Source organism: Ascaphus truei, chromosome 6 (assembly GCF_040206685.1).
Source record: "Ascaphus truei isolate aAscTru1 chromosome 6, aAscTru1.hap1, whole genome shotgun sequence".
Classification (NCBI taxonomy): domain Eukaryota; kingdom Metazoa; phylum Chordata; class Amphibia; order Anura; family Ascaphidae; genus Ascaphus; species Ascaphus truei.
The window spans coordinates 96,183,968-96,328,146 of record NC_134488.1 but is presented as its reverse complement, the minus strand read 5'-3'; the positions used below and the strand labels follow the sequence as shown (position 1 = coordinate 96,328,146).

General features: G+C 43.2%; 2 protein-coding genes and 2 long non-coding RNA genes across 5 annotated transcripts; 3 read left to right on the top strand and 1 right to left on the bottom strand.

Moving 5' to 3' along the window:
- The first annotated feature begins 54,015 nt into the window (after positions 1–54,015).
- On the top strand, positions 54,016–96,861 carry LOC142497455 (uncharacterized). The gene is made up of 3 exons (XR_012802260.1): positions 54,016–54,102; positions 93,145–93,235; positions 96,411–96,861. It is a non-coding gene; the product is annotated as an uncharacterized LOC142497455 (long non-coding RNA).
- LOC142497449 (serine/threonine-protein kinase SBK2-like) lies at positions 70,009–91,701 on the bottom strand. 2 transcript variants are annotated; one of them, XM_075605244.1, is made up of 4 exons: positions 91,550–91,701; positions 75,039–75,219; positions 74,438–74,640; positions 70,009–73,540 (listed from the first exon to the last, which is right to left on the bottom strand). In XM_075605244.1, the coding sequence occupies exons 2-4, from the start codon at positions 75,202–75,204 to the stop codon at positions 72,977–72,979; spliced, it is 933 nt and encodes a 310-aa protein (XP_075461359.1). In that variant the 5' UTR covers positions 75,205–75,219; positions 91,550–91,701; the 3' UTR covers positions 70,009–72,976. The 2 variants fall into 2 exon arrangements, with proteins under 2 accessions (XP_075461359.1, XP_075461360.1); XM_075605245.1 differs by having other exon boundaries at positions 75,039–75,216; positions 91,550–91,700.
- A 294-nt stretch (positions 96,862–97,155) lies between the features above and the next one.
- Positions 97,156–110,572, top strand: LOC142497454 (uncharacterized). Its single transcript, XR_012802259.1, has 4 exons — positions 97,156–97,308; positions 99,213–99,240; positions 109,365–109,411; positions 110,247–110,572. It is a non-coding gene; the product is annotated as an uncharacterized LOC142497454 (long non-coding RNA).
- A 21,470-nt stretch (positions 110,573–132,042) lies between these two features.
- On the top strand, positions 132,043–137,079 carry LOC142497440 (toll-like receptor 12). The gene is given in 2 exon segments (XM_075605227.1): positions 132,043–133,749; positions 135,763–137,079. Coding segments are annotated over 2 exon segments (2,826 nt in total). The 5' UTR covers positions 132,043–132,083; the 3' UTR covers positions 136,923–137,079.
- The last annotated feature ends 7,100 nt before the right edge of the window (positions 137,080–144,179 follow it).

Below are 144,179 nucleotides of genomic sequence, written 5' to 3'. Positions count from 1 at the left end.
AGATTTGTAAAATTACACGGGCGACACCAAATATATCATTTGAGGGAATAAATATGTCTATTTTCCAGGATATATCTCCTATAACCCTGGCTAGAAGAAGAGCTCTGCAGCCAATCACAAAAGCGCTGCGGGACAAGGACATCAGATATAGATGGGCTTTCCCGTTCGCCCTCGTGGTCGTGAAAAATGGCCGATCCCACGCTCTGAAGCACCTCACAGAGGGCACAGCCTTCCTTAAAAAGTTGGGACTTAATGATACAGCTACTCACCCGGGGAACACGGAGACACGTCCTCCACGTGCAACAGCCTGGGAGACTGTAACCACCCTGGCGGACAAGTGGAAGGAGAAGGCGGGAGAAAGCACCAAGTGATCCTTAAAGAGACAGCTGTACTGGTTCGCTGCCTAATATCGTTACGGTTAAAAAGTTGTTTTGAAGTTCTGGACTTGTGCCTGCCCTGCGATGAGGACGACTGACAGCCCCTGGTCATTCCGGTTGTTACAAGGCTACATGGGGAGTGGAGTGGGCACTAAGCACCAAAAGAAATAGCAAAGACCCCCAAAATGGCTGCAAGACTCTTACCTGTGGAAGAAGCAGGAAAAGCGCGGCAGGATACATGGCGGCGGCAGTTTCGGCGCGAAGAAATGGTGCGTAGAACAAGCCCACCTCCGGCTACACCCACCACCGTCAGCGGACGGCCTCCAACTGAGCCCACATCGCTGACGTCAGAAGGCGAGATCTCACAACACTTCTGAGAAATCCGGATGACGCGGGAGGAGCGACGGCAGTCTACAGGAAATGCGGCGCCGGAAGTGACACGGTACTCCCCGGCGGGGGTGCGCGAACTCCGCTGCCAGGGAGGAACGCGAAGGGGTAGGGGGGCCGGAGGGTGATGAAGAGGTGGGAGGGAGGAGAGGAGCTGTCAGGAGTACAGTGCAGTACCCGCGTGAGGGACAGAGAGAGGCCTCCCTAGAAGAGACAGGGGGGAGTGAGGAGGGGAGAGAGCAATATGAGGCGAGGAGCCCGAAAACAGATGAGGGGGGCCCTCCAACAGGAATGAGGGGAGGGAATAGGGGGTCGGGATAAAATTAATCATATAGGGGGACAGGGAGATTGGAAGACTGTGCGAATACATGGGGGTTAACAAGCTAGGAAGAGGCGGCACAGGCATCAAAGGCTACAAGGTCATACAGCAATGGCTTGAGTTTAGGAGAGTTAGTTTTACATGTAGTAAAGGTATGCACAGCCACATTTGGGTTAGGGCTGAGTTAGTTACCCTAGAGTTTTAGGGAAAGTTCGGTTGAAAAGTTTGTAACTGCCGGCGGGTGTGCAGGGGACTACCACCAAACCTGCCCGTAGGCATGCGCTGTTGGGGCGGAGATGTGGGCCCAGCTCGCAGCCCTGTCAAAGACCCGGGAACTCATGGCCGGCGAGTGTGGCCATGGAACTGGACTGGGAGGGAGGAGGGTCCAGGAAGGGGGAGATACCCCCAGGCATTGAACCTGAGGTCCTCGGAGACCACTACGGTTCTATATGTGTGTGTCCAGGTTGTCTGTTTTCTTTGTTCTTCCCTTTTGTTTCCTCCCCGCCCCATCCCAGATTTCCTCGGCGAAGGAGTAAGGACCAGCAGAAGTCGCCAACGCAGAAGCAAAGTCCACTATGCTCCACATTACACGGGTAGGATCTGGTTATACTTTATACACTACAATTCACTTAACACAAAAGCATGGCTGTAACATTCATATCCCAAAATGTTAAAGGGTTTAATAGCCCGGAAAAAGTAAGATCGCCTTCTCCGAATTCAGACGAAGAGGAGCGGATGTAGTTTTCCTCCAGGAGACACATTTTAGTACACATAGTAGCCCAGGGTTTTTTGACAAGCACTATAGGCAATTTTTCCTGTCCTCCGCTAACGAAAAGAAGAAGGGGGTTGCTATCATATTTAATAACAAATCCCCCTTCCAGCACCAGGGCGAGCGTAGTTACACATTTTATTCCCATCCCCATGACAGTTACAGTAGGATCGACCACTTTTTTGTTTCAAGTAGAATGGTTCCACAAATTTCCGACACCAAAATACATGACATTACTTGGTCGGATCACGCATCGATAGAGCTAAGATGCGCACAAATTAGGCCAGTTAGCCCTGGAGCAAACTGGAAACGTAATGAATCGTTGATTAAGATACCAGATCTAGCGAAGATGGTTAAGAAGGAAATCATTCAGTTTTTCCAGACCAACCTAGGCAGTGTGGAATCCCACACAATGTTGTGGGAGGCTCACAAGGCCACGATGCAGGGGGGGGGGGGGAGGTACTGATAGGCATAGCGGCCAGAAGGAAAAAGCAAAGGGTCGCCAAATTGACTCAGTTATATAAGAGGTTACATGAGCTCTCTACACTACATAGCCGATCTGGTAGAGGAGACACACTAAAGGAGTTCAACGATGTAAGGATTGAGCTTAACCTCCTCCTCACATCCCAGGCCGAAAAAGATTTTAGTTGGACACGGAGGAAATTCTTTGACAAAGCTAACAAACCGGACACAATGTTAGCCACCAGACTCCGTAATAGACAACCAAATTACAACATACAAGCAATTAGGACAGAGGCGGGGGAGTTATCCTCTAATCCCAAAAATATAGTGGAAGAGTTTAAAAAGTATTATGCACAGTTATACAATGGGGAGGTGATTCATAACGCTAAGACAAGCAGTAAACTGTAGAAATTCTTAGCAGATGCTGCACTGCCACAGCTGAACAGCTTAGAGCGAGAGGCAATACAGAATGATTTTACACGGGAAGAATTAACAGCAGTTGTCAAAAATGTAAAGTCCTCTAAAGCCCCGGGCCCAGATGGGTTCTCCAATCTTTACTATAAAAAATTCATAGGCATACTTGCCCCGCATATGCTCCGGTTATTTAATGGAGTCCTGGCAGGAGAGCCCTTCTCAGAGCAGATGCTCCAGGCGTCGATATCCTTGATTCATAAAGGAGACAAAGATCCCACAAATTGCCAACGTTACAGGCCAATATCATTGATCAACTCAGATGTTAAGATATATTCTAAATTACTGGCCAATCGTTTAAGCGTTATCCTGCCGAGGCTGATCCATCCGGACCAGGTTGGCTTTATTAGAGATAGACAAGCGGCCGACAATACCAGACGGATTGTAGATATAATTGATTTTGTTGATGCCAACAAGGTCCGGAGCCTGGTGTTAAACTTAGACGCGGAGACAGCCTTTGACAGGATAGACTGGCCATACTTGGAGTCCACTCTTGGGGCATTTGGGTTTGGGGATAAAATCCTAAGGGCAATAAAAGCTCTATACATAGCTCCGGCAGCAAGGGTGATTCACCAGGGTTTCCCCTCAGAGCTGTTCCGAATCAAAAGTGATACGAGACAAGGATGCCCGTTATCGCCCTTGCTTTTTGCCCTATGCATCGAACCACTAGCAGCCCAAATACGTAGCAACCCGGATATCGCTGGAGTACAAATACACTCGCAAGAACACAAAGTGGCATTGTACGCGATGATATTATTCTGACACAAAACCGCTCACCTCGCTACCTAACCTGTTTGAGCTTCTAGAGAGATTTACCCGGATCTATGGTTTTAAGATAAATCAGACAAAATATGAGGCACTTAGCCTGAACATCCCACGGGAGATGGAGAAATTGATAGAACTCAACTTTGAGTTTAAATGGCAGTCCAAATCCATAAAATACCTGGGTGTGCATATCACAAAAAAGATAGCCTCCCTATATCAAGCAAATTATCCCAGTCTATTGAGGACTCTAAAGAAGGAACTGAAAGACTGGTCAGCATATGGTATTTCATGGATGGGTAGGATCTATAGTGTCAAGATGAACATCCTCCCCCGGATTTTATATCTGTTTCAGACTCTTCCGATACCCGTGGTGCGATCGGAGATTGCAGAGTTACAAAACTCAATAACAAAATTTATTTGGAAGGGTAAACAACCACGGATAAATGCAAAAATTATGCAGAAACCTAGGGAATCTGGAGGACTAGCAGTGCCGAGCTTATTGTCCTATTATAAAGCTGCGCAATTGTGCCAAATCACGCAATGGCATGGGGACCCGGAGCTGCGGAGGTGGGTAGCACTAGAAAAAGAGGTGTGTGCCCCGCTGGAGCTCAGGGATCTAATATGGTACCCGAGGAAACGGAATAAAGGACATAAAGGAACCTCTGACCTCTGTGCCCATCTCAATGTTGGTCTGGGAGGCGGCCAAAAGTAATCGCTCACTGACCTCCAAACACACACTAATGGCCCCTTTGTACGGCAACCCAGAATTTGCTCCTGGGCTAGAGGGTAAGAGTTTCCCGCTTTGGCGACAATTGGGGTTTAGACGACTGAAGGACCTGGAGGGTAGAAACACCATTAAGTCAGTTAACCAATTAAAGTCAGAAAAGGGCATTCCTAACAGAATTTATTAGGTACCTCAAGGTTCGGGCATTTTACAATACACACCCGGTGAGACCATCGTTAACGAATTTTGAAAGGCTCTGCGTGAGGGGCACAGACACGCGGGGACTGATTTCTACTCTGTACAGGAATGTGGTCGGTGCTGACAAGGACGACACAAACAGACCCAGATTTATGAATTAATGGGAATTAGATTTACAGGGACCACTAGAAGACGAGGACTGGACAGCAATATTTAAGGCCGCGGCCAGTAGTTCCATCTGCACGACATTGAAGGAGAACTCATATAAAGTTTTGTTAAGATGGTATCTCACCCCAGTTAGATTGGCTAAATTTGTATCGGGCTCTTCCTCACTCTGTCCTCGGCAGTGTGGGGAACAGGGAGATCTGGTGCACATGCTGTGGTCCTGGCCGAAAATTGTATCCGTTTGGAGCCAGATCAGAGATTGGTTACAGAGGATTTTGGGCCTCCAAATTCAGCTGGACCCGTGGCTGTTCCTATTAAGTAAACCCACAGACGAAGTATCAAGAACGGGGAACACATTAATAGCACACTTTGCAACGGCTATGAGGTGCGAGACCGCAGCATTATTGAAGATCCAGTATATATCTTACAGCTACGTAATTCACTATGGACTGATTTCTGCTTCGAACATACAGAAGTGAGAAACCACACAATGTTTAGCACAGCTAATGTTGTAGGTAAGCAGGAAATAGAGCTGCAATGAAGTATTTTTCACATGTGGTCACAACTTCATTGCAGCTCTATTTCCTGCTTACCTACAACATTAGCTGTGCTAAACATTGTGTGGTTTCTCACTTCTGTATGTTCGAAGCAGAAATCAGTCCATAGTGAATTACGTAGCTGTAAGATATATACTGGTATATATGCATCCTAAATTGGCTGCGTATAGGTTATATATATATCCATTACACCCTTCACCTATGGAATGATTATACATTCATAGAAAGATTCCTCTCCTTACCGTTATCAGTCTAGTAACAATGTGTGTGTCCTGTCTTTTCCAAGTATAATAACCGGAAGGACATTCTCAATGTTCTCTGGTGTAGTGTTTTTGGTACAGGGGGTGGGTAAAGGTGGCAGTTGCCGCAGGATGGTGTTTAGCCCATGTGCGAGGCTAGCGCGAGGGGTTATCCCCTTCATTACCTTAGGGGTTGTAACCGCTAAGGTAAGGAAGGTGTTAACTTCTACTGCCACCCTCCTGCAAGGCCTAAACACCCACCCTGTGCCAACAACAATGCAGTGTCTGCTATTTAACCCTTTCATTACCTTAGCGGTTAGCTGCTAAGGTAATGAAACTGGCTGCAATTTTATTTTTACTGCATAGAATTGATACCGGGGATCCCCGGAGACCCGCCGGGACCCCCGGTATCAAGTCTACGTAGTAAAACTACAAGAAACTCCTTTTATGCATATTGCAATTCCTTTAGCACCAGTCTTTAGCTGGTGAGAAAAATTGCAAGTTTTTATAGTACTATATGCATATCGGAGTTTAGCGAATACCAGTTTCTGGCAAAAAAAAAAAACGATTTGGGGCATTTTTTGGCTTGTTGCATAGCTTGTTATAGCCAAACTGTTTATGGTACTATAAAAAAAATGTTTTAGTGCAATATTACCTTGTTATCAGAGCGTTGTGAATAGCTACACAGACAATATCTCACTATATAGGTGTTTATAGTGCTATAATGCACTCATTAGTGAATGAGCCCCACGGTCTTCTTGCAGAATTCTCCTCCATACAACTGTAATTTTAACTCTGCAGACACTTTGTGTGACACTTAAGATGTTATACAGCCAAGATAGACCGACTTAAATACTCTAAACAGATTCACATGACTAATAATTAAGGGAGGGCTTTGTCTAGTCTTCTCAGACAGACATACCAAGGAGATGTTAATTAGATACATTCTGTTGCTATTGGGGTTACATTGATAGAAGAATTCTATTCAGACAGCTATGCCAAGGAGATGTTAATTAGCATTACTATTATTGTGCATGATTGCATAATAGTAGGTGAATAAAGTAGGACAGTTAATCAATATTTCCACAATAAAACCCATGCCCAAAGAGCGTACAATGTGCTTGCTTTTGATGCCGCACCAGTTTGTTTGAGTTGGCCTGCAGGTTGCCACACCCATCATCATGTCACTAGAGTTTTATTCAAAAGTCAATATAATAAAAGGCGTAAGTAGGATTTTCCTCAGTGACGCTTTATTGCTGCATTACAAAGCAGGATGAAAATACTGTTACACACATTTTGTTTTAATCAAATATACACTTTCCCTAACACATGCCACATAAACACCTCAAGGACAGTTCCTGCCAAACAGGTTGATGTTTCTTGTGCATGGCAAGCAGCTACCATGTGATGTCAGCATTATTTCTTGATTTGTATGTAGATGGACACGATCCTGCATACTGTTTGTTGCTCTTGGCCATGAAATTATAATACCCCATAGACTACCATTTATTCAATGAAAAGATCAATTCAGATAACTTGATACCATACCCTTTTCATGGATTTAAAGAAAGTAATACTACTTTCCAACTTGCTGACAACTTGTTTGTGCCTTTAAATATGACATATACAATTTGTATCCATTAGTGCAGGGGTGGCCAACAAAGTGGCCCAAAATGGCATTTGGAATGGTCCGTGTGATGATAATTAGAGATCAGACGTGCCAGGGGTGGGAACTCCACTGGTTGTCTCATCCGGATATCGGGGCCTCTGTGGGCTGCAGGGCCCTAGCGTTCATCAGTTGTGGGACGCTCTCATGCCATCCTCCCCCCTGCGCCGGAACTCAAGCCCAACTTCCGGATCCGCCCTTGGGAACCCAGGTCCCTCCGCTGTGGGACTAGAGGCCTCCCCCAAGGGAAAAAATCTTAGAGGGATGGGGAATGGAGTGAAAGGGGGTGGGGGAATGGAGTGAGAGGAATATGGGATGGGGAATTGAGTGAAAGTAGAGGGGGGATTGAGTGACAAAGAAGGATGGGGGATTGAGTGAGAGGAGTGGGGGTGAGAGGGGGAGAGGAGAAGGGGGGCAGTACAGTGACGCGCCCTCCAAATTGTGCCAATTTATTAGCATGCCTGAAGAAAGGGGCTGTCACCCCTGCACTAGTACATCATACTTATATTGTATCTTCTGTTTTGTTATTTCAGAGTCAGTCCAGATAATAAAAGTACAAGGACAAAGACTGCAACAAGTGCCAGGCAGCCTTTTGTTTACTGGAATAAAGTATAAACTCCTGCAACCATTAGCTATCACTGCATTTAACTATAATCCTAACTACATAGATGTAATAAGTTCTATGACTATTTAATTCTCCTTTTCACCTCACGGTCTAGCACTTCAGCGATAAGAGCAGTTATACCTCTTATTCCAGGATACAGTAGATGCATAATTAAGCTGCTCACGTTTAGGAGATGTTATATGTCCCCTCAGGCACCGAAAAATGCAAGATCAAGAGGGAAATAACGTTGTAAAAAAGCAAACATTAACTACAGAGTTCAACAGCAAAGACCAGATCTGCAAGTATAATCAGGCTCTACTAGCTTACAAGTAATATATATGTTAACATATATATATTAAAAAAAAGTTAACGTTTTAATCATCATTGGCAAAAGTGGCCCGGATTTTGGAAATGGCACAGGCAGGAAGCGTTACCCTCACGTTCTTCCCAAGGTAACCCCAGCACCATCTCACCAGCTGACGATAAGCAATATATCTGTAGCTGCGGTAACTGTCAGAGAAACACACACAAATTACACATCAGTATATTCATAGCATTTTGTTTAAAAATAAATAAATAAATGCTTTGCTGGAGTTGTTCAAAACAAAGGGCGTTCTGTATATAAATCTCCCGGCTGCAAAACCAGAGAAAAAAAATATACCAGATTTTGAAAGTAAAAAATCTCACATTACTTTGCCCCCCCCCCCCCCCTTTTTAAAAAAAAATCTGATGCATTTTTCATGCTCTGGTTTTGCAAGTACAGTACCTTTAATACACACTGCAGTTACATAGTAGCTGAGGCTGAAAAAAATACATATGTCCATCAAGTTTCTGAACATATGTTTTGTTCACATGTATGCTTGATACTTTTAGGCATGATACTTTACCCCTTTGAGTGCCGGGGGGGGGGGGGGGGGGGGGAGAATACACACAAAAAAAGATGGGGACACAAAAAAAAGATGGGGGAAGTGTTGGATGGGAGTTTTCACTGGATGATGCCCTGCAAGGTTAATCAATAAAACCAAATGCCCTCTGTTAATATTTGTCATAATGTGCCATTTTCCATGCAGGTGGTATAAAAGAGGTGCCAAGATGCGGGGCAGTGACACGTTATTATGTTTAGTATACTGCTTTCTTCTATTTTCACAGTGTAATCAAAAATCAACCTTAAGCTAGATGTACCTGCTAGACTGCTGGCTTTGAGTAAAAGATAATAAATCCATTACAAAAGCAGAGTACAATTCTTAGTTACATTCTTGCTTTTACATACCACCACAATATCAGTCTTGTTAATCTCTCTGTCTGGTCTGTTCCCTTGTCATGTCTGTTAGCATGACTTATATTTCGTCTGTATACGTCACAGTTCTGTAGTCAAGCAAAATATGCTACTTCCTAACATACCGAACTTATTTCTATCTTTTATATAAAAAAACATCTTAGCCTATACCTCACCCCAGCACTCGAACGCTTTCTCATGTGGTTTCTGTTCCATATGTAGCTTCCTGCTGCTAACCTAAAATAAAACTGACAGCTTGTGGTTTCCCCCTTCTGTATGCTGAGCAGAGAAAACAATCTTACACAATTAGGTTAGAGTGTATAATATGTACCAGCAAAATATGTGTGACCTGAATATACACTGGGTATACACTGTGCTGTACTCAGTAGTTATATGCAACCTAAAGAACCTGATATGTATATGTACATATGTGTTTTTGCTGTATATGCCCATGACACTTCCTTATTCCAGACTTCGCTTTACACGTTGTTCAATGCAACAGACCCAAACCTTACATTATTTGTGTAACAGGATTCAGCTGTAGCGCAGGGCTGTCCAACTCCAGTTCTCAAGGGCCATCAACAGATCAGGATTTAAGGATATCCCTGCTTCAGCACAAGTGGCTCAGTCACCATGTGTGTGTGTGTGTGCAGGGCCGCCAACAGAAATCATGGGGCCCAGGACAAAAGAAAGGAGCAGTTCCCCCCCCCCCCCACCACCCACAGCGCACCTACTACAGAATTTTTTAGCGCTCAACTTTTACTTAACTTTTTTCTTATTGTAATACGGAAAAAACATTACAATGCAATCTGTTTATTACACCCCCACCCTCCAATACATATAAAAATACACCCCACCCCCCAAATACATATAAAAATACACCCCAATACATATAAAAATACACACCCATCCCCTCCCAATACATATAAAAATACACACCCATCCCCTCCCAATACATATAAAAATACACCCCCACCCCCCAATACATATAAAAATACACCCCCAATACATATAAAAATACACACCATCCCCTCCCAATACATATAAAAATACACCCCCAATACATATAAAAATACACCCCCCAATACATATAAAAATACACCACCCCACCCCCCAATACATATAAAAATACACCCTCCAATACATATAAAAATACACTCCCATCCCCCCAATATATATAAAAATATACCCCCACCATTACATATAAAATACACCCCACCCCCAATACATATAAAAATACACCCCCACCCCCCTAATACATATAGAAATATACCCCCACCCCCCAATACATATAAAAATATACCCCACCCCCCCAATACATATAAAAAATACCCAAACCCCTCCAATACATATAAAAAAAATACCCAAACCCCCCAATAGATATAAAAATATACCCCAACCCCCCCAATACATATAAAAATATACCCCACCCACCAATACATATAAAAATATACCCCATCCCCCAATACATATAAAAATACACCCCCACCCCCCAACACATATAAAAATACACCCCCACCCCCCAACACATATAAAAATACACCCCACCCCCCCAATACATATAAAAATATACCCCACCCCCCCAATATATATAAAAAATACCCAAACCCCCCAATACATATAAAAAAATACACCCCCAATACAAATAAAAATCAGGCTTACTTTGTGAATGGTCTCAGGCCCGGTGGCTGTGGGGGGGACGGTTGCTTAGGGAGGGTCGGTGGGCCGGTGGCTTAGGGAGGGCCGGTGGCTGCGAATGGGGGACCGTTGCTACGGGGGCCCGTTGCTGCGGGAGGGCCGATGACTGCTACAGGGGGGCGCGTTGCTGTGGGAGGGCCTGTGGCTGCGAAGGAGGGAGGCCGTTGCTGTGGGGGCCGGTGGCTGCTGCGGGGGGGGGGGGGGAGGGGCATTGCTGCGGGTTTGCCGGTGGCTGCTACCGTGTCTCCGGGAGGGGGGGAGGGGAAGGTGGATGCCGGGCCGGGATTTGGGAAGGTGGATGCTGGTAGGGGTGGCGGAGGTAGATGCAGGTAGGGGGGGAGGGGGTGAGGAGCCGCGTGGCTGAGGCTGTGGAGGGCCGCGTGTGCTGGACCCAAAGCTGTAGAGCCGAAAAGAGTAGGACTGGAGAGACAGCGCACGCACGGCGGGCACGGAGGATGGTCTGCTGGATGCCGGTAGGGGGAGGGGAAGGTGGATGCCAAGGTGCGATTCGGGAAGGTGGATACTGGTAGGAGTGGATGGGGGAAGGTGGATGCCGGTAGGGGTGCAGAGGGGGGGGGGAGAAGGTGGATACCGGTAGGAGTGCGGGGGGGACAGGAAGGTGGATGCCGATAGGGGGTACGATGAGGTGGATGCCGGTAGAGCGGGGGTGAGGAGCTGCCTGGCTGAGGCTGGGGAGGGCCGTGTGCGCTGGGCCCAAAACTGTAGAGCCAGTAGGCGTAGGACTGGAGAGACAGCGCACGCACGGTGGGCGTGGAGGATGGTCTGCTGGATGTCGGTAGGGAGGAGGGCAAGGTGGATGCCGGGCCGGGATTCGGGAGGGTGGATGCCAGTAGGGGTGGAAGGGGAAGGTGGATGCCGGTAGGGGGGATGGTGAGGTGGATGCCGGTAGGGGTGGCGAGGGGACAGCGGTACGGTAACCGGATAAAGGGGTAGGGCCTGCTGCCGGGGTGGGGCCCGTGGGGGGTCTGAACAGGAGCCGCCTGGGCCCTGGCTGGGGAGGGCGCTGGGCGCATTAAGGCCCGCACTGAGGATGGATGCCGGTAGAGGGAAAGGGGGGAGGGGAGGAGGTAGGAAGGACGGGGGAAGATAGGACGGGACGGACACACGAGTAACACGACACACTACACAGACTGACAAAAAAACATAGAGTATACAGACACACACAACAGTGATGGTGAAACAGACCCAGACAAACAGTACAGATAATAGCATGTACTTAACGTGTAAATTTGAATAACCAGCTGCACAGCCGGGAACATTCAAACACGCTTCTCCCGCCTGTGCAATTGCTTATATTAGCTTGTAGTCTGTCCCACTCCCCGCCCATGAGGAAGGCCCTGATTGGATGGATCCCCTCTGCTCATTTTTTTTTTTTTTGACACAGGCTTTGACCCCGGCAGACCCCCCCTGTTGGCGGCCCTGTGTGTGTGTACAGTATATATGTATGTATGCAGATATATCATCTAATGCAACTATTTTTCATTTTCTATTGCAGCTCGTTGCACTCCTAGTAACTAAATAACTTACTTAAACTCATTTAAAGATTGCTGGACAGCTCTGTGATATCCACAATAAGCTGTCTCCAATACAAAACGATCCAGCACAACAGTCTCAAAGCCTGGGTGAGAGGTGATACAGGATACGTCAAAATCCTCCATTTTTGTTACCATCTCTTGGATACCGTGGCAGCAAATACACTCTTCCGCTATATCATAACACATCTTACACCCGCACCTGAAATATCAAACAATGACAAATAGGTATTGTTTTTAACCACAGCACTAAAACAGTTAAGGATGTTGTTCTTTGTAGTACCAAAGTGAATCAATGGCAGTGACACAATTAAAGGATTACATCTTGGTGACTGCATTGTTTAAGACTGAGAACTATAAACATTTTAAAATATTTTTTTAGTTGTGTACATTGGAGTAAAGTTCTGAAAGTGCAAAACCCATTTCCGGGTGACAAGGGCCATTTATATGAGTGGTCTTTTCTGGGCACACTTGTACCACACATTCATTCATGTATCATATTGTAGGACGGAAATTAGGGTTTCCCTTTATTTAACCTCCCTTGTGTGTGATATCACTGTACACAATGATGTTTTTGTCCCCATTTCACAGGCAGAGAACCCTAATCATTGAGATGTTGTGGTTCTGCACCATAAGATGGCACTGTACTGTTGGATGTACGATCATTCACCCAGTAGTCCAAGCACGCTGCCTAGGGGTCACACTCGACTCATCTCTCACATTCTTCTCTCACATTCAGAACGTTTCTAAAACCTGTTGCTTTTTCCTCCGCAATATAACAAAGATACGCTCGTTTCTCTGTTGCTCGACTGCTAAAACTCTGACTCAAGCCCTCATTCTCTCCCGTCTCGATTACTGTAACCTCCTGCTGTCCGGCCTTCCTGCCTCTCACCTGTCTCCCCTACAATCTTTCCTAAACGCTGCTGCCAGAATAACTCTACTCTTTCCTAAATCTGTCTCCGCGTCTCCCCTCCTGAAATCCCTCTCCTGGCTTCCGATCAAATCCCGTATCACACACTCAATTCTCCGCCTCACTTTTAAAGCTTTACACTCTTCTGCCCCTCCTTACATCTCAGCCCTAATTTCTCGTTATGCACCATCCCGACTCTTGCGTTCCTCTCAAGGATGTCTTCTTTCTACCCCCTTTGTATCTAATGCCCTCTCCTGCCTTAAACCTTTCTCACTTACTGCCCCGCACCTCTGGAATGCCCTTCCCCTCAATACCCGTCTAGCACCCTCTCTATCCACATTTAACACCCACCTTAAGACACACTTGCTTAAAGTAGCATATGAATAGCACTGTGGATTATAATGGACACATGATACATAATGCTTGGCCCCCTGCAGACGCACTTACCAGAACTCCCTCCTGCTGTCTCTGTACGTTCTCCCTACCTACCAATTAGACTGTAAGCTCCTCGGACCAGGGACTCCTCTTCCTTAATGTTACTTTTATGCCTGAAGCACTTATTCCCATGACCTGTTATTTATAGTATCTGTTATTTATCTGATTGTTACGTGTATTACTGCTGTGAAGCGCTATGCACATTAATGGCGCTATATAAATAAAGACATACAATACACTGTAATGGCAAACGTACTTGTGTTGATCAGTAACTCTCCATTGAGTGAGACACCAAATCAATGAGCTCTCAAAAGGGCCATCTATTACCCTTAACATTGACTGAGGCAGTATAACACAAGGGGGAGATACAGTGTGTGAGGAGGGAGAAATGTGAGGGAGGAAAAAGTGACATGAGGGAAGCAGGGGCTGACTGTCACATTCTAGCAAACTGGCTCGGTGTGTTTGGGATGGGGCGCAGCCAGGACCACCGACGGGGGAAGAGCTGGGACACCTGGTGGCTGCAGGGGGCTAGGCCGACTGGTACTGCAAGTTGGGCCCGTGATTGCTGTTGGGCCCCAGCTGCTGCAGTGGCAGGTCTCTCTCCCCCACCAGCCCTCTGATCCTGCCGGGTCTCTATTGTGTGTGCATGTGTGTGTTTGGGGCGTATTGTGTGTGTTTGTGTGTGTATTTGCGTGGAGGGGTATTTGTGTGTGTGGCCAGTGGGAGGGGGGAGGAGGGGGATTGAGTAGGGGGTTGAGTGTGAAGGGGGGGGGGAATTGAGGGAGCAAGATAGAGTGAAAGGGGGGTATTGAGTGATAGCGGGCGGGGTGAGAGGAGGTGTGAGTGAGGTGGGGGAGAGAGGAAGGGGAAGAGAGAGGGGGTAAGAGTGTAAGACTGGGAGAATGTGAGGAGTGGGGGTGTAAGAGGGAGAGAAGGGGAAGAGTGATCGCGGTGGAGGAGAGAGGGAGGAAGAGTGTAACATGGGGAGAGAGAGGGGGAAGAGTGAGATGGGGAGATGCGTACAAGTGGTGAGTGTGAGATGGGGGGGGATTAGAGGAGAGTGAGGGGGGTCACATGATGTCGTTGACACGGGGAACTTTAGTCCTGGGCCCTGAGAAAGCTGTCGGCAGCCCTGGGCCCAGCCAATCACATCCCTTAATTTCAACGATCCTGGGCCCGGCAAACCTCTTTGTGAGCCTGCCTTTAGTATATCTCTGCTGGGACTTAAAGGACCTTAACGTAGCAATCTATGCTGTTTTTGACATTTTAATTCGAGCATTATCAGCAGAGCTGAACTGCACTTTCTTGTGGGGCCAGAGGGATTATCTAAATGTTTCTATTATATGACTCAAATGGGGATTTTTTTTTCTTTTTAACTCCCCTCCCCCCCACCACAAATTCCTAATTCTAATGAATCACTAGAGCCAAAGAACAGTTAATTGTGTGGTTCTGCTCTAGGAAACCTCCTTTGTTTCACATTAAAAAAAAAATGCTTTAAGACAGCAGTGCGCAAACTGGGGGGGTGCGAGACTTTTTCTGGGGGGGGGGGGGGCGCGGCGTTTACAGGGGTCCCACGCCGAGAGCGCGAGGCCTCTAAACTTACCCGGCTCCAGTCACGCGTCTCTGACAACGCGGCGTCAAATGACACCCGTTGCCATGGAGACATGCCGTCAAATGATGCCGCGGGTCACGTGACGTGATGTCACATGACCCCGTAGCGAAATTTGATGCAGCATTAGAGGTGGTGGAGGGCGGGGGCGTGACGGAGGAGCAGAGCAGGTAGGGGGCGCAGGCGTGGGGAGTTTGCACACCGCTGCTTTAAGAGTACAGTCCCACTGTATACAGTGTATAATTACAGTAAAGTGAATGCACTCAGGAATGTAGCATTTTGCCTTTCATTTCTAATGCAAAATGTTTTTAAATGCTGTTTATCTGCGAAAAGCCCAACATCAAACACCACAGAACATATACAATCTGCTTTTCCGGGCGGCTCATACATAGGCAAGGAAAGAATGCTAAAACCATTTGAAAGTGGCTTTGGTCTGGTTAAAGCCGAATCGGAGTGACATTTTGTTTTATTCAAATAAAATCAAATCAGCTTTATTGGCATGACGAAAGAACATTTCAGTATTGCCAAAGCGTGAATAATAGGGGGTGGGGGACAATAATTACACGAATACTAGGGATAGGGTATAATGATTGCAGGGTATATGGGTAACAGTTTCACACAGGGGTGTGGGGGTTAGTGGACGTCTTTCAGCTCTCACAAAGAAATGTTCTTGCAACACATATATTTCCTCCCCCATCCGGAAAAAACAACAAACAAAACATATTACATTGTCTGATTTTGCTGCACTTATCTATATATATCTATATATCTATATATATGAGTGAAAAAATGTATCTCTGTCAGCACCCTCACCTCATTGGCCTGCGTGGCACCCTCACCTCATTGGCCTGCGTGGCACCCTCACCTCATTGGCCTACGTGGCACCCTCACCTCATTGGCCTGCGGGGTGGCGTGACGTCACGGCCCCTAAGGGCGTGACAGTCACACCACCCTCACACCGCATGCGCCTCTGTGACTGAGCTTCCAGGTAGCAGCCACCCCCGCCACCGCCGCCCACCACCTCCGCCGCCCTCTACCTCGACCACCGCCGCCCTCAACTCGCCCTGCCACCCTCCACCCGCCCCCTCACACACTCCCCGCGCTTTGTGGTGCCGCGCTGCGCCACCGCGAGATGGGCAGGGGGGGGGAGGGGTGGGGATACAGGCCAAGTGGCGGCCGCGGTGCGGCTGACTGTCCCCTGGGGCGGGCTGTCCGCTACCCCTCGGCGCGCACTCACCTCCAAACTTGCGCCTCTTACTCCTGTGTCTCTGTGTGCGTGTGTGTGACACTGTGTGTGTGACTACTGTGTGTGTGTGTGTGTATGGGAGACAGTCTGTGTGGTGGGGGACGGGGAGACATGCAGGGGGGGGCACTAATATGAGGTGCAAGGGAGGGTACAGTGATGTCACGTGCAAGGGGAGGAGACTCATGTGAGGTGCAAGGGGGGGAGTATCAGGTGACGTGCAAGGGGAGGTAGTTATATGACAGTGATGTGACGTGCAAGGGGGGGAGTCAGGTGACGTGCAAGGGGGGGAGTCAGGTGACGTGCAAGCGGGGGAGTGTCAGGTGACGTGCAAGGGGGGGGGGGAGAGTGATGTGAGGTGCAAGGGGGGGAGAGTCAGGTGACGTGCAAGGGGGGGAGTGTCAGGTGACGTGCAAGGGGGGGGAGAGTTAGGTGACGTGCAAGGCGGGGGACAGTGATGTGGGGGCCAGGGGGAGGGAGAGAGTGATGTGGTAGGGGGCAGGGAGGGGAGACCGCAGCTGTGAAGGAGGGGGACAGAGCTGTGAAGGGGGGTACATCATGGGCAACGCCGGGTATATCAGCTAGTATTGTATAATTATAATTCCCTGTACTGTATTCTTTGTGAAGCGCTGAGTACACTTTTGGCGCTCTATAAATAAAGACATACAATACATTACCAGTCATAATCGTCGTCCTCCCTTCGGTGAGAATATTTCCATATAAATCCATCCTCTTCATCGCTGTCTGTCTCATTATCGTAATCGATGTACCGGTAGTAATCTTTCACTGCCCGAGACATTGTCTAAGCTTGGTATCTTCCCTGAATAAAAACAAACTTGCGGTGATTACTTCTTTGCTTCGTCTGCTGCAGTTTCCAGTCTCTCCTCTCTTTATAAACGTGTTGTTGAGGGTGTGGCAGGATGGGACTGATGTCACTACGGGCTGCTGTAACTTTTAGAGCATACACTAGAAACAGTGGAAGTTCCTCTTACTCTCCCACAGCTTCCTATGTCATAACTGCAAAAAATATACCGTGTATGGCATCAAAGGCGTAAATAGTGCATAACCCAAAGCTGGTGGTCTAGGACGTTTTAGTGCGTCCATCTCACCGCAGCCGATCAGCCGCAGGGTACAACTCCTTACCCTAAAACCCCTAACCGCTTACCATAAAACCCCTAATTCCTTACCATAAAACCCCTAATTCCTTACCCTAACACCTCTAACGCCTTACCCTACCACCCCTAACTCCTTACCCTACCACCCCTAACTCCTTACCCTAACACCTCTAACTCCTTACCCTAACACCCCTAACTCCTTACCCTAACACCCCTAACTCCTTACCCTAACACCCCTAACTCCTTACCATAAACCCCTAACTCCTTACCAAACACCCCTAACTCCTTACCCTACCACCTCTAACTCCTTACCCTAACACCCCTAACTCCTTACCCTAATACCTCTAACTCCTTACCCTAACACCCCTAACTCCTTACCCTAACACCCCTAACTCCTTACCCTAACACCCCTAACTCCTTACCATAAACCCCTAACTCCTTACCAAACACCCCTAACTCCTTACCCTAACACCTCTAACTCCTTACCCTAACACCCCTAACTCCTTACCCTAACACCCCTAACTCCTTACCCTAACACCTCTAACTCCTTACCCTAACACCCCTAACTCCTTACCCTAACACCCCTAACTCCTTACCATAAACCCGTAACTCCTTACCAAATACCCCTAACTCCTTACCCTACCACGCCTAACTCCTTACCCTAACACCTCTAACTCCTTACCCTAACACCCCTAACTCCTTACCCTAAAACTCCTAACTCCTTACCCTAAAACCCCTAACTCCTTACCCTAACACCCCTAACTCCTTACCATAAACCCCTAACTCCTTACCATAAACCCCTAACTCCATACCCTAACACCCCTAACTCCTTACCCTAACACCCCTAACTCCTTACCCTAACACCCCTAATTCCTTACCCTAACACCCCTAACTCCTTACCCTAAAACTCCTAACTCCTTACCCTAAAACTTTTAACTCCTTACCCTAAAACTCCTAACTCCTGATCCTAAAACCCCGAACCTAAAACCCCTCAAGTTAACCCCAAACACTAACACTAATCCCTCTAACCAGTTACTTACCTTTGCAGTGAAACGGATGGTGGCGAGCTTTCCCCTGTGGCAGACTGGCAGTGGGGAGATGGCAACGCTGACATGTCCCATTTCAAAAGCTGATAGCTTACATACATCATTCAGAGAGACTTTCCATTTCCACAAACCATAAGAGTGTGTCATGGGGCTTACAGACAAGAGCCATTAAGGGAAACACCAACGCCTTGTTACAACATACACACAGTGATGTATTTATATATCACACATTTACACTTGATATAGAATAAGCAGGAAATAACAGTGAAGTCAAAATACACAATTCGATTTAACAACTTCATTGGATTTTACTGTCTATGAACAAAATAAACAATGATTTCCTTCATCGAGACCCTAAGGATTTATATTGAACATTTTATATATATATATATATATATATATATATATATATATATATATATATCTTAATATATAAAATCAAAGGTTGGTACTAGCTGCGGTGAATGTGATTGGTCCGTGGCCACCCCGACTGTCATTGCCCAAGAGGTACGCCCCACTGTGACACACACCGCCCACACGACTGTCATTAGCCAAAACTTACACTGACATCACTGACACACACCTACTTCACTGTCACACACTTGCACTGACAGCATACCCCCAAAGAAGCCCTGCAGAGTCCTTGGTAAGTTCATCTCACACTCTCACCCCTGTGTGTACACACGTACACACACACACACACACACACACACACACACACTTAACATTTTAATATGTCCTGTTTCATTAAGATTTTCTAAAATGGCCGCAACACCAACTGACATGTGCGCTCCGCACATGCATATCTCTATGCGCTCCTCTCAAATGTCCCTTTCTCTATACGCTCATGCACAAGTGTCGCTACATTCAATGGCCACTTTCACAATATATCCCGTTTTCTATTTATTCCCCATCCTGTGTAAAGTATATTATTAATTTTCATTAAATCATCACCGCCAGCCACGCTGTGCATTTCTTGCTTTACCTACGCACTTACCAATTATTTATGTCCCGTTTTCTATCTGCGCTCCGCAACAGCATATCTCCGCACCGGCATATCTCTATGCGCTCTGCTCAACTGTTAAATTATTCACTACTCCTCACCCCCTCTGCTGGGCACTCGCGTAAGGTCACACAAGATGGCGGCGTTGCCAATACTGAGGCGGTCTCTTCCCGCCCAGCTCCTGTCAGGTGCGTGTTTTCCCGCCCAAAGACCCGTCACTGTCCGGGCGCTCACCCCCTGCCCCCCTCCCCCCCTTGGCGCGTGACGGTTGCTCCCTCTATCAGAGAGGCTACAGGATTTACCCGCGCTGCGGGGTCAATCACAATCCAGACATAGCCAGTCGGTGTGTCAATGTCACACAGAGTGGGCGGACATGCTTTGTGTGGGGTGAGGGCCACCCTCTGTCTATAATAAACACTCATGGCTACCAGCCCCCTTATAAAAAAGGCCTCACCTCCCTCCCCAGCGCTCACTCACCTCACCTCCCACTGTCCCCCCTCCTGTCTTCTGTCCCCCCCTCCTGTCTTCTGTCCCCCCCTCCTGTCCACTGTCCCCCCCCCCTCCTGTCCACTGTCCCCCCCCCTCCTGTCCACTGCCCCCCCCTCCCTCCTGTCCACTGTCCCTGCTTCCCTCTGGGGGCTGGGAGAGGGGGAGCACACAAATAGGGGGGAGAGGAGGGAGCAGGAAATTTAACTCACGGGCAACGCCGGGTCTCTTAGCTAGTATATATATATATATATATATATATATACTGTATTTAAAATAATCACCTCGCCTTCTGTGTTGTAGCTTGTGCTTCCTCCTATTCTCTTCTCTGCTTTGCACAAGGGGTGTTGGGGGAGGAATAGTAACACTGTAGTGTGCAGTTAGATAACATTCCTGAGGAAAAGGGAGGTGCAGACTATCAAACTACTGGAGGTGAAATGCAGTCTGGTGGGGAAAATAAGCATCTAATTCCTAAATGGAGCCAGAGGTTGCGGAGAGAGACGGGATGAGACCTTATAGAGGAGGATAGATAGAATCACATTTTTGCATTTTCAAACTTCCGCAAAATTCATCATGCGCGCATTCCCAAAATATAAAAAAAATTAAGCAAAATGTTGGAAAAACAAAGAATTAAAAGTTTAATTTAGACAGAAAAACACACCCGAGATAACTGGGAAATATCCTAATCTTCACCTTCGTCTCTTAGATGTCTCTCCACTTGGCATATAAGGGACTGTAGATGGTGTTTAATTTTCCAAAATAGATTCTCTGGTAAAATTAGACAATTCCGGCTAATTAAAGTGCTTAAATTTCGATTTCATGGAATGTGGCGAGACGCCGAGGAGATAGCTGTCTGAGCTTTGAACTCCGTTAACGTATCCAGGCTCACTGAACACTCCAAAGAGAGAGTGCCTGAATGAGTGAGATAACAGGAGGTCAACCTACTTCTGTAGAGAGATGGGGCTAGACGGCAGCCTCCCAGGAAGTCTCATTTCTTTAGCAGGCAGACGCGTGCTCAGTTGGCGGATTTACAATTTTGCCGCCCTTAGGCCCATAACTTTTTGCCATCTCGTCTTTTCGTCTTGCCCTCTCCGGAATACACATACTTCCGCCTCTGCTCAATACACAAAATGTAATCAACAAAATGGCACCCCCCCCCCCGCGCAGCACACACAAAATGGCACCCCCACTCCCACGCAGCACACACACACACACACACAAAATGCTCCCCCTCCCACGCAGCACACACACACACACACAAAATGCCCCCCCCCCCCCCCACGTAGCACACACAAACAAAATTGCACACCTGGCGCAGCACACACACAAAATGGCACCCCCGGTGCAACACACACACAAATTCCCTCCACCCCCCACGCAGCACACACACACATACACAAAATGGCACCCCCACGCAGCACATACACACACATAGCACCCCCGTGCAGTACACAAACATACATGGCACCTCCCCTCGCGCAGCACACACACATGCACCGCCCCCTGCAGCGCATATACACATGGAACTCCCCTGCAGTGCACACACAAATGACCCCCCTGCAGCGCACAAACACACATGCAAACATGGGTGGCACCCCCCCCACCCCCCTGCAGCGCACACACAAAATGGCACTGCCGGCACAGCACACACACAAAATTCCCCCCCACCCCCGCGCAGCACACACACACACACACACAAAATGGCACCCCCACGCAGTGCAAACCCACACATAGCACCCCCCGTGCAGCACACAAACAAACATGGCATCTTCCCCCACGCAGCACACACACACATGGCACCGCCCCCTGCAGCAGACATACACATGAATCCCCCCCGGCAGTGCACACACAAATATGCCCCCCTGCAGTGCACAAACACACACAACATGGCACCCCCCCTGCAGCACACACACACACATGGCACCCCCCTGCAGCACACACACAAAATGACACCGCCACCCTCGCAGCACACACAAAATGTCACGCCTACCTACGGTGACCAGACATCCTGGTTTAGCCGGGACAGTCCTGGTTTTAATGAGCTGTCCTGGTATCCAAACAATTGTCAAAATGTCCTGGTTGAGCTTGGACATTGAGTTGGTATGTGTGTGTGCTGGTAAGTGTGTGTATTTGTAATGGAGAGGGAGGAGAGAGGATTGGGGGAGAGGGGGAGAGAGATGGGGGACAGAGAAGAGAGGATGGGGGGAGAGGGAGGAGAGAGGATGGGGGGGAGAGAGGATGGGGGGAGAGGGACGAGAGAGGGTGGGGAAAGGGACGAGAGAGGGTGGGGGAAAGGGACGAGAGAGGGTGGGGAAAGGGGGGGAGAGAGGGTGGGGAAAGGGGGGAGAGAGGGTGGGGAAAGGGGGGAGAGAGGATGTTGGGAGAGGGAGGAGAGAGGATGAGGGGAGAGAGACGAGAGAGGGGGTAGAGAGGATGGGGGGGAGAGGGAGCAGAGAGGATGGGGAGAGGGAGGAGAGAGGATGGGGAGAGTGACGAGAGAGGATAGAGGAGAGAGGATGGGGGAGAGGCAAGAGAGGATGGGGGTGAGGGAGTGAAAGGAGATGAGGGAAAGGGAGAGAGTGGATGGGGGGAGAGGGTGAGAGAGCATAAGGGGGAGGGAGATAGAGGATGGGGGGAATGCGTAGTGTTAGGCCGCAATTATCTACTGCCGGCGTGCGTGACATCATGCGCGCATTGTGCGCACCCGAAGAATGCACTGCAGGCTGGAGGCATCGGGGAAATGGCAGGGGTGTGGCCGTGACATCATGTGAGCGGTTTGCCCTCAATGGGTGAGCCGATCACGTGACGTGACCGTGATGCCGTCGTCGCGCTGCAAGAACAAATTTATTTGTCTCCTCTGGTATCTGTCGCTCCGTAGCGTGCGAACTATGTGCACTTTTATTGCTTTACATAAATTTGTTCCGGTGATGCACTGCGAGTATAATCGCGGCCCTAGATTTGCATTAGGCCCAGGCCTAAGGCAGAGCTTATACGGACTACGGCGGCCGCATAGCCTCGTGCACTCCTGCAGCCCCAGTGGTTGCAGGAGATTGGGGATGCGATGGGGGGGGGGGGGGGGGGGGGCCGTGACAGACGCGTCACGAAGTTGGTTCGCCCTCATTGGCTGAACCAGCTCACGTGACACTGACGTCACGCGGCAGTCACCTGAGAAGACAAAATGTATTGGCTCCTCAAAACGCTGCTGCGTCAACACGACTCTTCACCTACAGGTGCGCAGGCACTTGGCTAACTGGTATAGCCAATTACAGAAGTGTGCTTGATGTGCGCCCACACGTATCAACGCCGCGACTATAAGATCGGGCCTAAGGCCGTGATTATACCTAGAAACGCCGGCAGTGACATGAAGCGCAATGACACATGGCCGAAAAACATTATGCAAAAAACTATTAAAGTAAACATAACTGTAGCGGCGTGCGAGCCGCCTGGAGCTGCAGGGCGGACGACTGGTGAGGAGACAGAGGAATTTGTTCTTTGAGCGGTTCAGCCAATGAGGACGAACACTATATATATATATATATACATGGGGCGCACATCTTCTTGAGCTGCGGCCCCTTCAAATGCTCGGCGTCAAATTACGTCGTGGGTCATTGCATCATTTGACGTGACATGACCCCGCGGCGCGGCCAAAGACCCGGCTGGCAGCAGGTAAGTGAGTTACAGAGGCCTCACGCCTCTCCCGGAATTTAATTTAAATGCCTGCTCTGCCTTCTTGGGGATGATCTGTAAGTAAGAGTGCTGCAGAGATTGCAATGCTGCTGTGATGAGAGTTGGGTTATGGAGCCTTTCTGAGAATTTACAATGCGGGTTATTTTTAATATATCTTGATATTGGGAAGACTGTTGGTATAGTAAAAGAAAAGTAAGGGTGAGTGAGCAATTAAACAAAGTTGCCAGTATTGTATGTACTGTCTGTCACCACACACACTGAGACATACACACACTGAGACACAGTCACACACACACACTCAAACACACACACACACACACACTGAGGCACACACATATACAGTACAGGCAGGACACAGTATACAGACAGAAAGAGAGACACACACATACACACAGAGATAGGACAGACACACACATATACAGACAGGACACACACATCCTCACCTCTCTGCTGCTGCATGCTTTTCCTCTGCTCTTTGGCCCCACCCCCAGGCTCCTGGCCCCACCCCCCAGGCTCCTGGCCCCACCCCCCAGGCTCCTGCCACCCCCCCCCCCCAGGCTCCTGCCACCCCCCCCCCCAGGCTCCTGCCACCTCCTGATTGGCTGAATTACACAGCAGCAACCAACCAGAAGCTGCCCAGCCCCCTAGCAGCAGCAGCCCTGCTCTATCCCATATTATCTCTCATATTTTACCGGACAGGGGAACCAAATACCCGCCTGTCCGGTTCAATACCGGACACCTGGCAACCCTTAGCCCAAATAGAGAAATGAAAAGCAAATGCATAATGCTTTGGGAGAGAGACCTGCAGGAGTCATTGGAGATGGGCAGTGGTTATTCAAAGTCTAGTGTAAATAAAAATTTAAAAAACTCATCCAAGCCAAGAATCAAACCCTGGTTCACTCAGTTCATGGGCAGCAGCACTACCAGTGAGATATAATACATGCTCGTGTGTTGTAGTGAATAACGGCATTTAAGGTAGACAGAGATGTGAAGGGGGGGGGGGATCTCACCCTCCCTCACTCCCCCCCCCCCGTCACACCGCTATCAACGCTTCTCAGCGCCGCCGCCACCAGCGCACATGTCTCACCTCTCTCTACCCCCCAGCCCCCTCCCCGTTCACACCGCTACCCACGCTCCTCGGGCGTCGCCGCACTCTCCCCCCCATTGCTCTCCCCCCTGCTGTCCCGCTCTCTCCCGCCGCTCTCTCCCGCCCCCCTGTGTTCTCTCCTGCCCCCCTGCGCTCTCTCCCCAGCTCCCCCTTTCTCTCCCCCCCCTTCTCTCCTCCCCTCTCCCCCCTTCTCTCCTTTCCCCCCTTCTCTCCTTCCCCTCTCTCCCCCCCTTCTCTCCTTCCCCCTCCACCTTTCTCTCCCCCCTTCTCTCCTCCCCTCTCCCCCCTTTCTCCTTCCCCTCTCCCCCCTTCTCTCCTTCCCCTCTCCCCCATCTCTCCTTTCCCCTCTCTCCCCTATCTCTCCTTTCCCCTCTCTCCCCTTTCCTCCCTCCTCTCCCCCTTCCCTCCCTCCTCTCTCCCCTCCCTCTCCCCTCTATCCCTTCCCTCCTCCTCTCTCCCCCCTTTCCTCCCCCTTCCCTCCTCTCTCCCCCCTTCCCTCCTCTCTCCCCCTTCCCTCCTCTCTCCCCCCTTTCCTCCCCCCTTCCCTCCTCTCTCCCCCCCTTCCCTCCTCTCCCCCCTTCCCTCCTCTCTCCCCCCCTTCCCTCCTCTCTCTCCCCCCCTTCCCTCCTCTCTCCCCCCCTTCCCTCCTCTCTCCCCCCTTTCCTCCCCCCTTCCCTCCTCTATCCCCCCTTACCTCCCTCCTCTCTCCCCCTTCCCTCCTCCTCTCTCCCCCCTTCCCTCCCTCCTCTCTCCCCCCTTTCCTCCCCCTTCCCTCCTCCCTCCCCCTTCCCTCCTCTCTCCCCCTTCCCTCCTCTCTCCCACCCTTCCCTCCCCCTTCCCGCCTCTCTCCCCCCCTTCCCTCCTCTCCCCACTTCCCTCCTCCCTCTCCCCCTTCCCTCATCTCTCCCCCTTCTCTCCTTTTCCCCCCTTATCTCCTTTCCCCCCTTATCTCCTTTCCCCCCTTCTCTCCTTTCCCCCCTCTCCCCCCTTCTCTCCTTTCCCCTCTCCCCCCTTCTCTCCTTTCCCCTCTCCCCCTTCTCTCCTTTCCCCTCTCTCCCCCTCTTCTCACCTTCCCCTCTCTCCCCCCTTCTCTCCTTCCCCTCTCCCCCTTTTCACCTTTCCCCTCTCTCCCCCTTCTCTCATTTCCCCTCACCCCCCTTCTCTCCTTTCTCCCTCTCTCCACCCCTTCTCTCCTTTCCCCTCTCTCCCCCTTCTCTCCTTTCCCCTCTCTCATCTTCTCTCCTTCCCCTCTCTCCCCCTTCTCTCCTTCCCCTCCCCCCCTTTTCACCTTTCCCCTCTCACCCCCCTTCTCTACTTTCCCCTCTCTCCCCCTTCTCTCCTTTCCCCTCACCTCCTTCTCTCCTTTCCCCTCTCTACCCCCCTTCTCTTTCTCACCCCCTCCCCCATTCACATCTCTCAGTTTTACCCCCCTTTCACATTTCTGTCTACTTAAATGCCGTTATTCACCAAAACACACGAGCATGTATTATATCTCACTGGTAGTGCTGCTGCCCATGAACTGAGTGAACCAGGGTTCATTCTTGGCTTGGATGATTTTTTTAAACATTTTATTAACAATTTGAGTGCGAATAGCCAAGCGGCTATTTACACTGCCTTGGAGATGGAGCACTGGCTAGATATTTGTGAAGACATCGAGCATAGTTCAATTTGTGTTACGAATGAGAATTCTTTCAATAGGATACAATATATGCAGGTGCTCTGCGGGAATGTTTTAGACTCCTTGTGGTCACATAGACACTCTGATATACGTTTGGTTGGAATGCCCAAGATTGCTCCCTAGTGGTTAAAAAATGTATTTGCTCTCATCAATAATACATAGGGGACAGCATTATGCCTGGATATAGACTGCACTTCTGTATAGACAGAATCAGGACATGCCACGCGCCTCACATAAACTGGTCACTCTCAAATTTATGTATGTCTTTATTTATATAGCACCATTAATGTACATAGCGCTTCACAGCAGTAATACATGTGACAATCATATAAATAACAAATAATACAAATAACAGATAATGGGAATAAGTGCTTCAGACATAAAAGTAACATTTAGGAAAAGGAGTCTCTGCTCCAAAGAGCTTACAATCTAATTGGTAGGAGGAACATACAGATACAGTAGGAGGGCATAGTGGTAAGTGCGTCTGCAGGGGGCCAAGCTTTATGTATCATGTGTATAGTGTTAGCCACGGAGCTACTCATATGCTTCGTTCAGCAGGTGTGTTTTAAGGTGGGTCTTAAAGGTGGATAGAGAGGGTGCTAGTCGGGTATTGAGGGGAAGGACATTCCAGAGGTGTAGGGCAGTCAGTGAGAAAGGTTTAAGGCGGGAGAGGGCTTTAGATACAAAGGGGGTAGAGAGAAGACATCCTTGAGTGGAACGCCAGAGTCGGGATGGTGCATAGCGAGAAATTAAGGCGGAGCAGAAGAGTGTAAAGCTTAAAAGTGAGGAGGAGAATTTAATGTGTAATATGGGATTTGATAGGAAGCCAGGAGAGGGATTTCAGCAGGGGAGGTGCTGAGACAGATTTAGGAAAGAGTAGAGTGATTCTGGCAGCAGCGTTTAGGATAGATTTTAGGAGAGACAGGTGAGAGGCAGGAAGGCCGGACAGCAGGAGGTTACAGTAATCGAGAATGAGGGCCTGTGTCAGAGTTTTAGCAGTCGAGCAACAGAGGAAAGGGCGTATCTTAGTTATATTGCGGAGGAAAAAGCGACAGGTTTTAGAAATGTTTTGAATGTGAGGGGCGAAAGTGAGAGAGGAGTCGAGTGTGACCCGAAGGCATCATGCATGCGCTACTGGGTGTATGACTGAACTTCAAACAGTAATGTGGAAGGAGGTAGTAAGGCCAGGTTTGGGAGGATGTATGAGGAGCTCTGTTTTAGCCATGTTGAGTTAAGTCGGCGAAGGGCCATCCAGGATGATATCGCAGAGAGACATTCAGAAACTTTGGTTTGTACAGCAGGTGTAAGGTCGGGTGTTGAAAACTAAATTTGTGTGTCGTCAGCATAGAGATGATATGATTAGGTCACCTAGAGAGTGTGTACAGAGAAAAGTGGAGCGGTCCTAGGACAGAGCCCTGGGGTACCCCCATAGAGAGGTCGATAGAGGAGGAGGTGTTGGAAGAAGAGACACTGAAAGTACGATAGGAGAGGTAAGATGAGATCCAGGATAGAGCTTTGTTATGAATACCAAGAGTATGGAGAATGTGAAGGAGAAGAGGGTGGGGTCCACAGTATCAAATGCTGCAGAGATGTCGACTAGTATGAGCAGAGTGTAATGACATCTTTCTTTGACAGCATGGATGTTATTAGTTATTTTAGTGAGGGCTGTTTCAGTGGAGTGAGCAGTGCGGAAGCCAGATTGTAGAGGGTCTAGGAGAGAATAGGTGTTGATAAAATGGAGCCAGCGAGAGAATACAAGACGTTCAAGGAGTTTAGAGGCAAAAGGCAGGAGGGAGACAGGTCGATAGTTAGAAAGACTGGTAGGTAAAGCATGCTGTTTTTGAATAATGGTATGAATGTTGCATGTTTGAAGGAGGAGGGAAAGGTACCCGAGTAGAGGGAGGAGTTAAAAATGTGTGTGAGCATAGGGATTATAGTAGAAGCAATAAGTTTTAGGAGATGGGAGGGAATGGGGTCAAGAGGGAAAGTGGTAGATGGAGAAGAGGAGAGCAGCAGTGCCACAGCCTCCTCTGTGACAGCAGAAAAGAGACAAGGAAGGCAGGAGGAGAGCTAGGAAGAGGTGTAGGATGGAGGAAACAGAGGGGATGTCCGGACGTATGGATTCCACCTTTTCCTTGAAATAGTCAGCAAAGTCCTGAGGTGAGATGGAGGAGGAAGAAGAGGCAGCTGAGGGTTGTCTGAGTAGGGAGTCAAAGACAGAGAAGAGTCAGCGTGGGTTAGACTTGTGCGTGTTGATTAGCGAAGAAAAGTAGGTTTGTTGAGCCTGAGTGGTCAGAGTTGAAACAGGATAACATAAATTTGTAGTGAAGGAAGTCTGCGAGAGTGTGAGATTTCCTCCAGAGGCATTTACAGGAACGAGTGCAGCAACGCAGCATGCGCGTGTGGGAATTTAGCCAGGGTCTGGGGTTCAAAGTGCGAGATTGGCAGAGAGAAAGCGGGGCATGTAGATCAAGAGATGAAGATAGGGCAAAGTTGTAGTTCTTGATCAGGTTGTCAGGGTCTGGAGCAGAGGGAGGATCGTAAAGTGGAAACAAAAGCTGGTAAGTTAATAGAGCGCAGGTCTCTGCAGAAGCGAGGGGGATGTGGAAAAGGGGAGAAGCGAGAGAGAGAAAATGAGATGAGATGATGATCAGAGAGAGGAAGGGGGGAAATGGAGAAATCAGAGAGAGAAAAGTTTTTAGTAAAAACCAGGTCTAGGTAGCGGCCATACTTGTAGGTGCTGGCTGCAGTCTACTGTTGAAGGCCAAAAGAAGAGGTTAGAGAGAGAAAGTGGGAGGCCCAAGGGAGAGAGGCAATTTTTTGTGTGTTTTACAGAATGTACTGGAAGTTTGTGGAAACGTTTCCCAATAAACTCACTTTTGTTCAACTCTGCAGTTCTGTCCCTGGTGTAATTGTCCTGGTCTCCCATGACACTACATACACCTATAAAGACCTCTAAAATTTGCACATTTTCGCCAAAGAATGGGCAACTTATTATGCATTTGAAATTCAACAAAGAAATCGCTACTCTCTTGAAATTCATTTGAATTTGCTTTACTTATGTTTATGGCTCCAAGCCAAACGATCATTTAAATAATGCATTTTTGCATAAAATTTGACATGTCACGAACTTGCTAAAATTTACTGGATAACATTGTCTTTGATGACTTTCTGTGAATGGCAAAGCAAAGAAATCTTTGAAAAAACGTTTGTGAAAATGCAAGAATTAAAATATAAAAGTGAAAAGTTGTGTGAACCGAACTACAAGAGATTTGTACATACCTATTACTGAACGAGTGGAATATTCAAAGTGTTCGTGAGGCAAGGGACACACTGCTTGTGAGGGGCAGTGCTAGTGCGATTGTGGGCTAAGGTGCATTATGGATATCTGCACCACAATAAATTAATGGCTCCTCTGGTGGTTGACACTTGGTGGCTGGCTACCACACCTCCTGCTTAAATGTATAGTTGTATCTGGGAACATTGGATTTAAGAACAAGTACATGTAAAGTGGCAAAGTCACCTTTTATTACAATATTTGTAATATCTGTGTAACCCCTTGATGAGTTGATGAGATCAACACACTCGCACTGCCCCTTGGCAGGTTCCTCTCCAATGTACTATGGATGTGACTAAATAGACACGATAGTAGCCAATGATAACATTTGTGGAAGAGAGAGGGGAGCCTTTAAAAAGGGGGGAGGCCATGATGAGATCAGATCTGCGTGAGCCTGTGCTGTCGGGTTTGTCCAAGGATTGCAGAGGGTGCACGAGTGCACGTGACAGTAAGTGCAGCGGATCCCACTCAGGATGTGATCGGGAGATCGAGTGCCGTCGGAGGGGACCCTAAACAGGTAGAAAGCACAGCGTTACTTAAGCGCCATTCTCGAAGTACAGGCCTGTAACATAACGAGCTCCCACAGTGTGCCGGCACCATCACTACACTAAGGATTCTGAGGCTCAATATCCACTGACACTGATATACACACGTGCAGCATTAGTGTTAATTGTGATATTACATGTATGTTGTATAAGGTGTTTGGTGATCACAAGGTTATAGTGAGTAGAAAGGGTGGCTATAAAACCCGTTTGTACCATACACACAATGTACCTTATTTCCTGCCGTCTGACCGTAGGCTAATTGTGTCACATTAAGTATCTGTAAAGGGACCCAGGCCCCCACCTCAGTATCAGATATGTCTGGGGGTTAAACGATGAGGGGATTACATCTGTGTATACTGTATGTCTAGTAGTAACATGTTATTTCAAGCTCATGATGTTATTTTAAACGAACACAAGATGGCATCATTCATCTATATTACAGATATACTATATTACGTGCTTTATTGTTTCTGATGCATGATATTAGGATACATTGCAACATACCACATTGCTATTGAATCCTACGCCTATCTTGCGTTTTACTGGTATATGTTGAGTTAGCACTAGAGTAAATGTTACTAGCTGTATATACATTTGATTTCAGCCTCAACGAGATTATGGTGGCTAAAAAAAAGAAGTGAAAAACCCTTCACTATACAAGATACAGGATTGAGAAGTAACCCAAGAGGATACCTGCATGTCTTTCAATTCTGAGATTAGTAACCACTGCAAACCATACATAATATTTTATTATTTTACACTTCATTAACCCATGGTTTGCTATACAATGAAGCAGTGCAAAAAATCATGACTGTTCTAGGGAAACGCCCACGTTTAAGATGGAAAGGAAGTCACAAATTGACCCAGTAATTTGCATATTATTATCCAGTCACCACTGCAGTCTAACCCCTATATGGTGTGACAATGGGGTAAATTAAGCAGGTTTTGGGGAGCTATGGCATATACACAGTTGTCCCCATGGGTTTCTTATGTTACACCACAAACACTTTCTCCTATGTTTATTTAGCAGTGCTAAGGGACCCCACGCCTCATTCACACGAGTGGGCTGCACAGTGCCTTATGGCGTTGCACAAGTTAGTAAATACGAGCCCTTACGTGAGCCTTACTTGAACCACTTGAGGGCAAAGTCTGCTAATTTCATGCAATTTTTTTTTTAACAGAACCATAAAACGTTTTAAATGTCGACAAAGTTATGGTTACAAAGAAGGCTAATTTAAAAGTGAGTTGTTTCATAACCTCTGCAGATTTTGTCAATGTATTCTCTTCTGTCTGGGCACAGGGCAGACCAAGGGCTTGAGAAAATTGTGGGTCCTTTTTTTGAGCTGACAGAGGATTTTAGTTGGGTAAAGCTGCTAAGGGATTTCTGCTTTCCATGTGTAGCCATGCCACCTTTGGCTACTAGCTTGGTCCAAAGGGGGGGAAGGGAGCGGTACAGTCAGGAACACACCAAAAATAAAAAGATAAACACAATAATGGTGCAGTATATTTATTGTGTTTATCTTTTTATTTTTGGTGTGTTCCTGACTGTACCGCTCCCTTCCCCCCCTTTGGACCAAGCTTGTTTCTGTAAGGAATCCTTACAAATTCCTGTGAAGGTTGAGAAGTATTTTCTGGTTACACACCTATTCACTGCGTGTTTATTTATCTACACTTTAACTATTTAAGGGTGGTACTTAGCGCCGATACAAATCACTTGGGTTCACCTTTGGCTACTAACCTGCCCTACTCCTGGCAGTAAGCCCTGCTAGAACCAGGCTGCCAGTAGTCAACATGGGGTTTTCCCCCTTCTTGTTGCTGCACTTGAGTGACAGTGGGAGGAGGTGACATCAGGCCTGAGCATGTCCAATCATGGGACAGGCCTGGTGCCCTCCTCTGCTCCCCTGTGTGTGTTTGTGTACATCTCTCTCTCCCCAGGTCTGTTTGTGTTTGTGTCTGTGTGTATCTCTCTCTCTCCCCAGGTCTGCGTGCATGTGTGTATCTCTCCACTCTGTCTCTCCAGAACCTACCTGTCACGGGAGCAGGGGGGAGTCCATCTTTGGCCCTGGTTGCAGACAGCCTATTTTTTTTTTTTTATAACTTTGGTTTTATTGAGTTTTTCAGCAAAGAACATGTACAACAAAATCTTCACCATACATTGTACAAAGAAATTGTGTTACAAACTGACATTTCTCACAAACAGGTATTGGGATACAGCTAACAGAAAAATAAAAATAAAATAAAAAGGGGGGGGGGGGATGTAGGGGAGAGAGGGGATAGGGAAGGGGGGGGGAGGGTGGTGTGGTGCGGGAGTCAATCCCGCTAGGACTAATAGAATCGTGGAGTTTCAACTCCTAAAGGTTGTTATATCCTTAGCACCTCCAGGGGAACCTATCTACCCGAAGTCTTAGATACCCACTTCGCGAGCCTGCCGAGGGTGTTCTTGGCACTATGTGTTCTGCGTGATTCCTACGCTTAGCGTTATTCAAGGGAAAACGCATCTATTACTATCAAAGCAGGATAGTATCTCTTCCTACTCCCGGGATGTCCCTCTGGTCCAACCAAGGTGTCCAGGTTTTTAGATAAATTTCGCCAGTGTCATTAACTAGACTTGTTAATTTCTCCATCTGGCATACAAACCAGATTCTGTTCCGAATCTTGGGAATTAGGGGAATTTCGGGTTGCTTCCATAGTGCTGCGATCTCGCACCGAGTAGCTGTTGCGAAATAAGCAACTAGTTTATTACTTGATTTAGTTCACCCCAAGGACGGTCTGTTCAGCAGAAACCGCCACGGGTCCAAGGAAATTTTAAGATTTAGAATCTTCTCAAGCCAATCTCTGATTTTTCGCCAAAGCGGTTTAATCCTCGGGCAAGACCACAGCATATGTAGCAAATCAGCCGTTGCTCCGCACTGCCTAGGGCACAGGGGGGAGTACCCTGGTACGAATTTAGATAATTTCAAGGGAGTGTGATACCATCGCATTAAAACTTTATATGCGTTTTCCCTTAAAGTTGTGCATATAGAGCTCTTGGCAGATGCCATAATTATTCTATTCCACTCTTCAGTCTCTAGGACTTCACCCAGATCTCTCTCCCACTGATCCATGTACCTCAGTTTGTGGTCAGCTTGTACTCCTGAACCGATCACCTCTTTGTACAACAGCGATATGAGTCCCCTGGTATCCGTCTCAACTAGACAGAGCTTTTCAAACTTGGTTAGTGGGGGTCGTGGGGTAACGCTAATGTAAAATGCTCGCAGTAGGAGAAATCTAAATATTTCTGAGGGGGGGACGTTTGATTCCTCTCTAATTTGTGCAAAGGGCTTCATATCGTTGCTCCCCTCTAGATCTCGGAGTCTACAGTATGTATGCCTAATTGCTTCCAAATTGAAAATTCCTTTCTGTACAGGCCTGGAGCAAAATCTGGGTTGCCCCACAGTGGAGTCATCAGAGATCCTTTAGATAGCAGATTACATTTACTTTTATTGGCCTCCCAGATAGCCAGCGAGTTCGCCACTGAGGCCAGCGGCTTATTCAGCAGCTTCAAGGCTGTTTTGGGTAACCATATCAAGCTTTTTAACTCGATTGGGGAGCAAGCTTCACTTTCCAATGCAACCCACCTTTTCGAATCCGGGTTTACATGCCATTGGGAGATTTGGCTTAATTGTGCCGCTTTGTAATAAGATAACAGACAAGGTACCGCCAGGCCCCCTTCCAATGTTGGCTTCTTTAGAATCATACCCTTTACTCTCGGTTTTTTTCCTTCCCATATGAATTTGGATATAGCAGACTGAAGTGAGAGTATATCCGTCAGTCTGAGTGGCACCGGTAATGTCTGGAACAAATATAGTATACGTGGGAGGAGATTCATCTTTATACTATGTATCCGTCCGATCCATGAGATTTTAAAAGACGCCCACTTTCTCAGCTCTTCCTTCAGATCGCGGATCAGTTTGGGGAAGTTCGCCTGGTAGATACTATTGTAATCTTTGGGGATTATAACCCCTAGGTATTTCACCCCTTTTTTCGGCCAATTAAAGTTGAAATTGAGCTGTATCAACTTTTCTGTCTCTTTCGGGAGGCTTATATTCAGGGCTTCAGGCAGACAGCCTATTTTGATCTGGTTTAATACTGATTGGCCGGCAAAGCCGGCCAATTCAGTTAAACAGCAATTCTACTTGTTGCCAAGTAGAACAAAGAAAAACCAGTCAAACAAATATGAAAGGGAACCAACAAGTGCACTGTAAAAAGTGCACTTAAAACAGAAGGGTTAATTCAAAAGAACCCATGATGGGGGATACCGAGCAGAGCACTCCGCCTAACGCCCACTGGGAGGCACCTGGTTGCAGACAGCAGAAGTACTCACTGCTTCCGGTCCTACTGAATGGCTCCTCTGCTGCTAACCACGCCCCCACCCTCCTCTACCAGGACAATCATCTGCTGTTCTCTGCTCTGCTCTCCTCCCCTGCTGCTGCTAGGCCAATAATCTGCTCTTCTCCCCACCAGCATCCCCTGCTCTGTGAAAACCGGGACACTCATAAAAAAACGGGACATTTTGGAGTATGACGGCCCACCTGGAGACATCATAAAAAATAGGACGTAAAGTCACCCTACTTGATACCTTTGGCCTGTTTGGGAACTGCTACCTCTATACAGACTGATGAGGAATATTAGTGCAAATCAATGGTCAGAGCTCATCTGTGGACACCCAGGAACCCTCTACCTGTGGCCCTCTGTGGTGTGAAATATTCCTTTTCCTGCAGTATTCAGGAATCCATACCTTCTTTTGAGGATCCATACTGAAAGGGTACTGTCTTTATCTACAACATTATAAACAGGAGGGCCTTGTCTGTGCTATTACTTTATTAACATTACATATCTACTCTTCTACTCTCTCCAAGGCTCCTCTCCTCTTGAATTCCTGGAACCGCATCTTCTTGAACTTTCCCTTCCCATATATACTCTCCGTGATGTCATGATTCCATGATAACACAGGGTGGGGGCTCGGTATTCACTAACCATACTGGTAACCCTTTTGAGAGGGGGGGGGGGGCAAGGGTTACATAAGGGAGACACAAAACTAGTGGGAGGCAGAGCATTATGTAGAGTTGACAGTTGAGAACTTGAAACCATGCGACAAACCTCGTCACTGATCGGATCTCCCCACCGGCTGCCACCATCTTTAAAGGGCCTCAGCTGCAGAGCACCATGCATGGCGGCCACTCCGGCACCCATTGTTAGCACGCCCATGTGTGTGCGAAGCAGAACACTCAGTGCGCCAGCCATGTGAGGTGCCCTGCAGCTGAGGACCTTTAAATATGGCGACGGCCATGTGGACTTTTAAAGATGGCGGCAGTTGGCAGGAGAACCGATTGATGTGAGATGTTCAGGGCGAGGTGCCCTGCTGTAAGATGTCCTGTGGTGAGTAGTCCCACTGGCGACTTCTCTTGCGCCGATGCGGCCAAACGTCCTAGCCCATATTATATATGTGTAACCCCTATTTCCACAGTCTATATGTGCTATGACAGGGCCTAAGTCCGCCCTCCCTTAGTACATCATAATTGGACCTGTTGAATAAAACCAGACAACACTTGTGTATATTTAAATCTTTACTTATGCACTATGACCCCCTTAACCTGGCTGCCCTTATGCTTAAAGATTAAAAAAATACACACACACTTTCATTAAAAAAGGTGATAATTAAATATGTGCTGTTTGGTTGGTCTAGACCAGGGTTGTACAAGCTTTTACCCGTGTGCACCCCTGCCTGCTCTCCTCGGGGCCTCTCGCCCCTCCATCGCTCGGCCCTGGCGTCAATTGACACGCGGGTCATGTGACGTCACTTTACCATGGTAACGTGACCCCGCTGCGTCATTTGACGCCGGGTTACCATGACGACGCATCACTGGAAGGGAAGGTAAGTGTGTTTATAAAGGCCTTGCGCGGTCCCCCGGCATTTAATTTAAATGCCTGGGGGCAGAGCACGGGACCTCTATAACAGCCGTGCCCCCCTCAGAAAATCTAGCGCTCCCCCAGGGAGGCGCGCCCCTGGTCTAGACCAGTGGTTCCCAACTCCAGTCTTCAAGAACCCCCAACAGGTCAGGATTTAAGTATATCCCAGCTTAAGTTTTGTATATATCCCCTCAAAAGTCACTCCAAATAAATTAGAGACATGTCTGTGCTGAAATGAGAGCACACCCCAGGTACCTGGTTGGGAGATATATACTTTGCATATTATATGAGTCCCATCCCATACTTCCTAAAAGGATTTCCATACCAACTATATAGAGTTGATAATAAACCTAAGGCACCAACCTAATGACTGGAATGGTGTCAGACCCAACAGAACTAGAACCTACAACCACTGCAATTTCAGGCCATGGCTCTGGTAGTGTGAGCTACTCTAGTTATTAGAATATCTCACAGGTATCTCAGGTGTCTCCACAAGGAACATGAAACTGTCAACCAGGAAGTGGTCTTCTTTTACAGGAAGTGAGGGGCGGGAGCTACTAAAGGTATAAGCACTCCTTTGGTGCTATGTGATTGATATGCACTGCTAGAGCTGTGGCCTAGAAAAGCCTGTGACCGTGGGTTCTGGTCCTGCTGGGTCTGACAACCCATTTGTTGGATCTGACAACCCATATGACCCAAGTCATTTGGTTGGTGCCTTATAGGCTTATCAACTATATAGTTGGTATGGAAATCCTTTTAGGAAGTTTGTGATGGGACTAATTTAAATATACTTTGCATAGTCATTAGTTTATCTCCCAGCCAGGTACCTCTGGCGTGCTCCTTTTTTCAGTGCAGGTCTCCCTAATTGTTTTGGAGGCTTGAAAAATAAAAATCAGAAATTGCGTGTAGCCCATGGACCCCCACCCAATCGCAGATCAGGTCCCCTAAGGTGTTCTGTGGTCTGGCTACATGTCTCTGTGTGGTGCATACCTGCTGGCAACAGGAGGGCCTGAGTCTCCCGCGATGACATGAGGGACAACAGGACAGGTTTCTGGGGTGAATGCCTTCGTTCTTCTTCTAATGGTGCAGCGCCTCCATCTGTAGTAGGCCCCAGGGATACGGAGTGGAATACCTACCACAGAATCCCCTCCCAGGGATGAGAGATTCCAGTCTCACACAATAGATCTTTTTCTATAGCAGCAGCTCTTTATTTCTCTCCCTCTTTGCAGCATACAATCAGTTATCACATAGGAACCAGCAGCCAGCTGTACTCCTGTAGGATGTCCCTGCCTCCACTCTGGACCTAGGGCCATCCAGAGTGGGGCTAGCTCTTCCCTTACCTCCTAGGCAGGGTAAGAGGTATTTGGTCCACCTATAACTCACTATCAGCTCTACTCATTTCCTAGCTCAATAACTCTCTTAGACTAATCACTAGACTTCTGTAGACTAACACTAAATAGGAAGTGCACGGCTCTTTATGATTTCAGCAGGCACCGCCCCTGTGTCTCTTGATTGGACACAGGGTCAGGTGACCTACCTTCACGAATCAGGGCAAGTGCTTGAAGTTGGGGAAACCCATGATAACTCCTGGCAATCCTGCCCTTACCAGGGATTACTGCACAGGAGGAGGATAGAAATATAGCCCCTAATCTTACCAGGGCTACATGCGGATTGGTCTTTTTGAGTCGGAACAAAAAAAATAAATCTCCCATCTCTAGTTTTGACATACAATGCAGCTGGTTATGGTCTTCAAGGTAAGAGGAAGGTGTGATACCACGTGGCTGCAGTACCACCTTTTGTGCACAAGATGGCTTTTACGGAAACTGTTATTGTAACTTTAGAATATTTATTTAACATTTTGCATGTAAAGAAGAAATAGGTTAAACCAGTGGTCAGTGTGATGGTACGAAGCAGTACCGCTGCTTTCTAATTTACAACCCTAGAGAACCCCTGCATTTTAGTGACGGACTAATGGTAATACTTTCTGTTTTTATTTTATGAAGCTTCTTTCCCTCTTTTCTCTTTAAGAATAGGGATTTGTATATATTTCACAAAATATGACCAAATTTGATTTTCCTCAATGTTAAATAAGATTACAATCAGACACAGTGACACTATTTTTTAAGCTACATCGACCACTGAATCAAACTATGGCCATTATTCTATCACTTCTAAAGTGGTTTTCGTGCGATTATTTTTGCATCAAAACATATTGAGAAGGGCCTATGTGTTTGCTACAGTACTGTTTGGGTGATTCGACTTAGTACTTCTCTATAGTTCTAATATTTCTATGATTTTTACTAGGTAAATACGATTACAAAAAAATAGCTCTGGACTTTTCCAGGACCAGATGAACGGGCTGGGAATTTTTTTTTTTTCAACTTCAAATTTTTATTGAATTTTTTCATTTCAAATAAAACATTGCATATTCAGAAATTTCAAACGTGGAATAAAAATATTCTTATCAAAATTGTAACATGTTATCTGTTTGTAAACAAACAAAAAACAAAAGACACACAAAAAAAAGGGAGGGGGGGAGAAAGACGGGCTGGGAATTTTAAGGATAAAGCATTAAGGAACTATTGGCGTGTCTGTCTTTTTCTTGCTATGGGAGACAAGTTAGGTCTATAATAACCACCTACTTAAACCTCATTGCACTTCTTACTGGGTGTCTTGAATCATTGTGCTAGTTTTAGTACAGACTAATGGACATTAAAGAGGCCAGAAGATAATCATGAATCTTAACAGAAAAAAAAGTCTTATAAGACCCAGGAGGTTATTTACTAAAATCTCCCATCTGAAAAACTGGGGCAAAACCAAAGCAAAAGGATTGCATCCGATGTATCAAAAGAAGAATGCTAATTGCTTTCCATGGGATTTCTGTTGGTGCTTGGTGGATAAATATGGTGCTGAATTGTATACTGGGTTTGCCCCAGTTTTGCATCCAGGAGACTTTAGTAAATAAACCTCTTCAGAGTCTTATTTGGTTCTAAATAGTTAATATATATATATATATATATATATATATATATATATATATATATATATATTACAGTGTTCGACAAACCTATACATTTGCTCGCCCCGGGTGAGTGGATTTAACCCCCGGGCGAGTAAATATTGGCCCAAGCAGCACACATTTGGTACTAGGTGGCGAGTAGATTTTTTTGTGTGGCGAGTAGATTTTTTGGTGATTTGTCAACCACTATATATATATATATATATATATATATATATATAATCCAATGCACAGCCGGCACACCATTTGCAATTAAATAAGATTTAGTGCTTATCCCATAAAATAATAATAGACCATACGATACCGGTTGCAACGCGACATCAAGGGATAGCACGCAGGTAAGTAGATCATACATTTTCTATATTTGATAGAAGACACAAAAAACGACGTTTCGGTCCCTCCAGTGGGACCTTTCTCACCACCTTGAGAAAGGTCCCACTGGGGGATCGAAACGTCGTTTTTTGTATCTTCTATCAAATATAGAAAATGTATGATCTACTTACCTGCGTGCTGTCTCTTGATGTCGCGTTGCAACCGGTATTTTATATATATATCTCATTGGCCGGTCTACTCTAAGCCACTGTTCCACTCACACCGCTTCAGACTCTCACCCGTGAGCTTCCTCATACTGTGTGAGCCCTGAGATCTGTGAGCCCTGAGATCTGTGAGCCCTGGGATCTGTGAGCCCTGAGATCTGTGAGCCTGGAGATCTGTGGGCCCTGAGATCTGTGAGCCCTGAGATCTGTGAGCCCTGGGATCTGTGAGCCCTGAGATCTGTGAGCCTACCCTGCGGATTACATCCGTAAAAAACACACACACACACACCCGCTCGCACTACACTCTTTCATCACTTGCTTTCAGGAACCTTTTGACACCTCCAGCCATAAAACACATCCACACCGGGGGGAAGGACCAGCACAGATAACATTACAATAGACACTGTTTATAGTATAGCTTTTGCTTGCTTCATTCATTGTAACATCGCCGGAAGAAGAGATCAGTGTATCTCGAAAGCTTGCACAAATAAAAGCATTTCGTTAGCCACAGAACGGTATCATCTATTTATTTTTTGATTATATATATATATATATATATATATACATATACATATATATATATATATATATATATATATATATATATATATATATATATATGCCTTAAGCCTATAGGGAACCATGTTAAAAATGGTTTTTGAAGCAAAAAGTGGCACTGTGTGCTCATTTGCATGTCATTCCCCAGAATCCCTTGCTGCAGTGGAAGTGCTGTGTGCTGGGTGATAATGGTGAAAGGCGGGGTTGCAGACCTGCCTAAGACATGCAGATGAGCATACAGTTGTATTTACATATATATATGTAAAAGTGACACTGTGTGCTCATTTGCATGTCATTTCCCAGAATCCCTTGCTGCAGTGGAAGTGCTGTATGCTGGGTGATAATGGGGAAAGGCGGGGTTGCAGACCTGCCTAAGACATGCAGATGAGCATACAGTTATATTTGCATATATATATATATATATATATATATATATATATATATATATATATATATATATATATACAGGCATACCCCGCATTAACGTACGCAATGGGACCGGAGCATGTATGTAAAGCGAAAATGTACTTAAAGTGAAGCACTACCTTTTATCCACTTATCGATGCATGTACTGCACTGCAATCATCATATACGTGCATAACTGCTGTAAATAACGCATGTATAACAGGCTGTATAGTCTCCCTGCTTGCGCACAGCTTCGGTACAGGTAGGGAGCCGGTATTGCTGTTCAGGACGTGCTGACAGGCGCATGCGTGAGCTGCCGTTTGCCTATTGAGCGAGATGTACTTACTCGCGAGTGTACTTAAAGTGAGTGTCCTTAAACCGAGGTATGCCTGTATATATATATATATATATCAGTTCTGCACTACGAGAAAATACATGTAGCATTTAAAACAAATCAGAATGACATTATTTATGTATTATAATGTAACAAGCATTTTTTGTTTCTTATAGCAACCATTTACAAAGTCACATCCCTTTCCTCTTCTGAAACAGGCTCTGGCACTCCCCTTTTGCCCTCTCTCTAGCAGTGCACCAATTGTATCTAGTGACTGCCTGGTCACATGATCTTCCCCACAGAACTTTGCATCTTTGGTCCTCTTCTGCTGCACTGACAAACATTTAGTGAACCTCCGAGCCAAATCTTCGCGCATCGATCACAGGAGAACGGATCGATCTGCAACTTAGCTAATTACTTATCATTGTGTGGATTGTATTGATGCACATATTAAAGGGGGAAAATTTAATTAAAGAAAAAATGGAAGCTTGGCTTTAAGAACATACAAAGGTGCTTACTCTAACCATTAGATAAACCATTTGAACGTGTTTAGTAGAGATGGGCGTATTATTCACCAACATTCGAATTCACAGCGAATATGGCATTTATTGAATATTCACGGATGGGTTTTTAAAAAGTGACATTTGCCTACAGTACCTTCACAACCTGAAATATGGGGTTGCAGAGAAAGAAAGAGCAAGACAGGGTAATTAGCATATCCAATTCGCATATTCCCTAGGTACCCCAGGTGTGCCCATTTTTTTGTGCACAGGTGTGTCTCTACATGTTGTTTGAATGTGTGTTTGAGAGGATATATATAGCACTTTGGATTCTACATAAGAGGGCTCTCTCTCAATTTTTTTAACTACAGCTTTGCATGTGAATACTGTATTTTTAATATTTGTCCACAAATTGAATAGTAACAGAAACCCTGCAAACAATGTGTGTGGGTGAGTTTTGACACACTATTTAAACTGTTATCATGCACCTCTTGCCTCCATTTCTCTAGATTGAACCCCCACATCCCAATTATGTTCGAGCTGGATGGTTCCTTGCACGTGAGACCTCACTGGTGCTGGGCTCAGTAATAAACTTCATACATCATACATACAATATTTAACTTGTCACAATAAAGGATCAGATACACCAAAATCACTGTGCATTCAGAAAACTACATCCAATGTTTTGATTCATGCAGGGAATTTGCATTGATACATGCCTGCATATTGTGGGAATTGCAGCCAAAGGGAATTAGTTTTCCTATTAACAAAATTTCTGCTTGTGATGTTTAAAGCTCTCAGTTCCACAGCTGTCTTGGGCTGTGTATCATATGACAATTAGATGTGGAAAAAAATGCTCACTTCAGGGGGAAAGCTTTAGGGAAATCGGAGATGCTTCTTAATTGGCTGAATTACATAAACAGGATTGTAAGCTATGCTGTTTTACAAAGAGGAGCTAGTCACCGTGACCTCAGGATGAACGCATTGCAGGCCTGAGCCGTTCTTCCATTGTAAAAATTACCAAGTAGCAAATATTCTAAAAAGTATTATTAAGAAAGAATGTAATAAAAAGAGACAAGCCAAATGGATAATAAAACGGGGCATTTCACTGGTCTTACACAGTTTTAAATGCTCAACTTGCTACGCTTTGATCTTAATTCATTCACTCTTATTACTAAATGTATTTTTTCCTGCTTGTTTTAAATTTTACTTTAGAAGACATTGAGTCGTTCATATTTCTAAAATCAGATGTGAATGATATTATTAAATAAGCAACACAATTCATGTAAACCGGACAAGAAGTGGCTCTTGGCATTTGGTACTCTATTAAAAATATGACTTTTTACATTTTCACTGCATGTTCTGACACTTGTTTGCTTAGCTGTTACAAGTGATGTTTACCTATTGCTTCTTTAGACATAGTCCATATGTATTTATCAGAATAGAACTCTTTTTCTTTTGATAAATCTTGCACGGTTTTTCCCACCAATATTACACACGTTTTACACCATAAAGATCTGGGTAAATAACCCCCAATTCCACAAACCTTTTAAATGATGATGTTTTCAGATTGAAACATTTTAAAGCTTTTTTTAGGGTGTATAAATGCCTTTACATTACGTTCAGGAGCCCACGAATCTGAAAATATGTATGAGAGCAATAAGCAGGGACCTAGAACTTGCAGTGGTGGTGGTGGGGTGAAAATGTGCTTCAGCTAGTAAGAGAAGGTAAGACAAGGAGGCACAAAGTGGCAGACTGTCAAGTAGTAGCAAGGTACATTGACCAGTGATAGTGTATTCAATACTGTTTTGGAAGCAATCCTGAAATAGAATATCTTGGCCAAGTACAGTGGATTAACAACTGCACACAGGAGAAGGGGATGTACCTTATTTCTGCATTTGAAACGTGAACAGGATGATGTAATAGTTTACAATATGTTTTTTTTTAAAGTCAAGGTTCAAATGTTCCATACTGTATTAAGGAAAAGAAAGGTGAACCATCGATATAATACAGTGCTTATTTAATCATTTGTAAGGTCATTTTGTGGATCACGTGGAAGTGTCAAGCGAGTCAAAGAAGTTACTTGTCATGGTAAACGTTATAATTTCTGATACATATTAAAGAGTTTATCCTCAACTATTGTGATATGGGAGCAGAGGGATCTGCGGCCATGAAACAAGCTCCCAGACATGTCGCTGAGGCATTAAAATGACGCTGAAAGAGTAATTTGTGTATCCGAGTATCAAAAATACTTTGCAATGCAGTAATTAGTTACACCAATGCACGTCATAATAAATATCAGTTGTTATTTGCACTGCAGTAATTATACTCATTTTATGCATTAAATACTTGAATATGTGTGTGACTGTGTTCACTTGCATGTGGCTGACCTGGTCAACGACTTTGCCAACTATAGTGTTGCTACAGGCTGTGCAGTATTGTGTTATAGCAAATTAAAGGACACTTTGCAATGGTCTCCTTTTACCTTATGTACATATACCGTATGCATGGGACACATTACTCTACATGGGGTCTTTGATCGGTTGTCCCAATGAGACCACCAATGTTGCAGTATTTTATGTTCCCTCTACGGGAATAGAAGAGGAGACAGTCAGAAAAGAGCTAGAGACGAAGAGAGCAAACGATAGATGAAAGACCAGGGAGATGGGTATGATTGATGACACTAACATTTTTTGGTTTCTTGTTCTCTGGCAAGTTGTAATAATTGATAATGGACCAACAAGAACATATTGAATGTAAGTGTGAATACATCGCTTCCAAAACCTTGTGTGCTGGAAGTCATGCATGTGACTCACATAATCCCTGGAGGTCAGAGCTTTACTTTGCCATCCCAAAGTCCTGGATAAATCCTATGTAAAGACACTCTCTGTTCGTAAGACATACAGTATACAGTAGATGCTACTAATGATAACAACTTAGGGGACAAGTTGGAAAAAACAAAACAAAATAAAAATGAAGGCTTGGAAAGAGGAAAATGTATGTTATAAGTTATAATCGATAGTAAACTATTCCATCCAAATTAAAACTTTGGGGTCTATATGTTAAGGCAACACAATATTCAGCATTTTTTTCTCACAGATGTGTAAGGTGAGGTTTTAGCCTGCTAAGTTTGTACTCAGAGGGAACAAACCATGTTTGAGCAACTTCTCCTATTCATAGTCTACACTGACCACCTCTCTTTGGCAGCTTTGCTCCAACATTGCCATACATCTAGACCAGGGGTGGCCAGCTCCAGTCCTCATGGGCCAACAGGCTATCCCTGCTTCAGCATAGGTGGCTCAATCAGTGGCTCATTTAGTCTGACTGAGCCACTGATTGAGACCCCTGTGCTGAAACAGAGATATCCTGAAAAGCTGACCTATTGGTGGCCTTTGAGGACAAGGAGTTGGTCACCCCTGGTCTAGACTTTATTAACGGGCTCTGATTCCAGTGGTGAAGAATTATTCTCTGCTTACCTTACAGTGACAAAGAATGGCGAATGCACCATGTACTGTACACATAAGCCCCCAATGCTTGTGGAAGCGTGCAATACATGCCTCGTCTATGTGACTAATACATGGAAACCTTCTGATAAAATAATAATCGAAATCTGCCACCTCATTCCGAGTTCAAAATATATAGGCCCATATTTACTAAGCGGTGCTCTTCCATAAGACACTTTTCAGTGCCAGAGGACACCATGCATGGGCTGCAAGTTGTCTTCCAACAGTGGAAGGTGTTTTATGGAATATCCCTCTTTAGTAAATATGAGCCATAGTGTGTAGCATTTTTTAGTGCCTCAGGTTTCCTTGTTCTCACTTTCTCAAACCCTAAGCCACCCACTTAAAGCATCATATATAGGTCATGTCGATCTTTTTAACTTGTATGACATTTCTTTCTACATAGGATGACAGTAATTCTTCAGACTTTAGAGGAATATGATGGGTATATAGGCAGATAGAACTGTTGACATTGCTGTAATGTAGTTGATAGTGGCACTCGATGTTTTGCTTTAGCATGGCTGGATAGATGGGTATCATATGCTGAAGGACACATTAGAAACTGATGAATAGATGAGGTGTGTAAACAGACACTGGGGAAATGTCCCTACCGTCTCCTTCTCATGTGTCCTCTCTCTCAGCTGGAAATCTATCTCACATAATCTGGGGATCTTGCTTCCTATGAACGGCTCATGTCCATCACAAACAGAAAGAGAGATGCAAATCCCGGGGCAGGAGACATATGGCTATTATCGCTTAAGTGGTTAACACGGTGGTAAATCTATTTAAAGTCTTGAACATGCATGCGTAATGATTAAAGGCGAGTTGTCCATCTGCACCCCCTGTCTGTGCTGATGAGTAGATGCCAGGATTTGTTGGATGCCTCCTCATATGCTACTGGGCAGCAATCCCCCTTCCTCCCACACACATAGGTATACAGAAGCCCCATAAACAGGATTAACTCACCCACATGGAAACCAACAGATGGCAATAAACAAACATTGTGACATGCATAGATACACACCAAGGCTCAGATATATAGGCAAACACGATCAGCCCTGCAAAAGCTACCAAGCGTGTGTAATGTTGGGTTCCTCTGAATATCTTGCACTTTTTTTTCTAGCTACCACTTAGCACACTGGCTCACACCATTTTCCCCCCCACACTGCAGCTGATCATGATTCTGTCTGTCATAACACAAAAGGGATCCTTGGAAATATCTGCTGCTGGTTCGTCTTGTAACACATTTTCTTGCACAAAAATAGAAGCACTCAGTTCTGTGAAGATAATGAAGGGATCCAGAGGTTACCCTTACTAGCTTCCAAGCATACTCTGCTTATGTCCCATTTTGCATTTAGATGTATGAATGTATGTCTTTATTTATATAGCTCCCCACCCCCCAGTGTACTCCACGCTTTACAAAAGAGACAAAAAAACAGTACAGGGAATTATAATAGAATAAGTGCAACAAACTCACACAATAGGAAAGGAAATCCCTGCCCCGCAGAGCTTACAATCTACAGTAAGTGGAATGTTGGAAGATTTACAGAGACTGCAGATGAGGGAATACATTTTTCTTTTAGTCTTTTTTTTGCTGGTTTACATTAAAAAGCAATTTGTCATAGCAGTACGGTACGGCCAATAACTGAAATAGTGTCAAGCAGTGACAATCTAATGGTAAATTTGGCAAACAATTTTATAAGGCTATATCCCAAATATTCTGACACAGTTTTCAGACAGTGTTTGATATAAACTACTGAATCAATTGATTGAAATGACATACTTTAAATGGAGTCAAAAGAATAGCTTTTTGGCGTTGTGGTAAGAAAAAGAAAATTTTCGAAATGATATGGCAACACCGTTGAAAAAGGAAGAAGTGAAGGAGAAATTGATGAATATAAAAGAACAAAATGAGTTGAAAATAAAATAAAGATAAAATAAGTTATATTTTAGATTGGAAAACGCAGAAAATGTGATTCAAATGCATACAAAAAGGATCATAGAACAAATGGTAAAAGTCTTCAACTTTTTATTGTTGCTAATTACATATTTTGTGAGTATTTGGTCCTAGTAATTTTGGAAAAATATTCACATGGGAGAGTTATGTATGTAAATCTGCATATACTGTATATTTTTCTGCTTGGCGGAAACATTTATGATACAATGAAGGTGTCTACTTAACAAAGTAGCAAATACCTTTGATTTGTTTTCTCTTGGATAAATCCTGTACTATTGTGATACAACACTGCAAAAAGTTGAATTATATTTTTATTTTTTGCGATCCTTGTAAATGATCTGACTACCTATATTCTTTCTAATGTCCATGTCACATATGAAGTGCATGTCTTGACTGTCTATATTACATTCAGTTATTGCTGTTCAATGGTCCACTTTAATGTTTTTGTGTTGAAGAGGTAAATTGTCAAGTAACAGAGACACATTTAGTACTTCATTATCACATTACTGAGCTACTAACAGAATTTTGGGCTTGCTGCCAGTGCCTGAGAGTTACAAGTGACTGAAGAACTATGATTGTAGAAAGTTCAATCTATTTTGAAATTATTGAAATTAGGTACAAAAAGTCTGTGTACTATAGATAACAGTTGGTTTCTCTAATATTGTGCTGAAAATAACAGTTTAATTGCAGCAGCTATTTCAGACCAACCCCCAAGAGCATTTTTTTTTTTACATTTTTTTTTTTACATTTTTTTTTTCTGGTTGAACTCACCATTCCTGTCTCTGCCTTAATATTTACCCTCAGAAAATAATCACAAAAAGCTTATTTGTTCAATTCCTTCCTGGCGTTCCATCTACAGTATTTGGCTGCTTCTTACTAATTAGTATTAAAGCCAGGAAAAATATCAGTTAAAATATATGCATATATTGTATTTGATAGTAAAAAAATGTCAGCTCCGAATACTGACACCTCCTTCCAGCAACTCTTCAGAAAACCCTTCAGCCCTAAGGGGGGTGTGGGGTGGGGAGGGGGGTGGGACAGCCTCCCCCCAATGACCTTTCCCCTTCTTTGTTCTGATAGGCTATGGGGTTGGTGTGTTGCATGGTGGGGATTGAGAGTGGGGTTGTTTTTTTACGCGGCATTTGGGTGAGAAGGAGCATAACAGTGTTTGGATCACAACAGAGTGAGGTGTGGACATGTGTCCTGTGTAACAGTCCATAGCAGAGGTCCGCAGCAGGGTGGCCCAGTGCCATCTTAACGCATGGGCACGCTGGGCAGTTGCCCGGGGGCCCCACAAGCATAGGGGCCCCATGCTAATCTATGCACAGATCAGAATTTAACACTAATTTTCCGATCACCGCCTCAACAGACAAATCTCCCGCTAACTCGGTAGAAAGAGAAAAAGTACGACTTGTAGCAGAGAGTTGGCGTGTCTGCATTCACCTGAGAAATGTTGCCGTTTTTATTGCTTGCAATGTTATGGAAGCAGAATATTGTAACGGATTCGTGGGAGGCAATTAACGGCTGGGGTTGTGTAGCTAGGGCTCAGTGCACTGCTTTGCCTGGGGGCCTATAATGCTGTTAAGACAGCCCTGGGGTTGCCACCTGTCTGGGTTTGACCCGGAGACTCTGGGTTTCGGGCACTTACCTCCTGGCTAGGGGTTTAGCCTGTGAATCTCCGGGTGGCGGCTGGGTGCGGCGTGCTGCGGCAGTATCTCCGGCATTCTCCGTTATTCTCCTGCAATTCCCCCTCCAACTGCAGTGAACATGGCTGCGCGGCGTCAAATGACACCACATTGCCACGACAACGGGAAGCTATGTGACGTCATGACGCTACGCGGTATCACGTTACCATGAGAATCGTCAAATTGGGGTTGTGCATAGAGCAAGCATCCGTGCCTTGGTGGGATAGGAGCAGTTGCTGCCTGAATTGATGTTCTTTGCAAGGGAGATGTGAGCGCTTCAGGGTTTGATCCTTCACATCAGGGGCAATTACGTGGTTTCTGTTAAGTCATTGGACTTAATCCATGCAATTCTGCAGGATATAGCTCAAATTCAGGTTAGGTTTAGTGTGATACAGGTGGTGTGGTCTAAGGCTAAGGCCACACTCCCTCAGTCAGCGCGCATGCACTGCAGATAGGCGGCGCGCTGACAGGCACAGACCGCGATATGCGGTGTGTAGGGAGCCAGGAGCCGGAGCGGGAGGGGGGCGGGAGTAGGAGGGAGGGGGGGCGGGAGTGGGAGGGAGGGGGGGCGAAGTGGGAGGGGGGGAGCGGGAGTGGGAGGGGGGGTGTGGTAAAACTTTGCCAGATTGTGGTGCCATCCACCCCCCCCACGACCACTCCCACACACAACACATACACACAACACATACACACAACACATACATATACACTCACACATTTTCCCCCGCAGCTCCTTCCCTGCGCCCCTCCCAAGCCGCCTCCCATCCGTAGCTCCTTCCCTCCCTTCCTTCCCATTGGCTGACTCGCGTACAACGTGACGCGTCAGCGATGCAAATCAGTAGGATCTTGCAGCATCGGCCGGCTGACGTGTCACAGTACATAGTCAGCCCTGCCGGAAGGAGGCAGTGTGGGCAAGGACCATTCGGGTAAGGGTCTGGTGGTCCGCGGCCACGCACGCCGCCGGCCACAGCGGGTTCGCAGCCTGAGGCCTGGGACATAGTGGTGTGAGCAAGGCTGAGCTGTGCTGAGCTGCACTCACACTGGGCACTGAGCCCCTGCAGCCGCAATGAGAGTGGCTTTAGCAGGGGCTCGCGCATGCTTCCGCACATTTGGGGAAACATGTGTCTCAGGAAGTCTTCAAATTTGGCACTCGCCGGAGCGCAGGGCCGGTCACATGAGCGGTTCGCCCAATGAGGGCGACCCAGCTCCGTGACGTCACTGGCCCGCCCCCAGACCCACCCCCGGCACGCCCACGGACGGCGCGCTGTGTAAGGCATGGAGGGCGTTGGGGGTTGGAAAATCTAGGAGAAAAATTAATAAGGTGGTGGGAAATTTCGTGCTGTGCTTAGGGGGTAGGGTTGTTTGCCACAAGGATTTTGACATCAGTTTTGCGGGTTTGTTCCGGCCAGACGGGGTGCATTTATCCAATTGAGGTTTAGATTAGTTTAATGTTACCATCCAGGATGGTTTAGAGAGGGTTGTGTCGTGTATGGGGATCCAGGGATAATCTAAAGGGGTTATATAGCCCCTTTAGTGGTGTCTGGTTGGGGGGGGGTGTGGTAAGTTCTGGGTAACCCTGCCAGAAGGGGATTTATCGGATGCTAATACCTAGTAGTGACAATTAGAGTTGAGTGGGCAGGGCCCATTGTGCTGTACCTGTACCTGGGGCCCATTCTCGCTGTTGGGTTATCTGAGCGGCCGAGGTTGTGCGGGGCTGGACTTGGGGTAGAGGGCCATGGTTGAGTACCATTGGGCTTTATCGGTTGGGGAGAATTTTGGCAGGGTTAGCACTTACTGTGTCAGTGTCCGTAATGCCATTTAATAAAAGCCGTTTAATTTACAGAATGTTGTTTGTGGCATTCATGGGCATGCAAAAAGGTTTGGGGGAGGGGGGTGACTCCCAGGCTCCGAGGTCAATTATTTCTTACTCTGGTTGATACTGATTCTTTATGAGGAGAAGCTTGTTGTAGCACGAGAGCTTGACTTTCCACCAAGTATTAACATGATCACTCTACCTTACTTTTTTTTATTTTATTTTATTTTTATAGTTTTTTATTGGGTTTCCAAACACTAAACAACATTACAATACAGAAAAAAAAAAAACAATAAGATACACAGAAAAAAAAACTTTTACACTAAATTATTTTTATTATTGCTCATCATACTTATAATTTAAAAATTCAACACATTAACACAAATAATAATAAAAAGAAAAAACAGATAATATAATTTTCAAAGATTAAGATTGAAGCTATCACTACACAACCTTCTAACAGAATCTGGCATAAAATTCCCCATTTACTATCTCTACCATCAGCCCTGAACTGTCATATTTCCTCAAGAATGAAATTATCTGTAACCCATCGCAATCAATCTGAGGAGACCCCACGAGGTATGTTCAAATGTCTGCATGATTGAGTATCTTGCATCTTGTTGTGACATCATTTCAATAAACTTTTCCCATTTTTTAAAAACATTTCTCGGTTCTTAATTCTTTATATGTCTCAGCTTCTAATTTGTTCATCATCATCGTCGTTGTCGTCTTCATCACCATCACCATCACCATCACCATCACCATCATCATCATCATCATCATCATCATCATCATCATCATCATCATCATCATCCTTAAAATATCTAAAGTTGGGGTTCAGGCTTTATCCATTTCACCATCACTGTTTTCGTTACTGCAAGCAAAACAATTTCTGCTAGTCTTGGGACATTGTTCCTTTCACTGACCTCTTTCCAACTTTCCATTTTTCCAAATCAGCAAGGCTAAGTGCCCTTTCATTGTGGCTACCCCAATAAATTATTGCATATACTGCAGAACCTTATCCCAAAAATAACCAGACAATCCCATTAACAGTGTTTTAAATCTGCTCTTTCCTGGGAGCACTTGGTGTACTCATTTTTAGATTTCTCTATCCCCTTATAATTAATATCAAAAGCATAATAGGCCGTATGCAGTTTCTTATATTGCATCTCTCTCCACTTAGAAATTATAATTTTCCTAACACGAGTTAACCCTTTGAGTAACTCCTTCAATTCGTGGGAAATCTCTTTCCCATCTAGTGAACATTTTTCTGAGATCCCTCCCATAGCCCTTACCTTACACCTTAAAGCATAATGGTATAACTTGGGTATTATGATAAGCACTGTTGGGGAAATAACAATCCCCCCATTGTTTAATTCTTGCGAGCAGAAGAAACCTGTAAAGTAAAACACCACTGTGCAGGTCTAGTATTCATTAATCCCTGTGCATCCAAACATTTTGCAAGAGGAACCACATGCCAAGATATTTTCCCTACATCTGCAGAAGCACCCTGAGGTCAGTGACCTTGGATGAAGTCACACTCATTTCTTCAATTAATTCTATGCATCCAGCTTTATATAATAGTTTCAGTCTACTAGGTTTCACATTCTGCCCAAGTATAAAATGATTTATGCTGCTCTGCACATACTAGCAGCACCCGGATTAACTTCCATACATAGAATGTCACAGGTAACCCATGACTGCAGATAGCCCTCCTGATCTTCCACCCACTCGTTGCTTCTTGAAGGGATATTATGTGATATACCAAGAACATGATGGATTTAGTTGAAGAGTTGCCCTTTAACTGTGCCGGGAACAAAGCCAGGCAAGCAAATCTTGTGTCAGTGTGTATACAAATACTAACTTTCCCTCAATGACACCACAACAACAGCTGCCTGTGGGAGTGTATTACAGCCCTTGGTCAATTTCTATGATCCCCCCGGAACTCAGTTGATTCAATAAACCATAGGTAAATAACAAAATACAATGTTGGGGTGTGTGAGTCAGCCTTATGGAAGATATTTCTCTCTGGCTACTGCGGAGAGCCACATTTGTGCTGAATACAAACAGTAAAAACAATATCAATATCTATATATAGAGAGTTTAAAATAAGAAGGCACTCTCAGGCTTCTTTGAAAAAATACAAAAAAGCTTTTTATTTCACATATATATTGACGTTATGGTGCCGTTCAGGAATGTATCTTAAAATGAAGGGCACGGAAACTTCGATATATATGTAAAATAAAACACTTTATGCATTTTTTCAAAGAAGCCGGAGAGTGCCTTCCTATTTTGACTGACACATTTACACATCGTAGAGCACCCAGGCCAGTTTACACAGTTTTGTGAGTGCCGCCCTCTCTAACGCTATCATCTATATCTATATATATAGTGTCCTTTGAAAGGTATGGCAAGTATACAACAAAATAGCAGTGTCGCCATTCAACCTTTGGCAGCTACACTTTGTGCTGCTGATTTTCCCCTACCTTAATAAACACTCTGAAAATACAGTAAAATGCTTTCTTAAATTGAGTTTAGAAATTGCCTTTACCTTTTTTTTTATTCTATCTCTAATTTATAGCAAATGTGTTGTTGATTTTGAAATCAATATGCAAGAACCCCAAAGTTTACATACACTGGAGACACATTTAATGTTCTCCATAAAATTATTCCTTTTGCAAACAGATATCTCATTCTTTTAGTTTATTGCCTAATTCACTAAGCAGTGTTACATCTAAGGATAAACAGACAGGCAACTGCCAATACCTGTCACTTAAAAAAGAAAAATTAAATCCTCGAATTTTCAGTCAGCAGTGAGAGGGTTACAGGGTTTCCAGTTCTATATATAACATTTAGATCTACAACATTCAAGGTGAAGGTTGCTGCCCTCCAAAGCTTCAAAGATCCCCCAATAATCAATTTACTGATCGTCATCTGATGTTTGGGCCAGTAGGTGATCTTTTTCAAGGAAGGTTCTTGTAATGAAGTATCACCAATGCAATTAATTATGGACCCAGTTCTTCTTTAATGTAAAACGTAATAATTCAACATTATGCAAGGGATATGCAGGATATTATTTGGATCTGAGCAAATTCCTTTTTGGATTAGGTGTGTAGTTTGCCTGAAGGTTGTATGTTACTATCTTGTTTCCACCACATATAGATAAGTGGTGGTATAAATGGTATGGTGTACCTCAAAGACCCAACACACATAAGGTCGTATGATTAATATCAGGGTTATATTTAGCTCCCCACATCACCCATCTATCACAACTGTCAGACTTAGGTAACCCCACAGTAAGATGAAGATGATATCATCCCTCATACATTACTCATGGGGTAAAATTAAGGAAGTCATCTCTTCTGCTATGAACGGGAGCATTTTATTTTCTAGCTGTCTCCACTGCAGTTAAATGTGAGTAAAGTCACCCAGATCAACACACTACACCTCGTCCGCTTAGAAGCTGGGCCCGTAAACTAATTTGGGAAACCTCGCTTTGCACTCACCCTGTCCTTGGCAATAGGCCCCAATATCAGGCACTGCTGAGTACATGGAGATAAGGAAAATGGCATGCATAACTTTCCAAGCCAGTGGAACTGATATTGTCCTATGACTGAGGAACCGTATCTCCTGATAAGCTTATTATTAGGAGAAGTACTGAGGCCTCTGCATTTCGAGACAGTTTGCACCAGTCTCGCAAGAAATAAGGGGATTACAATTCTTTACTATAACTAAGTTACATACCAAATGTGTGAATGAACAAGTAATCGTAAGTGACCTGTAGGGTTGGAAGCCAGCTGACGTTCTGCAGACAAAGTAAAGTAGAATGACTGCATGACTGTACGCACACACAATGACTGAGTAATGCATTTTTTATTATGTACTGTAGTTAAAATCTTTTTTTTAATTGGGACTAACGTTAAAATGTCCATTTCCATTTCAAAGGTTAAGCTTTCTGGGCTTTGCTTCATATTACTGTGATAGATAAAGAAAAAGAAGCAATAATGCTACATTGTTCATTCACACCCTTTGGAGGACTACTAGTTTCTGCACGTTTCTGGCGTGAAGGGGTTAACTGTGTGGGTTAACTCAGGCCACTCTCCTCCTCACCCCACCATGTGATGTATGATGCCAATGTAAGTGTATATACAGCCACTTAATATTCTAGAAGCAGAGTTCTGACTGGAGTCCTCATGTACATAGGTTTGTGTGGTTTAGAAATATGTATTAAGATGTGTCCTATCATCCGTTGTTGTTTTTCAGTTAGTAAGATGCTCCTTCTAAGCTAGTGCTTGTTAAAGGAACAGGTAACTAAAGTTTGTTGGAGAGAAAAGCATATCGTCCTGGTGTCATAGGGATTCCCCTACGCAACCTGACCGCCACTGTCCTCATAGGGTTGCCTATACTGCAGACTGTGCTCACATTGAACCTGCCTCATCCAACAGGCTCTCATTGCATCCCAGCCTCCCTGCAATCCGTTCCCACTCTATCCTTTTCAATGGGCAATCACGTCTTGCACCTCCCCTAGATAGGACCCAAAACTGTCAGGGGATGAAGTCTTGAGTTTTTTGTTGTTGTCAAGGTACAACATATGTTATACATGTGAAGTGCTTTAGATGGCTGTCAATAAAGCACCTTTTGTTTTATAAAAGTTACTGGAGCCTATCTTTTTCTCCCTACCATCATCCACGCCCAGCCTGCACCTACCCAGCACCCTGTAAAGGCCTGAAAGACTGAGCGTTGCCATTGTACATAACTAATCTGATGTGGCCTCTTTAGAGCCAGTTACGAAGGGTTACATTTGGCGCCCAACATGGGGCTGGACAGTGACATTGTTTTGTGATTTTTACTCATTTGGGATCTTTTGGAACAAAGAATGTATCTTTGTAATGTTTTACGGTTTTGGAGTTTTAAAGCCGCAGTCCAAACTGCCATTTTAATTTTATTTCCCCCCCCTTTAATATGTGCATCCATACAATCCACATAATGATAAGCAATTAGCTAAGGTGCAGATCGATCCGTTCTCCTGTGATCGATCGGTGAAGATTTGGCTCGGAGGTTCACTAAATGGCTGTCGGTTCAGCAGAAGAGGACCAAAGACGCAAAGTTCTGTGGGGTGGATAATATGACCAGGCAGTCACTAGATACAATAGGTGCACTGCTAGAGAGGGCATGGCTCAAAAAGGGTTGTGTCAGAACCTGTTTGAGAAGAGTAAGAGGATGTGACTTTGTAAATGGTTGCTATAGAAACAAAAAATGCTCGTTACAATACAATACATTAAAAATGTAATTCTCAGTGGTTTTAAAAACAAAAATGCTTCAAGTATTTTCTCATAGTACAGAACTGATTTATTTAAAAAAAATCACACATGTAGGATATTAAAGAGACGTACAGAAAAAGCGCCAACCCATATATAAAATAAATTAATAGCGTGCTCATGATAAATAATCAGTGAAAATCAGAGCATTAACCGATGTGATTAAATGAAAATAATTCAGTGCTCATCAACCAGGTGCTGCCAGATACCTGCGGTCTCCCAACCGCAGTAACACAAGATGCAAGCAATAGGTATCCACGGCGCAAACTGGGTGAATAGTGGTTACTAGTACGTGTGAACAAACCCTGTGCAATAGTTACAGAAGATCAAATAGGCACTGGTTTCAAACAGCAATTTATTCTGTTTGGGCAGAATAGAGAGGACGTAATTGATCCATTTCAGAATCTCATGTGGAGAAAAAAATATGTAGGAACGCAATAGTGAATTAACGTTTTACTTGGAAGTTACACACAACACAGAGGGGAAAGGATAACACTCACACTTTCCCCACTGGTACATCACAGTTAGTGGCTTGAGGCGCACTCCAACCTAGCTCAGGTCATGTCACTCCTGCACGACCTCCGTGCACACGGCTTCCCCGGTCTGTCTTCCTGTATCCAGAACTGCAGGGCTCCTGGACGTCTGCGTTCTAAGCTGGAGGTATGGTGACCTTAGGTTGCCAAAAGACCCTACGTGTCTATGAACCCCATGGAAGCTGTAAAATGAGCAAAACACGTGTACCTGTTGAGAAAGGAGGGGTAGTCTAGAAGCCTGACCCAGCCCCCTACTGTTAGACGTAAGCTCCCTGATCATAGAGATCAGCATTTATACAATTCTTGATATTCTATTGTTTTGTACTGTGGGATTTATCATGCTTTGATTTTATAAATATGTTAGGGACATGATAGCATGTGTAATATTTTATCTGTGTTATTTGGAGAGATAAATGCTTGTGGCTGTGTGTATTATTCCATGTATCCAGAATGTATATGTTTCAAATATTCTAACGTTTGTCCCTATTGTATATTTTAAATAATGTTGGGACAATATTATCTTTGATAGGGGGAGTGTGTAGCCCCCTCTTGGAGGACTAGTAGTTTCTGGAAAGGTTACTGGCCTTAAGGGGTTCTGTGTAGGCTCACGCAGGTCACTCCTTCCTCTCCCCACCATGTGACGTATTATGTCAATGTAAGGGTATATATAGCCACCCCTTATGTTCTAGACGCAGTCTCTTCAGAGTTCTGACTGGGGTCCTCATTGTGAGTCCTGTACATAGGTTTGTGTTTAGCAATATGTATTAAGACGTGTCTTGCCATCCTTTGTTGTTTTCCAGTTAGCCCCTTTTAAGCTAGTGTGGAAATAAGAAGAGAAGAAAATATAGTGTAATGCATTCGAATCTATAATATAACTTTCTGGTGAGAAAGCTCACATCTTGAGTTTTGTGTATGGACCACAAATATTGCAGGGATTTTTTGATGACTCTGTCATGTCCTTTACTTGACCAGGATCTGCATCTCAAAAAAGAAAACAAAACAACAAAAAATGGCACATCGCACAGTCTGGTTTGTTTAATTAAAAAAACAGAGTGGATAAAGATGGATACTCACATTTAGAGTGTCTTGTTTCAAGGCATGTATGGGGATACTGGTGATCCCTCTGTTATTGGCTGTACCATGTGTATGTCCTCCCTGAATTGAGTGCCCCCAAAGATAATCAGTGAAAAAGGGGATATGATGGTAACACATGGATACTTTAATGTAGACAAAAAACAAATATATGAACTAATAAAAAACTATAAAACAAACTGGAAATCACTGAAGGGGACAAACCAGTGCTGTGACTGTGCTAGTGCTCAGTGTTTGAGGAGGGGGGAGGATCCGGCTGGGACGTGGCTGTTCTTAACACACAACGTCTCTCTGCCGGTCTCGAGTTGATGACATCACTTGTACAGCTCTGTCCGTCAGATCCCACTCCTGCCCTTCTGCGAACGTGAAAATTACACTACGCATTTCGTAACACTAATTTATTTATTTATAAAATGTTTTACCAGGAAGTAATACATTGAGAGTTACGTCTCGTTTTCAAGTATGTCCTTGGCATAGAGTTAAGATGACAAAGAATACATGGTTACAAATACAGTTACATAAGTAAACAGGGTATACATTATATACAAGACATAGCATGCACAGTTAGAGATAATATATATTATAGACGTATGTAGTAGTTACAGACCAGGTTAAAATATGAGAGCTATAGGTTTGAAAGAACTTAGACTGGTGGAGGCTGTGAGAGTCTCTGGTAGATTGTTCCAGTTTTGGGGTGCATGGTAAGAGAAGGAGGAGTGGCCAGAAACTTTGCTGAACCTTGGGACCATGAGCAGTTTTTTTGGAGTCAGATCTCAGATGATAAGTGTTGCATGTTATGGGGATGAGGAGCTTGTTCAGATAGACGGGTAGCTTGACCAGAAAGTATTTGAAGACAAAACAGGAAAGATGAACTTTGCGCCTAGGCTCAAGTGATGACCAATCTAGTTCTTTAAGCATTTCACAGTGATGTGTGTTGTAGTTGCATTGGAGAACAAAACGGCATATTGAATTGTGGAGAGTATCAGGTTTTCTAAGGTGGGGTTGGGGTGCCGAGATGTATACTATGTCCCCATAGTCGATTATTGGCATTAGCATCTGCTGTGCGATACGCTTTCTGACTAGCAGACTTAGGGAGGATTTGTTCATGCAAAGTACACCTAGTTTAGCATAGGTTTTGGATGTCAGGGTATCAATGTGCATCACGAATGTTAAGTAAGAGTCAAACCATATGCCCAAGTATTTGAAACTAGTAACAGGAGTTAGGGTGGTTTTAGCGTTGGTTCTGATCTGAAGCTCAGTCATTGGAAGCTTTAAAAATGTAGCCTTGGTCAAAAATACCATTGTTATCTTGTTAGTGTTTAAAAACAGTTTGTTTTGGGAAATTCAATTTTAAAGTCTCAAAAAGCAAGATTGAAGTATGTGTTCAAGGTCGGAGAGGCTAGGGCTGTATGCATATAAGATTGTGTTGTCTGCAAACGTGTGTATTGAAGCTCCCTTGCAAGCTGTAGGAAGATCATTGATGAATGCTTAGAAGAGTAGGGGCCCCAGACAGAGCCTTGCGGGACACCACAAGTGATATCCAAGGGGTTGGAGCTAGAGCCTGAGATGGACACATATTGGGATCTACTAATAGGTATGAATGAAACAGTGCAGCCATGCCATCTATAGCTACTAATCTGCTTTTCCTTCTGGCAGTAAGTCCTGGTATAAGCAGACCTTGCTAGCAGTTAATTTGGGTTTCATCCATTCTTTGGAGCTGCACTTGATTGACAGTGGGAGGTGGTGACATCAGGCCTGATTATGTCCAACCATGGAGTGGACCTGGTGCCCTCCTCCTGGCTGTACTTAAGGGCAGTGCCTCTACCTACTTGAGAGGGGCAGGTCACACAGCCAAGAGCCTAACTATTGGACCTTCTCTGGTCCTCTTCCCTCCGGGGGCGAGTGAGTGTGTACCATACCTCTGTCCCTGCTAGAGTGGCAGGGAAGAGCTGGGACCTCTGCGGGTGCCCTTGGCCTGTAGTGAAGGTCCAGGGACCATCATTCAGTGAGTAGCTGGTAGTTGCTGCATTAGGCAGAACCCTGCCGTGTATTGTGCCACACATTGTTATCACATACGTAGTAATGGAAGAATCTCCCAGAGGGTGTGGGAAGCACCGTTATACCATTTAAAGCATGCTTCCCTATTCCAGAGCACTGGAGTTTGTTAAGCAAGATAACATGATCAACAGTATCAAAAGCCTTTGCAAAATCTACTAATATTGCACCAGTGAGTTGTCTCCGTTCCATTCCACTCTGGATTTCATTGCAAACTTTTAGCAGGGTAGTTACCGTGGAGTGTTTGGGGCAAAAGCCAGATTGGAATTGGCTAGGGAAATTTGTCTTGGTATAGTAATCGCTTAATTAGGAGTGAACACATTTTTTCATGACTTTGGATAGAATTGGGAGAAGAGAGATTGGCCTGTAGTTTGAGAGAGTGTTTTTGTCCCCACTTTTGAGGATTGGGACAACTCTGGCAGTTTTCCAGGTCTTAGGGATATGGCTTGCAGACAGAATAGAGTTGACTATGGAAGCAATTTGTTTTTTCAAATGGCTGGGGCACCAAGTCTTAGGAACTTAAATTGCAGTAAGTCAGATCCACATTGGCTGCTTAGTTTTAGTTTGAGGAGCGCCTGTGTAATCTCCTCTTCGGACACTGGGACAAATTGAAAATTGTGAGCAGTATTGGGAGAGGGTAGGGCTATATGGGTACTCTCAGATTGAGGTTCATGTTTGTGGTTTGGGTTGCGTTTCGCTAATAAGTTAGTAGCACATCCCACAAAGTAATCATTGAATGCATTTGCAATGTCAGTGGGGTTTGTCAGAGTTAAGCCCTCCTTAGTGATATTACTTGGTTATTGGTGGCTAGAAGGCTGGAATATATTGTTGATAATTTCCAGAAGTTAGCTGGGTATGAAGTATTCTGGTAAAGATTGTCAGAGTAATATTGTGCTTTTGCGTGTCTTGTTTGCCAAATGGGTTACTTCGTCAGGGTTATTAGTCCCCAATGACCCTAGACGGGTTATTTTATAACCGGATCCCTAATTTTACTTTGTCAGGGGTATTAGTCCCCAACGACACTAGATGGGTTATTTTATAACCGGATTCCTAATTTTACTTCGTCAGGGGTATTAGTCCCTAATGACACTAGATGGGTTATTTTATAACCGGATTCCTAATTTTACTTTGTCAGGGGTATTAGTCCCCAATGACCCTAGATGAGTTATTTTATAACCGGATCCCTAATTTTACTTTGTCAGGGGTATTAGTCCCCAATGACACTAGATGGGTTATTTTATAACCGGATTCCTAATTTTACTTCGTCAGGGGTATTAGTCCCCAATGACCCTAGATGGGTTATTTTATAACCGGATCCCTAATTTTACTTCGTCAGGGGTATTAGTCCCCAATGACCCTTAATGGTTATTTTATAACCGGATCCTTAATTTTGTCTCTAAATGGTCAAGTGAACTAATAATAGTATTAAAACAGCACTAATCATGACAATGCAAGGAATTAATAAACACTTGAAAAACACTTAAATGTATATATTAAAATGTATCAACACCTAGTGAAGACATACTGTAGCCAAAGTGGCTCATATTGATATAAATACAGCTATTCCACGGTCACGTTGCGGGGTCTTGTGTCCTATATTCAAGATCACATATAAAAGAAAGGGGCGCATGAAAAACCAAAGTCAATGTGATAGAAATAATTATATATATTTACTCAATGTTCAATGGTTAAAACATCATTGTTATCAGCACATACAATAAATAAGGCTGTCTTTAGTAACGGCACATTTCCACTCCCCCCCTTGTCCCAAGATGTACACAAACCTCAGTGCTCAGTGTGGTTTTCTCACAACCGGTCCCGCTCAAAGGCGGCGGATAATGTCCACGCTACCAACACCTGGGCTAGCAGCGGAGTTCAAGCTGCACGCCCGCTACTGAGGAAAGTGAGGGGGAAAGTGGGAATCCCAGCCGCGTCCTGCGATGGCGTCACACGTCCCGCAGAGACTCAGGATACCTCTACGCGTTCCGTGTTTCAGTAACACTTCGTCAGGGGGTGTATCCCAGCACTCAAAGGATACCTCTAGGTTCAACTAGTTTCCCATTGGTGCTTAAAAATCTTATTCCCTTTTAACCACTCCACAGTAACGCACATTGTATCCTATAAACCAATTAGATAACTGAATCACACACAGCCATTATACATACTACCAATGACTCCAATAGTACTAGTTCAACCCTTAACTGTAGCTTTATGCATTCTATCTAATACAAAACACATACACTTCCAATAATTAATGCTATTACACTTCTACATTGTCATGTTAATATATAAATGCAAACATAATTAACAATATTATATATGTTAAAAAACACCATAAATACAAAAAATGCATGTAAAAAAAATACAAAATATATAAAAAAAACTAAATCCTCATATTGTTACTAACTGATCATATACCCGGTGCATTAATCCTATAATGATCTTACTTCATATAAAACAGTTATAAATAACCATACCATATATAAAATGATTCCTCTATAATACACTTTAAAAATCTTTTACTTGTTCCATAAGAAACAAGGAAGGGCAGCTCTTGTATATGGAGTTAACCCCTTCCCATCTCATAGGTGTATTGCATATTGAACACTCAGATCTAAAATATCACAATATCTAAAATGTTATAAAATTATTGCAGTGTTTATTTACTTGATCCATGATCCAAAGTTTTAGCAGGAATTCACAATTTCTTTTATTTCAGAAATTGATTTAATGCAATCTGTCCATTCACGCCCAGAGGATATTTACTATGTAGTGAGTAGATCCAATATTGTTCCCGTTGAAGGAGTTTCAGTTCCCTGTCTCCCCTTCTAGGATCCCACTCCACTATATCTAGGCCCTTAAAGTTTAGGTCCTTGGGAGACCCTTCATGACAATCGAAAAAGTGTTGTGCAAGATTATTACTTTCTTCCCCCCCTTCCATCAACCGGTTGGCATTTCGTATACCATTCACATGTTCACCAATACGTACATTTAATGGTCGTATTGTCTTCCCAATGTAATATTTATTACATGGCCAGGTGATCATATATACAACAAAATTGCTACGCCAATTAATAAAGTGCCTGATCTTCCCAGTGCAACAATCCTTGAAGGATTTCTCCCGTGCCAAAAAGTGACACATTTCCCACATCGAAAATTACCTAATGGTTTAGTAAAAATTGGGTGCTTGGGATGACACTGGATGTTTTCTTTAAAACACAGAGAGAACGGTGGGGTTGCCGACAGGGAGGCCGAGCCCTTGCCATGCCGGGCCCGGGACAGAAGTCCCGGCTGTCCCCCCTTGTGAGCAGCCCTGTTCATAGGGTTTCCTATACTGTTGCTTGTGCTCACATTGAACCTGCCCGTCCAAAGGCTCTCCTAGCATCCCTGCAATCCTAGCCTCCCTACAAGCTGTTCCCTATGTACTAACCTAACATTTCTCAGTCTTTGCCATCAATGTAAAAAAAAGTTTTTTTTATGCCCAGAAATGGACTGTGCTTGGCGTATACCCTATTTCCTCAATTCTAAGACGCACCTTTTTTCGATTTTCACATGTCTTAAATCGAGGTGCGTCTTAGAATCGATGTATTAAAAAAACTTAACATGGTTCAGGAGAGGTCCCATGTCAGCGGAGGACGAAGTGTGCGGCGGCGGCAGGAGAGGTCCCACGTCTGCAGATGGTTGAAGATGGAGAATGGGCGGGAGTGCCGTGGCGGCGGCAGAACAGGTCCCAAGTCTGCAGGTGAATGAAGATAAGACGACAGCGTGCGTGCGGTGGCGGTGGCGGAGGCGGCTAATAGATCATAATAGCAGGAGCAGAGCGGCGTAGGGGAACGGCTTGGGAGGTGCACACTGTAACACCGGAAGTTAACCAGTGTCTGACTTCCGGTTACAGTGTGCACCTCCCAAACCGTTCCCCTATGCCGCTCTGCTCCTGCTCGGCTCTCCTGCTATTATGATCTCCTGCCGCCGCACCCCACCACACGCCCGCTGTCTTCTTATCTTCATTCAACTGCAGACTTTGGACCTGTTCTGCTTTCCGCACACCCACCCGCTGTCCATCTTCAACCATCTGCAGATGTGGGACCACTCCTGCTGCCGCCCGCTTCGTCCTCCGCTGACATGGGACCTCTCCTGAAACATGGTAAGTGAAAAAGTAATTTTCCTCAATTGTAAGGGCCAAATCGATGGTGCGTCTTACAATCGAGGAAATACGGTAGATGAGCAGTAAAATATATATTTTCATTCATGTGGTGGCTCTTCTCTGCACTTTTTCTATTTCCATAATTTTTTTTATAGAGTGCCCAAAACTGTACTCCATATTCAAGGTGCGGTCTTACTAATGCTTTATACAGGGGGCAGCATTATGTTTACTTCCCTGCCATCCATACCCAGTTTAATGTAGGATAAGAACTTATTTGCCTTTGAAACTACTGCCTGACATAAATATGCTGTCTACAAGCACTCTTAAATCCTTCCTCATCAAGGATTGACCTAATTTTGCCTTAATTTATAAGTCGTCTCGTTATTCTTGTTTCCCGAATGAATAACCTTACATTTAAAATAAATAAATAGACGATACCGTTCTGTGGCTAATGAAATACTTTTATTTGTGCGAGCTTTCGAGATACACTGATCTCTTCTTCCGGCGATGGTACATTGAATAAAGCAAGCAAAGGTTTAACTTAAAAACAGTGCATATAAGAATGTTATCTCTGACTGAAACCTAACATCCCCCCTGTGTAGTATGCGATTTATGACTTGAGGTGTTAAATAGTCCCTGAATGTTAGTGATGTAAGAGTGTGTGTGTGTGTGTGTGTGTGTGTGTGTGTGTGTATGTATATAAATATACATTTGTGAAGAGCCCCCCGTGTATACATCGCTTTACAAAAGGTGTGTGTGTGGAATGGGAGTGTATATCAATGGTGTGGGTAGGTGTGGAAATGTAAGAGGCTGTAGCATTACTAGAAGAGTGTGTAGATACTACAGTACGTGGTCCCTATTGGTATATAGGGATGGAATTACAGAGTATTTATATGTGTAAGAGGCAGCTGTGTGTGCATACATATAGTGCAGTATGTATAGACACGGCCTTTAGCACTCATGGGAAGAGAGTTCTCTCATGTCAGTAGTGACTCATAAAAATTCGGTCTCGGTTTAGGACACCGCTAAGTGTCCCGAACAGTTGCATAAATTTGTATTCATGCAGTCGTCTCTCTTTTGGTGTTCTAAGATTACCTTTGAGTATGGCCACCTTCAGATCTTTCATCTTATGGCCAGAGTCAGAGAAATGTTCGCCGACAGGGCTGTCTCTTGTTCTGCGTGTGATGCTGTGACGATGCAGATTCATTCTCTTGTTTAGCCCCTGTCCCGTCTCACCTATGTAGTAGCAGCCCCCTGGGCATTTCATGCACATGATGAGGTACACGACATTGCTGGAGGAACAGGTGAACCTTCCTCTGATTTTGTACTCCAGATTCCTGTGTGGTATTTGTATTGTGCCCGCTGTGTGGAGCATTGCGCAGGTTTTGCATCTTGCGTCCTGGCATGGTCTTGTCCCGCATTCAGTTGTACTGTTGAATACTTTACTCCTCACCATTTTCTTGAGAATATGAAGTTGTCTGTATGATAATAAGGGTGTTTCAGGGAAGACCTGTTGCAGTCTTATATTTCCTGGAGAATTGGTTGTAGTTCCCTGGCGATTTTGCGTAGGGCGTCATAGGTGTAGGTTATATGTGACTACTAAAGGTACCCTGTCGCTTGTCTCTTTCTGTCTGTATTCAAGGAGATCACATCTTTGTATTCTGATGGCTTTGTGGATTTGCTGGTCTACAATTCTGTGGTTATATCCACGGTTTATGAAATCTGATCTCAAGGCTGTAATTCGCTGGCCTATATATATATATATATATATATATATATATATATATATATATATATACAAATATATTTGTTTTTTCTGTCATTTAATTTCTATGGTTGCATTTTATTTTTGAACAAGCTTTATTAATTATAAATGCATTTAATTTTAAGTGATATGTACATGTTGGAGTGGGATTGTGGGATTGCACCATTGAGTACTTCATATGCACCTCCTTGAATAATATAGGGTGGCAGAGCAAAATAAAGAATTTATACTGTAACACCCTTCCTAGAGGGTTACTAACATAGCTTTCTGCTGGGCCCCATCCTGGGTTGCTATGGGGATCCAGACATCATGCAGGGATATTTGAGGAGGGACTATTCTTGAATGTTAGGTTCCCAGAGGTCAAGAGGAGAGTAGATAAGTATGTTTATAAAGGAATAACATAAACCTGACCCCATTGTTTATGTTACAAATAGGGACAGTACCCTTCAAGTTAGAATCCCCAAAGAAGAAATGAAGTCCTGGCTAGTTAAGGAAAAGGAATATGGTATGCGACAGAGGGCCCCCGGAAAGAGGGTTCCAGGTGTCGGCGGATCAGCTCTAAGTGTGAATCGGCGCTAATATTCCTCATCAGTATGTCTGGAAGTGGCAGTTCCCAAATTGGCAAAAGGTATTGGGTCAAGTAAAGGAGACCTACCAGGATTCCCATAGGGTCCTAGAGTAATTGGATTAGTACTAAAGATGGTTCCGAAGCAACAAGGGGTGCCGGGTCCCACAGCTACTCAGGGCAACTAAGTCAAAGTACCTCCATTTGAGTGTTAAAAGTGGGCACTGATGGAAGAAACATTCATATACTGTATGTGTGTAAAATACAGTGCAATAAAAATACAATTGTCAACATGGGTATGAGTGGTCTCTGTGATTGGGGACACGAATAAATTACCTCTGTACTACAAAAGTTCCTGGTGCCCATTATTGAACAACCTTGCTACCTCATCACCGAGCTGCCTGAATCCAGCCCCTCAGTCAAGGTAACCCATGCAGAGTAGCCATATAACCTGTATAACAAACCGATATACTGTAATCTCTCTAGAATCAAGGCAGGGAGGGTTACAATACTATTTAGATGTCCATAGCAGTAATTAGGCATATTCATAATCTGAATGGAAATAGAATTGCACAGTAAATGAAAATGTAAATACAAGCGGGAACCTTGTGACAGCTGTATGCATGTACAGCAACAGGATTAACGTTCTGCTTCTTACCCATATGTAAAAACTGGCTCCAGATAACATTTCTGGTGTATGACGAGCAGGTTATGCTGAAAGACGTCCTTAAAGGGAACTCTTATCAAGTGACCACAACTGTGTTGCTGGAACAAAGCAAGCATATTTCACAGCAACAGCAGGGATGGAAAATTATCTGATCTCTCTCTCAGCCAGACATCTGTACATTCTTTGGGGAAGCCTTTGAGCTCTTCGTCATGGGGACCAGGTGGGACCGTGCAACTATGACGTAATTTCAATATAGGGTGGTAATATTATTAAACCGTATGTGAAGCAAATGAACACACATTTAACAATGTCTTTCTCTGTTCCTCTGTATGGTGTCCTTTTGCACAGCATTATTTTATATTCAATAAATGAGTGTATTTCACTTAGTATTAAAGTAGTAATTAATATTGGTTCATATTTAGCATAGCCAGTGCATGCAGTGCTGCATATAAAGGTATTTATAAAGCCCTGAGCTTCTAAACATCTTTCCTGCATGGAGCTAGGATGATAAACTGACTTGCTCAAGATCACTAGAACTTCATTCTTGCATCTCACCAAAACCACTAAAGTTACTCATCCATGTTATATCTAAATGAAGCCCCCTCTTTCGGGACTATTATTTCAATAAAGGGTTGACGGCCTTAGTGGGTTAACTGTGTGGACTCACTCAGGTTACTCAACTCCCCATCAAGGGATATAAGATGACTGTGCAGAAGGGATTGCCACTCCCTTGTATGTCTTGTGCCCCGTTATGTTATATATAACTACACCCTATCTTCTAGAAGCCGATTATTCAGACAGAGCTCTGACTGGGCCTCACTGTGTGTCCTGTAAATAAATGCATGTGTATAGCCGTTTCTTGTTTGCAGTTAGTAACGTGGCCATTAAGTAAGCGCCGGTAGTAAAGGACCAAGATTGTTCTTGCTATTGAGAAGGAGAAAGCATGCTCTTAGTAAGGGAGTTCTCAGCATAGTAACTCCGGAGTATGCTTGGACCGGCCCAACTGCAAGGTTCCTTGTGCATTCCTGATTTTGCAAAAAATCCATACTGCCTTGCTTCTTCCACCTATTCAGAAAGTATGCAGTACACAGTAGTGGGTTTCTAAATCAGGAGCCTAAAGTGTATGCCATGATGGCCCACTCAAGTGGTGGAGCATTGCTAATTACCATCCGAGAGACTGTCAATTTATCCTTTATCATGGGTAACAAGTTTAAGTACCTCCCCAGTGTAGGAGTGAGAGCTACCAGGGGATGAAGCCCATAATGATATTGTTTCTGTTACGTATCCAGTATCTCAATGTCTGTGAAGCATTATTGACGGCTGTCCAATAAGGCACCTTTTTGTTTATAAAAGTTCCTGGCGCCCATCCTTGTCACATTCATGCATCCACGCCCAGCCTGCACCTACCCATCGCCCAGCAAAGGCCAAGAGACTGAGCACTGCCTATGTACTTTATATAGTCAATCTGATGTGACCTTCTATAGAGCCAGGTAGGGAGGGTTACATAAAGATAGTTATATGTATTGATTTTTATAGTTCACATGGTATAGCTTTGGCATAAGGAGATACTTTCAATGGAGGAAAGCAATGTATAAATCAGGTATTTTTTCAATATGCTTCCCAGCCTTTCCCCGAACTGGAGATGTTAGTCTCATTCACTTGAATAGAGCTGAACTCCATCATGAAGAAGTCGCTTTACTGTATATAGAACAAGTTCCAGAGGAAGATCATTTTCTTTGGTATTTAGCGCTCCAGTGTTTAGTATTACAGTGGTCGCTCTGTTATTCTAATTCTGTTCCCGTATAGATCTTGTGACATAAACATAGAGATGCAAGGTCAGTACAAACTCCTGTTGATAGTTTAACTAGGCACTGCACAGTGACATCTTTGTCTCTAGTTTATCTGCTGGCTGAGAAATATATGGTAGGTAAAAAAGAAAACACAGGGCTGTTGCATTTTGTATTATAAAGAAGGCAATACTATGAATGGGACAGGGGCTAGTTCCTAGTGCTGACAGTTGTGGTTTTACTCAATGAAGACGGAGTAAATATTAAAGAGAGACGGTGTGTGAGCTCCTATAATTAGACAACTAATGGAATTTGTGTGATGACACTGTGTTAATGCTACAGTACGACTGTACTAGTATGGGTAACTGCTTTTGTGGATGTGTCAGCTTAAATCTCTGCTGATATTATGATATTATGATACTGGATGAACCTGCACAGTAATTGAAGCATATACAATGTAAGTGATCATCGTCATGCAATTTCCTGGAGCTCTTAAGAATATAAAATATACATCTAAATAAAGCAAAGTACAGTTCCACATACTAGGCTCCTACAGTATGTTGCAAGGCTGTGTGCTCTCATTTTATGGCAAGCAACTCTTTTGTATGTTGGAGAAGGATTCCACCCTTGAGTTCTTCATATGCACACTGCTTTGATTAATACTGGGCAAAGTAACAACATAAAGAAGGGTAATTATTTAGATAAGAAGAAAGGGAGTGCTGATAGGAAGCGATCAACTCGAAACCATACTAATAAGTGAAATAATCAGTAGACATCGTAATAAGTAGGTGCAACTGTGAACTGAAAGTGAATCAGTAAAGTGATGAGTACACTAGAAAGTGTGCTCAGAAAGAAATTCACTTAAATGCACACCACTAACAATTTTAAAATATAACTTTAATAATATTTACTTAAAACATATATTACCGATTGTGAGTGTAACAGTAAATAAAAAGTCAATCAACCAATAGTGGAACGATCTACACAATTATTTTCTGATACTTTCAGATTTAATAATATTGTGATAAGGAATAAATGGTGTAATTCAGTGTTGATGGAAATACCATCAAGGAACAAGAGCAAAATCCCAGTGATACACCTAATGGGTATTAAGATGGAAAGTAAACTAAAGAGCTTAATCAATGCTAATTTTTGTAACAGTAGGTGTAGCTAATTAATAAGAAAGTTATACCACATCTCCTCTTTGGTAGAACCGAAGGGGGAGCAAAAGTTAGTAGGAGCAATATGCTGCCTTACAATATATACGGTATAGGGTGTAGGCAAGGTATAGTGGATATAATAACCCCCTATATGAACCAAAGCAGACATCCCTGCACAAAATTCACAGCCATTAAAATGCACTTAAAGCAAATAATTCAACTCAGACAAACAAAAAAGTTAAATCAAAATAATTTATTGTGATATAAATACATACACAGTGAATGATTTACATAATTTGCAACACAAGGCTGGTATTTTGTATCACTACAAATAAGCATCAATCTTTGCACACAGTCATTCCCAGCTGGTTGGTGGGAGGTAATGGCCTCAGTTTGAGCTTAAAGTACTGACTAATTCTTAGTTTCATTTCTTCAGCCAGTATGACAAACCTCACATCCACCCTAATAAACTGAACCTCTTTTCATGTTCTTTCAACAAAACAGCTTATTTTTCTAGATTGATAGTTAGGTTTTGATCCTATACTTGCCCAAAAGGTGAGATGGTTGAGGGCTTTTAGGGTTCAACTGAGGGTACTGTAAGCCACTTTAATGCATTTTAAAACCAACACCCTTTCCATGGCAGAGGACGCTACAAGGCACTAAAATCTAATTACAATTACCAGTCCTCAATGGGATTAATAGTGATCACTGCAACAAAGAGTGATAGTGTCGGTAGGACACTATTATAAAACATTTATACTGAATTGCACAACCCCTAAGTGATTAGAAAACAAACCATATATGTTGAAAAACCAAATAGCTCACCCTTCACAGGGGACAAGAGACATATAATGTTGCTGCAATATTTATTTCCTAAAAAAAATAAAAATGAAATAAGTCATAAGCAAATACAAAATAGGGAGCCAGCGTTTGAAATCAGGAATAGGTGAAACAGTTCTGGTGTATTGCAGTTCAATGCGTGATATCTTGTGTTTTTCAATGCTCGTGTAATCTGACACAGTAGTATTCAGTCTCACTGGAGCTCCTGCAGTGTTGAAAATAACTGGCTGTCAGTGGGTTGCCAATATCTCTAGAGCGTGAAAGAATCCTTAAAGAAAATTCCAGGTCTTAATCAACTTCAATCCACTAGATATCCGATTCAAAGTTGTTGAAGTATAGAGTTCAACACAAATACAGTAACGGACTAGCATTTCTTGAACACATCATGTGATTCACGTTACCACCATCAGCTGTGATCGTTTTAATAGGGATGTGCAAAACTTTCGTTTAAGGTCGCAAGCCATACAAATGTGGCCCTTTTTTAGTTGCAGAAAAAGTTGCGGATCAGTCAGGCTTCGCAGGTGATCCATTATGCATGAAGTCAGGGGCGCTCAACTCCGGTTCTCAAGCCCCACCAATTGGTTAGGTTTTCAGGATACCCCTGCGTCAGCACAGGTGGCTCAATCAGAGGCTCCACCGTTACTGAAGTCGGGATATCCTGAAAACCTGACCTATCGGGGAGGTGGAGAGGGGGGGAGAGGGCAGGGGGCTTGAGGACTTGTAGTTGAGCCCCCTGCATTGTCAATGTGTATTTCAATTTAATTGAATATGATAATTTGAAAAGTGTTTAAAAATTGCTAGATTTGCTTTAAAGATTCTCTAAGATCTGAGACTCTAAATAGGGCACACACACATACACATACACACACATACACACACACACACACCATCTTTTCCCACTATCTGGCGATATTTCATTGAAGCCTTACTAATTTGGCGACATTATTAGGCATGGCAAAATGTTTCACAGGCAATCGAATTTTGGGGAAAAAACACTTACAATTGTTCAAATGCATTTTGGACAGTTTCTCACACATCTACATGTTTGTTCCTGCTTAGAGTTACACGACTGGCCTATGCATTGGAATACCTACAAAATGTGTATTCCAGAGTATTTGATGTCAGATAGATATGGTTGAGCTCTTGCTTGTCTAACTTGTATTTCAATACACAGAGTGTTCTTGACTAGTCCAGTGTAAAGGGAATGCATTGCAAGAAGAAATCCAAGATTAGGTCAAACCTAAGTATTGTAAAGTAGGAATGAAATCAATGAGGATTCTTTGAAGTAATCCATTAACTAGCTCAATGCTCTTCCATACTGATGTAGCCACCATCATTGTTCCAAAGGATAATACAATATATCCTAGTACAACCCAAAATATCAGTTTCTGAAGAATATCATATCTATCTATCTGAACATGTCTCAAGAAAAGGAAGAAAGGAATAATGGAGCTACACACACACACACACACACACACACACACACACACACACACACACACACACACACACACACACACACACACACACACACACACACACACACACACACACACACACACACACACACACACAGGTACTTCAGTACTAGGTGATATCTTTGTTATTTAGACAAACAAATCATATTTTATTTACAAGCTTATGAGAGTTCTCTCTTCCTCATGTCAAGCAATACTATGTGGAAGAGAGTAGAATTCTTGAACGTTTGTCTAAAAATATCAACTGTTAGTCCCAATACACATACTGTATCTCCTAATTCTGAAGACTCAGATATTTTGCATTATTGTCACTGAACTAATAGGCTACTTCACTTTCATTAAATTGTCTCATAATTAAGTGAACTAAGATCCATACATGGGTTCAAAAATTCACCCATCGTAATGTTTGGTTGACTATTATCCTGGTATTCTGTTCGTAATGACGCTTTTTGTGCAAATATTTCTCAGACAAGGTGCATAGAGAAACCTTTCACAACAGAGATGCACAAGTTTAGTCCATGAGAACAAAAAATGCTTACTGCACAATTTCCCTACAGAAAGTTTTAGTAAAATATAAAGTAATATGCATGTGTGACAGCATGATAAACTTAGGCAAGTATGTACTGTATGATTCCCTGTAGGATTGATTATGGCAAATACTGGGTTTAAGAATGAGAAAAAATGAAAGCATAGGAATGCAAGACATAATTGCAGAGTAAAAATACAGCAAAGCCAAACTTTTGAGTAGCATAATTGTCTTACAGAACAAACTAATACTCTGTTTTCCTAGGTAAAAGCTAAAACAGTCATCAACTCATGCAGAATGCCTAAATAAATCCAGGAGGTGCTTCTTTTTACTTGTAGAATATTCTAAGGCAAAAACATTACTCCAGCTCTTCCAGTCTTCTCCAGTTGTCCACTCTCCATGGGTAGTCTAAATACCGCAAGGCCTTGTTGACAGGGCTTCTCTCAGAGGGATTCAGAGCCATCAACTTGCTTAACATGTCCATAGCCTCTGGGGTTAATTTCTTCCAGTGTCGGGATAGGTCTTCAGTACTGCCCGTTTCCTGCCAAACAATGAAGTCTTCAAAGAATGGGTCAGAAGGAAGGGTTTTCTCCCAAGGGAAATATCCTGTCATGAGACAGAAGAGAAGGACCCCAAAGGCCCAAGTATCAAGAGTGAAATCTATCGGCACTCCCTCCCCATTTCTGGTGTTGCTCAGCTCTGGTGCAGTATAGGGGATGATTCCAGACACAAGTTTTAGCATTGTGCCCCTGGGACGAGTTAAGCCGAAATCTGTGAGCTTGATGCGCTGGCAGTCCCGGCCAAAGAGAAGGACATTTTCAGGTTTGACATCTCGATAGACCAATCCCCGGCTGTGAATAAATTCAAGGGCACTGACCAGTTGTTTTGTGCACTGCTTTGCAGCTGGCTCTGGTACTCCTTCCTGTGAAGAAAAGTACAGGAAAATATGTAGCACTTGGCCCATTCCCATTAATTATCAGACATGACAGGGCACATAGCCACTCAATTAAAGAGTTATCTTAAAACAATGACTAAATAATGTATAAGGTGTATTCAGACAGAATTATTTTTTACACATGTTAACTAAAACACCATTACCCTGCATTTTCTCAAGGAATAATTTTATTAGTCAATAAAATAGGACACAGATTTATTTATCATCCTATTATCCATGTCTTTGAGGAAATATATAACTTTATCTTTCCACTAATAATGCCGCCACTGCAGGAAGTCTGCACTGGTTTTCCCAGTCTGGATTTCTTCAGCTATGGCTCCATTCTCTACTTTTTATCCCCTTCAGTACCAGAGGTCTACAATTCATTGCAAAGCACCGCCCCACAGTGACCTTGGCACTGAAAAATGTAATTTGACAGTGTTGAGAGAATCTGATGCAATACAAAGGTCAGGTTTTATATGGCAGTTCATTTACTGTAGTAGTAGAGTGACCTCTTTGGTGTGTGAAGAGTCTTCAGTCTTCCTTGCTCTGTAACCATCACCCTCTGAGAACTTGCCTGACTAATCAAAAATATTTTTAAATAGTGAGTGCATATAATTGTCTGTAATGCAATACTGCTAACAATACTGTATACATTCTGCAAATTATTATGTGTATTCTCTCTGTCCCAATGTCTAGTCTTCATTCCCTAGGATCAGACAACCCTCTTTTAATGCCAGTAGCTATACAACTTTTTGGTTTGAACTCCAACATTACTTCTCATTCCTATGGGCTGTTCCATTCCATTACTCTATTATATCTTCTTCCCTCTTCTGCCTTCATTTGTGGACTATTGTCAGATGTGTATATGTAATGGTTTCTTACTCTGGGCTTTATAATGGAGATCAGATCCCTCTGAAGAGCAGCTTCATACAGGAAACCATAGTGCTCTGTAGATTCAAATGCAATGCCGAACATGCCAATGATGTTGGGATGAGCTGAGAGGGAGAGGGCCACACAGTATTCATATAGGAAGTTGTGCTGTTTGGTGCTAGTCTTCGGAAGGAGCTTTAGGGCCATAGGTGTCCCTTGAAGAAAATTACAATATTTCCTTATCAGTTATTATTTATGTGAAGAGTAAAACACAAAAGACATATATGGACAGATAAAGATCTGTTTAAAACATCTAAGAAATGGATAACAAAGAAAGCAGTGCATGAATGATACACGTAGAGTCGTACATGAATGGGTTAAGAAAAGATGTGGTAACTGCAGATAGTTTATTAATATATGGACACATGAAAGAGGATGTTGATACTTCCCAATGCTCAGCAAAAATGAGTAATTGGGTGGTAAATATAGGATATGAAAGGGAGTTGAATATAATAAAAAATACTATAGACATAATGATAATGTAGATTGCAGTCAAATAAGCTTCACAGTTCCTCTTTTGATGACCAATTACTGTCAGCATATGTAGAGTTACCTCTCTGTCGATGAATCACCAATGTCACCTGTCCATATTTGCCCCTTCCAAGCTCCTTGATGACTTTGTAGTGGTCAGAAACCTCCATCCTAACCAGGTTTTGGGCAGTCAACTGTATCATATCTTCCAGCATTGTAGCTTCCTCCAACCCATAGTTAAGGTTCATTGCTGATATCTCCTGCTGGTAAAATTAGTTGGAAACTTGGTATAATTTGAAAAATTCTCAAAAATAAATTAACCTGTACTTTTGTGCAATTACTTAAGTGCAAAAATGTAATAACATCTCCAGGAAATAAAACAAAATCTCCCTATAATGGCAGCTTTCAAATGTGATCATTTAATGAGCTAAACAATAAGTATGCTAATCATCATCATACATATTTAATCAGTGGTAACAGATGACATTATTCCAGAGATTTTTTTGTATGTCTGTATTTATTACTACAGATGCAGCCTCCAGTAACCGACCACTTGCCTGGGAAAATACTGGGGCAATCTCACAGAAAATGCTGAAACATTTCTGTGAGATTCTACAGCCAGACTAATGACCCATCTGATTTACACAGCAGGTGTCCCTGCCTTCAGGGACCCTCACTGTGTTAATCAATGGGCCATTAGTCTGGCTGCAGAATCTCACAGAAATCTTGCAGTTTACTGGGAGATTGCCCCAGATTTTCCAAGGCAAGTGGTCGGATACTGGAGGCTGCACCTGTATATTAATTAAAAAGAGCAACATATTGTTCATACACAGTATAAATAGCATACATGTAACTATGTAACTTGGTGAGGTCCTCTTTTCCCTGTTGAGTATTTAACATATTTTTTGGAAGGAGCCTGTTAATATACAGTACAGTATGTGATCAGTTCAAGAATTATTTGATTATCAAATTATAAAGCAATTGGTGGAGAGCAGTAAATAAATCCGTGTAAATTGAAATGTCACATGCTCAGCACGAGAGGGAGATACCATGAGATCTCCTTAGCCACGGGATTATTGCAGGATATTTGTGCTCCTTATAGTGGGGAAATGTTTATATTGCCACATTCCACTTTCATGCAACAAATTACTTGTAGGATACAGGTCTTAAGCAAAACGCCTTCTTTATAGTCTATTACTGTACATGGAAAACTATAATCTCACATAATATTCTGTTATATATATATATATATATATATATATATATATATATATATATATATATATTGGACTGAAATATGATTGAGGCCATCAAATTCACTTCCAGCCAAAGGGAGCGAAAAATGTGTGTTTCCCACTGTCTGTTCCACAGATCTCTTCTGTACGAATGGAGAAGAATAAAAGGGAGTAGAGTACGGTGACATTCTAGGGAGCTTATTGGCAAGAGCACAATATCTCTACTGTGACGATTTGCTTTGCTAGGGTCACTGGGGGTTATGTGCTAATATCTCCCTGGGGCAAAACCAGTGCAAAAGAAAAAAAAATGAAAAACCAATATGGCTCTTCTTTAATAAATCTTGTGAAGTGTTTGCTCTAAATTTGATCCCTGATTGCCAAAAAATGTATCATATTTTGCAGCCATGTGAGGTTGATAAATAACCCCCACTGTGAATATAAATGGCACTATTGATGAATGTGAGGATAAAAGGTAAACTCCTAGAAGTCGTGACAGTATGAATGACAAAACACACTATGAAGGATAGAGACAATATTTACATTCATTAATACATGTGCATGCTACATTAATACACGCACCTTAATACATAATTAGAATATGTTGTAATTTGTGGTACTCGTGGCATTTTAGAAAGACCATACCATAAGACCATATAGGAGAATTGGGAAAAAGGAGACCAAAATGCGCACCAGCACAAACGGAGCAGGAAGGACCCAAAACGAAAAAATGATTAAAAGGGTACTCCGTTTGTGCTGAAGCGCATTTTGGTCTCCTTTTTCCCTGTATTGCATTGAGTAGCTGCACAGCCTACCTACCCACCATACCAGGATGTGAGAATTTTCATATTTTTCAGGGCAACCTGCCAATGAGACTGATGGTGAGTGGGTTGCACCACACACCACCTGTCTTCAGGAGGATAGTACCCATTATATTACACAATAGGTACTATATCAATGGTTAGTACCCTGGTTCAGTGGTTTGGCATATTATTTTTTATATTATACCTGCATTCAGCGCTTCAGCTATTCCCCACATATAGGAGAATTGGAAAGACTAGACATACTATAACGTACTAATTAGTAAGCAAGATAGTGTAGCATCTGTATTTGTATAATAACAAATATGAAATATAATGTGAGTACACCTGTTTGTAATATACTGTATATATATACACACAAGAAACCAGAAGTGTGTGTGTGTGCGTATATATATATATATATATATATATATATATATATATATATATATATATATATATATATAAATAAAGAAAATACATCCTGTAACAATGTTGTTCTAGTAATACGTTTGGTGTTGTTTGGCACAGATACAAATAAGCAGATATCTACAGTTGAGGAGACTTCGGGGAGGAGGTTGAAGGCAGAGGTAATTACAGTAGGATAAAGCTTTAAGGTGGTTATCAGTTTAGGGGTTGTGCGTTGAACTGCAATAATGTCCATTGGGGCCCAATTGTACGGCAAAATCCCATGAAAGTACATGTGAATTTCCTTCCAAAAGTGCCGCGATCGACACTATCACAGTTTAATGAACAAACCCCTAAATGTTAAAACAACGTCACACTAATGTTGAACATAATATGCAGTTCTGATTTTTTTAAATGGTTGTATTGTTTTATATTTTATAAATTGGAATATATTTTTATTGTAATTAATTGCTTCCACAGTTGTCTTTTAGAAAGCAGCAAATAAAAATACCACATGAGAACATGCCCATATCTCAGACAGGTCCACAAACCCCCATTTCCCCATTATCTCTTAGCATACAACACTTCCACTGCAGCCAGGGATTCTGGGTAATGACATGCAAATGAGCAATCAGTGTGTCACTTTGTTACTTATCCACTTTAACATGGATCCCCACAAGATGATGCCTGCCATATTACACAGCTTTTCCAGCACAGCTTGGGTTACAGAAGTGCATGGTCAGTAAAACCTGCTCACAGACAGCTGTGTCAACCTTTTGGGTTTCATCAGTGTGAGGATGGATACTGGCTATGCAACGTGAAGCTGGTAGTGGCTTGATTGTAGCTTATAGGGATCCATGTTAAAATAGATAAGACGCAAGAAGTGACACACCGAGTGCTCATTTGCATGTCATTACCCAATATCCCTGGCTGCAGTGAAACTACTGTTTCCTAAGAGATAATGAGAAAAGGCAGATTTGGGAACCTGTCTGAGACATGTAAATGTATTCATAAGTGGTACCTTTATTTGCTCTACACCAGGGGTGTGCAAACTGGGAGGCGCACACCCCAGGGGGGGGGGGGGGGGGGTGGGCGCTTCACTTTCTGTGACAAGTCTAATATTTGGACATGTATATATGTATGTATTTATGTGCAAGGAGGAAGGAGTGAGCACTGCGAATGTAAATGCTAGGCTGGAGGCAGATAAAATATATATATAATCATTTATTGGGCATAATAGCCCAAACAGCAATTGAATCCTCTGACGTGTTTCCCGCCTCTACGGCGCATTATCTTGTTCGGCAAACAGCCCTATAAGTAGCAACCTCCTCGTGGACAGGTGTACCCTTCACCAACTCTAATCAACCCCATCTTAAAGAGTCAGGTAGAACTAGATGGAAACTGGCCAAAGAGGGTCCACAATGCGACCTGGAGACACTCCCACTCCCACTCCCACTCACAGGATCACATAGAACACATATAAGAATCAAAACCATATAAATTAAGTTGCTGTCGATACCACTACCTTCCTGAAAAACACTTCTGCCACAGTTATAACCCTCAACCTAGCAAGTCATAATTGTTCATGTATGTTGGCACATCTGCCAATTGTTTTTATAAATGTAACTAACTATAGGTGGATTAAACCACAGCCATGCAGCCCACTCAGAAAAGGAGGTTACGGAACATACAGTAGACATCACTTCTCTCTGCGATAATATGCAGGTAATTACTTGCTGTTATACTCAATAGTAACAGATCATCACTAGATTGTCATAAATCATTGAAATCGTGGGTTAATAAGTTTTAAAGGCATTTTGGTGAGGACACAATGTGTCCAAATACTACAAGACCTATTATGGTGGAATATACAATGTAGCACAATACATAAATCCAGCTACTTAACTACACCATTGTCTTCCTCTATGATTTATCTTACATATGGGTAGCTCATACTGTGCAGTGGATATATGAACCAACGGGGACTTAAGGATTTCAATGTTATATGTTATTCATGCTTATATTATTACAAACGGTAAGCATTTTTGTTGATCAACATGGTTGTTCCATATGGTTGTTTAAATATAACAACAAAGGCTGGTTGACAAGGTTTGTTATATACAGATTTATACACACATTTTTGAGTTTTATTACTATAAAATCATCAGGAACGTACATATTTATCGATTACATATATCAGTGGAGGACCTTCAGGAGGACAGTGTCCAAGATACGGGACCTGAAGCCTTTGTATTCACTGTAGCGATCATACTAGACGTAGTAAACGGGCTGAACATGTGTTTGATGAAGGTGGAGAAATCTTCTGTGATGTGCATCTTCTGTGATGGCAACGTGCGTCAAATGACGTGGCGGGGTGTGACAGAGTGAAGTCAACTCCTATCAGTTACGCCTGTGAGACATATGTCTGATTGCTTCATCCAGCACTCATAAGGGTTAACTCAGGTGGAAGTTAGGAAATCAGAACTCTTTAGCTGACACCTGAGTGCCAGCAAGGTAGATAAAGGATCATGTGACTGGCAGTAGCTGCCAGAGAGAGAGAGAGAGAGAGAGAAGCACACTGCTGCGTGAGCCCTTAGCCAGAGGGATTTCACCAAAGACTACTTCAACAAAAGTAAGGATTATTAATTTGTTTACTGACTGCTTAAAGTACCTTTATGGTTTGGTTCTGGTTTAGCCAGCCAGCCTGCTAGATAGGTCTGCTGTGTTATTAGTCAGTTTTTCTCCCAAAGTGGAGCAGGATTTATTTTGTTAAAGGGACAGTGTACCCGCATGTTATGTTACAGTGGAGAAATAAAGCCACTGAACATTTTTATTTATCCTGAAACTATACGTGTGGACTGTTCCCTGACCTCGGCTACAGGCCGTCCTGCCACACGGGGTCATATGACGTCACATGACCCGTGGCGTCATTTGACGCAGTGTCCTTGGAGAGGGGAGCGCGAATGCTGCGGCTGCCAGGCAGGAGGAGGCAGCTCAAGAAGTTTGCGCACTCCTGTTCTACATGACGCTACACAACTGGATATTTAAAAAAAAATGTACTATATATGGTGAGTCCATATGGGTTTTTGCATATCTGTATTTATGTATTTTTCTTGGATAGTATTGTAGGAGTTTGGTAGGTTCGGTTTTAAATGTCAGTTTATGATGTGCTGTGATAAGCTTCTTTTCCGAGTGGGCTGCATGGCTGTGGTTTAATCCACCTATAGTTATATTTATAAACTTTTTTGGCAGATGTGTCAACATACATGAACAATTAGGACTTGCTAGGTTGAGGGTTATAACTGTGGCAGCAGTGTTTTTCGGGAAGGTAGTGGTACCGACACTAACTGTGTTAATTTATATGGTTTTGATTCTTATATGTTTTCTATGTGATCCTGTGAGTGGGAGTGTCTCCGGGTGGCATTGTGGACTCTCATTGGCCAGTTTCCATCTAGTTCTACCTGACTCTTTTAGATGGGGCTGATTAGAGGCGGTGAATGGTACACCTGTCCACGAGGAGGTTGCTTCTTATAGGGCTGTTTGCTGAACAACAATCACTCTGTGATAAAGCGCCGTAGAGGATTCAATTGCTGTTTTTACTTTTGGCTATTATGCCCAATAAATGATTATATATTTTTTTACCTGCCTCCAGCCTAGCATTTACATTCGAGGTGCTCACGCCTTCCTCCTTGGACTTACCTTTTCTTCCGGACTGAAGCACGCACAGGAACAGAAGCCTCTTCTTCCCCGTCGGGACGTGAGTAAATCTCACGGATGACTACCAGCGGTTTTGCCATTTTTTCATTAAGACAGTGTGGTGTATTCAAGTGAAGCCTGCATATTACAGAGCCACGGGATCAGACAGATCTGCCTCGTGGGGGATTACCATTGACGCGGACTCCACGCAAAGACAGACAAGGTCAGCTGTATTTTTCCCTCCTACATTTGTACTCTGGGCAGTGTAAAGGTGATTATAAATTGATTCTACACACCACACAGCACCGGGCTATTGGATTTATTTGCTGGAGATTTGGCTTCAAGAACTGTTCTATACCACAAGTATACTTTTATGTGGGACTGAGTTGATTACATATAAGATTCACGGCTACACTGTTTGCTATTGGAGCACCCATCAGGGATTCATTTCCCTCACTTCACCTACGATGTATTTATGTTGATAAAATACATGCTAATGGTAAACAATCTATACACACTCAGCTATGTGGAAGTACTGTAAATGTAATTACTTAAATATTTTTTAGATTAATTATTGCTTTAAATGCTTTAAAACCCCAATAGAATGTAGCTGGCTCTTAAATAATATACTGCACGTGATCCAAATTGAAGAGGTCTGGAATAACAAGTGACTCAGTGTTGTTTATTGGCCTGTCCAATAATCCCGTAGCAAATGGAACGTTCATGGACGCATTTTGAGAGTCTTAAAGGATGTTCCATATCTTACGATGACTATCTCCTTGGGTATTGATAGACTATTTTACTGAGCAACCATAGGGGACATTCTCTCAAAATATAGTCGCAAACTGCTCAGCAATTCAATGACCAACGATGTTGGAAATATTGAAAATACTGTAAATATTTATAAGCACATAAAAGAAGGATTTTCTTGGCTTCTCGCAAACCAGGTTATGCTCAGTTGGGCAAAACAGAACATTATCATGGGGTATGAAGGGCAAGAGAGGTAGGGTGTTCTATTTCAATGGAAGGTAATAAGGAGGATAGAGTTATGTGCTATTCTTAATTTTCCTTGCATATCTCCTTTACTGAGACAGATTGCCAGATTAAGCCGAATCCCATTTATTTGCTGACTGTCAGTGCAAAGAATGTTGCTGTAGAATACTGTAATATGCACATTTATTACTGTATTAGGTTACTCTGTGTAAAGTTGTACGCGGTAGCAGGAAGTTTAAGAAATACGGTTGAAGAAGAAATAGTTGTCCATGTATAAAGGCACAACACTGAAAGACTATGACTATGTTCGTTTTCAAAGCGGGTGCTTTCCCTGGCCTTAGTACGCGCGCCATCTGGGGGTGTATCAATGGGCGGGCCAGTGACGTCACGGAGCTGGTTCGCCCTCATTGGGCGAACCGCTCACGTGACCGCCCTATAGAGCGAGAAATCAGTTTTGACTGATTTCACGCGCATTGCGCGCCCTCTCCCACGCGCCCGCACGCTGTATAGACGCGATCCCTGCCTTTAGGCAGTCTGATCGCTCACGGTCTGCCCCAGTATGGACGCAGCCTAAGAAGCAGGATCTCAAAGGAGCAGGAATAATGTATCTACCATATTATCAATACGTGTTATAAATGGTCATTGGCTTATAGTATAATTGACTTAGACATTCCTGCAATACGTTAATCTATGTTTGATAGCCTCATTATTTAATGATATGTAATTAATGAGTATCTTGCGAAATGAGGAAAGAGCGTGTACAGGACAGCCTGCAGGAGGGCTCCTGCCACATAAGGGCCAGGTTGTGCCAGCTGTGATATTTTTCATCTAATATCGGCAGTATGCAGAGCGGTTTATATTGAATTTACACAAATCTTGAATTTATTCTGCGCTTGAGAAACTTACAATTTATTCTATTGTACCTGAGGCACAACTAAATACACAAACCTGGGTTCTGCCACTTTAAAGTGTCATTACCACTAAGTTGTCCTTACCCTATGAATAATAGTCCCTCTTGGGAGTGCAAAGTGTTATGCAGATATCAAATGGTACATTTCTCCAATGGAAGCATACAACCTTTTTGCTTCGTACAAATTTTGTATGACTGCTGCTTATATTCTGTAACAACAATACGATGGTTAAGGTTTCATAAGACTAATTTGCTGTTGTTTTAATACATGTGGAGTATGAGTTGCCTGATGGTAAAGGTACAGTATATGAAGTAGCTGAAATCCACAAAATTCATGAAAACCTGTTAATGGGATTCAGTTTTTATGGAGGCAACATACATTTTTGATTTATATGATATGCTGATGGTCATCTTCTTGTGACCTCGGCCAAATCACTCTTCTTACAGATGTAGCAGATGTTATTGCACCCCCGGGCGCGCTCCAGCGTGTGCAACAACATGTTAGCCCCGCCCTAATCTATGAACAATGGCAGCTGGCGCAATGCGTGTGCCTCGTTGTAACGCGCCAGCGGGCGCAATAACGGCTGCTACATCTGTACTTATGCGCCAGCTGTTGAGTGAAAAGTCCTTATCTATTCATTCTTTTAATTATTATATTATATTAATTCTACTATATGTGGTATAGCACACTGAACACTACCTTGACAAAATATTATTATAATGTTACTACATTTTGGTGTCCTGTCTTTCTTTATGTTGATATCATTACAACACATGCAGAGTTCCACAAAGAAATGTGATAATTTTTACACACTGGCAGACTTGTGCTTAACTAGTAATGTGCTGTGAAGAAGAGCTGCATTGTGTTTTTAAGCAAAGCTCTCCATCCTTTCTGCAACTGAAAGACAGTCGCCTGAACCCTGCCAAAAAAATTATATACATAAAAATCAAACAGAACAAAATCTGAGTTGTTACTATCTACAAAGAAATAAAATGCAGTGCGTGTTTGACATGTACTAATGCTAGTATTAACCACATATTTGGCATGGGAATGTTTTTATTCCACTCTCCAGGACTGGAGCATGTAAGAATGTTAAGCTTCTGTACAGTGCATGCGAACAAATGTTTTCTTAAAGCTTGAGGAGATTTTACCACATTTCATAGCCAACAAGAATTAGGGCGCAGATCCACAAAAAAATACTTAATAACTGTGTAAAATCGCAAATCTGAGAGCATAGATAAAAAGTAACACAGCTGGACACTGTAGCCTGATACTCTCCCTGCAATGCGCAAATTAAATAACGACTCTTAGAAATATGCTTTGTAAATGCCCAATCGTGCATGTCATACACTTTCTAAGGACAAAAGAGCAGTGAAACATTTACAAGCCTTACAGTACATTGTAACTTTCTTTCAAAGTAATCACGTAATATAATTCTTTGCAAAATCGCTATAAAACCCTTTTTATTTTCTAGGAAGAAATACTATTTGTTTAAAATATGTTAGCTGTACAATCTCTTTTTTTGAATGTTGTACTTCATTCATTTTATAGTGACACTATTATGAACAGTATGCATATTGTAGATATTTTTGGATTAAAAAATCAATATTATTGTGCAAGAAACATCTTAAGCCTAAGGGAGAAGGAGTGACTCAGTGAGTAAAGACACTGATTGGCACTGAGTTCGACACCTGGTTCAATTCCTGATGTTGGCTCCTGGTGACCTTGGCAAGTCACCTTATCTGCCTGTACCCCAGACACCAAAAAATAGATTGGAAGCTCCATGGGGCAGGGACCTGTGTCTGCAAAATGTCTCTGTAAGACGCTACATAAAACATAGTAGTGCTATACAAGAACATATTATTATTATTATTATTAATAATAAGGCCTTGGTGTTACATGTTTAGGTCACAAGTTTAAATCCTCAAAGTGCTGTAGAGATGGCATAGATCAAATAATAATGACAATTATATTGCAACAGTGGTCATTTTATTCACTGAAGTGAATAGATTGTAACAAATAATGCTATATTTATTTGCATACAGCATGCAGATCACTAAGGGGACTTATGTTCATAAATGTATGCAAACCTACTCAGTGCTCACCTAAATCGTAAGTAGAAATAATATGTAAGTCGCTTTATCTATTTTGGAGATATATATATATATATATATATATATATATATATATATATATATATATATATATATATATATATATATATGATACAAACTCTCTTTACTTACCATGTAACGCCTATTATCCGGCTGCCACTCTTTATACTGCTTACATTATATCGGCAAATTATGCACAAAATACAGATGTAGCGGCCGTTATTGGTCCTTCTGGAGCGTTGCAGGGAGACGTGCACAACGCGCCAGCGGGAGCAGCCATCATTGTGTGTGAATTAGAAGCACGCAAAAAAGAGGCGGGGTTAACATGTTACAGCATTGGCAGGCACGCGCCAGCGGGAGCAATAACACCTGCTACATCTGTACTGACTATTACAAAGCAGTAGGATATTAATATGGGATTCACGTACAATCCCCTGCAGTGTTCATCTCCCCCTATCACACACTGGTGCTACAGGACATATATGGAAGAGACGTGTGAGCATCGGTATCTAAGCACAGCTCTCATTGTTGTTCATTAAAAGATAATGTCATAACTTGAACAATGAATGTCTGAAGAGTTGTGAGCATCAATTATATTGTTACATGAAACATATGTGTACTTGGACATGCCCATGGGCCGTGGCGGGCAATGGATGTAAAGCCAAGGGGATCACGTATCAATTGTGTTGGTGCAAATCTTGTGCAATTCTGAAGCAAAAAGGTGCACCAGGCGTATCAAGAGAAAAACTACAATCAAAGCAATTATAATGTTTTTTGTTGAAGTTAGTGACTTTGTTTGTAACAACACTAATTTTGCACAAAAGAAATGTAGATACATACGCGCAAAAACACTTGAAAATGTCTTTAGCAGATGCAATAGGATGCTGAAAACTGTGACATATTCTCCCTCTTTGATCTACGATGGAAGAAATCTGTCATCTAACGCATAATCCTTTGAAATTAATTATTTCTGGAAGTATTAATAGAATGTCAAAGGGTAGAGTTTAAATCAGTGGAATATTGCTAAAATAGTATCTTTTTGTCCTTTCTTCCCGGGATTTATGATACCTTAATCTTCCCCAAAATATTAAACGATCGCCACGTGCAAGTGCATTTTTTATAGGGGAGGAACCGTGAGGTTTAAAAATAGCAACATGCCCATATTGCTGTAGCTAATACAGTATAATACCATAAATGACCTTCTGGGTTAACTGTGGTCAAATATATCCCTGTGCATTTGTAGAAAGCTGGTGGGAATTGGGGATAGGCCTTTTAGCTGTGCAGATGTTGAGAAATCGATTCATCACATTTATTAACATGTTATTGCTTAAAATACAGATGTGAGTTAAATGCAATGCAAAACATGGACATAAGCATGGAAATGAGTAATGCATGCCACATTACTTATTCAGTTACTGCTCACTAAACTCTGATACCTGAAGATATCTGGTTACTGCCACAAAATAGCCCAATTGTTATCACCTACTGTACCCCAGGCCCAAGTGGCCAGCTGGTCCTGCTCAGCCGATAACTAGACTTCAACCTTGTAAATACTGTATGGATGTTATGTTTTTGTGTTAACCCCTTTGGTGCCTGTAGGCCTTCCTTTGCAATGCATTTGGTAGCCTCATGCATAGAAGGAGTTACATTATTTTGTTCCATGTTTTAGGGTAAGCTCAAGCAGTGCAAACAGTACTTACAATTCTGTTCAGGGGGAACCAAAAAAGCTCAAATTAAAAAAAACAAACACAAGATCAACACACATCCAAATGTACTAACATCCAACATTTCATCATTAATAAACCTCTCTCGTTACTTTTAAAATGCTGAATAAAAGCCAGTACATCTTTAACTATTTCTAACATTTCATTTAAATTGGGGTTAAGTTGCATATTTTGGTCACAGTATGATATACTTGTCCACTGCGGTATAATAACCCCAGATCCTAACTTCTAATTGTCTTATTAATTTTATTATTACCATGTCCTCTAAGCAGAATTCCGTCTGCTTCTCTTATAAAAACAGGTTTTATTGGCTAATGCTAAAGACACCAACCTACAAGTGGGAAGTTATAGAGGTGACATGGGAATGTCCAAATCTTATCAATACAACACGTAAATAAAACACCAAGTACTGGGATTATCTCATTAAAACACATGGAAACTAAATAGAGAATGTTGATTTACAGTATAATATGTTTTAATATGTGCTAGAATACCACAGCTTTGCTTTATTATAGAACTGAAGCAGGTGCTCAGTTAGTAAAAGGCACAGACTCAGAAAACAGCAACACTGACCTGGAAACGGGAGCCTGGTTCAAACCCTGTTTTCAGCTGCTTGTAACCTTGGGCAAGTCCCCGTATCTCCCTGTGCCATGGTCACGCAACATAGACGTTCTATGCACAGTGCTGTACACACTGTTCATATTACATAGCGCGCGGAATTGTGAAGCTATTTGAGTCCCATTGGGAGAAAAGTGCTATATGAAATAAAGGTAAATGATCTTAACATTCACTCTTATTTATAAACTGCTCCTTATTTATAGCTGAGGTGACACTCACAATGTCTGTAACACCACAGTATAGTGTTTTGAGGTTTATAGAAGTGTGGGATCATTTTGTGCGTTGCAATGTGCACTTATTCTGCAGGGAGAAGCAATAATACATGAAAACCATTGCACAATCAACAGAGAGATTAGTAGAACTGTCAGTGTTGCACTGGAATATTAGATGTGCAAAAGTTTTACTGAAGTCCTCAAACCGGGCGAAACATGCCATTTTTCTCACCAAAAGTTTCCCCAAAAAATCTGACAGACCCTAAATTCAGGTCACATGATTCTTTTTAACCACACTGAGCGCTAGCGGGCCACTGCCTCTCCGATAAACGGTGCTCATATCACCGCTCCTCAGAAGGGTCACGTGGCCGTGGCAGCCATTAATTTGGAAACAGAAGAGGCAGGAGGCCTCCTCTTCCTTTTTACTGCACAACAGATCGCGTCCTGCGCTGGACTCGAACCCCCGTGGAAAATGAGCACTCTGCGGGCATGATGTAGCCACTATGTCTTGGGGCCCCTGGAGTGCCAGGGTGGGGCATCCGTATAGCTAAACTGCCATTTTTGCTAAATTCTGGGGAAAAGTGGAGAACTTCTTGCAAACATTGGCAAAAATGTTCAACAACGTGAACATGAAAAATGACCAATTTAAGAGACAGCAGTGAGATTATTTTCAAATCACACGGTGTCATCACACAGTACTGTTTCTGATCTCTTCAGTTATCGGTGTGCCAATATCCTTCTCATTTGCTACGCACATTCTTTTCACAATCATTGCACTAAATTGGCATTTTCGGAAAAGTTCACACTTGCACGCTAGAAATGTGAGAAAATGCGTAAAAATGGGCAAACATGACAGAATAATGGTTCATGTGACTTCCAGTGACCTCAGGTCACATGACAAAAATTGTGTGGACGCCTTCATACTGTATGTGCTCAGCAACATTTTTTATGAACCCCCCGCACCTGAGAGTTATGCTTAAGACCGTTCTCCAAATTGAAAGCCTAGCATCAAAGATTTTTTCTCTCTCACTGGTTTGATGCTTTCTTTCTTTCTTTCTTCACCTTCACATGTATGGTAGTTGAAATGAATCTTCCCACATGATACTTATATTGGGGGCAAATCCAGCTACTGCACAATGCTTTAAAAAGAACTGCGATCCACATTAAAGCTTCCAACTTTTAAAATTATTTTTTTATGCAAAGCATGTGACAATGTATAATTCTACATTCTTACCTAAGCTGGCAATCGTTTGGTGCTCCTGCTATAAATCTGGGAAACCTGATTGTGTGCCTAGCCCAGTGGTTCCTAACCTTTTTTTGGTTAAGGAACTCCATCTGAAATTCTGAGGAACCGCAACCCTCTCTAAGAGCGCGTCTGTGATCAGATATATTGCAACTTCTTTTGTATTTGGTATAATTTTAAAATTACAGGGAACCCTTTAGGGATACCTGGGGAACCCAAGGGTTTCTTGGAACCGTAGTTGAAAAACACTGGCCTAACATAATGAACGATTCAGTCAGTGTAACTCAGCAGCTACAATGTATCCTTATCTTACGAAGGTATCATTATCTATTGTTACAGTTTACAGCTGAATGCTGGGAATATTTGCAACAAATTATAACAAACAGGAAAGTGCTGCAAAGATCTTGCAGTGCTTGGGAGGTGTGCTAAAACCTGCTATAGAAATCAAATGATGCTTTAAAACTAATTCAACAATGGCATTAACACTTGAATAAAAGCAAAAAAAAACATTGATGATGTCACGTTTTGCTGCTTTAACTGTGTCTTTAGAGACACTTCAAATTTGCTTCCCTACATTTTTGACGTTTATGTTACATTTCTGTGAAAGATCACATTACTCTGAAATGTTAAGATTTTAACAATGTGTGAGTGAATCTTTCCACTTTGTTTTTAACCAGAAATGTAGCAAAAATTGCAATATATAAAAGGCAAGTTGAGTAGGTCACCTTGCACATTGACTTTTAATTATTGGCATATTTAATTTTTGCAAAGCTTGCATATATTCACAACATGAAAAAAAGGGCAAAGGGTAGTGGTACACTGATGAAAAGCGTAATAAACTGGAATTGCTGCATTTTAGTTTTCATTACTAAAAAATATATCTTCTGTCCTCTCCAAAGCTTTTTTTTTTAATCTGGTGCTTTGTACAGGGAAAATATTAATTATCTGGGAGGTTAACATGAAGCTTCCCTAGAGCCCTGGGCAGTATAAAGGTTACCATGGTAACCTCAGAAGCTAGAGGTTAACATGGTTAACACTAGACAAACTTTCACAGCATTAATCTGCCTTCTGGAAGCACAGGATTTGGTTGAACCTTTTCCTGCCAGCGAGGTCCCTCTGGCAGTGAAAGGGTTAAGTAGCCGTTCCTTGTTATAAATGCTACTTTATTTAGAAAAATAAAATAATACAATTATCTTTTACGATATTGCAGTGATAAAAAAAATGCAAAGACTTTGAGAGAACTACTTACTAGTTTTCCTCGTGAAAATAAAATCAGCTTTAAAAAAAATGTGAACTTGATTTCACACCGTTCTTTTATTGTGTGCACAGGAAGAATTAATATAACCAGATCTGCATAAACCCCACATATTGTATCTCCCTGCACATACAGGTATTAAAACAGATCGTAGCCCAGCGCACTCAACCGTACCTGAAAAATACCAGGGACACTTGTGGTAAAACTGCATTTGACAACAAAACAAGCAAATTACACATTCATTTTGTAACTTTGGCTTTTAATGTGCCATTTTCTCACATTTTTTTTGTTCAAATAGAACTTTTATTTTTCACATCACAAAAATATGTAGATTGTTGTTGTTATTATTATTATTATTATTCACAGAGATATCTAGTTCTACAAGTGCTCACATATTATAAAAGTCTGTTATCCAATGTACTAACATGTTGCACTTGTTAATACATGACATGGATTATGTTTTTTTTTTTACACTACACCATTTCTCTGGCTCTATTTATGTAGATGTGCCCTTAATAGAAAATCTTATTTGCAATACAATGTATGTTTTTAAAAACACAATATGCAGTCTAATAGTAAAAGTATTACATGAAGACACTCTATCTCACTGTGACCTTGTGTCAGTTAACTTTCTCTTCCAGGTTTCCCAGGCCCAGAACTTAAATTGTCAGCTCTTTGGGACAGGAAATCATGGTGTGTTTGTTACTGATACTACGTACAGCACTGCATACACTGCTCTCCACTTCCCAACACAACACTCACTCAGTCTGCAAAACGTAATACATTAGGACCAAACTCATCAGATAAAGAAAAATTCCAGTGCTTTTAATTGCTTTTCCTTCTTTGATTTATCTAGTACTCTGCACACCTATTTTTTGTCCCAGTTTTTGCAGCTAGGAGCTACTGTACGATATACAGGATTCTTAGTATAAAGTGTAAGACTCCCCCTTTGTATCTGCATAAGCTTGTTTATTTGCTATACAGACATGTGGACATTGACAGCTCACACGCACGTTCACAAACAGAAGCACAGCTTTAATAAGGAAGCATAATACACGTATTGTTTGGTAACGAATGCAATCAGTTTAATGCAGCCCTCTCCCCGTTCTGTATATGACGTGCATCTTGCAAACATTAGTTCTGCATTTCCCCCGGAAAAAAAACCCCATGCTTTTCACATATTTCCCGCATTGCCACAAGGGCAGGAGGGACACTAAGCCTGGGGGAAATATGGCAATCTGTTCTGAAACTCCACTTTTCCGCTCACGTCAGTCGCTAGTCTGAAGCTTTCCACCTGTCCCCCTGCCAGTCACTTGCAAGTTGAGATTAAAAAAAAAAACCCTACATCTATTGTTCTATATACACTGTATCTATCCCCACGTCTCACCTTTTCTCCTGGGGTTCAGGGGCCGTGCTGTTGGTTGGCTTTTGCTGCTGTGCGTCTGGTCCTGAGTGTGACTTCAATCTATCTTTCTAAAGTGTGCATTCTGGGCTACTGCCAGCATCAGCCAAGCACTGAGGCTACCGGCCAGACCCGCCCCCTGAGCCCAGGAGCCGAATAGACGCGGTTTCTCCAATGCCTTCGCATGCCACCTTAACTCTTTGGGTGCTGACAGGTCCTTCAATGGATATCTGACTAATAACACGTGATTTATATTGTCCCACGGGGAAAAACGCTAATAGCATTTTCTGCTCTGTATTGGGATTTTTGTGAACTGCTCACCACTGAGAGTTGCCTGCTTAACCCCTTCGCTGCTGGGAGTATCTACAACACATTGAGGTGTTGTTACATATGTCACATACAGCCCTTCTAGCAGTGAAAGAAAACGTGTATTACTGCTGCATCAAACAATTGATAACATTGCTTCTGAAGTGCATTGGCAGCTCAAATACCAGGGTCAGCTCTCCTTGGGTGACCTTGTGCAAGTCACTTTGATTGTTAGCTCTTGTAGGCCAGAGACACATTGGGCCTGCAAACCTCTATGAACAGCGCTAAAAATACAAATGATGAGTTAGTTTCCAGTTCCCAAAGGAAACAAAATATACTTTGTTTATTGCGGCATTATGCTCCATGCACACGGTTATTAGAAAGTACACAAAGCTTATACCTAATTATATTGCTGCAAACTACTGCAAGTCTGTTTACTACAATTTGCTCACTGAACTCAGTTTATTCCATACTGTCTAATTAATAACTTAAGTAACAATAATGGTTGTTAAAAGTAACATCATCATAAAATATGTTGTTTTTTACAACATATTCGAGAATCTATTTTAAGAAAGTTATTTTGTGCCCTATAGAAGAACCTTTTCATGTTTGCCCAGTGACTCTCATCTTTTAATAATGTACAGCTGGGGGATATACCAGCTTCAGCACAGGCGGCTCACATTGTCCCTGCTTCAGCCCAGGTGGCTTAACCGGAGGCTTGGTCAAAGGCTGAGCCTCTGATTGAGCCACCTGTGCTGAAGCAGGGATATCCTTGACCTGTTGGGGTGGGGCTTGAGGACTGCAGCTGAGCCCCCCTTGATATACAGTACCACTCCACAGATAGCTGCTTATTAATTGTAGAATTTGAGGGATAAAACAATTGGCTACCATTTTCTCCATATCAAATAATATAACATAATCATTTTCATTGTTTTCCAATAACATGAGGAATGAAAATCAAATCAAATTTAGGTTCATGACATTTTTAATAGTACTTTCCTGCATTTCAGAATGTCTATTGTTGCTTAGATAAAAATGTTAATATACATTTAAGTTTTTTTTGTACTCTTACAATTTCACAATACTCATATGTTGTGTCCCATTAGTGGAATTGAAATAAAATTGGACACTTTATGTACACAAAACATAATTCAATAGGAGGAAGATGGGAGTTCATTATATTCCAATCTCTGTGCCCATTATTTTTTCATGTAAGTTGCCTGCATACAGTATTTCTTGTTAGAGTTCCCATGGTGTGTTTGTTTTTTTTCCAGGTGGAAATAAATTACTTCTCTAGGCTGTAGGGAGCGCTTCCCTACATACAAGAGAAGATTTCACTACAGAAGACAAGACTGAAACACAAAGGTTGGAGCTGCAATTATTGTGCTCATTTGCATGTCATTTCTCAGAATCTCTTGCTGCAGTGGAAGTGCTGTATGTTGGGGATAATGGTGAAAGGCGGGGTTGCAGACCTGCCTAAGGGCTGTTATAAAGTGCTGGGCGCGCGCTATGCTGTGCGCGCGGAATTTTAGTTGGCTGACGTTAGTCAGCCTTTCTATAATGGCGCCGCGCGTGCACGGCAGGGAGCTGGGAGCCGACAGACAGCGGCGAAGACAGGGAAATGATGATTTCGCGCCGCTACCGGCGCTCAAATGTATGTGTGTGTGTGTGTGTATGTATGCATGTATGCGTGTTTGTATGGATGTGTGTGTGCGCGTGTGTCAATGATTGCACAATTAAAATAAACTCCCGGCTATAACAGGGAAAAGCATGTGGCACGTGCATATACACACATACATAAATACATACATATGCATGCAGATACAGACACACACATTTTTGATCTATATTGTACTAGTTAGCTAATATTCACTAATAATTTTTGACACCCTATTCACCAATTTTTGACACTAATTTGGGATATCAATTGCTGGCACTTTATTCATTAAGTTTAGTTTCACTCGTAGTAGCGTTGTTAATCTTTGGGTTTTGGAAATAAATGACTGTTTATAAAATATAGTGACACTTCTATTACCTATTTTCTACATGGCTTCTTTTAGCAAAATCACATGCCTTGCTGCAGAAAACGTGTAAAGAAAGAATAGGCAGTGTGCACCTATACGTGTACATACTCAGGACAGATAAGGAAAGCAAGCACTGTAAACTAGTTTAACAGATTTAATTCCTTTGATATGTACATTATGGGGTATATTAATGAAAGCAATAAGCAGCGTAACAGTAGTTGGTTTTTTTACTTTGTTTATTTTGACTAATGCTACACTGATATATAAAAAACATAGCCAATATAGATATCTGAGCATATCACGTTAAGGAGAGGATATCAAGTATCTGAGTACATCACATTAATTAGAGGTTATCCAGCTGTCCCTGCGTATCTGCAAATTTGTCACTTAAAAATATTAAAATATAATCCAATGGAGGGGTATGGAGTAGTTAAAGTTAAAAAATGACTGCAAATTACATTGAACAGCAGATGTTGGGTGAAAATTGTGATGGTAGCAGACAGACCATACTTTTGTATCCCTTGTGACTTGCTGGTGCAAAAGATTATCAATCATTAGTTGATTATCAATCATTAGTTGATTCCCAATGCACTCATCCACACCTTTATTTAATCAATGAATTAACAATTACCTTATGAGGAGTTATGATTTAGAAGGTGCAATGAATTCCATAATTATTTATTGAATGTGTTCAAGGATGCAAAGAATTTTAGGTTCAGGTCTTAGGATGTTGAGCTGTTTATAAGATTTGCTGGCACACAGAGGAACATACTGTAGGGTCGGATACATCAAGCTGCGCTTACTTAAAAATGCGGAACTACTGCTCAAAAAAGTGCGTTATTTTTATAGCGGAACGGGATTAACGGCAGAAATACGGCAAATATTTTATCGCCTACTCCAGGCTAGCATTAGCCCTATCTTTCCTATGTAGAAATGATAAAATGTAAACTTTAAAAAATTACAGTGAATATAAACCCCTTAGTTGCCCAAGTGGTCAACTAGTCATAAGTTTCCATGATTAGCTGACCACATAGGGCTACAAACAGATTAATATAAACATACAACTACACTACCTACCCCCTTGGTCACCTTACAGGCTAGTAAACAATGCTTTACTAACCGCTAACATAACAATGGGTTAACCCCCACCACTCCACGGGAGGTCTAACCATCCTCCTGGGAGGGACTATGCCCATGCCCCTCTCCATCACTTCCATTCTCTCCAAAAGTTGATTAAACTTTGCCTCCATTCTTTCCCTGTATTGCTGTATTGTTTTGCACATTCTTCCGTAGTCACTTAAATATTTCCGTATGCGACCTACGGAACTCGGGCTCACAAAAGGTGTGAGGGTGGAACTGTGTTCTCTCTCCAAGAGGCTAGGTGATCAGAGGGGGACGTAATGGGACAGGGGAAGTGTTGTTCTGCTTCAGTTGTCAGGGGGCCGTCTGGTTGTGCATCAGTGTGGCAGGGGAAGTCTGGTTCGGCTTCTGTTGTCAGTGAGTCGTTTGCTTGTGCATCAGTATGGCAGGGGACATCTGGTTCGACTTCTGTTGTCAGAGGGCTGTCTGGTTGTACATCGTGGGGCAGGGGGCGTCTGGTTGTACATCGTGGGGTTCGGCTTCAGTTGTCAGAGGGCCGTCTGGATGTGCATCAGTGTGGCAGGGGGCGTCTGGTTCGGCTTCAGTTGTCAGGTGGACATCTGGCTGTGCATAGGTGGTGCTCGGGACTTCTTGTTCATTTGCATCTATGGTAGACCGAGGGTGGTCTGGTTGGGGAATGCTTGCATGAACCCATTCAATGTCCTTATTTATGACGCTTCCAATTTTCTTCCTGCAGAACCCTGGCCCAGGATGTTTTGCCTTGGGAACTTTTAATACATTTTCTTTAGGCACTGTAATACAAAGTGGTGAGAAAAAATAGGCACTGATACCCAGGAAACAAGTGAATAAATGATGTCCAAGAAAGCATGTATCCATTAAATACCGTCAGTTTTATGGGTACACGCTTTCTTGGACATCATTTATTCACTTGTTTCCTGGGTATCAGTGCCTATTTTTTCTCACCACTTTGTATTACATGCTTCGAAAAAACGGAAGCACACCCCCTGCTGTGTAAGAAGGATTGAAGATCCAGGAGGATATCACCAACCCTAATGTCAGTTCATCATTCTTTTTCACATTGCTAAATCCTCCATTCCAATATTACATGTTTGGACACTTTATTGTGAGGTCTCTTACTGCATTGCGTGTGGGGACCCTGGCTAACTAGTTGGATTACAATGGAAGAGTGATTGTTACCACGTGTTTATGGGTTGGTAAATCCCTAATTCATTATTCAGGGGTGTTATACCAAAGGAACTTTTATTGAACTATACATGTGTTTATATCATTGATTGGCCTTTTTTTTTTTTTTAGGGCACCACACATTTTTTTTTCTACTTTAGGCATTGTAGGCTTTCTCGCCATCTTTGACTTTTGCACACAGACTGCTGATGCATTTCTCTTTCTATTCTCAGGGACAGCAGCAGTTAGCCGCTCCTTGTGTATGTAGAATTGGGACTGATCCATGTCAGAAGATTAAGCACAATACAGTATCTGGACAAAAAGCATTTGTTTCAGAGACAGATCAGCCATTGTGGAGGACATCCATTTTGGTTGACCTTTTATGCACTGTATCCCTGACTCGATGGTACAGATGTTAAAAGACGGTGTAAACATTACCGTTACATGACAAATACTGTACTTTACTGTACGTTCACTGGGCTTCGTTTAATTTATTTTCAAAAGTAGCAATGCCCAGAACAGTTATTTCAAAGGAGAAGAGCATGAGAATATGGCAGATGTACCTGAAAGGACAACAAATAAGCCATATCCAAGCCTGGTTACATAGCTCGGGCCTCAACGTCACTCATAGCTGTGTCTGCTATCATGCTCATGCAAAGACTAAAGTTATAAAGAGGATTCCCTTGGTCAGAACAGAGTAAGTACTATACTGTATAGACAGTCAAACTGTATAGTATTGAATGAGAATATTATTGTTTCTGTTCTCTCCTTTCTCCACTATCCCCTCTCTCCTTTCTCACTCACCCCCTCTTTCTCCTTTCTCCCGCTTCCCCTTCTCCCTTGTTTCATGTAACAATTTTTGGGACAATTATGTAGAAATAAAAAGTGTTTATCCATTGTCATATTTAACTTCAGTCGTGTGACAAATACGTATGCACACTTGTAATCGTTCACATTTTGGTATGATTGTAGGGTTGCAAAGCGGCTTGTGGATGAGATCAGCAATTCAAATGATGAACGTTGTGCTGCTGCAGTTAAAGAAGTTCTGCAGCAAGATCATAACCTGACAATGTCCGAGAACAGCATCAGGAGAATGAGACGTGAATTGGGCTGGAAGTACCGATGTGTCAAGTAAAGTGTTTTACTGCAATATTGTATAATGCAATAGTGTTGTTGTTCAGAATGCCCATGTGCGAGTTAACAGCACCTGTTCTATCTTGTCATGACAGAGTGTATCCAATGATAAGGGAGCTCAACAAGATTAAGAGAGTACAGCAAGCACAAGCTTGGATCGATAGTGGGGAAACTTTTGACAATGTAATATTTTCAGATAAGACGTCAGTTGCCCTAGCAAGATCTGCCACTTTTGCCTTTTACAAAAAAACCCCCATCTATCACTGAAGCCACGTCCCAAGCACCCACAAGGTTCATGTGTGGGGTGCTCTCTCTAGACTAGGACCAGGGTCCATAATAATATTTGACGGTAATTCTGAGTTTATCATTTTTGATAATGACATTTTATGTGCCATTGTCACAGGAGACCAGAAAGTTTACACCTTTTTACCAGGATCATTCATTGAGCAAAACAAGGTAATGAAACAAATTGTAATTTATTCGCATAAAATCGCTTACACACAGTGGAACAGAAAATACAGACTTAAAACAAACTTACTGCGGTTTGGGGGTCAAAAACTAGACTCTCCTATGTGCAGGGAACTCTAAATAAGAGTTTTACCCTGACCGGGACTTAGCCCGGAATCTCCTGGTTCTCAAATCGGTGTGAAGTTCCACATGCCACCGCTACTCTTCTCTTCTGAGAACTTGGACTTTTCTTGACCGCGAGCTACCACCGATTCTCTGGTACTGAAATCGGCATCAAATCCCAGCTGTGACCGCAACGTTCGATTTTGACCCTGCTACCCAAATGGCTTTCACACCTCCTGTATCCTCTGGCTACTTTGACCTCCGATGTCCAGCAGACATACTGGCACCTCTGGGTAGCCCTGACAGTCTGTGTGGGCATCGGTTCCGAAAGTCCCAGCACATTACATTACACAACAGTACATTACAATGTATTAATAAACTATACTTTAATACATCCCTAAGCCCTGGGTATGGGGAATAGAATAGAAAAGTGTACTTTCATTTCTATCAGCCTGTATTCCCCACACACTGTCTATTGGACTTAGACTGGACTCTGAGAGCACCCTCACTAGCTTATCTATGGTTGGAGCACCCATGAACCCAATACAGGTTCTGGCCTCCCTTAACCTAGGGATCCTCTCAGTTACAGGGACACTTTTTATCCCTGTGCCCCATTTACCTTTTTTGGGCTATGCTGAAGCAGGGAAACCTAGCGGTGAGTCATGGAAGCGTTTCCAAGAGGAGATATTGCCGGGACAATGTGCCTACAAGTATCTGAGAATTAGGCATGATTCCCGGGTACATTTTTAGGGGAGCTGAAAACTCCGGACCCCAACTACCAAGGCACATTCTGACAACAATTCCTCTGCAAACTCCCCCATGAAACTCATGCCCTAGCAATCCCTGCTTGCAAACATGCCTGTAAAGATAAAAACACAATTTTTTTTAATTACATGCAAAAAAGGTACACTGTTACTGTGTCCAAAAGCTAACTCTCTTGAACCCATATATGCAGATCAGGGGTAACCAAAAACGGACTTAAACTTTAGTTGAGAGCCTGGTTACCCCCTACCATCACAGCCATAATAATGTACTGTATGACATTATATACCTTTTTCTGTACATGGATCATGGATCATGGATAAAACATTTTTCAAGAAGAGATTATAGACTCCAAAGCTGACCATATTCAGGCTCAGTTCCTATCTGGTCATCGGTTCTTCAAGGATAATGACCCAAAACATAGTGCCTAGAGCTCCCATATTCACGCATGAGGAATTAACTGGGTGAAGACTCCCCCGGAGTAAGTTCGGCATTGTAACGGTTTCTTTTTGATTTCTACTGTATGGATATTTGTTCTTACATCCCCTTTTTTGTCCCTGATGTTGCAGATCACCTGATTTAAACCCCATAGAACTGGTATGTATATATATATATGTATGTCTTTATTTATATAGCGCCAATAATGTACATAGCGCTTCACAGCAGTAATATACGTGACAATCATATAAATTATAAATAATATAAATAACACAAAGGGGAGAAGTGCTTCAGACATAAAAGTAACATTTAGGAAAATGAGTTCCTGCTCCGAAGATCTTACAATCTAATTTGTTGGTAGGAAGAACGTACAGATACAGTAGGAGGGTGTTCTGGTAAGTGTGTCTGCAAGGTGCCAAGGTTAATGTTTGAGGTGTTAATTATCAGCTATGGAGCTACTCATATGCTTCCTTAAGCTATTTTGTTTTAAGGTGGCTCTTAAATGTGGATTGCGAGGGTGCTAGTCAGATATTGAGGGGAAGGGCATTCCAGAGGTGTGGGGCAGTCAGTGAGAACAATTTAAGGCGGGAGAGGGCTTTAGATGGTGGCATGAGATGAAACATCACCTTATGAAAGTCGTCAAACCTGCCAACAAGCCACAATTAGTAAAGGGAATACGAGCTTTCTGGGCAAACACTCTTAATGTAAAAAAATGCAACCACTATATAAATTAAATGTCCAGAGTTTTGCCCATTGTGTTACAGCAAAATGGACATGCTATTGGCATGTAGTAAGAATGTATCAATCGTATTATTGGAAAAAATAGGCCTTATACCGAATATATGTAATTATTGTTGCTTGCACTGGTTAAAAATGTGAGATACTGTACTGTAGCCCTGAAGGTGTCAAAATAATCATAAAAGTGTTCTTGGTGACCTTACTGTTGAGCTACTGTAATGTGGTGTGGGTATTCAGTCCTATTGTTGTGAGAAATAAAACATGTGTTAAATTCTATCCCACTGTATTTTGGTTAACTTTTCATTTATTTGGTGTCTATTTTTGGGGCTAATACTGTATTGGAGATGGGGCCTGAGGGATTGCAGTTAATTGTGCGAATGGGTGCAAAGTGTAATCCAAACCTTACAGAATATTCAGTTCACAGAATGCTGTACAGTGTGTATGTGTATATATTGTGACATAGTCCAAAGATGTTAGGCAGCTTTCTGCCCCATTTTAGAGCAGAAAGTGCAGGAATAGCTAAAAATGATCCGTTCCAAAGCTTCACATTAACTCAGGCAGCTGGATGGAAAATCCAGACCACAGATTACAATGGCTCTAGTTCTCCCTCACCTGCTCTTCTAATCACATGCACAGGTATTTAGAGCAGAGAGGTTTTGCATTTCACTCTCTCTCCTTAGAGCCTGGAGGCTGGGGGTATCGCTGCTCCCCTGTTTCCAGTGTCGGGGTTGACGGCCCCTCCACGTATCACAGTACCAGAGGATTTGCCTGGACACCCCAAACAGATAAGACAAACAAATGGTTACTGCTGTTGCTAATAGACTGTGCTGTATCTTGTGACCCTAAATGAGAGAGCATTGTTTTAAGCTGGGGAACCAGTTTAGTTGGCCAGCAGCTGTTAGAGAGACTGATTCTGATGTGTAGTTAGATCCCTGAAAGGGATAGGATTTTGCTTATATGATTTTGGTTTTATTTCTTGAAATAACAGTGTGGGAAATATTGTAACACTGAAATATGTGAACTGCTGAATGAAAGTATCTGAGTACCTCTAACCTTCACATGTTAAAGCTGCAGTACCTTACTTGGATGAAAATAAAGCAGGCAGAAGCCTGAGTTAAGCAGCATAATACTTTGCATGATCCTGTTTGTTGTATAATTAACCCTAGAAGACTGTGTCGGGAAGAACCCAGACAGACGTCAGCACCACAAAAGAGGGGCGTTTGTCACATATGGTGGAGAATGCGGGTCGACACTAAAAAGTCTGTGGGTTTGCAAATAAATGTGGGGGTTTAAAATGGCCACCCAGCTGAACTAAAGTACAGATGCTATGAGTGAAGTCTGTCCCACTGTGTATATCAGTTGTGCTTCTAGCATACACAGAGAATGTGCGAAGTGTGGATGCAATAGCACCCTGAACCCAAACAGAAAACCAAAATGTTTTGCTGAAAAAAAAAAAAAAATTGCATCTAGCAAGTGCTGTTTGTAAAGCTAATGCCTTTTGCTGAAGTGAGTGAATTTGCAGCTAGCAAGTGCTGTATGCAAGTTGCTGAAGTGAGTGAAATTGCAGCTAGCAAATTGTCCCTGCCGGGCTTCTAAAATGGCCGACGTGAAATGTTTGTTTTGTAATGTACATAATCATGAAAAACAGTGTCCCTTCAGGCCATACGATGATGATGATGATGATGATGACTCGGATGTGTGCCCCAAAATTTTCAAAGACAAACAGCTGCAAAAGCAAGCAACGCCCTATGAGTGCAAGCAAGATGTGGAAGCTGATACCAGTGAGCGTGTGCCCAGTACCACTGATATCTCTGGAGCTAATAAAGCAAAAAGAAAGAAGAAAAAGAAAACTGTTCCTCAAGTCACAGGGGAAGTGACCGAGCCACTTGAACCTGCGCTGTCAGGACATGCGTCAGAAAGGCGCCGAGATGTACTGCAGACCGGAGTGACCGGCAGAATTGTCACGGGAACAGTGGCAAAGGAAAAGGAGGAGCAAAGGGAAGCTGAATCCTTGAACCAGGATAAAGAGGCTTTGGTTTCTGCACTCCAAGCTGCCCGCCATGATTATGAAGTCCTGCGGCAGGGATTGATGAAGGAGCGAGAATGTTGGAAGAAGGAGCAAGAATCTAACAATAAGGTGCGAGAATGTTGGAACAAGGAGCGAGAAGCGAACGCCGAGTTACAGAGGTGTATACTTCCAGCTTTACAAGAGCACGAGGCTTTGAAGAAAACAGAGTCTCTCTTACGGAGTGAGCTGGAAGAGGTGACGACTAATCTGGAAAGGGCCAACACCGTAATTGCCACCATGGATGAAAAACAGATTAAGTCTGACAAATTGATTGCTATCCTAAAACAGAAATACGGGAAGGCTCTACAAGAGGTTCATGCGCTCAGCACAGAGGTGCAACACTTACGCCTGGAGGGCCACGGTCTGAACACAGAGCTGGGAATGTTGAAGCAAACCCATGAGAATGCCCTAAGTGAGTTAGAGACTGTAAAGCAAGAAAATGAGACTCTGAAATTGGAAAATTCAGATTTGACTGACCAAGCAGAAAAAGTAAAGAAACAGTTGACTCAGGAAAAATTAGAAGTGCAGGAAGCACTGATGCACACTCAGAGCCAGCACCAGGAAGAAATGGACGCTCTGAGAACAGAATTGCGACATGTATGCACAAAACAGAATTCTCTCGTGGAGGAACTTAACATTTTGAAAAAGGAGAAAAGCATTAGAATAATTCAGAAGCACTGCAAAGCTCTTGTCCAAGGAAGAAGGGAAAGAGAAAATTATCGACGTAAACGCGCCGCAACTATCATCCTACAGGCTGCCTACAGAGGGATGAAAATTCATCGGTTCAATCACCGGAATAAAGCGGCCTGTGTTCTTCAATCATTCTACCGTGCCCGCATGGTACGAAACAGGTTCCTCGTTATGAAAGGAGCAACTATAAAAATCCAGTCTCTGACTAGGATGACACAGAACAGGATTCGCTATCAAACCCTGAGAAATGCGTCACTGGTTATCCAGCGGTACTTCCGCCTGAATAAATGTAGACCTCAGGAAAGAGAGGTCCAAGACTACATGCCTGCCGGCTGCAAAGATAAAATACCACAGGGTACAGCCGGAGGTAGTGAGAGCCCCATCAAGGTGAAGGTGCTCCAGGTAATCAGTGCTTCATCTTCTAAGTACCATAAAGGTTCAAAGGTCGCAAATCAAAAGCGACGAAGGTCAACGCTGGCCTTGAATTTTTCCGGATCTCGCCACTCTGGGCCACAATATAAAGACAAAGACTATCCGGCCCCAGAGTTCCGTCAGAAGCTAAAGAAACAGTCCAGTCATTTGCAGTTTGCAGCGGCCTATGAAATAAAGTCAGGAAATGTAATGGACTGGAAATCAAAGAAAAAAAAAAATGTGTTTGGGGAATTGACCGATATTTTTTTTTGTTATTACACGTGTGGACTATGTCACGGACACTTAACTATGCAAATAAGCTATTGTAGTTAAGGTATATTAGGCCTCTAGAATAAGCATTTTGTCAATGTTACAGTGTTGAAAATGTAGCTAAACTACAAATTAATATACAGGGTTGATGGCCCTTTCGGTTGGTAAATATATAATGAGGTTCATATTCTACAGTAGAAAAACCCAGGGAGATAATAGAAATTGTTTGGTTTTGTGAATATATTTAGCATATCCTGGGTTGTAAGAATGTGTGCTAGACACTTATTTTTCAAAATAGTTCCCTAATAGAGAGCAACAAAATATGTTTGCCAAGTATAGTCTCTTATGACGAAACCTATTGTCCATAATTGCCGTGGAAAAAGTTCATATTCGTATCATGTGAATACTTAATGTTGTACTGAGGAGTTAGCTCAAGTATTTCAGGTAGGACGCTCACCCCAGTGAGGTCCATGGCCGCTCACCCCAGTAGGTGTGAGCTGGGGAGGGGGATATGTGACATAGTCCAAAGATGTTAGGCAGCTTTCTGCCCCATTTTAGAGCAGAAAGTGCAGGAATAGCTAAAAATGATCCGTTCCACAGCTTCACATTAACTCAGGCAGCTGGATGGAAAATCCAGACCACAGATTACAATGGCTCTAGTTCTCCCTCACCTGCTCTTCTAATCACATGCACAGGTATTTAGAGCAGAGAGGTTTTGCATTTCACTCTCTCTCCTTAGAGCCTGGAGGCTGGGGGTATCGCTGCTCCCCTGTTTCCAGTGTCGGGGTTGACGGCTCCTCCACGTATCACAGTACCAGAGGATTTGCCTGGACACCACATACAGATAAGACAAAACAAATGGTTACTGCTGTTGCTAATAGACTGTGCTGTATCTTGTGACCCTAAATGAGAGAGCATTGTTTTAAGCTGGGGAACCAGTTTAGTTGGCCAGCAGCTGTTAGAGAGACTGATTCTGATGTGTAGTTAGATCCCTGAAAGGGATAGGATTTTGCTTATATGATTTTGGTTTTATTTCTTGAAATAACAGTGTGGGAAATATTGTAACACTGAAATATGTGAACTGCTGAATGAAAGTATCTGAGTACCTCTAACCTTCACATGTTAAAGCTGCAGTACCTTACTTGGATGAAAATAAAGCAGGCAGAAGCCTGAGTTAAGCAGCATAATACTTTGCATGATCCTGTTTGTTGTATAATTAACCCTAGAAGACTGTGTCGGGAAGAACCCAGACAGACGTCAGCACTACAAAAGAGGGGCGTTTGTCACAATATATATAGGGAAAAAGAAAGGTGTGCAAATATAACTAACAAACAGTAACCTGTGTATAAGTGGATGCTGCCACAATGTAAGGAAAACACACAATTCCAATATATGGAAGGGTAAAGAAAAAACAAAAGGCGCAAACCACTGACCACAATGCATAAGTTACTAAACAATAACAATACAATAATGAGGCAATGAAAGTCCAATCTGTAGAATCCTGGATTGAGTGGGATCTATAAATTTGCATGTCATTCCCCAGAATCCCTTGCTGCTGTGGAAGCGCTGTATGCTGGGTGATAATGGTGAAAGGCAGGGTTGCAGACCTGCCTTAGACATGTGAATGTGCTCACAAGTGATCTTTTTATTTGCTTTATGCAATATGGTGGAGGTTTCTTGTTGCCTTTTTCACCCACCATAACTTAAACCGTATACAGATGTGTATGTGTATGTATACGTTTTAAGTTATGGTGGGTGAAAAAGGCAACAAGAAACCTCCACCATATTGCATATAGCAAATAAAAAGATCACTTGTGAGCACATTCACATGTCTTAGGCAGGTCTGCAGCCCTGCCTTTCACCATTATCACCCAGCATACAGCGCTTCCACTGCAGCAAGGGATTCTGGGGAATGACATGCAAATGAGCACATAATATGTCACCTTTTGTATAAAAATCCATTGTTACATGGAGCCAATATAAGCTAATGCTTGCTTTAAAAGCACAGCATGGGAATCAGATGCAAAGCCAGAGAAACCATTCACAGACATGTTTCAACCTTAATGGGTACCATCAGTGTGAAATTGGTTGGCATTGAGCACACAATGTGTCATATTAGAAAATACATTATGGAACTAGAGAGAGTGCAGAGAAGAGCCACCAAATTAATAAAGGGGGTGGACAATCTAACCTAAGAGGAGAGGCAAGCTAAATCAGATTTATTTACATTAGAAAAGAGTCGTCCAAGAGGGGATATGATAACTATTTACAAATATATTCGGGGACAATACAAGGAGCTTTCAAAAGAACTATTCACCCCATGACAGTACAAAGAACTCGGGCCATCCCTTAAGGTTGGATGAAAGGCGTTTTCTCCAGAAACAAAGGAAAGGGTTTTTACAGTAAGGGCAGTTAAAATGTGGAATTCATTACCCATGGAGACTGTGATGGCAGATAGAATAGATTTGTTCAAATAAAGGTTGGACATCTTTTTAGAAAGGAAAGTTATACAGGGATATACCAAATAAGTATACATGGGAAGGATGTTGATCCAGGGATTAATCCGATTGCCAATTCTTGGAGTCAGGAAGGAATTTATTTTCCCCTTATGAGATATCATTAGATATCTGTTTTTTTTGTTTGCCTTCCTCTGGATCAATAAGTAGGTATAGATATAGGATAAAGTATCTGTTGTCTAAATTTAGCATAGGTTGAATTTGATGGACGTACAGTATGTCTTTTTTCAACCTCATCTACTATGTAACTATGTAACTATTTCCCAGAATCCCTTGCTGCAGTGGGAGCACTGTACTGTATGCTAGGTGATAATGGTTGAAAGGCAGGGGTGCTCACAAGTGATATTCTTTATTGGATATATATATATATATATATATATATATAGGGAAAAGGGGGAAACAACGGCGCAAATAACTGTTAACTGTATAATAAATTTGAGCATAAGTAGAATGGGGGTATGGGTTGCCAATGATTCTGAAATTAAATGAAGAGAGACAAACTATAGTGAAGTACGTTTAGTTAAAATATATGCGCAAAAGTAGATCGCTACTTACAAAGTAGCAGATGTAAACAAGCATGTAGGATATTATAATCCTCTCCGTCCTGCTGCCTGGAGTTGCTGTATGAATCCTCCACGTGGAACGCCGAGATGCGCCGTGCTGGTTCTCCTCTGCCTGCAGCCCTTTTCTGTGACTTCCTGGTTGATCCTCTGGTCTCGCGAGACTAGCCCGCTGACGTCACGCCGCCGAGATTTTGGCCGAAATTTGGATATAATATCCAGTAATGAGCACGGGGTTCTGCTGGCATGTCATGTTGGATAGGGATGCTGAAAGTTTGTCTTAGAGCCTCCTCCATATATGATGGAGGTATCTTATGTAAGCCTAATCAACACATGACATCAGAGCTGCAGGTTTCTTGTGTTAATTTAATTGGGTGATGGTGATTGGTTAATTGACTTTCAGTGTTTGATGTATATATATGTGGTGAACTGTGTCATTCTCCCTTTGTATACCCCTGAGGAAGGTCCCATTCTGTAGGACCGAAACGTTGGGTTTCTGGATGTATTTTTGCTATCACTAATACACTTTGATTTTCAACATTGAGTGCTGTCTCTTGTTTACCAATCCTTGGAACGGTAACGTATAACTATATATATACATATATATATATATATATATATATATATATATATATATACAGTGTTCGACAAACCTATACATTTGCAAGCCCCGGGCGAGTGGATTTAACATCGTGGCGAGCGCCTATTGGCCCAAGCAGCACACGTTTGGTACTAGGTGGCGAGTAGATTTTTTTTGTTCGGCGAGTAGATTTTTTGGTGATTTGTCGACCACTATATATATATATATATATATATATATATATATATATATATCCATAATACTGAGTTAAGTTATGGTGAGTAAAAAAAGTGACAAAAACCCTCCACAGGAAAGCAAATATGCAAATACAACTGTATGCTCATCTGCATGTCTTAGGCAGGTCTGCAACCCCGCCTTTCCCCATTATCACCCAGCATACAGCACTTCCACTGCAGCAAGGGATTCTGGGAAATGACATGCAAATGAGCACACAGTGTCACTTTTTGCCTCAAAAACCATTTTTAACATGGTTCCCTATAGGCTTAAGTTTGCTGCATGGTCACAGCTTTGAGCACAGCCAGGATTAAGGTGCATACCCAGAAAACCACCCACAGACAGCTTTTTTTTTCACCCTCCCGAGAGGGTTGGGGGGTACCCTCCCCTCTCGTTCATCAGATCCCAATCCACTTCAGTGGTTCGGGTGCATGCCCTTGGACTGTCCAACCGAAGTCAGAGCCGCCCTCGGAACGGGTTCCCTGAAGATTTCAGCCCGAAAGCCTAGGTCTCCAGGGACATTGATGCCTTCCTCCATTAGGATTCAGGACATCCGTCTCTTCCTCCCTCTGGCCCGAGGCCCGCAAGGGAGTTCGCATCATCTCCCCTCTTTCGAGGGTTGTGCAAGTGCACCCCAGCCCCGAAGGGCTGGTTGTTCGAATGCCATCCCCCTTAGCCCGAAGGCTCAGGGGTTCTGTGGTCCGGGGCCTGGACACCACCTCTCAACGAGCTAGAGGGCCAAATGCTTGCCACAGACCTTTCCTACTGAAGCCCCAGATAGGATGGTACTGCATTTGGTCATAGCTGTGCAGGCCGAGAGGAGCATTACGCACACCGCTGTTTGCTGCAGTGGAAGTGCTGTATGCTGGGTGATAATGGGGAAAGGCGGGGTTGCAGACCTGCCTAAGACATGCAGATGAGCATACAGTTGTATTTGCATATTTGCTTTCCTGTGGAGGGTTTTTGTCACTTTTTTTTACTCACCATAACTTAACTCAGTATTATGGTATAGCCTATCCCATAGCCTCTTTGCATACCCAGTTAAAATCAACCCCACACTGATGAGACCCATCAAGGTCGAAACAGCTGTCTGTGGGTGGTTTTCTGGGTATGCACCTTAACCCTGGCTGTGCTCAAAGCTGTGACCATGCAGCAAGCTTAAGCCTATAGGGAACCATGTTAAAAATGGTTTTTGAGGCAAAAAGTGACACTGTGTGCTCATTTGCATGTCATTTCCCAGAATCCCTTGCTGCAGTGGAAGTGCTGTATGCTGGGTGATAATGGGGAAAGGCGGGGTTGCAGACCTGCCTAAGACATGCAGATGAGCATACAGTTATATATATATATATATATATATATATATATATATATATATATATATATATATATATATATATATATCACACATTCCCAGATAGCTCAAACTCCTACATCCACCACATAATGAATATATATTTATGCCAAAATGAGTGCTATTGAGCGTGGCAAATGTATACGTACAACAGAAGACACGGGTGTCCAATGCTACATCAAATTGACAAAACATATATGGTAATGAGTATAAAGTATAAATACTTGAATAATAATAGTAATAACTTGGTTATTTAGTTAAACCCTTTGGCCAAAGCGTCGTAAGCCTGCATACCAACGTCAAGGTAAACCAAAAATGCAGGTCCTAACACTAAAACTGTGAACCCTTCCTGTTACCTCTGTATGAGGGGAAGGAACTGCTGTGAGTCCTGTCCATTTCAGCAAGTTGCCAGAACCTCCCAAGTTAAAAAGGTCAGAAATTAATTAACACACATTCCCAGATAGCTCAAACTCCTACATCCTCCACATCATATATATATATATATATATATATGATGTATATATATATTTATATATATATATATATGATGTATATATATATTTATATATATATATATATGTATGTATGTGTGTGTGTGTGTGTGTGTGTGTGTGTGTGTGTGTGTGTGTGTGTGTGTGTGTGTGTGTGTGTGTGTGTGTGTGGTATTCTGTTATTCAGTCGTACAGTACTGTTGTGAGAAACAAAACCCATGTAAAATTCTCTCCTAATTTGTTTCACTTCGCAATTGAATAGTTATCTTGTTTCAGAGGCTAACCCTGTCTTGGTGATGGGGGTTAGTTGTTGTTAATATTGAGCATGCATGCGTAGTATGCTGTGTTACAAACCTTACATTCTGTTCTCTCAGTTACAGTGGAGGGAGTTTGGCTGGCTGGCTGGCGATGGAGATTGGAGGTTTGTGGTTGTCATTTAATAGTGTATACAGTATGCAGAGTCTGCAGAGGTTACAGTACTGTAGGCATTACAGAAGGAGACACTGCAGAGGCAATGCACAGCTTGATCCATTAAACAGCAACAAAAAGGTGGAGCGTAGACAGTGCAATAAACAAACATCTAAAGTATATGTGAACACATAGACTTCAGTACTGAATATATATATATATCTTTATACTTATGTACTATATACACACAGATTGCAGTAAGTTTTCATATAATGTAACATGCAGTACAGTGAGTGTCACTCAACCCAGCCCTTGTCAACATGTAACATTCATTGCACATACAGCAAGGTGTTTGAGGCAAACACAAGTACATAAACAGGGTTTATGCTCAGCCAGTTAGTAGGAAGGCTGGCGGAGGAGTTACAGGGCAGGCAGTCAATGGAAAGGCAGCACTCATTTCATTTCAGTGTGGAAGCTATTTTATTTTAATATATTCTGATTCATTATTAAAATGTATTTTAGTATTCATGTGTATTAATTCATGTTGTGTTATTTTAGTATCATGTGTATAATAATTTACATAGTTACATAGTTACATTTCCTACACAGTTGTCGAGCTCCGTGATTGATGGCAACCGCCCCCCAGTTTGGGCCAATCATGGATGTCCTCACGGTATTTAAATATTGGGTTTGATCACTTTCATTTTTATCCCTGAAGAAGTTTATAACGAAACGCGTTGGATGTGTGTTTACAGGGTTAATACCGCTATTATTTTGTGAGCACTATTGAGCTTTATTAAGCTACTGTAGCCCGCGTTCTGTTGCCTTTACGCTGTTCTTTCCCGAAGGATATCTGACGATCACTCTATGACGTGGGTCGTGTGACGTCTATCGGGCGACTGCAGGAACTTTCAAGTCGGATTCGGCATCGGACATAGTAATCAGTGTCAGATATCAGTGAGGAGACCAGATGTTACCAAACTCAAGTGGCTGCTGAGTGGTGTATCTGATACACAGCCGGGACTAATACCTGGAGCACAGACGGTGTCGGACAGCTGGGACGGTGGCCGTGGCTGACGAGTTCCCCTAATTACCGGTGGATGTTGGATCCTGCTGCCGTTTGGATGAGAAACCTCTTTGAACGCTGACTTCAGTTGGTAACGTGCCAAAATTCATGTATTGCCTGATAACATCATTTTTTCTGTGCGTGCATTTATCACCACCTTCACTTTTTTTCAATATAATTTGAATTGATTACACTATGAGTTGTGCGCTGTTTGTTTGTTTTTTCCTATATTAGCAACATTGGACTCCACTATTTATATTAAGGTTTTCCTTATTTTCATCACTATTCACTTTATGGTCATATATCTAGTATTCACTGATATATCACTTTAAATATCACTCTAAATAATACAGAATCATCACTTATTTGTTAAATAAATTGATACGGTTAAAGGTTCATTTTATTAATCTAAATATTATATATAATTAGTAGCACAGATTTTTTCACTTTTACTTAGGTCACAGTTTAATATCATAACTCTTGGAACATAGAACATGTAAGAGTCCGTTTTACTTTTAGGCCTCAGGCATGGTCAGTGCTTAGGCGCTGACCCGCGCTGAGGCGCGCTGGTGCTTACCAGTGAGCTTGGAGGAAGGGTTTACACCCATAGCATTGATGCTACAACGATGCAGATAAGTGGATGTGTAATAGGCAGTAGAGTAATACACCGCAGCAACAAAATATAAAGTTCAATAATATAAAAAAACCTTCTATAATGAACCCATAAACCTAGATGGGGGGCTTTTAAGCATGGCTGGTAGAAGTACAGCGGAGCCCTGTCAGAACAGAGCCCCACAGTAAGTCAAATGTCCAGCTACTGCTTGCCTCACCTGCATCTGGAAGTCGAAGGGTTAAGTCAGCTGGCCCACATCTCCGATCAAGCTGTAGATCTGCCAGGTGCTGTCCGAGAGGGATATTGCTGTAGTTGCTGAGAGCGGTGGCGTGCTCCTGCTCGCAAGTGGTAACTTACCAGTGAGCCCCTGCAGCCGCAATGAGAGCGTCTTTAGTAGCAGCTCGCCTACGCTTCCGCAAGCGTGCGGAAGCGTAGGTCTTATCCAAATTTTAGATTTCGCGCTCATGGGAGCGCAGGGCCGGTCACGTGAGCGGTTCGCCCAATGAGGACGAGCCAGCTCTGTGACGTCACTGGCCCGCCCCCCGACACGCCCACGGGTGGCGCGCTAACCAAGGCCAGGGAAAGCACCCGCTTTCCCTCAGCCTCAGCGTGCCTCCGTACGGCTGCTGCAACCCTGGACGCAGCCTTAGAGTTGGAGATGGATGGATGCAATGTTGAATATTTTCATGAAATGACCAAACGAAATGGATGAGTAAGGATTACCTGCTACTGTAACTAAGAAATATAGGGGGGAGTTGTTGTTGGCAAGTGGTAATGTTAGATTGACTAGGAATTAACTTTATGGAAATAGTCCAGCCGATATTCACCATAATGATGAACATGATGTCCTATACACTATATTATTGCCGAGATTTCCCTAGACTAATCTCCAGCCTTTTCCTGAAAGCTGTAAGTAGTCCCAGGAAACTGATTCTTACTATTTAAATGTAATCCCACAAGGGGCTAATTGTGTTTGTGTTGAAAACAGATGGGAGATTATTTATGAACTGAATCAAATAATGCCATCCTCCCTCCTTAGCCTGTCTCTCTCCTAAGCCCCCCTATCCCTCCTTAACCCCCTCTCTCCCCTGTTAACCCCCCTCTCCATTCCTCCCTCCTTAGCCCCCTCTCTCCCCCGTTAGCCCTTCCCTCCTGCCTTAGCCCCCTCTCCCTCCTTAGCCCCCTCTCTCCCTCGTTAGCCCCCTCTCCCTCCTTAGCCCCTCTCTCCTTCCCTCCTAAGCCACCTTTTGCCTCTGTTAGCCCCCCTCTCAAGCCATGTATATGCGAGGACTTAGTAGTTGCTGATACTAACACAGGAAGGTGTTAATGCGAACCTCTGTGTTATAACTTTGAAGGGAAACAACAGGGACCTCTGCTGGACAAGTTTACCACACTGATTCCTTAACTAAAAGAAATGCACAATTCCCAGTATGATGTTCTATATACTACTGGACGGGACAACAACGGAATTTGGCTTTCCCAGAATCTGGTTCATGAATCAGCAGTGTGTTTGTGATATTCAATCTGGAGGCTTTTGGGTCTACAGGGAATGGGCCCAAACCCGAAGAACTTCAATTTATCTGATATCACACTCAGGGCTGCAGACAGATTTCCCGGAGCCCAGGACTTCAGTTCTGACCATCTCCCCCCCCCCCCCACCATCGGCAGTATTGTGTGCCCCATTTCACACCTCGCGAGCCCCCTCAATTTCCCTCAAATTTCTCAATTTCCCTCCCTCTTCTCATATATTTCTCTCCGTCTCACCTCTCACTCTACCCCCGTCCATCAATTACCCCACGCTAACTCAATCCCTGCCCCTGCCTCACATGTATTTCTCTCCCCTGCATTTCACACATACTTCCTTTTTTCCTCACTCACCCCCACTCTCCTCTCCCTCTGTCAATTACCCCACGCTCACTCATTCCCTCCCCCCTCACACAATTCCCCCCACAAAATATATACCAAAAAACTTCCCACCCCCAAATACATACAAAAAATCCCCAGCCCCCAAATATATACAACCCCCCCCAAATACATACAAAAAAACACCTACCCAATTCCATAAAAAAAAACAATACATATAACCGCCCCATACATACATACATACATACATACATACATACATACATATAAAAACAATACATATAACCCCCCCATACATACATACATACATACATACATACATACATACATACATACAAAAACAATACATATAACCCCCCCATACATACATACATACATACATACATACATACATACATACATACATACATATAAAAACAATACATATAACCCCCCCATACATACATACATACATATAAAAACAATACATATAAAACCCACCCAAATACATATAAAAAGGACCCCAATGCATCTAAAAAAAATACCCCAATACATTTAAAAAAGACTCCAATACATCTACAAAAAGCCCAATCCATTAAAAAAAATAACAATACTTTAAAAAAAAACAACACTCCCCAATACATATAAAAATTACCCAAACCCATATAAAAATACCCCCAATCTCCCCTTACATATAAAAATACCCCCAATCTCCCCTTACATATAAAAATACACCCAAGCCCCTCAATACATATAAAAATTCCCCCAAGCTCCCAAATACTTATAACAATACCCCCAAGCCCCCTAATACATATAAAATTCCCCCAAGTCCCCCAATACATTATATGTATTGGGGGACTTGATGACGCCATGCCGGCGAGCTTCCACTGCCAGAGCGCGACGGGGCTCACTGACGTCAGCGCGGTGGAAGTAAGCTTGGCCCAGCTTCCGGCGCGCCGCATGCTGACGTCAGAGATCCCCGTCGCGTGCTGGCAGTGGAAGCTCGGCCGTGTAGGACAGAGAGAGGAAAGGTCCTGCCTTCTGTCCACCCCTGATCAGACTTAAGGGCTTATTAAAAAGTTTCCAACCTATCCATAGTTCCTGAGCACACTGTCAGCTACAGTATGTTAATCTAGTTCTGCACACCACATTCACAGGTGAACAATCCTCCTATGCTGATTCTCGTGTGCTACCGATGTTGCAGACATAACTATCCCCCTTACCATGAGATAACGCATAAAAAAACACAGTAAATAACACGTGTTATCTCCTTAATCATTATCTTATCTTTATTATCTTATCTCATCCTCCTTATCCATTGTTTTCAATAGCACTACTGTTATTTAATACGCCGGCGTTAACGCAACACATTGCATTAACGGGAGCAATAATGTCTGCTACATCTGTATGTATATAAGCCTCCTACAGATGAAGTCTGGCTCTGGCTTGCCCCCCTCGAGGGCTGCCGCATGGCAGCCACCCCTGCGACGCGCGCACATCTCTAGTTTAGAGATCACATCTGATAAACAGTGAAGATGGTAGCCCCTTGAAGACGATCGAAAAGTTCAGAGATCAAAGACAAGGGATAACGATTCTTAAGGGTAATCTTATTAAGACCTCTGTAGTTGATGCAGGGGCCACCTGAAATATGTTTCAGGATGTCATCTTCACTGAATCCTGGTTGGAGTTCTTTGATAATTCCTTGGAGGCTTTCCAGTGCTGGGTTGTAAATCACAACTAGTGCAGATCGAAACAAAGGTTGCCTGTCCTTGTACTGTAAGAGCTGCTGTCTGGGTATTTATGTAGCACATTAAATTATTCTTTGCTATTTTACCACATTAAAGAAAGGACCAACATGGCTAGTGTTGAATGAAAAGTACATGCTGGGCACTATAAAAATATAACAAGCCCTGATGACGGAACGGTTCCTGATCAAAACATCGGTATCATGCTTGAAGATTACTTCAATATATGTTATTTTTTAAGGTGCCCACTTATACATTTTGTTGATATGATTCATTATCGAGGATTAGTTACTTTCAATTAATAGCCTGAGGCATCACATATTTAGCTAGTCAATATTTGCTTTTGTGTATGCTTGTCATAAAGTGTTCTTACACATAGATTGCAATGAGATCTCACTTTCTCTGAGATTTTGTATCATAGTATTTTATGTGCTTATAAATGCATTATTTGATTAACTAAAGCAGAGTCCCCAGCATACACTGCCAGGAGAAAGTGTAATTCGTGGAATCCCCTCCATGTGCCAGATAAGTCAGAAAAGCCATACAAAGCAAAAGGGAGTACTACATTTTAATTAAGATCTCAACAAGTACATCGTTACACTATAAGTGATATAAGAGTTATATTCTGTCAGCATCACACTCAGAGCCAAATCTGTTTTACAAAATGTCTATAAACATGTACTACAAACCAACAGCATCTTACTAGTATCCATCAGCATGTCTCTATCTGCCAAACTAACAACAGCCCTGCCAGTTTGGAGATGAAACAACATACTTGAAGAATTCAGAACTTGGAGGGCGATGATGTAATTTCTGTATGAGAATATTTGGGCGTGAATTATTAAACATCTCCATTCGCTCATGTTTCCAGCTGGGGCACAGATTTAAAGCTTGGTTTTGTTACAGAAACCATTCATTTCAATTAAAAGTGATCATATATAATATAGTTCCAAACTTACAACAAAGAGGAAAAAAATAGAATACAGTAATTAACAAAATCCCTTTTGGTTTCACAAAGAGCTCCCTTGGTACAATTAGAATTCCACCACCTATGAATTAATCAGACTCCTAGTTTAGCAAAGTAAGCAAAATCTATTAACATCTCACATAAGTTACTTCTCCATTGTAATCAACATTATTACTAAAGTCAAATTATGTATTATAATTATATCGAACAATGGATACATCATTTGAAGCGAAATAAATTAAAGGAGCTTTGTACTTAGGAACAAAAGCAGAGATTTTATCATAAAGGGCAGAACATGTTTACTAAGTGGTGCTATGGCTCATTCAAGTGAAGGGACTGTGAGGTGTGGTAAGTCATTGCACCGTTTATTACATCTTTATGGACTACAATTTGGCCAAAGTTGTCATCCTTTTGTTAGGTTACAAGACACAGCAACAAAAAAAACCTTTAACCCAGCAGCCTACTTGAAGTGGGCATCATTATACATCCCCCAAGCTGAAAGATAATGGAGAGCCCCATGTTTATATTTAGTATAAGGATCACTAAAGTTCTCTGACAATACAGTTGGCAACACACGAGGAAGAGACTGATGAGCTTTCAAAAGTTCTGTACAGGCATACCCCGGTTTAAGGACACTCACTTTAAGTACACTCGCGAGTAAGGACATATCGTCCAATAGGCAAACGGCAGCTCACGCATGCGCCTGTCAGCACATCCTGAACAGCAATACCAGCTCCCTACCTGTACTGAAGCTGTGCGCAAGCGTGGAGACTATAGAGCCTGTTACAAATGCGTTTTTTACATCAGTTATGCACGTATATGACGATTGCAGTGCAGTACATGCATCGATAAGTGGGGAAAAGATAGTGCTTCACTTTAAGTACATTTTCGCTTTACATACATGCTCCGGTCCCATTGCTTACATTAATGTGGGGTATGCCTGTACACTATCAATTTAATCTCTCATGTTTGTCCATCAAAAGGTATCACAATCTATGACAAGTCTACACTTCTGCCAGACCAATGCAGCTACTATAACTTAGTATTACTATTAGTGCTCCACTAATGATCATGAAACATTTTTGTTTTTGGGCATGGAGCAGATCAGTGTCTTACCATGTTAGCCAACATGGTAAGACTTAACGTAACGGTTAAGAAACGGGGTCTTAACATATCATGTCGTCTAATTTGTGTGGAAAAAATAAGCTACTGTATGCATAATGTATTTAGCAAATGGAAGGAGCCCAGTTACCTTGGTTTTATGGGGGAACTGATGAGCAAGTCCAGACTGAATAGGTATTGCAAAAGCCAAAACACAATGTAACAAAGTCTGCCCCTAAGTAATGTAAAAAATCAGTTTATTAATAAAATATGTATAATTTACTGACTGACTGACTGCATCCATTCAAAATGTAAACTATGCACTTCCAAAAGTAGAAAAAATTAAGAAAAAACTCAGGATTTGGGGATAATAATCCTTTTTGAGACATACATTGTTAAAGAACATTTCTATACGTTTCATTTGACTTCCCTTTTCCTTGACACACCGCTATTGAAAGTAGCCAGAGGTTAGATGTCTCCCCACATACAGTAGGAAATAAGATAAATTTATTTCTCACTTGCAAAAAAGAGATACGAGTTTAAAACCATAAATGCATTTTGCTAACATTTAAACGATAACATTATCAGTGGGCACATTTACAAAATAGTTTCTTTGTCTTCAGAGAAAAATCTCTCTCTCTCTCTCTGCTTTATAATAAAGATATACATACATTTATGCAGAGCTACCATTGGTCAAAGAAGCATAATTAACAATAGGCTAAAAAGCATTTAGATTCCTTTCACCGAGGATTAAGTCTGAGTTACGCCTGCATACATTTTTAAGATGACCTTAAGGACTCCAGTTGCTTCAACCACTTGATGTGGACCATTTGTCTATATGAGGTCATTCTTTGGATCATATTAATTTGAAATACAGATTACTTATTTCGTGCTGGTAATAAAGTTGGTTAAAACCTAATGTACTAAATAAAGTAGATGACTATAACAATCCTCAATCTCCCCTTTGCCTTGTGGCCATACAACTCCTACGTAGGAAATCTCAACACACAATTGCGGGTGAAATTAGTCAAAGCACTTAATTCCTAATCTTTCACATGTATGTATATATCTTTATATAGTGTCACCCATGTACATACAGTATAGTGCTTTACAGCAGTAATATACATAATATAATATGAATAAGTGTTTCATACATAAAAGTAGATATTTTGGAAAAGGAGTTCCTGCCCCAAAGAATTTACAATCTAAGTAGCAGTTGGGAGAATTTACAGACACAGTAGAGAACATTTTATGGTAAGTTCTTATGCAAGGAGTCATGGTAAATGCATATGGGATGTATAGTATCAGCCAACGGAGCTTCACAGTCTTCATTAAAGATACAGTATGTGTTTTTAAGATGGGCCTTAAAGGTGGAGAGAGAGGGTGTTAGTCAGATATTGAGGGGAAGGGCATTCCAGAGGTGTGGGGCAGTGAGTGTGAGAGGTTTTAGGAGGAAGAGTGCTTTAGATATCAAAATGGGTAAACCGATCACATCCTTGAGAAGAACACAATAGTCAGGCAGGTGTATAGCCATAAATTAGGCTTGAGATGTAAGGAAAGGCAGAGTGTGGCCTTAAAAGAGAAGAGAATTTTATAAGAAATACGTGATTTAATAGGGTTAGGAGAGTGATTTCAGCTGAGATCATTTTAAGAGAAAGTAAAGCAATTCTAGCAGCATTTAGGATAGATTGCAGGGGATACAGGTGAGAGGCAGGAAAGCCAACAGTTGTAGTCGAGACGGGAGAGAGTGAGGCCCTGAGTTTATTATAGTTTATTGTTTGGTTTTTATGTTTGATATTTCTGCCGTTCCCAACATCGGTCTCCTGGTAATTATTGTTATAATATGTAAATACATTATTATACACCTATACGCAATACAGTCAATATTATATACCATAATGGACAAACATATCCAACATTCCCTTTAATCACTAAAAACTATAGTATAGTTTATTACATGAACATTTTCATTTCTTCAGCCTTGTGACGATGTCACAGACCTTTTGTTTGTTTTTTAATCCATTCATTCTTTTTCCAGTCTCTTGACTGGGTAATACCCAGCATACAGCTCCCCAAACTTCTTTGCATTGTCTGAAGCTTCTGAATTATCTTCGTATTTAGGGTCCAAGTTTCACCTCTGTACGTGAGCACAGGCCAGATACACTGGTAAAACAGTCGCTTTCTCCCTCCTCAGTATCATATGGTAGAAACATGTTGAAGGTTGGCACGTTTGCCACACAAGTTTCTGCTATCATAGTAGACAGTGATGTTATGAGAGCTTGGCATCCAGCCCCAAAACTTGGTGCATTATAAATATACTGTAACCCCCTACATGATACACTTATTCTTATGAGCTCCAATGATTGAGCTGGCACACAAATACATAGGACAATACCTCAGGACTGGGAGGCCTGACGGGGATAAACTCCAGTGGTCACATGCGCAGAGATTATAGTGTTGGTATATTTTTATACATATAGGTGTGTAGGTTTTTATACGTATAGGTGTGTATGATGATTTTACTGTTAATGGATCACAGAATCAGGTTTACCATAAATGTGCATGTTCCTACATTCATTTGTAGCACCTTTACCCTCACCCTCTGTGAGATTGGGTTGCTACCTGTATGTTTCCTATTGCTGTGCATACCTGTGAGGCAACAGCAGGGCTCTGAGTTGCTCTGTCATGGTGTGGGGAGAATCAGGACAGGCTTTCAGGGTGCTTATTCTGTTGGCAGTGCCTCCAGTCAGCGAGGATCCTGGATCTGCAGGATTGTCCATGCTGACACTTCTCTTATCCCAAGGCAGTGAATCACACACATGTTCAACGGATGTTTATTGCATATTCCAGAACTCACAGCAGTCCACATTCCCTGGAAGGTTACCTTACGGCTTAAGGCCCATCTAGGTTTCCTTCTGTATCCCCTAGTGGGGCATGTTAACACTTTTTCCATTACTGCTTGGGACCATGGGACTCACCGGAGATATGGGCCGAGGGGTCAGGGGCTTTATAGTAGGACTTGGGTCAGTATGGGAGGACGGGGCAGATTGGGGCAGAGCGGGCACTCTAAAGTCTCTGAATAGGAAACTTTTGGGAGTCTCCCCAGACGGAGCAATAGAAGTGTCCACAGTCCCGGCTAGGCTCAGTTGCTGTAAGGAATCCACTACTGGCTTTGACTTTTGCCTTGCAGACCTGTGCAGTTGCAGGCTTCCTCTGGCAATCTATGGCACAGGTGCTGCCTCTCATTGCAGCTTCTGCCCTGTGCTACTTCATTGGAGGAATTCTCACACACCCTCCTCCTGTGATTGGATCTCCGCCCTTTATATTCTAGGCGTTGGCTCTGAACCAGCGCCGAGCATAACTATTCCTACCTCTATGTTACTGTCTCTGCCACAAACCACCCCAGGCCTCTCTCCTAGCGTTCTTACCTTCCAAGTTCCTGAGTATCCAGAGGCCTGGTCCTGGACGTCTGTGCTGAAGCGTTGTTGCCAGCACTGGCCTGCTGCTATCTCCTTGCAGTGGCCTACCCTGGACGTCTGTGCTGAAGCGTTGATGCCAGCACTGGTACTGCTGCATTCCCTCCTAGCAGTAGCTACCCTTCCTGTCCTGTGGCCTGCCGCTATTCTCCTGTAGTGGCCTATCCTGGACGTCTGTGCTGAAGCGTTGATGCCAGCACTGGTACTGCTGCATTCCCTCCTAGCAGTGGCTACCCTTCCTTTCCTGCGGCCTGCTGCTATCTCCTTGCAGTGGCCTGCCCTGGACGTCTGTGCTGAAGCGTTGATGCCAGCACTGGCCTGCTGCTATTCTCCTGCAGTGGCCTACCCGGGACGTCTGTGCTGAAGCGTGTTGCCAGCACCGGTACCTGCTGTATTCCCTCCTAGCAGTGGCTACCCTTCCTTTCCTGCGGCTTGCTGCGATCCTCTTGCAGTGACCTGCCTTGGACTTCTGCGCTGAAGCGTTGGTTCTACCCGACGCTGCCCTGCGGTGAACTTCGGCCAGCCTGCTGTCTCCTCCTGCTGGGATCGGCGTCATGGGCCGAGGCCGCTCCTCGCGCAGAAGCCACCCCCGCGCTCACGCTCCTAAGCTGAAGCGGGGAAATCCTGACTACCTGTTGCCGAACTCCTGCTTCCATAACGACGATGCTGCCTTCTCCAATCCTGACCCTGCGATGTACGACTACGAACTGCGCACTCCGGATCAGTCTGCGTGGACTCAGGTCGGTGATTATATAACCCCACCTCAGCCCCGCGGTCCGGTCCCGGTTTGTGGCGAGCATCAGCGTAACAGTATGCTCGGCCCGTTAAAACCGGACCGCGCCGTGGCGGGGGATGGCAATTTTCCAACTGAAGTTATGTCCCGTCCTGCGTATCAGTCCCACTATGAAGGCCAGTATTTGTGTGAAGTAATACCCCTGATGGATGAAATGTTTACCTATGAAGGTTTAACCCCTTTGCAAAGACAATGTCGTTGTGATCTCTTTATTAAGGCTTACTGTATCCTGAACTTAAAACAGTCTCTAGCCGAATGTATTCGCTCCCCTGATTCCCCTTTAACCTGGGATAATGTGAACCCTATGGAACTGGCCGACGCCCAAGAGGCAATCTATGCCCTGGCCTCATCACTGGACATTCATCTAGTAGAACAGAGCGCCCTCCTCATGTTGGCTCAGTCTCAAGATACACTCCATGTATTTTCCTCAACACTAGACACTCACATAATAGAACAGGATCCCCTCCTTGCCAGCTATGCTGCTGCTTGGCAGATTCTCTGTGCTACCAGTCCTGTTACTAAACCTGTGGGGTTACCTCTCTCTCCTAAGAATGGTCAAACCATTTCTCTGTCGCTGCCCGCTAAGGAAGAAGCTGCCACGCTCCCTAATCCTGAGTTAACCTCCCTAAGTTCTGTCCCTGAGGTTATTTCGGTCTTAACCCCTGCTAGTCAGGCTTATGCGTTCCCCACTGTAAATCCCTGCAGTACCCAGGTCAGTGTGTCTTCCCTAGCACCAGAGAATGAATCCTGTTTGCCCTCTTTTCCTAAACCAAAAATTCTAAGCTCTGTTTCCGAGGTTTTTTCTGTATTAACCCCTGCTAGTCTGCTCTGTGAGGTTCCTACTGCTAACCCTAGTATTCCGCAGTCTAATGATAGGTTCCTAGGGCAAGAGGCAGAACCCCCTATGACCCCACTCTCGGAGACTAGCTTCTATTTCTCTGATTCTCAGGTACAGAGTAATTTAACCCTTGGGGTTTTTCCTATGTTAACCCCTGCAGGTCAGCCCTGTGAACCTTCCTTGGTAGATCCCTTTAGTTCGTCAGTCAGGGACACCTCCTTAGCCTCAGAGGATCAACCCCTTTTGTCCTCTGACTCGGCTAAAATTCTCGGGGCTATGCCCCCTGAACTTTCGGCAATAATACTGGCTCCAGTAAAAAGTATTCTGGAGCCGTTTGTTTCTCTAAACCTGTTCGCAGAATCCCTACTCCTAGGTATTTCACTCACCCCGTCTGCCACTCAGAGAGCTGAGACCCCTGCTTCTGAGCATAGACCCCTTTTCGTGGAATCTGTTGTCGTTTCTGAAGTCCCAGACACTCTTTCCCAAATACCCACTTCAGAGGCCAGCACAGTCGTGGTTGCCCCACTTGCACTGTCTGAGTTCTCCTTTTCCCAAATCCTAGGGTTTAAAGCGAACAGTACATATTATTCTCCTTTCCAAGTGACCCCTTCTGAGATCAGCGTATCTGCTGTTGCTCCCTCAGTACCATTAAAGTTAGGGCCCTTCTTTTTGAATGATCAGGCTTTCAAGTTTGAGACTCCCTTTATCCCTGACTTTGTAAAACTGCAGTCCCTTCTCACTGTAGTTAAAAGTTCTCCAGCAGCCGCTGAGTTAAGCTTTGCCGCTGCCAAATCTTCTGTTATAGAAGCAACCTTGCCTAGCTTACTTCTGTCTGCCCTATCTGTGATGCCTATCACCTTTACTAAAATTTCTGTTTTGCAAGGTATTTCTCCTAGTAAATCTGTGATACCTGCCATTCCTTTAATCAGTTCCAAAACCCCTGTCACTAAGTCTCCCATGGAGTCTGATGCCCTCACTAGGGATTCTCAGGGACCCAATTCTGTAACAAGCAAGATGTCCCTTGTGTCTGTTGGAGAGTTTACCCCAGTTTCTCTCACGGATCATGCCACAGCCTCCGGGATGATTAAAAATGACTTTAAGTCTGGGATGCCCATTCCTGTAATAATACTGTTTCACGCTGATTCGCCCACAGTATTCGGGGTATCCACTACTGACTGTATGTCTACTACCACGAACTCAGGGGTATCGCATTTGGAACGTTCCCTTTTTTCAGAAGATCCCGTCTTTAAAATGGACTTATTTTTCTCTGTGTCTTCCACAATACTTGGGGTACTTGCTATTGACTGTCCTGTCCCAAAACTAGGGTTACCTCTCAAAAAGGTGCCTGGAGCTACCGATGTTAAAGACCCTATGTTTAAAACAGTAACAATTTGCATTGCTTCTCCCACAGTATCATGTGAGACCTGGGTACCTGGGACCTCCACTCCGAAGCCAAGCTCTAGTTCTCTGTCTTCTTTCTCTGTGTTGGAGGCACCCAGCTTTAACCCCAAGACTTTTTTCCCTAAGGTTGATGCACCGCTTAACCGCCTGCCTTGTTTTTTGGATAAAATCTGTTTTCTCACCTTTCAAACAGACTCCTTACTCGCAGGTCTCTGTGCGGTGCCCAAAGTGCCCAATCTGTATGGCAATTGGCCTCTCCCTAAGACGAAGACACCCTTACTGGACCTCGTCGCTTTACCTGAAGCGTCCGTTCCTGTTCTCTATGGGTCCACTATGGGTATAGACATGCTTATTATGTCCTTCGCCAAGGCCACAATTTCGGATTTGATTCTCTCTAAAGATCACAAACCAAAGGAAGCGGATCCTTCTTCAACTGCCAGTACCATGAGTTGCATACACACTGCTACAGACTCTCGCAAATTGCTTGGGATAGCAACCCTGCTTGGTATCAAAAGTACCGCTGCAATAGTGTGTAGTGAACCCTCCCGCCCCATTCCCTTGCTAACCACCACCCGGAATTCCTTGGAAGCTAAAGACTCTCGCAACTTCCTCCGTGCTGATTTCACCAAAGACATTGCCTTCTCTGAAGGTCCCTCTGCCATTTTTGTCCGACAATCTGTGTCCTGTGTCCCGTACTCTTGGACTATTACTATGCACCGGACACCTGGCTACCGTCCTTCCGATGTTCCCATTCCGGAGCCCTCAGGTCCCATTGTCCATGTACCAAGAACTGCAGTACCACCGCTGTCTTTCATGGCACTCGCCAATGTACATCTGGATTGTGGACCTAATTCTCGCCGGAGACACTTCAGGAACAACTCAATGTCTCCCAGACCTATGAATGGTCCTGTTCACCCAGGCTTTTCACCCAGTGGTGGGGGTACTGTAAGGAATCCCAACAAACTATGGGCTTTCAACGACACCTCTCGCCTAAGGAGGTTTAGGAACAATTCCATGTCCCCCAAATCTGTGATGGATCTTGTTCGTCCGGAGGTTTCACCTGAAGGGGGGGGTACTGTAAGGAATCCACTACTGGCTTTGACTTTTGCCTTGCAGACCTGTGCAGTTGCAGGCTTCCTCTGGCAATCTATGGCACAGGTGCTGCCTCTCATTGCAGCTTCTGCCCTGTGCTACTTCATTGGAGGAATTCTCACACACCCTCCTCCTGTGATTGGATCTCCGCCCTTTATATTCTAGGCGTTGGCTCTGAACCAGCGCCGAGCATAACTATTCCTACCTCTATGTTACTGTCTCTGCCACAAACCACCCCAGGCCTCTCTCCTAGCGTTCTTACCTTCCAAGTTCCTGAGTATCCAGAGGCCTGGTCCTGGACGTCTGTGCTGAAGCGTTGTTGCCAGCACTGGCCTGCTGCTATCTCCTTGCAGTGGCCTACCCTGGACGTCTGTGCTGAAGCGTTGATGCCAGCACTGGTACTGCTGCATTCCCTCCTAGCAGTAGCTACCCTTCCTGTCCTGTGGCCTGCTGCTATTCTCCTGTAGTGGCCTATCCTGGACGTCTGTGCTGAAGCGTTGATGCCAGCACTGGTACTGCTGCATTCCCTCCTAGCAGTGGCTACCCTTCCTTTCCTGCGGCCTGCTGCTATCTCCTTGCAGTGGCCTGCCCTGGACGTCTGTGCTGAAGCGTTGATGCCAGCACTGGCCTGCTGCTATTCTCCTGCAGTGGCCTACCCGGGACGTCTGTGCTGAAGCGTGTTGCCAGCACCGGTACCTGCTGCATTCCCTCCTAGCAGTGGCTACCCTTCCTTTCCTGCGGCTTGCTGCAATCCTCTTGCAGTGACCTGCCTTGGACTTCTGCGCTGAAGCGTTGGTTCTACCCGACGCTGCCCTGCGGTGAACTTCGGCCAGCCTGCTGTCTCCTCCTGCTGGGATCGGCGTCATGGGCCGAGGCCGCTCCTCGCGCAGAAGCCACCCCCGCGCTCACGCTCCTAAGCTGAAGCGGGGAAATCCTGACTACCTGTTGCCGAACTCCTGCTTCCATAACGACGATGCTGCCTTCTCCAATCCTGACCCTGCGATGTACGACTACGAACTGCGCACTCCGGATCAGTCTGCGTGGACTCAGGTCGGTGATTATATAACCCCACCTCAGCCCCGCGGTCCGGTCCCGGTTTGTGGCGAGCATCGGCGTAACAGTTGCCCGCAGCCTCTAGCCTTTAGATATGTCGCCACAGCAATGGCCGCAGCTTCTTGAAAATCTCTTTCTTCCTTCGCTCCCTGTATTGGAGAAAGAAAGGATCCACAGAGGGCTAGTCACTCACCAGGAATTAACCCCTCCAGTGCCTGTCCCTAGCAGGACTTATTATACTGTTAGGGACCAAAGGAAAGGGTAGCGGCCGGAGGCTATACTGCACATATAAAGCCAATTATAGTTAACTACCATTGTGTTGTGTGCAATTGCTCCAGTCCCACGCCACGTGTATCGCACGCTAGAACACCTATACATATACCCATAGAATTCAGGCCCCCACCTCAACGACAGACTCTATAATCTGAGGTAACAGAAGAGTGGTGTGATGAGAGGGGGTAACCAGGCTCTAAAATAAAGGTCAAGCCCGTTTTGGTTTCCCCGGCTCTGTGTATAAGGGTCCAAGAGAGTTAGCTCTTGGGCCCAGTAACAATGTACCATTCATATGTACTGTATGTAATAAAAGCATTTGTTGTGTTTTCCCCTTTCCGGGCATGCAATCAAACAGGGATTGCTAGGGTATGAGTTTCAAGGGGGGTTTTGAGCAGGTACCGTTGACAGAATGTGCCTGGGAGGTTGGGGTCCAGAGTTGTCGGTTTCCCTATAAATGTACCCAGGAATCATGCCTGATTCTCGGATACATGTAGGCACATTGACTCGACAATACCTCCCCTTGAAAAACGCAAGCGCGACTCACCACTAGGGTACCCTGCTTCAGCACAGCCCAGAAAGGAGAATGAGGCACAGGGATGAATATATATTCCTGTAGCCGAGGAAATCCCTAGGTTAAGGGGTACCCCAGCTAATGCCAAGGTGACCCACAACCAGTATAGGGTTTGTGGGTGCCCCAACCATATATAAGGTTGGGAGGGGGGGGGGGCGAGGACATTGAGAGTCCAAACTGAGTCCAAGGGGAAGTGTGTGGGGAAAAAGGCAGATAGAAATTAAATAACAACATTTTTCCTTTTCTGTTCCCTGTCCCCCAAGACCCAGAAGTGTATTAAAAGATACTTTAATGTCATGTAATATACTTTTTACATTCGGAACCGATGTCCAAACTGCCCGAGCTAACCCATAGGCGCCGGTAAGTCTGCTGGACATCGGAGTTCAAAGCAGCCAGAGGATGCCCAGGTGTGCAAGCATTTGGTCAGCGGGGAAAGGTGGAGTACCTTGTCCGGAGATCAATGGCAGTCCTCCAGGTTGTCACTTGTTCTGCCAGACCAGGTGGAGCCTGCCCAGTGGGTGGCATTGAGATAGCCAGGGAGAGAGGTGGCCGGCTTCCGCATGTCTCTTGGCCATTTCGGATTTCCTGCTGACCCGGCTTTTCTAGGCGGCTTGGCTCTGATTGACTGCTTGGGACTTTCCAAGTTGTCAGGTTAGTTTCATTTTGCCAGGTTATGACAGATCCAATGCGATCATTCTTCCTGTAATTATACAGGTAAATAAGAAATTTAACCCAGGTGAGTGTTAGGACCTGCTAACGGTCATGCCTTGTAAGTGGCAACAGGCTTAAGACGCTTTGGCAAAAGTGTTAAACTAAATTACCCTTTTACAAGAGATATATAGGCATTGCACTGTGTATTTTTGTCACATTGGAAGTAGCTTTGGGCATCTTTGTTTGTTTTTTGTTGTATACATTTAGCCACGCCCACTAGCACTCCTTTTGACACACACACACACACACACACACACACACACACACACACACACACACACACACACACATATATAATGTGGTAATGGTTTGGGTTTCTCAGAGCTTGATGGGAATCTGTGTACTTGCTAGGGACAGTTCCCATGTGTTGATTGGCTGTTCAGTTTTATGAATGAAACAGAAAATACTATAAGAATCATAGTTCCCTGTAGTAAGAGCGCGGGCGGGCTTTTCAAAGTTGCTTCTGTGTGAATAGCAGAGCAACCGGCTTCGATTTTGAGCCTGAAAAGCCTGCCCGCCAAAGTCTAAGTCCAGCATTTTGCACCCAAGTTCTCAGAATCAAACGTAGCAGTCGTGGCTGGGATTTTATGCTGATTTGAGTTCCAGGAGATTTGGAGTAACTCGCGGTCAAGAGGGACCAAGTTCTCAGAAGATAACGTACCGGTGGCGTATGGAATTTTATGCCGATTTGGGTTCCTAGTTATTCCGGGCTAAGTTTCCGGTCAAGGGGTAAAACTCTTCCATAGAGTTCCCTGCACCTAGGAAAGTCTAGTTTTCAACCCCAGTCCCAAAGTAAGTGTGTCGTTTTGTCTGTATTTTGTGTATCATTGTGTGTAAGCGAATTTATGCAGAATTAATTACAAATTATTTCATTACCTTGTTTTGCTCAATGAATGATCCCAGTAAAAAGGTGTAAATAACCTGGTCTCCCGGGAGAAGACGTTACATGGTAACTTCAGTTAATTGATTAATTTCTATTTCTCACCCCACTTTATCCCTCTTCCCCCTTTCTGTCTCACCCATTTTTTCTATCTCCCTACCTTTCTCTCTTCCCCCCCCTTTCTCACCCCATAATCCCACCCTCCTACTCCGCTGCCAGCCTGACCTGTGCCCCCTAAGAGGCTGCATCCATGGCAGTTGCCCCACTCGCCCCCCTAGTTCCGCCTCTGACTGTAAATATGAAGTAAGCCTGTAGTCTAGGCTAGAGTAACAGGACTTTCCCAATTGAAGGATATCAATACATCTTGCAGAATGTCGTTTCCTAATGAAATAGAGAACTGTTGCGTTTCACATATTAGTTTAAAGAGAAGTGTGATTGTGCATGTTGTACAAACCAAAATAGAAGTCAACAATACCATATATAAAAGGCTTCTGCTCGAATTGTGTTCTCAAAACTTGAAAGAAAAGCAAGCAACGAGGAGATATACAAACGCTTTAACAAGAACCCATTTTTGGTAAGAGATGGTTGTGACATTTTATGGCTAAAACACTGTTTTTAAATGTGCAATTACAATGTTGTTGATGTAGTTTTAAAAGCAAGATATTGTGGGCTTTATTTATTAAGAATGGCTACAGTGCTCTGTAAAACAACTTCCAGCGCTGGAGGACACCTTACAGCCTATTAATACAATTAATGGTCCAGAAGGTGTATATCAGCACCAGAAGGGTATGGAGTAGCACTGCTTGGCAAATATGGCCTTGTAGTTTAAACTTCTAGTAGCCGTAAAGGTCCAGCTGATGTGTACATTTGTTGCAGGTTGTTGTGATTCCTCATAGGACCAACACGTGTGTGTAGAACATTTGAAACCTCGCATGTCACTTCTTTCACTTTGTAAAATGAATCTTTCCATTTTCCTAACACCTCAGGAATAATTTAAAAACTGTTTTTTTCAGATGACATAAAAAAAGATTACTTGCCCGAAGTCGTTTGCTATCTATTAATTTAATGTATTTTGTATGATAGCTAAAGAGATTTTTTTTTTGAGATTAGACTTTTTTTCTATATATTTATATTCTCAAATTAATAGATAGGTAGGCAGTGTATTGGTGCATCACCTAGAATAGCTCATTAATATTATAATAGTTCCATTTTTCATGATAGATCCAAGTTCAAGGACATAGAGTATGATTCATAACATCTAATGGGTGAAAAACTAGAGGTCTGGTGGTCCCCACGCGGGTACCCCAAAATAGGTCTCCTAATAGTAGTGTACTCAACCCTGGGGAAATAACTCAGTCAGTCCAGCACTGGATGGTAATAGTAGAATGGGCTATAGCCCTTTACCTTCCTTGGTGGTGTCCTTGGTTAGTGGATCAATTCCAGCGTGCTGTCCTCTCAGGGTAAACACAAACAGCAAGGATGTAGAGGAGCACAACAGCGTTTCCCAGCAGCATACCAGCTAGTAGATCGCCAAAAAATGAGGGTAACTCCAAACAGGGATAAGTATTAAAAAGGGATTTAATGGTCAGTTACAAGAAACAAACAATGGTAGGAACGCACCTACGCGTTTCGTCCGTAAAGGACTTTCTCAAGGTCTGTGGATGGTTTTCTGGGTATGCACCTTAACCCTGGCTGTGCTCAAAGCTGTGACCATGCAGCAAGCTTAAGCCTATAGGGAACCATGTTAAAAATGGTTATTGAGGCAAAAAGTGACACTGTGTGCTCATTTGCATGTCATTTCCCAGAATCCCTTGCTGCAGTGGAAGTGCTGTATGCTGGGTGATAATGGGGAAAGGCGGGGTTGCAGACCTGCCTAAGACATGCAGATGAGCATACAGTTATATTTGCATATATATATATATATATATATATATATATATATATATATATATATATATATATATATATATATATATGCTTTTTTTTAGCATAGCAAACCTTAGTAAATATGACATAAAAAGTCATAATTCAGAGCAGGAGAAAGTACATTTTATCTTAAAAAAAAAGTACCCGCTTACAAATAAAAAGTAATCTTATTAAATATATTATTGAATTAAATCAACTGGTTTTATTAGCTCTCTTAAAAAACGATTATGAAATACATTTTGCATTGAATTTAATGCTTCAAATTAGATTTTAACTGAGTAATTAAAAACAGCAAAATCAAACATGACATACATACAGTACAGGCAAACAGCAGCATTAACGCATGTATCACACAGTACAGGCAAACAGCAGCATTAACGCATGTATCACACAGTACAGGCAAACAGCAGCATTAACGCATGTATCACACAGTACAAACTTTTATCAAAGGACTCAGGATAAAAAAGAAAGGATAATACAATGGAGGGCTAAATGGCTGGTGTGTGTGTGTGTGTGTGTGTGTGTGTATATATATATATAAAAAATATATTATATATTTATTGATACAAACAATGATCTGCATTTCAGTCCAAGCTTGGACCATTATTAAGATCATCTCCAGTAAACATTGTGAAAGACCTGAGAGTGTATCCTTAAGTCCGATCGTCTATCCGACGCACCCTGGCAATTACTCTATGTAACCGTGCGTTGCCCCTTTCTATCGTCACACATAAACATGTATTACTAAAAAAACTAAACTAAAAGGAGAAGCACGCGCCCCATAGTGCGATACAGTACACAGAAATAGAATTTTAATAGAAAGCATTAGACAAATGCCAACTCACATGATTTACAATAGAAACTTGCATAGCATATGGAACTGGTAAAGGTTACCAGACATTCGTCTCATGTACTGCGGTCTCATGTACTGACAGTCTCATGTACTGCGGTCTCAAGTACTGACAGTCTCATGTACTGACAGTCTCATGTACTGACGGTCTCATGTAGTGACGGTCTCATGTAGTGACGGTGTGTGTGGGAACTGCCAGCTGATGTATATCCAGAAGTTCAGTCAGATTTGTCTTTATGGCTTATTGCCTGGAGACGTCCCTCCACCAATACAACAAGGAGGATCAATAATGCTTCCTAAATCCAGGTGAAAAAAGTCCCAACGCACTGTCTGTAACAGCAGGGAGCAACCCCTGATGAAGTCATCTGAACGGTGATGTAATGCACAGGGTATCGTCACTGACGTCATCACTGTGCTGAGACGGAGCTTTCACGCCAACGCCACTAGTATCTACGGACATGAACTTGCTCCCTGCTGTTACAGACAGGGGTTGCCTTCTGCTGTTCGGACAGTGTATTGGGACTTATTTCACCTGGATTTGTGAAGCATTATTGATCCTCCTGCTTGTATTGAAGGAGGGACGTCTCCTGGCAACAAGTCGTAAAGACAAATGTGACAGAACTTCTGGATATACATCAGCTGGCAGGTCCCGCACACACCGTCAGTACAAGAGACCACGATATATTAGACCGCAGGCACTTGCCTGCGCCTTCTGCCCTGCTTCTCCATCAGAATCCAGCATCAAATGATGCCGCGGACGTCACCAACGTGACGACATGCTGCGTTGCGGTAACCCGCCGTCATGACGTCATTTGACGTCGCGACATCACGATTGCCATGACTACGAGAAGCCATGTGACATCCGCTGTGTCATTTGATGCTCGATTTTGAAGGAGAAGCAGGGTGACAAAATGCAGGCATCTGGCACAGGTAAATAACTCCCATCCCATTATGTCCAACAGGCCCCAAAGCACGTCAAATGCAAATGGGGGCGGACATTTTTGCCACCCTCAAATTTTGCTGCCTTAGGCCTGGGCCTAACGGGAAATCTGACACTGAGTACATGAGACGGATATCCGGTAACCTTTACTGTTCCATATTCTATGCATGTTTCTGTTGTAAACCATGTGAGTTGGCATTTGTCTAATGCTTCTCTCTTTTTTTTTTTGTTTAGAAATTTTCCTTGATGTGGTACATGTCTTGGAGAAGCAGCCCGTGACAATATTTGGTGGACCTGTTTTCTGTACTCACGGAGTATATTATTTTATCCTTTTTATATATATTTATTTTAGTGTAGTTTTTTGGTATTTAGTATAGACTTTAATTTACATATACTGTATGCACTGAGCATATTTAAAGCACCTTTTTTTTTCCACTTTATTAGAGGTGCGCTGAGGCTTTTCCCTATTCCATATATTTATTTATGCATACATTGTAACCGAATAATATTCTGTTTTTATATTAAAGGGATGATATAAAACTGGATCATGGGTACATCAGAAACCCGAAGAGAATGGAACCCATATTGCTCATTTATTGTCTTTCTACTCCTGTTTCTGATGCCATCGCTTAGTTTAGGGTGGACTAGTAGAAAATGCAATATTGCAGGAGAATCTATGCCACTACGTGACCTTATTTTTGCAAAGAGCTGCGGCTTGTCTAAAAATACAACTCTCCTAGCCTTGTGCAGTAATATTACAGATGTGGAAGCTGATTTGTCAGATGTGCCCACAACCATTCAGATCCTCTGCCTGTCCGGAAGCAACAATGTCATCCAAGGGGGCAACTTTGCTAAATTTCGAAAACTGATATACTTAACAATGAAAATGCCAGTGCATAATGTACTCCCAGAAGCATTTAAAGGCTTGGAAAATCTGGAATCTCTCTCAATCAGTTTTCTAGGTACTACTACATGCAATAATCTTTCTCTAGCAAAGGATGTTTTTGTCACTCTGCACTCTCTAAAATTTCTCAACATACAAGGATTTCACCTAACACAGGGCAGACTTATCCGATTACCTCCTTCTATTAATCTTCGTATGCTTTCACTTCCCCAAAACTGTATCTGTGACTTGTTTCAGGTATTTAGCATGTTCCCAGACATCCTCTCAGTGCACACATTAGATGTGGGTATGAACAAGATACAAACAGTAGATGACACACTTCTTCAGAATAAATCAATAACAAAACTTCCAAACATAACAGTGCTCAATTTGTCAGAAAACCCCCTGAAAAGAGTCAAACCTGATGCCTTCGCAAGATTTCAACTGCGCCTTTTGAATTTGGATTTTACATTCTTAACTTTGTCTGACCTCTTGAATTCTGGCATAGTGAAACTGGAAAGTTTGTCCCTTACCTCTGCTTTTAGACGTGGAGTCAATATGACAAATCTACTATGTTCTATAGCTGCCAGACTTCAACTCAAGTCTTTTTATCTACAAGGTATCCGCACCAGTGTCATACATGATTTATCAGGATGCTCTTTGGTAGAACAATTAATCTTAAACCATAATCAGTTGAATAGTGTAAACTGCAGCATTCTTTACGTAATGCCCAAATTAAAAATACTGAATTTGTCTTATAATTTTCTCAGTCTGGATCTTTGCCCAACCTGGTATGACAATAACTTCACCTCGGGACTGCAAGATTTGCATTTCTCTAATAACCATGTCCGTGTTCTAAAAAAAAGACAGTTCTTTTGCATGACCCAACTACAAGGGCTTCACCTAGAGAACAATGAGATTCAAACAATAGAAACATCTGCATTTTGGGGTCTAAAAGAGTTGCAAATGCTGGATTTGACAAGCAACAGACTGACTGAGTTACAAAGTGACTCTTTCTCAGGATTGTCTAAGTTAATGTGCTTTTGTGTGAAAAACAATGGCCTGAAATATCTCAAAAGTAATATTGCTAAAGAACTAATACAACTTCAGAACCTGAAAATTGGCTGATTATCTGAGTATATTAGTGTTGTTTTGTTACCAGGCCTGCAGCAACTGGATATTCAATCTGGTAAACATATAAGTATTCATGTTAATATGACTATATCTTCTTTGTACAGATTGGTTGCGAATGGCAGCAGAATAAATATTGATGCAAAGTGCAACCACACATTGTTTACTAATTTAAGAGAACTAAAGATATATAACAATAACTAGCTGAGAGACCCGGCGTTGCCCGGGATGTGAACCGTGCTCACACTGATACACACTGCTCATTGTTCACACTGCACACTGCACACACACACTGCACACTGCACACACACTGCTCATTGGTCGCACTGACGCACACTGCGCACACACAGCTCACAGTGACACACACTGCACACTGCACACACACTGGTCACACTGACACACACTGCTCACTGCTCACACTGCACAAACACACATACACAGCTCATTACTCACACTGACACACTGCACACTGCACACACACTGCTCACACTGCACACACTGCATACTGCACACACACTGCTCAATGGTCACACTGCACACTGCAGACACACTGCTCAGACTGACACACACTGCATACTGCACACACACTGCTCATTGGTCACACTGCACACACTGACACACTGCTCATTGCTCACACTGCACACAGTGCACACACACTGCTCATTGCTCACACTGCACACACTGCACACACACTGCTCACACTGACACACACTGCACACTGCACACACACTGCTCACACTGCACACACAGTGGTCATTGCTCACACTGGACACACTGACACACTGCTCATTGCTCACACTGCACAGTGCACCACACACACACACACACACACAGTTACAGACAATCACAGACAGTTACACACACTCACACACAGTCACACACACTTACACACACTTTCACAGTTTCAAACAGTTTCACACAGTCATAGACACTTACACACTCACACACTCTCACACTGTGAAACACTTACACACACTGTCACACACAGTTACACACAGTCACACACAGTAACAGACACTTACACACACTTACACACAGTCACAGACACTCACACACACTTACACACAGTCACAGACACTCACACACAGTCTCACACCAGCACCAACACCCGCTCCCCCCCCTCCTCCTGCGCAGGCAGCGGGGACAACGGTGGGGAGAAGGTGAAGCGGGGACCGGAGGGGCATCCCCCCTCTCATCTCACGTCCCGCAGCCTGTCACGCGGTGACAGGGGGGAGCCGGGAGCGGAGGGGCTTCCCCCCTCCCATCTCACGTCCCGCGGCCTAGGGGGGAGCCGGGATGGGAGGGGCATCCCCCCTCCCATCTCACGTCCCGCGGCCTGTCACGCGGTGACAGGGGGGAGCTGGGACCGGAGGGGCATCCCCCCTCCCATCTCACGTCCTGCGGCCTAGGGGGGAGCTGGGACCGGAGGGGCATCCCCCCCTCCCATCTCACGTCCCGCGGCCTGTCACGCGGTGACAGGGGGGAGCCGGGACCGGAGGGGCATCCCCCCTCACGTCCCGCGGCCTGTCACGCGGTGACAGGGGGATGCCGGGAGCGGAGGGGCAAGAGCAGCACGTACTGTAGCATGTGGAGGGGGGGGGAGCTCACCCGTCCTGCCGCTGCCTCACTCATCCTGCCGCTGCCTCACTCATCCGGCCGCTGCGTCACTCATCCGGCCGCTCCCAGGTGGATGTGAGACGGGAGGCCGCGTGTTGTGGCCGCTCCCCCGTGTGTGTCAAGGGCGCTCACTCCGCTCCCCCGCTGACTGTAGCGGCGCCGGGGTGTGAGCTTGGGGGGGTGTGAGCTTGGGGGGGGATGAGCTTGGAGGGGGGTGGTGAGGTGTATGTGAGCTTGGGGGGGGTGGGAATGTGTGTGTGTGTACACGGGACTCCGGGTAAGTTCGGGCACAGGGAGGGTGGGGGGGGGTGTGGAAGTTGAGGTGCGGTCCAGCTGACGGGGGAGAGTGAGGGGCACCGGGAGGGGATTGTGTGTGTGTGTCCCCGTCCGTGTCCGTGTGTGTGTGTGTCCCTGTGTGTGTGTGTGTGTGTGTGTCCCTGTGTGTCCTTTGGCCCGTCACTCCGCCTCAGGCCAATGAGAGGTGTGCGGGGGCGGGCCAAGGGACCAATGAGATTTCCCCTAGGGACACCGGACATCCAGGCAGGCAGGCAGGCAGGCAGGCAGGCATACAGTGCTTTCACTAATATAGTATAAGATGAAATTGAATCCTGTGGAGCTTCCGGATTTCCTCTGCAGCATTTTAAGTATCTGAAAAGACTGCTCTACCAACACAATGGCAAATCGTTCACTGAAAAGTTAAATTTCTCAAACATTCCCTCTTTGATAAGTCTGGAAGTGGAAAATCTGGCTACAGCTCTTAATAACCCTAACATCAACCCTCAGGATATCTTTCAAAAGCTGTATAAACTGGAGATTCTGACGCTGGGGAATTCTGGATTAAAGTATGTCACTGCTGCTCTTTTCAAAGACATGAGTTCCCTCAGACTACTTGTAATGAAGAATGGGATGATGCTTGCAATCGAATCTGGTATACAGAGTGCCTTGGCTCATGTCAATTATGTGTACTTTTATGATATGACCTTCCAATGTGACTGTGTAAACTCAAGGTTTGTTAGCTGGGCACTGAAGCAAAACAAAACGTTTGTATCAGCGATAGGTACAGCAATATGCCTTCAACTAAACAAAGTGCATAATCTGTTAATCTTTGTAGAAAAGAGTTGCAACCAAAACATAGAACTCATTCTATTTCTTCTGACATTTCCTTCTATGTCACTATTTATCACTCTCACTTTGCTCTACAATATTTTCAACTCAAACATCCTTCACTTATTTTCCATATTCCAAGCTTGGCTGCAAAAACATAGAGGTAAAAGAGGAGGTTCAAATAAATATGACTATGATGCCTTTGTGTCTTATTGCAGTCTGGATCAGGATTGGGTTATGCAGTATCTCATCCCTAATTTAGAGGAAAAGGGACCACCTTTCGTAAAACTGTGCCTTCACAATAGGGACTTCCAAGTGGGGAAGGACATTGTGGATAACATAATGGATAGTATTTATAAGAGCAGAAAGACCATCTGTCTGATAAGTCACAATTATTTGAGGAGTGAGTGGTGCTCTCTAGAGATGAGAATGGCCACCTACAGGATACTGGCAGAGAAAAATGATGACCTAATTTTGATCTTCTTGGAACATATATCCCGATATCAGCTGTCTTCATACCATAGGGTAGCCAAGATGGTAAATAGAAAAACATACATAGACTGGCCTGAGGGAAACAATAAACGAATTGCCTTTTGGGAGAGGCTGAGAAGGGCTATTAGGGAGACACAAATTCCAATGGAAATACCATGAACTATGTTTGCGTTTACTGGAAAAGGCCAAGCGTACAATAGGAAGCCTAGATAAATGGAGTTAAGATCGCATGGTCTATTAGTATCATTATGTGCTAACTTGATATTACTTTGTAAGCTATTGTTTATCCCAGATTATACTGTGCTGCACAATATGCGGCATCTTATAAGTAAATAATAATAACAACATAGAGTTGTAGGTTTGGCCCTGTAAGCATTGATCTCCAACGTTTTTATTTAAACCATTTTTTTACAGTTTGCACTTGTATTTTAAAGTTGCAGACCAAGAAATATCCCACATGTGTTTTTGTAATAAATCAGTTCTGTACTATGAGAAAATACTTATAGTATTTTTTTAAATCAACTCTAAATCAAATTTTTTATGTATAATGTAACAAGCATTTTTTGTTTCTATAGCAACCATTTACAAAGTTACATCCCCTTCCTCTTCTGAAACAGGCTCTGGCACACCCCTTTTTGAGCCCTGTCCTCTCTCTACTAGTGCAGCAATTGAATCTAGTGACTACCTGGTCACATGATCTTCCCCACAGAACTTTCAATCTTTAGTCCTCTTCTGCTGCACTGAGCCATTTAGTGAACCCACAAGCCAAATCTTCACCGATTGATCACAGGAGAACGGATCGGTTGACAATTTAGCTAATTATTTATCATTGTGTGGATTGTATTGATGCACATATTAAAGGGGAAAATAAATATTAAAAAAAAAAAGAACGGCAGCTTGGTCTGCTGCCTTAATGCTAATATATTTTAGTAAGCTGGATATTAGAACGGTATGGGCTCATGCACAGGGCCTGGTGTTTGCCGACAGACCTTGTTCAGTGCTTCCATTTTATTGGATGGTAATCTCCAAATCCTAAAATCCTGATGAAGGTTTATTCCTTTTCTTCCTGGAGTGGATCAAATGACTGCAGTAGGAAAATATGAAGAAAATATATAATGGAATGATTTCCCCAGTTATATCTGAGACAGGTGAGAAGGCTGCCATTCATAGGGACTTGAAGCCCCCGTTCCTTCAGTATAATACAATCAGAATGTTTATTTTTAGCATTTATTTTTGTGTAATGTTATTTGCTTATAAATTATGATCTATTTGTAATAACTGAAATAAAGAAGCTACATTCTGTAAGGTTGTGGTAGAATCAATTATTCCCAATTGATTCCCAATTTGGACTAAGCTCGTCTTATCTATTGTATATTACAGTGGTAGTGATATTCCATAAGACACCTTCATAAGGCCATAAGGTGTATCCTGCCCCCAGAAGGTGACTTCTGAAATTGCTCTAATAAAAAATGTGTTTTGGTTTTCGCAAATGCCGATATTTTTTTAATTATGGCAAAACTAAAAAAAGCAGGAAAATTATAAAATAACATAATAAAGCATGATAAAAAAATGCTTCAAATAAGTATTAAATCATCAATACAATTAGGAAAGTAAAACAATATACCAAAAATATTTTTGAATATTCTCTGATTTTCTTATATTCTCCCATTTTTCCTATGTTAAAATATTCTTACATTTTCGAATTCTTTTAAATGTATCTTTTGAATTTATGAATATTTGCTAATATTCGAGAGGATAAAAAGGTAGTTGAGGCTGTTTATGAACTCCAACAAATTCACAAATTTTTGAAAATGCAAACAACGGCTGTTTTCTCTAATTGCGATTTCGGGGGGAAAATGTGCCCATCTCAAGATATCATCATGGTTATTGTCCTGATAATGATGATAATCATTATTATCATCACATCATCACTTGTTAATACCAGCTGGAATTGAAATCTTCTTTAAAATTGTTGTTTGTTTGTGCAATCTTTATCAAAAAGGCTGTGGTTCATCATAATGAACAACACATGTTTGGGCAACAGCCTCATGCAATGCTCACTAAAAATGCTGCAACCAGTGCGAAATAGTCTTTTAGGGTAGACACTGTAAGATGGGCAGCTTCAATGGCACACAGCAAATCTGAAGAGGATCCCATGTAGTCCTTTTTTTCAACCCAGTATATATAAGGACTGACTCTGATGTTAAGGTTTCTTTTAACTTTAACATAATCCTCCATACTGGAGGCTGAGTAGACCTCCGAAGCCCCGGCACTATCTTCTGCCAGTTCCTCAAAGTCTGACCAGATGTTGTCTCATGTGACACTGTCGGTACTTTTAAAACAGATAGGTTTTTTTAGCTATTGCTAACTGGCAGAATAATATGGAGTAAAAACAGCTGTAGCATCTACCCTGTAGCAAAGCATAAGAACTTCACCAGACTTTAACAAGTTAGACAAAGGACTAATAACATACACAAAGTGCTTGGCCTAAAGGTATCTGTTGGGTAAGAGTACCTAATGTACTCCTAGATAGATACACATGGTTGGTGAAGGAAGTGACCAAACCACAAAAGATCCCACACCAGTAAATGATTCTGGGTGTGGATTAGATCTAATAACACACCCCAAAATGCTATGGGCCAACTCTTAAATGGGAAAGTTGGAAGTATTCAAATATAATCCCAATCAAAGGAGTGTATTGTATCAGTCCATGATTGAGAAAATGGCAGCCTTAGGGGCAAGACAGACAAGTCTTTCAAAACCTGTCAAAATACAAGAATTGAACAAACAGATCAAATCCCAGGTGCAAAAAGAACAGTACAATACCAGTCCCATATATATTGTGACATAGTCCCAGTATAGTAGGCAGCTTTCTGTCTGATTTATAACAGATAGTGCAGACATAGTGTGGATGTGATCCGCTCCACAGATTCACAGTCACTAAGGCTGGTGGATAGGAAATCCATACCAGACTTTACAATGGTTCTGGTTTCCCTCCCCTGCTCTCCTAATTGTGGAACAGGAATATATTGCAGTTAGTTTTGCTTCTTCACTCTCTCTTAGAGCCTGGAGGCTGTGAGGAAGCTGCTCCCCAGGATCCAGTTCGGGGTAGACGGCCCCCCCACGTGTTGCAGCATCTGAGGATCTATTGGGACACCGTCCCTACCTGACAGTTAAGAATTGAATGTTTTATCTCTGTGTTATTTAAAGTTGGTAACTTTTGTGACACCCCCTGCTTAAAACCCAAAAACACTTGGTCAAATGGAGACTCATGTGGTATCAATCTAGATAAGGCGTTTCAGAGATCAGTGGCAGTGGGCTTGACTCTGGTGTGTGAAATGCAGGAACTTCAGTTAGATATGATAGCATACGGTGTCACTCAGGCAAATTTACCAATCAGGGCAAAGAGAAAAAGGACATCCATAGCGTAATCCAATACAAAAGATAATTTTATAGAAGCAATTAAAAATGAACACTTACACCGTGTCAAGAATAAAGACACATAATATGGCGATGTCATCAGATAAGGTTACTCCCCGCTGCCTCCGTCACAGACCTCTCCGTCTCAGCTCAGCACCATCCGAATCAATCGCGTGCGAAGCTGCAGGCAGATGTCCTCATGTAAGGGGGGTCTATAGCGCGGTTCTCACGTCTATGGCACAACTCAGCGCAACATCCAAGGGGGAGCGGTGTGGAGTCCTCTGATGACGTCACGTGGGCGACTCTACGCATTTCACTACTAGTGCCACAGACGTGAGAACCTTTGACAAAGGCCTGAGGGCTGAAACGTTAAAGGATCCATCAGCAGCATACTGTTGTTCAATAAACTTTTTTAGTCACCACCTTAGCAGTCCTCTTTTGCTTTACGGCTGTGCTCCGCTCCTGTCTCCTGTTGGAGAGATTTCCTCCTCTTATTATGAGGTAGGTCTGTTGTTAAACACTCACTGTATTTCTGACCTACACAGTCCAACAAAGACGACTTGGAGCACAAGGCATGGAGGGGTCTGATCGCACGTGCTTGTCTTCTTGCAACATAATCTCCATGCATAACAGAGTCAGTAGGGGTGGGTCTTAATCTTATTATTCATCTCTCATTGGATGGTCTAGAACAGTTGTGAAAAAACATCTGCACAAATTGTGTGGGTGTAGGCTCCATGAATAAATAGTATTTAAGGAGGAAAATGTTTCTCAAACCTACAAAAAAAATCTCAAAACTCTTACTTTGCTCTAAAAAGTTCCAAAATTAGAATTAAAATCACAAAACAACTTGCAGTACCTGGCCCTGTGTGCCAAATGTAACCGTTTCTCTCGCCTCCTCCCCAGAATAACAACACTAAGCTGATAAGAGGGACAGTATCTGATGATTCCACAATTTAACCCCTCCTATTACTTAGACCCATTAACCTCCTAGTAGTCACTATGAGAGGGCTACAGTTATATTATTTGACGTGCTTTTTTAACTGTTTGGATGATAATTTGGTAAAAGTAATCCGTACACGTTTGGCGTCACTGTACATACAAATATAGGGATGTAAGTTGGTATCTTTTATCTTTGCTCTTATAGACAAGTTCATACGCCAATAGCACTCTCATAAAAAGTATAAGGTTTTACATTACTATGTTAAGCCTCGGGCATGGTCAGCGCTTAGGCGCTGACCCGTGCTGAGGCGCGCTGGTGCTTACCAGAGAGCCCCTGCAGCCGCAATGAGAGCGGCTTTAGCAGGGGCTCGCGTACGCTTCCACAAGCGTGGGTCTTATGAGAATTTTAGATTCAAGCGCTCAAGGGAGTGCAGGGCCGGTCACGTGAGCAGTTCGCGCAATGAGGGCGAACCAGCTCCGTGATGTCACTGGCCCGCCCCCCGACACACCCACGGACGTCGCGCTAACCAAGGCCAGGGAAAGCACCCGCTTTCCCTCAGCCCCAGCGCGCCTCCGTACGCTGCTGCCACCCTGGACGCAGCCTAACAGGTGAGCTTGCTAGACTGTGAATACTACGTAAAAGTAGAATAATAGGGATGGAGAAGAGTGTTTTAGTGTTAATGACAGGGTCTTTAAGGCAGAAGTCCTGCTTTCCTTTAAAAAAAAATTTCAGTTGGATGTTGAAGCAGGGGTCTCCAGAGCTAAACTGTGTTACTTTAGGCTCCGGGGACCCCCTGTTTCCTGAGATACCTGCGGAGGCAGGGGGTGCTGATAGCAGCAGCTGGGCTGTGTGTTGCTAACATAATGGCAGCTTAAATGTCCCATGTCACGCTGGCCAATAGGAAACCGTGACGTCATCCCTTGCGGATCCTATTGGCCCGCATGACCAGAATATTTAGACCTGTAGAGCTGCTACCCCCTACTGAGGTATTTCAGGGATCAGAGGGTCCGCGGAGCTGAAAGGAACGCGGTTCAGCTCCGGAGATCCCCTGCTTTTCACCTATTAAAAAATCCCTACATGTTCTGCTGCTTTAAAGCATAGAAACCTGGTTGAGGATGCAGTGCCATCTTGTGTTCTAAAGCCAGTTACTTTAACTCCCCATGCTCTGAATATAACTAATATAATATTATACTCTTCAGGCAATATTAATATTAACAGTGAACATTTTAGCACTGCAAAAATTTGGGTACTGTAATTTAAAAACTAGTGGTTACATAGTTACATATTTCTATATTTCTACAGTTAATGAGATTGAAAAAATATATATTTCCATCAGGTTTAACCCATATTAAATTTAGAAAAAAAAGATATGCATAATATATATATATATGTATGTATAAAATACAAAAACAGTATCAGCGCTAAATAGACCTATTTGGTAAATAGAGAATATTATGTCTATGCATAAGACAATAGTATAACAGTGAGAACAAGCCTAAATACCTTATTGAAATGATACAAACAGAAAAAAAATAATACTCTCTTTATAGCGCATTTACAAAGCAGACAAACATTGATTGTGTTGCCAAAGCTTACAGTATTACATTTGTCATAAAAATATTGCAAAGTGCTCCCTGGAGCTTTCCTTATGTTTAATTTTAGTTCATTAATTCTAGATTTCACATTTTATGATTGAAATGATCTCGTAAAGTCTGGCATAGTCAGCCTGGATAACCTTTCCCTCAAACATGCTAATCAACGAAAGCAAAATGTGGTGTTAGGCTGCGAACCCACTGCGGCCGCGGGCCACCAGACCCTTAATCGAATGGTCCTTGTCCCCGCTGCCTCCGTCCATCAGGGCTGACTGCGTACTGTGACGCGTCAGCCTGCTGGAGCTACAGCCAGATTGTGCTTTTCAGCGCTGATGCGTCACTTGGTATGCGAGTCAGCCAATGGGGAGGAGGGGAGGAGAGCTGCTTGTGTGTCTGTTTTGTGCGTTCGGCTGTGTTTGTGCCTGAGTGCGTGAGTTGAGGGGCTCAGCGGTTGACGGGCTGAGGGGCTGAACGGCTGAGGGTTGAGGGGCTGAACGGCTGACGGGCGGTCCCGTCCCCTCACGTCATGGCCGCGCCCCCTCACCCGTTTTGGCCATGCCCTCCCCCGCGCCGGTAAAAGTTTCCTGCAGACCGCAGATCGCGGTGCAGTGAGTTGCCCGCGCCGCCGGCAAACAAGACAGCCGTGCGGACGCGTGCAACGGGTCCTTAGCCTTAGGTTCGCTCTGTGCACAGTTTGCCCTTAAATCCTTGTCAGTATCATTTGATTATATTGAAAAGATTAAATCTGGTGCATTGAAGGAATACAAGTCTCTAGAATACTTAAATCTAGACAACAAAAACAACCTGAAATCCACAGAAGCCACTTTCCTTTACCAGATGCCACTTTTAACTCTCTCTTCCAATAGTCTTAGTTTGAATTTGTGTATGGAGAAACTGTCCTGCGCTTCAATAGATAGTCTCTCTTTTTTACGCGTTTCACGCTATGGAACAGGGCTTCGTCTTGGAGTGGGGAGGTGAGGTCTGAGCCTGTACATTTAAATTAAAAAAGCCCGCGAAAAACGGACAAATTGGTTAACCCCTTGTTATACATGCACTATTTTATTACAGCAGTGATTAAACAGTTCCTGGATCAATACACATGCTCCAAAGAAAATGTAATTAGATTAATCCTATCATTAAGCAGACATAGAATGATATAAGCATAAGTATATTATGAGTATTGTTCATGTTGCTTGAGGGGGAGATCGTGGTGTAGCCTTGTGTGTGTGATGTCCCAATAAAGTTTTTTCCTTCAACCCGGAAGTAGCCTGGATTTGTCACTAGCCGTGACGCCGCATCGTCTTTCTACTATTAGTTTGAATTTGTGTCCTGGGTTGGGCAGTTCTACCTTTAATGTAGAAATCCTTTATTTCTCAAACAATAACAACAATATATACTGTGTATATGTATATCTATATATCTTATTAACCCAGATCCAAAATAATCAGTTTTCCTGCATGCCAC

What these genes read in the sequence shown, in the direction of transcription:
- LOC142497449 (XM_075605244.1), bottom strand. Translation starts at nt 75,204, where the DNA reads ATGAACCTTAACTATGGGTTGGAGGAAGCTACAATGCTGGAAGATATG. An exon ending in GGTGATTCATCGACAGAGAG is followed by an intron (nt 74,641 to 75,038) that starts GTAACTCTACAT and finishes ATTTTCTTCAAG; the next exon opens with GGACACCTATGGCCCTAAAG. An exon ending in TCTCCATTATAAAGCCCAGA is followed by an intron (nt 73,541 to 74,437) that starts GTAAGAAACCAT and finishes TTTTCTTCACAG; the next exon opens with GAAGGAGTACCAGAGCCAGC.